Source organism: Oncorhynchus masou, chromosome 2 (assembly GCF_036934945.1).
Source record: "Oncorhynchus masou masou isolate Uvic2021 chromosome 2, UVic_Omas_1.1, whole genome shotgun sequence".
NCBI lineage: Eukaryota > Metazoa > Chordata > Actinopteri > Salmoniformes > Salmonidae > Oncorhynchus > Oncorhynchus masou.
Window position 1 is genome coordinate 28,213,914 of NC_088213.1, and position 121,896 is coordinate 28,335,809.

The 121,896-nt window shown below is 42.8% G+C and overlaps 3 protein-coding genes and 1 non-coding gene across 5 annotated transcripts; 1 reads left to right on the top strand and 3 right to left on the bottom strand.

Moving 5' to 3' along the window:
• The first annotated feature begins 26,414 nt into the window (after window positions 1-26,414).
• Window positions 26,415-56,634, top strand: LOC135558109 (leucine-rich repeat-containing G-protein coupled receptor 4-like). Of its 2 annotated transcripts, XM_064991857.1 has the most exons (19): window positions 26,415-27,198; window positions 30,572-30,598; window positions 36,804-36,875; window positions 40,492-40,563; window positions 43,967-44,038; window positions 46,128-46,343; window positions 47,977-48,048; window positions 49,003-49,071; window positions 50,125-50,196; window positions 51,011-51,082; window positions 51,349-51,417; window positions 51,598-51,669; window positions 51,778-51,843; window positions 51,970-52,041; window positions 52,246-52,317; window positions 52,466-52,591; window positions 52,945-53,042; window positions 53,150-53,203; window positions 53,294-56,634. In XM_064991857.1, exons 1-19 carry the CDS (start codon window positions 27,011-27,013, stop codon window positions 54,640-54,642), a joined length of 2,910 nt encoding a protein of 969 aa, XP_064847929.1. In that variant the 5' UTR covers window positions 26,415-27,010; the 3' UTR covers window positions 54,643-56,634. The 2 variants fall into 2 exon arrangements, with proteins under 2 accessions (XP_064847929.1, XP_064847934.1); XM_064991862.1 differs by lacking the exon at window positions 30,572-30,598.
• Window positions 56,635-59,471: 2,837 nt separating this feature from the next.
• Window positions 59,472-103,578, bottom strand: LOC135558139 (myosin-binding protein C, cardiac-type-like). The gene is given in 29 exon segments (XM_064991877.1): window positions 59,472-59,921; window positions 62,034-62,220; window positions 62,496-62,632; window positions 64,290-64,449; window positions 65,488-65,627; window positions 65,951-66,146; window positions 67,482-67,570; window positions 69,476-69,643; window positions 70,174-70,308; window positions 74,913-75,101; window positions 75,426-75,530; window positions 75,921-76,080; window positions 77,554-77,693; window positions 77,816-77,845; window positions 77,926-78,032; window positions 78,126-78,291; window positions 81,384-81,550; window positions 83,200-83,305; window positions 83,519-83,643; window positions 84,006-84,008; window positions 84,234-84,366; window positions 84,625-84,784; window positions 86,244-86,307; window positions 87,390-87,438; window positions 87,622-87,739; window positions 87,951-88,099; window positions 88,256-88,333; window positions 88,670-88,804; window positions 102,828-103,578. Coding segments are annotated over 29 exon segments (3,471 nt in total). The 5' UTR covers window positions 102,853-103,578; the 3' UTR covers window positions 59,472-59,871.
• LOC135506447 (U7 small nuclear RNA) lies at window positions 66,730-66,785 on the bottom strand. The gene has a single exon (XR_010450502.1). It is a non-coding gene; the product is annotated as a U7 small nuclear RNA (small nuclear RNA).
• A 1,578-nt stretch (window positions 103,579-105,156) lies between the features above and the next one.
• LOC135558127 (transcription factor PU.1-like) lies at window positions 105,157-115,383 on the bottom strand. The gene is made up of 5 exons (XM_064991869.1): window positions 112,835-115,383; window positions 112,138-112,228; window positions 111,092-111,279; window positions 107,033-107,192; window positions 105,157-106,875 (listed from the first exon to the last, which is right to left on the bottom strand). The coding sequence occupies exons 1-5, from the start codon at window positions 112,880-112,882 to the stop codon at window positions 106,553-106,555; spliced, it is 810 nt and encodes a 269-aa protein (XP_064847941.1). The 5' UTR covers window positions 112,883-115,383; the 3' UTR covers window positions 105,157-106,552.
• Window positions 115,384-121,896: the final 6,513 nt, after the last annotated feature.

The following is a 121,896-nucleotide window of genomic DNA, read 5'->3' on the forward strand; positions in this document are numbered from 1 at the left end:
GCAAGATAAATAAATAAAAACAGTATGGGGATGAGGTAGATTGGATGGGATATTTACAGATGAGCTATGTACAGGTGCAGTAATATGTGAGCTGCTCTGACAAATCAAATCAAATCAAATTGTATTTGTCACATACACATGGTTAGCAGATGTTAATGCGAGTGTAGCGAAATGCTTGTGCTTCTAGTTCCAACAATGCAGTAATAACCAACGAGTAATCTAGTTAACAATTCCAAAACTACTACCTTATACACATAAGTGTAAAGGGATAATGAATATGTACATAAAGATATATGAATGAGTGATGGTACAGAGCGGCATAGGCAAGATGCAGTAGATGGTATCGAGTACAGTTTATACATATGAGATGAGTATGTAAACAAAGTGGCATAGTTTAAAGTGGCTAGTGATACATGTATTACATAAAGATGCAGTAGATGATATAGAGTACAGTATATACATATACATATGAGATAAATAATGTAGGGTATGTAAACATTATATTAAGTAGCATTGTTTAAAGTGGCTAGTGATATATTTTACATCAATTCCCATCAATTCCCAATATTAAATTGGCTGGAGTTGAGTCAGTGTGTTGGCAGCAGCCACTCAATGTTAGTGGTGGCTGTTTAACAGTCTGATGGCCTTGAGATAGAAGCTGTTTTTCAGTCTCTCGGTCCCAGCTTTGATGCACCTGTACTGACCCCGCCTTCTGGAAGATAACGGGGTGAACAGGCAGTGGCTCGGGTGGGTGTAGTCCTTGATGATCTTTTTGGCCTTCCTGTGACATCGGGTGGTGTAGGTGTCCTGGAGGGCAGGTAGTTCGCCCCCGGTGATGCGTTGTGCAGACCTCACTACCCTCTGGAGAACCTTACGGTTGTGGGCGGAGCAGTTGCCGTACCAGGCGGTGATACAGCCCGACAGGATGCTCTCGATTGTGCATCTGTAGAAGTTTGTGAGTGCTTTTGGTGACAAGCCGAATTTCTTCAGCCTCCTGAGGTTGAAGAGGCGCTGCTGCGCCTTCTTCACGATGCTGTCTGTGTGGGTGGACCAATTCAGTTTGTCTGTGATGTGTACGCAGAGGAACTTAAAACTTACTACCCTCTCCACTACTGTTCCATCGATTTGGAAAAGGGGGGTGTTCCCTCTGCCTACCACTGTTGTGTCGTCCGCAAACTTGATGATTGAGTTGGAGGCGTGCGTGGCCACGCAGCCGTGGGTGAACAGGGAGTACAGGAGAGGGCTCAGAACGCACCCTTGTGGGGCCCCAGTGTTGAGGATCAGCGGGGTGAAGATGTTGTTACCTACCCTCACCACCTGGGGGCGGCCCGTCAGGAAGACCAGTACCCAGTTGCACAGGGCGGGGTCAAGACCCAGGGTCTCGAGCTTGGTGACGAGTTTGGAGGGTACTATGGTGTTAAATGCTGAGCTGTAGTCGATGAACAACATTCTCACATAGGTATTCCTCTTATCCAGATGGGTTAGGGCAGTGTGCAGTGTGGTTGAGATTGCATTGTCTGTGGACCTATTTGGGCGGTATGCAAATTGGAGTGGGTCTAGGGTGTCAGGTAGGGTGGAGGTGATATGGTCCTTGACTATTCTCTCAAAGCACTTCATGATGACGGAAGTGAGTGCTACGGGGCGGTAGTCATTTAGCTCAGTTACCTTAGCTTTCTTGGGAACAGGAACAATGGTGGCCCTCTTGAAGCATGTGGGAACAGCAGACTGGAATAGGGATTGATTGAATATGTCCGTAAACACACCAGCCAGCTGGTCTGCGCATGCTCTGAGGACACGGCTGGGGATGCCGTCTGGGCCTGAAGCCTTGTGAGGGTCAACACGTTTAAATGTTTTACTCACGTCGGCTGCAGTGAAGGAGAGTCCGCATGTTTTGGTTGCGGGCCGTGTCAGTGGCACTGTATTGTCCTCAAAGCGGGCAAAAAAGTTATTTAGTCTGCCTGGGAACAAGGCATCCTGGTCCGTGACTGGGCTGGTTTTCTTTTTGTAATCCGTGATTGACTGTAGACCCTGCCACATACCTCTTGTGTCTGAGCCGTTGAATTGCGATTCTACTTTGTCTCTATACTGACGATTAGCTTGTTTGATTGCCTTGCGGAGGGAATAGCTAGACTGTTTGCATTCGGTCATGTTTCCCGTCACCTTGGCCTGATTAAAAGCAGTGGTTCGCGCTTTCAGTTTTCACGCGGATGCATCAATCCACGGTTTCTGGTTTGGGAATGTTTTAATCGTTGCTATGGGAACGACATCTTCAACGCATGTTCTAATGAACTCGCTCACCGAATCAGCGTATTCATCAATGTTGTTGTTTGACGCAATACGAAACATATCCCAGTCCACGTGATGGAAGCAGTCTTGGAGCATGGAATCAGATTGGTCGGACCAGCGTTGAACAGACTTCAGCGTGGGAGCTTCTTGTTTTAGCTTTTGTCTGTAGGCAGGGAGCAACAAAATGGAGTCGTGGTCAGCTTTTCCGAAAGGAGGGCGGGGCAGGGCCTTATATGCATCACGGAAGTTAGAATAGCAATGATCCAAGGTTTTACCAGCCCTGGTTGCGCAATCGATATGCTGATACAATTTAGGGAGTCTTGTTTTCAGATTAGCCTTGTTAAAATCCCCAGCTACAATGAATGCCGCCTCAGGATATGTGGATTCCAGTTTGCAAAGAGTCAAATAAAGTTTGTTCAGAGCCATCGATGTGTCTGCTTGGAGGGGAATATATACGGCTGTGATTATAATCGAAGAGAATTCCCTTGGTAGATAATGCGGTCGACATTTGATTGTGAGAAATTCTAAATCAGGTGAACAGAAGGACTTGAGTTCCTGTATGTTGTTGTGACCACACCATGTCTCGTTAACCATAAAGCATACGTGTTTAAAGCTAGTGAGGGAGGTAAGAGTCTCCAGCTTCAGAGATTTTTGCAGTTCGTTCCAGTCATTGGCAGCAGAGAACTGGAAGGAGAGGCGGCCAAACGAAGAATTGGCTTTGGGGGTGACCTGTGAGATACAACTGCTGGAGCACGTGCTACGGGTGGGTGCTGCTAATGGTAACCAGTGAACTGAGATAAGGCGGGGCTTTACCTAGCAGAGACTTGTAGATGACCTGGAGCCAGTGGGTTTGGCGACGAGAATAAAGCGAGGGCCAGTCAACGAGAGCATACAGGTCGCAGTGGTGGGTAGTATATGGGGCTTTGGTGACAAAATGGATGGCACTGTGATAGACTGCATCCAATTTGTTGAGTAGAGTGTTGGAGGCTATTTTGTAAATGACATCGCTGAAGTCGAGGATCGGTAGGTTGGTCAGTTTTACGAGGGTATGTTTGGCAGCATGAGTGAAGGATGCTTTGATATGAAATAGGAAACCAATTCTAGATGTAATTTTGGATTAGAGATGTTTAATGTGAGTCTGGAAGGAGAGTTTACAGTTTAACCAGACACCTAGGTATTTGTAGTTGTCAGAACCTTCCAGAGTAGTGATGCTGGATGGGCGGGTAGGTGCGAGCAGCGATCGGTTGAATAGCATGCATTTAGTTTTACTTGCATTTAAGAGCAGTTAGAGGCCACGGAAGGAGAGTTGTATGGCATTGAAGCTCATCTGGAGGTTATTTAACACAGTGTCCAAAGAAGGGCCAGAGGTATTCAGAATGGTGTCGTCTACATAGAGGTGGATCAAAGAATCACCAGCAGCAAGAGCGACATCATTGATGTATACAGAGAAGAGAGTCGGCCCGAGAATTGAACCCTGTGGCACCCCCATAGAGACTGCCAGAGGTGCGGATAACAGGCCCTCCGATTTGACATATTGAACTCTATCAGAGAAGTAGTTGGTGAACCAAGCAATTTTATTTTATTTTATTTATTTATTTATTTCACCTTTATTTAACCAGGTAGGCAAGTTGAGAAGAAGTTCTCATTTACAATTGCGACCTGGCCAAGATAAAGCAAAGCAGTTCGACACATACAACGACACAGTTACACATGGAGCAAAACAAACATACAGTCAATATTACAGTATAAACAAGTCTATATACGATGTGAGCAAATGAGGTGAGATAAGGGCCATGGTGGCCAAGTAAATACAATATAGCAAGTAAAACACTGGAATGGTAGATTTGCAATGGAAGAATGTGCAAAGTAGAAATAAAAATAATGGGGTGCAAAGGAGCAAAATAAATAAATAAATTAAATACAGTAGGGAAAGAGGTAGTTGTTTGGGCTAAAATATAGGTGGGCTATGTACAGGTGCAGTAATCTGTGAGCTGCTCTGACAGTTGGTGCTTAAAGCTAGTGAGGGAGATAAGTGTTTCCAGTTTCAGTGCTTTTTGTAGTTCGTTCCAGTCATTGGCAGCAGAGAACTGGAAGGAGAGGCGGCCAAAGAAAGAATTGGTTTTTGGGGGCAATCATTTGAGAAACCAAGGCTGTTGAGTCTGCCAATAAGAATGTTGTGATTGACAGAGTCGAAAGCCTTAGCCAGGTCGATGAATACGGCTGCACAGTAATGTCTCTTATCGATGGCGGTTATGATATCATTTAGGACCTTGAGCATGACTGTGGTGCACCCATGACCAGCTCTGAAACCAGATTGCATAGTGGAGAAGGTACGGTGAGATTCGAAATGGTCGGTAATCTGTTTGTTAGAAAGGCAGGGTAGAATAGATATAGGTCTGTAGCAGTTTGGTTCTAGAGTGTCTCCCCCTTTGAAGAGGGGGATGACCGCGGCAGCTTTCCAATCTATGGGAATCTCAGATGATAAGAAAGAGAGGTTGAACCGGCTAGTAATATGGGTTGCAACAATTTCGGCAGATAATTTTAGAAAGAGAGGGTCCAGATTGTCTAGCCACGGCTGTTTTGTAGGGGTACCGGTTTTGCAGCTCATTCAGAACATCAGCTATTTGGATTTGGGTGAAGGAGAAGGGGGAGGGGGAGGTTTGGGCGAGTTGCTGTGGGGAGTGCAGGGCTGTTGACCGGGGTAGGGGTAGCCAGGTGGAAAGCATGGCCAGCCGTAGAAAAATGCTTATTGAAATTCTCAATTATTGTGGATTTATCGGAGGTGACAGTGTTTCCTAGCCTCAGTGCAGTGGGCAGCTGGGAGGAGGTGCTCTTATTTTCCATGGACTTTACAGTGCCCAGAACTTTTTTGAGTTTGTACTTCAGAATGCAAATTTCTGTTTGAAAAAGCTAGCCTTAGCGTTCCTAACTGCCTGTGTATATTGGTTCCTAAAGTCCCTGAAAAGTTGCATATCATGGGGGCTATTCGATGTTAATGCAGAACGCCACAGGATGTTTTTGTGCAGACAGGTCTGGAGTGAACCAAGGGCTATATCTATATATCTTTGAGTGGAGCATAATTATTTAAGATGGTGAGGAAGGCACTTTTAAAGAATAACCAGGCATCCTCTACAGACAGGATGAGGTCAATGTCATTCCAGGACACCCCGGCCAGGTCGATAAGAAATGCCTGTTCACTGAAGTGTTTTAGGGAGTGTTTGACAGTGATGAGAGGTGGTCGTTTGACCGCAGACCCATTACGGATGCAAGCAATGAGGCAGTGATCGCTGAGATCTTGGTTGAAAACAGCAGTGGTGTATTTGGAGGGCAAGCTAGTTAGGATGATATCTATGAGGGTGTCCGTGTTTACGGATTTGGGGTTGTACCTGGTAGGTTCATTGATAATTTGTGTGAGATTGAGGGCATCAAGCTTCGATTGTAAGAATGCTGTGGTGTTATTAAGCATGTCCCAGTTTAGGGGCCTGTTGGGACCCTCAGGCAGATTATGTCGGTATTCCAGTTGTGAAGGATCGGCGGGGTTCCGTGCCCCATACCGGCAGAAGAAGGGGTCCGGATATTGTAGCCGAGGAGTGGGCTCCAGGGGTAGCCAAGAAGCCCTAGCCGGGAGATGGGTCTAGCATCGGCTAGCTCCACGCTAGTTGGTGCTTGCTCCGGGACAGAAACATTAGCCAGGAGTAGTCAATACGGGTTGCGGTTAGCTAGCTGCCATTATCCAGATGAAAAGGTTCCGAGTTTGTGGTAGGAATCCGAGGATATGGAGAGTAAAATAGGTCCGGTATGCTCTGGTTTGAAACACGTTTTACGAACTGGCGAGAGCTTTCCGAGGTAAAGGTTAGCTGATGACCGCTAGCAGTGGTTAGCTCACTGATAGCTGATAGCTGATAGCTGGTAGCTAGTTAGCTAGCTAGCTAGCTTCAGTTGAGGTATTCCAGTTCGGAGGTAAATAGAAATACTTTAGAAAAAAAACAGATCCACGCCACATTGGGTGAGGCGGGTTGCAGGAGAGTATTTTGAAGTTGAGTTTTAGGAAAAATATTACAAAGAATGTGAAGAAAAATATATAAAAATATATATAAATGGGACAAGACAAAGACAAAGACGTCTGACTGCTACGCCATCTTGGAAATCTTATACCTGTGTTCCCTGTTTGTCTGGTGAGAGTTCGTTTGTTCATCAAGCCTGCCATCGTTTTCCCCTTATTCCTGTCTTTTCTAGTTCCTGTTTTCCAGATTTTGACATTTCTGCCTGCCCTGACCATGCCTGCCATTCTGTACCTTGTCACACCATTCTGTACCTTTTGCCTGCTGTTCTGTACCTTATGGGCTCTGATCTGGATTACTGACCTCTGCCTGCCCATGACCTGTTGTTTTGCCTGCCCCCTGTTCTAGTAATAGACTTTTGTTACTTCGACACTGTCTACATCTGGGTCTTCTTCTGAAACGTGATAGCATGTGTGGTTCCTACCTTGAAGCATGGTAGGCCATGCTTTGCTGGTGATTCTGTCAGTGATTTATTTAGAATTCAAGGCACACTTAACCAGCTTGGCTACCACATCATTTTGCAGTGATACGCCATCCCATCTGGTTTGCACTTAGTGGGACTATGATTTGTTTTTCAACCGGACAATGACCCAACACACCTCCAGGCTGTGTAAGGGCTATTTGACCAAGAAGGAGAGTGATGGAGTGCTGCATCAGATGACCTGGTCTCCACAGTCATTCGACCTCAACCCAATTGAAATGGTTTGGGATGAGTTGGACCACAGAGTGAAAGAAAAGCAGCTAACAAGTAATCAGCATGTGGGAACTTCTTCAAAACTGTTGGAAAAGCATTCCTCATGAAGCTGGTTGAGAGAATGCCAAGAGTGTGCAAAGCTGTCATCAAGGCAAAGGGTGGCTTCTTTGAAGAATCTCAAATATAAAATATGTTTTGATTTGTTTAACACTTTTTTGGTTTCTACATAATTCCATTTGTGTTATTTCATAGTCTTGATGTTTTCACTATTATTCTACAATGTAGAAAATAGTAAAACAAATAAAGAAAAATCCTTGAATGAGTAGGTGTTTCCAAATTTTTGACTGGTATTGTATGTTGACAAAACAGTCAATGTCGCCTGCTCACTTAGGCAAAATTAGGCTACAGTAAAAAGTGTTAGGAGGACATCTGTCACAACTTCATAATTACGTCATAACCATGAGAAGTGTCTCTATGACAGTTTTGACAGTAAACACATCACTTGACGGGAGTATAATGCATTCATAACACCTTTATGAAACCAGTCATGATACCTTAATGAATGTTGTAGTATTATACATATCAACCTTCACAAATAAAACGTATCGGTTTCAAATCAAATCAGATTTATTTATATAGCCCTTCTTACATCAGCTGATACCTCAAAGTGCTGTACAGAAACCCAGCCTAAAACCCCAAAGAGCAAGCAATGCAGGTGTAGAAGCACGGTGGCAAGGAAAAACTAGAGAGGAACCAGGCTATGAGGGGTGGCCAGTCCTCTTCTGGCTGTGCCGGGTGGAGATAATAACAGAACATGGTCAAGATGTTCAAATGTTCATAAATGACCAGCATGGTCAAATAATAATAATCACAGTAGCTGTTGAGGGTGCAACAAGTCAGAACCTCAGGAGTAAATGTCAGTTGGATTTTCATAGCCGATCATTAAGAGTATCTCTACCGCTCCTGCTGTCTCTCGAGAGTTGAAAACAGCAGGTCCGGTGAACAGGTCAGGGTTCTATAGCCACAGGCAGAACAGTTGAAACTGGAGCAGCAGCACGGCCAGGTGGACTGGGGACAGCAAGGAGTCATCATGCCAGGTAGTCATGAGGCATGGTCCTAGGGCTCAGATCCTCTGAGAGAGAGAAAGAAAGAGATAATTAGAGAGAGCATACTTAAATTCACACAGAACACCGGATAAGACATGAAAAGTACTCCAGATATAACAGACTGACCCTAGCTCCCCGACACATAAACTACTGCAGCATAGATACTGGAGGCTGAGACAGGAGGGGACAGGAGACACTGTGGCTCCATCCAATGATACCCCCGGGCGGGGCCAAACAGGCAGGATATAACCCCATCCACTTTGCCAAAGCACAGCCCCACACCACTAGAGGGATATCTTCAACCGCCAACTTACCATCCTTAGACAAGGCCGAGTATAGCCCACAAAGATCTCCGCCACGGCACAACCAAGAGGGGGGGGGGGGGGCAACCCAGACAGAAATATCACGTTAGTGACTCATACCACTCAAGTGATGCACCCCTCCTAGGGACGGCATGGAAGAGCACCAGTAAGCCAGTGACTCAGCCCCTGTAATAGTGTTAAAGGCAGAGAATCCCAGTGGAGAGAGGGGAACCGGCCAGGCAGAGAAAGCAAGGGCGGTTCATTGCTCCAGAGCCCTTCCGTTCACCTTCACACTCCTGGGCCAGACTACAATTAATCATATGACCCACTGAAGAGATGAGTCTTCAGTAAAGACTTAAAGGTTGAGACTGAGTCTGCGTCTCTCACATGGGTAGGCAGACCATTCCATAAAAATGGAGCTCTATAGGAGAAAGCCTTGCCTCCAGCTGTTTTCTTAGAAATTCTAGGGACAATTAGGAGGCCTGCGTCTTGTGACCGTAGCGTACGTGTAGGTATGTATGGCAGGACCAAATCGGAAAGATAGGTAGGAGCAAGCCCATGTAATGCTTTGTAGGTTAGCAGTAAAACCTTGAAATCAGCCCCTGCATTAACAGGAAGCCATTGTAATGAGGCTAGCACTGGAGTAATATGATCACATTTTTTGGTTCTAATCAGGATTCTAGCAGCCGTATTTAGCGCTAACTGAAGGTTATTTAGTGATATATCCGGGTAGCCAGAAAGTAGAGCATTGCAGTAGTCTAACCTAGAAGTAACAAAAGTGGATTAATATTTCAGCATCGTTTTTGGACTAAAAGTTTCTGATTTTTGCAATATTACGTAGATGGAAAAAAGCTGTCATTGAAACAGTCTTGATATGTTTGTCAAAAGATAGATCAGGGTCCAGAGTAACGCCGAGGTCCTTCACAGTTTTATTTGAGACGACTGTACAACCATCAAGATTAATTGTCAGATTCAACAGAATATATTTTTGTTTCTTGGGACCGAGATCAAGCATCTCTGCTTTGTCCGAGTTTAAAAGTAGAACGTTTGCAGCCATCCACTTCCTTATGTCTGAAACACAGGCTTCTTGCGAGGGCAATTTTGGGGCTTCACCATGTTTCATTGAAATGTACAGCTGTGTGTCATCCACATAGCAGTGAAAGTTAACATTATGTTTTTGAATGACATCCCCAAGAGGTAAAATATATAGTGAAAACAATAGTGGTCCTAAAACGGAACCTTGAAGAACACCAAAATTTACAGTTGATATGTCAGGGGACAAACCATTCAGAGACAAACTGATGTCTTTCCGACAGATAAGATCTTAACCAGGCCAGAACCTGTCCGTGTAGACCCATTTGGGTTTCCAATCTATCTAAAAGAATGTGGTGATCGATGGTCGGTCTCACGCCATTAAAAGGTAATTTCCACCTTCATAAGTGCAGTATCAAAGTGCAGTATCAAAAATTTGATTTGATTTGATCAGTGCTATGATGGGGTCTAAAACCAGACTGAAGCACTTTGTATACATTGTTTGTCTTCAGGAAGGCAGTGAGTTGCTGCGCAACAACTTTTTCATTTTTTTGTGAGGAATGGAAGATTCGATATAGGCCGATAGTTTTTTATATTTTCTGGGTCAAGGTTTGGCTTTTTCAAGAGATGCTTTATTACTGCCACATTTAGTGAGTTTGGTACACATCCGGTGGATAGAGAGGCATTTATTATGTTCAACATAGGAGGGCCAAGCACAGGAAGCAGCTCTTTCAGTAGTTTAGTTGGAATAGGGTCCAGTATGCAGCTTGAAGGCCATGATTATTTTCATCATTGTGTCATGAGATATAGTACTAAAACACTTGAGTGTATCTCTTGATCCTAGGTCCTGGTAGAGTTGTGCAGACTCAGGACAACTGAGCTTTGGAGGAATACGCAGATTTAAAGAGGAGTCCGTCATTTGCTTTCTAATGATCATGATCTTTTCCTCAAAGTAATTAATGAATTTATTACTGTTGAAGTGAAAGCCATCCTCTCTTGGGGAATGCTGCTTTTTAGTTAGCTTTGCGACAGTATCAAAAATAAATGTCGGATTGTTCTTTTTTTCCTCAATTAAGTTGGAAAAATAGGATGATCGAGTAGCAGTGAGGGCTCTTCGATACTGCACGGTACTGTCTTTCCAAGCTAGTCGGAAGACTTCCAGTTTGGCGTGACACCATTTCCGTTACAATTTTTTGGAAGCTTGCTTCAGAGCTCGGGTATTTTCTGTATACCAGGGAGCTAGTTTCTTATGACAAATGTTTTTAGTTTTTAGGGTTGCAACTGCATCTAGGGTATTGCGTAAGGTTCAATTGAGTTCCTCAGTTAGGTGGTTAACTGATTTTTGTCCTCTGACGTCCTTGGGTAGGCAGTCTGGAAGGGCATCAAGAAATATTTGGGTTGTCTGAGAATTTATAGCACAACTTTTGATGCTTCTTGATTGGGGTCTGAGCAGATTATTTGTTGCGATTGCAAACGTAATAAAATGGTGGTCCGATAGTCCAGGATATGAGGAAAAACATTAAGATCCACAACATTTATTCCATGGGACAAAACAAGGTCCAGAGTATGACTGTGACAGTGAATAGGTCCAGAGACATGTTGGACAAAACCCACTGAGTCGATGATGGATCCGAAAGCCTTTTGGAGTGGGTATGTGGACTCCATGTGAATATTAAAATCACCAGAAATGAGAATATTATCTGCTATGATTTTAAGGTCCGATAGGAATTGAGGGAACTCAGTGAGGAACGCTGTATATGGCCCAGGAGGCCTGTAAACAGTAGCTATAAAATGTGATTGAGTAGGCTGCATAGATTAGAAGCTCAAAAGACAATTATTTATTTTTTTGGTAAATTGAAATTTGTTATCGTAAATGTTAGCAACACCTCCACCTTTCAGTCAGGGCAATCACATCTCGATTATGATCAGTGATTAGTTCATTGACTATAACTGCCTTGGAAGTGAAGGATCTAACATTAAGTAGCCCTATTTTGAGATGGGACCAAGCCTGGCTAACAGCCTGCTGCCTGGCCTGCACCCTATTTCATTGTGGAGCGAGAGGAGTTAGACCCCTGTCTATGTTGGTAGATAAGATGAGAGCACCCCTCCAGCTAGGATGGAGTCCGTCACTCCTCAACAGGCCAGGCTTGGTCCTGTTTGTGGGTGAGTCCCAGAAAGAGGGCCAATTATCTACAAATTCTATCTTTTGGGAGGGGCAGAAAACAGTTTTCAACCAGCGATTGAGTTGTGAGACTCTGCTGTAGAGCTCATTACTCCCCCTAACTGGGAGGGGGACAGAGACAATTACTCGATGCCAACACATCTTTCTAGCTGATTTACACACTGAAGCTATGTTGCGCTTGGTGACCCCTGACTGTTTCATCCTAACATCGTTGGTGCCGACGTGGATAGCAATATCTCTATACTCGCTACACTCGCCAGTTTTAGCTTTAGCCAGCACCATCTTCAGATTAGTCTTAACGTTGGTAGCCCTGCCCCCTGGTAAACAGTGTATGATTGCTGGATGATTCATTTTAAGTCTAATAATTCAATTTGTCAGAGCTAATGGTGGGAAGCTTCGGCGTCTCAGACCCCGTAATGGGAGGAGTAGAGACCAGCGAAGGCTCGGCCTCAGACTCCGACTCGCTGCTTAATGGGGAAAACCGGTTTAAAGTTTCTGTCGGCTGAATGAGCGACACCAGTTCCCTCCAGAAGCCATGAGAAAGTTATCCGGCTGCGGGGACCGTTCGAGGGGATTTATAGTAACGTTACTATCTGTTCTTACTGGTGGCACAGACGCTGTTTCATCCTTTCCTACACTGAAATGACCCTTGCCTAATGATTGCGTCTGAAGCTGGGCTTGCAGCACAGCTAACCTCACCGTAAGGCGATTGTTCTCCTGTATATTATGGATACAGCAACTGCAATTAGAAGGCATCATGTTAATGTTACTACTTAGCTTCGGCTGTTGGAAGTCCTGAGGAACCATGTCCAGATAAAGCGTCCGGAGTGAAAAAGTTAAAAGAAAAAAAGTTGAGTGAGGGAAAAACAAAAAATATAAACGGTAATTAAAAAGTAAAAACCATAAAGTTGTCAGGTAGCAAAGTAAAGTTGGCTACAAAATGCACAGCAACACGTAAACAAGTCTGCAAGTTGTGACCGGAAATGACGGTGTTTAACCTATAGCCTCAACCACTAGCCCAACCCTAGCTTCATGTCCAAATCCTGTTTCAACCCTAACCCTAGCGCCATGTCCACATCCCAGTTCAACCCTCACCCCCAACCACAACCCTATGTGTAAGATGTAACATGTAACATGGTGGTGCTGGGTAGGGTGCGTGTCCTGCTATTTTTTACTATTATTACTTTGTTTGTTCAGAATGTTTGTGCAATAATTTCCTACAACCTTCAAGGTATGAAGGTAAGACCCAGATGCAGACAATGTCTAATTAACAAGGATTTAATAATCCAACACGGGCAGGCAATAGACAGGTCAAGGCAGGCAGGGGTCAGTAAACCAGACATTAGATTGGAAGCTACAAATGTACAGTATCTTTCAGAGGGCAACGTGGTTAACGAAGAGGAAGGAAAGGGAGACTCCAAGCTAGACTGAAAAGACAGGCAACGCAGCCTCCTCTTCCTAGTATTGTGATGGCTAATGTCCAATCACTGGATAATATTGTTTTTAAACAATATTAAAACATTTTTTTATTATTTAAAACATGCAGTGAAGCCGCTCAACATTTACATAAATGGATAATAAACTTTGTGAACTCAGAGCAAGGCTTCAATCGCAGAGGGACATCAGGGAATGCGGTCTTTGTCTTCACAGAAACATGGTTGATGATCAATACACTGAACGAAGTTGAAAACATCTCGAGCTCCTGTTCACCTGAACTGGAGTTGTTTATGCTAAAAAGCCGACCCTACTATCTGCCACAGCTGTTTACGTACTGCCACAAGCCAACATCACGGCACTCAGTGAACTGTACAAGACCATTAGCCAATGAGAATCCTCTAACTTGTAAGCAGTCTTTATCGTTGTAGGAGATTTTAATCAAACAAGTTTAAAACAAATTTTCCCAAAATATCACTAACATGTCTCCTGTCCCCTGAGAGGGAATAACATGCTAGACCACATATGCACAAACATCGGTGACACGTACAAAGCCACCCCGTCCCCACTTCAGCCAATACGATCACGTCTCTCTGTTCCGCCTACAAGCAGTAACTCAAGAGGGAGCGTCCAGGACAGAGAATAGTGAGGCACTGGACAGAGGAGGCGGACTCAATGCTGCATGACTGTTTTGAGAATAATGATTGGAACTTGTTCAAAGACTCATCCACAAAGACATCTGTGCCATGATGAGCTCGTACTGCAGCATTCAATGTCAGCAAAATTAACCCTGATGACTCGGTTGCACACGATGTGTACAAGGCGAGCAGGTACGAGCTCTGTAAATCCATTAGGGGTGCAAAAAGACAATACAGACTCAAGCTTGAATCACTGTTTGACAACTCAGACTTGTGACGCATGTGGCAAGGACTACAGGTTATCACAGACTACAAAGGCAAATCCAGGTGTGTGGTGCCCACTGAATCCTCCCCCCAAGATGAGTTTAATACATTTCTGCTCGCTTCGAGGTAGACAACACCGAGCCATCCAGGAGAGCTGTCACGGCTCTGGGTGAGCAGGTGCTTTTGCTCTCTGAGGCTGACATGAGGAAAACTCTCAAAAGAGTGAATACTCACAAGATTGCAGAGATCACCACATTCTCATAGTGTGCACTGACCAGCTGCTAGGGGTCTTCTCTGAGATCTGATATTCTACCTATCCCTGTCCCAGGCTGTAGTCCCAGGAGAACACCATCGTCCCAGTGCCCAAGAAAACCAAGGTGACATGCCTAAATGACTATGGTCTCGTCAGACTCACCCCCCTGTCAGCATGATCATCACGATGAGAGACTGGTCAAGGCCCACATCAAAACCAGCATGCCAAACACACTGGACCCACTCCAATTTGCCTACTGCTCCAATAGATCTATCGCAATTCACGTGTCCCTAACACACCTTGACAAGAACAACACCTACAGTATGTGTATGCGAGAATGCTGTTCATTGACTACAGTTCAGCATCCAACACTATTGTTCCCTCCAAGCTCAGGGCCCTGGGCCTGGACATCACCCTCTGCAACTGAATCCTGGACTTCCTGATGGGCAGACCACAGGCTGTGAGAATTGGCAACAACACCTCCTCCACACTGACTCTTAACACAATGACCCCCAAGGGATGTGTCCTCAGCCCTCTGCTGCACCCCCTGGCCACCCACGACTGTGGCTAACACCAACTCCGTCATCAAGTTTGCTAATGACACCACAGTTGTAGGCCTGATCACTAACAATGATGAGTCAACCTATAGGGAGGAGATAAGTGAACTGGCATTGTGGTGTCAGGACAACAACCTCTCCCTCAACGTCAGCAAAAGAAAGGAGTTGATTGTCGACTTCAGGAAGCAGAGGAGAGCACATGCTCTGATTCACATCGACGGGACTGCAGTGGAGAAAGTCTCCTGTTTTAAGTTCCTCGGCATCCACATCCCCGATAACTTGACATGGACCAACAGCACCACCACTCTTGTCAAGAGGGCGCAACAGCGCCTCTACTTCCTAAGGCATCTGAAGAAATTTGGCATGCCCCCCTGGGTCCTCTCCAAATAGTACCACTGCACAATTGAGGCATCCTGATCGGTTGCATCATGGCCTGGTAAGGGAAATGCTCCACCCATGAACGCAAGGCCCTCCAACGGGTGATGAACATCTCTGAGGCCGTGCTCCCACCCATTCAGGACATCTACTCAAAACGGCGCCTACACTCTTAGAAAAAAAGGGTTCTTTGGGGTTTTATATAGGACCTTTTGGTTCTTTGGACAAGATTAAAGAACCCTTTACTAAAAAAGGTTCTATATATACTGATTTTATAGAGTTACAGTTCATGTAAGGAAATCAGTCAATTGAAATAAATTCATTAGACCCGAATCTATGGATTTTACATGACTGGGAATATAGATATGCATCTATTGGTCATAGATACCTGTAGGGTATGTAGGGATAAGAAAACTAGTCCGTATCTGCTGTGACCACCATTTGCCACATGCAGCGTGATACATTTCCTTCGCATAGAGTTGATCAAGCTGTTGAGTGTGGCCTGTGGAATGTTGTTCCACTCCTCTTCAATGGCTGTGCGAAGTTGCTGGATATTGTCGGGAACTGGATCACGCTGTCGTACACATTGATCCAGAGCATCCAAAACATGCTCAATGGGTGCCAGGTCTTGTAAGTATGTAGGACATGGAAGAACTGGGACATTTCAACTTCCAAGAATTGTGTACAGATCCTTGCGACATGGGGCTGTGCATTATCATGCTGAAACATGGGATGATGGCAGCCAATTAATGGCATGACAATGGGCCTCAGGATCTCATCACGGTATTGCTGTGCGTTCAAATTGCTATCAATAAAATGTAATTGTGATTGTTGTCCGTAGCTTATGCCTGCCCATCCCAAAATCCCACTGCCACCACTGGGCACTTGTGAGGCTGGTTGGACGTACTGCTAAATACTCTAAAACAACGTTGGAGGTGGCTTATGGTAGAGAAATTAACATTCAATTCTCTGGCAACAGCTTTGTTGGACATTCCTGTGGTCAGCATGTCAATTGCACGCTCCCTCAAAACATGAGACATCTGTGGCATTGTGTTGTGTGACAAAACTTCACATTTTAGAGTGGTCTTTTATTGTCCCCAGCACATTGTGCACCTTCTTTATATGCCACACCTGTCAGGTGGATGAATTATCTTGGAGAAATGCTCACTAACAGGGATGTAAACAAGTTTGTGCACACAATTGGAGAGAAATAAGCTTTTGTGTGTATGGAACATTTCTGGGATCTTTTATTTTAGCTCATGAAACATGGAACCAACTTTGCATATACTCCAGAATGTTATGAAGTGTGATCCCTCTTTGCCATGCAAATGAACTGAATCCCCCAAAAACATTTCCACTGCATTTCAGCCCTGCCACAACAGGACCAGCTGATATCATGTCAGTGATTCTCTCGTTAACACAGGTGTGAGTGTTGACGCGGACAAGGCTGGAGATCACTCTGTCATGCTGATTGAGTTCGAATAGCAGACTGGAAGCTTGAAAAGGAGGGTGGTGCTTGGAACCATTGTTCTTCCTATGTCAGCCATGGTTACCTGCAAGGAAACACGTGCCGTCATCATTGCTTTGCACAAAAAGGGCTTCACAGGCAAGGATATTGCTGCCAGTAAGATTGCACCTAAATCAAAAATGTACCGGATCATCAAGAACTTCAAGGAGAGAGGTTCAATTGTTGTGAAGAAGGCTTCAGGGCACCCAAGAAAGTCCGGCAAGCGCCAGGACCGTCTCCTAAAGTTGATTCAGCTGCGGGATCGGGGCACCACCAGTACACAGCTTGCTCAGGAATTTGCAGCAGGCAGGTGTGAGTGCATCTGCTCGCACAGTGAGGCGAAGACTTTTGGAGCATAGCCTGGTGTCAAGAAGGGCAGCAAAGAAGCCACTTCTCTCCAGGAAAAACATCAGGGACAGACTGATATTCTGCAAAAGGTACAGGGATTGGACTGCTGAGGACTGGGGTAAAGTCATTTTCTCTGACGAATCCCCTTTCCAATTGTTTGGGGCATCTGGAAAAAAGCTTGTCTGGAGAAGACAAGGTGAACGCTACCATCAGTCCTGTGTCATGCCAACAGTAAAGAATCCTGAGACCATTCATGCGTGGGGTTGCTTCTCAGCCAAGGGAGTGGGCTCACTCACAATTTTGCCTAAGAACACAGCCATGAATAAAGAATGGTACCAACACATCCTCCGAGAGCAACTTCTCCCAACCATCCAGGAACAGTTTGGTGACGAACAATGCCTTTTCCAGCATGATGGAGCACCTTGCCATAAGGCAAAAGTGTTAACTAAGTGGCTCGGGTAACAAAACATAGATATTTTGGGTCCATGGCCAGGAAACTCGCCAGACCTTAATACCATTGAGAACTTGTGGTCAATCCTCAAGAGGCGGGTGGACAAACAAAACCCCACAAATTCTGACAAATTCCAAGCATTGATTATACAAGAATGGGCTGCCATCAGTCAAGATGTGGCCCAGAAGTTAATTGACAACATGCCAGGGCGGATTGCAGAGGTCTTGAAAAAGAAGGGTCAACACTGCAAATATTGACTCTTTGCATCAACTTCATGTAATTGTCAATAAAAGTCTATGACATTTATGAAATGCTTGTAATCATACTTCAGTATTCCATAGTAACATCTGACAAAAATATCTAAAGACACTGAAGCAGCAAACTTTGTAAAAATTAATATTTGTGTCATTCTCAAATCTTTTGGCCACGACTGTATATTACCAATGAAGGCAATGAGCCTTGAGGGTTCTATCCCTACCTCAGATGGTAATGGGGATTTTAGAAAAAAAACAGCTAACGAAAGCTAACCCAGTCACATCAAACTCTGAAATGACAGTTATTGTTCCCTTTTAATTTGTTTAGGCTGTTTTGCATTGATATTTATATCCACATTAACAATGCTGCTGCATGATTTCACTTGGTCAGAAAAATGGCTAGCTGATGTTCAACACATTAGCTCTCTATGGCATGAGGAAGATCTAATTCATATTTTGCAACAAACCTCTGTTTTTGCAAACTAAATGCTAGCTAGAAGCAAGAGGAAATGTGTTTAAACAAATAATGCACTCTTAGCAACAGTAACCCAGAACTATCAGAGGCAGAGGATCTCTTTTGGTTGCTGCTGACATCAACTGCATGTAAGTTGTTCTTCTACATCATAAAATTATATGTCTTCATAACATTTTTTCTTCATTTTGGCAGATTAACTCAAGCGTATTTCGGATGATTAACTCGTGTTTTAGCTCCTTTTTCTTTGTCTCTAGAACCAATCAGGAAACAACCCATACTGCACTGGCAGTAGGTACAGTGCCTTCAGAAATAATTAATACCCCTTGACTTATTTCATATATTGTTGTGTTTCAGTCTGATTTCAAAGTGGATGAAATGTATTTATTTCTCACCCATCTACACACAATACACCATAAGACAAAGTGAAAACATATTTTTAGAAATGTTTGCACATTTATTGAAAATGAAATACAAGATCTAATTTACATAAGTATTCACACCCCTGAGTCAATACATGTTAGAAACCATTGGCAGCGATTACAGCTGTGAGTCTTTCTGGGAAAGTCTCGAAGAGCTTTGCACACCTGGATTGTACAATATTTTCCCATTATTCTTTTCAAAATTCTTCAAGCTCTGTCAAATTGGTTGTTGATCATTGCTAGACAACCATTTTCAAGTCTTTCAAGTCTTGCCATAGATTTTCAAAACTGTAACTCGGCCACATTCAATGTTGTCTTGGTAAGCTACCCCAGTGTATATTTGGCCTTGTATTTTAGGTTATTGTCCTGTTGAAAGATGCATTTGTAATTTTTTTATTTATTTAACCTTTATTGTCACGACTTCTACCGAAGTTGTTGCCTCTCCTTGTTCGGGCGGTGCTCGGCAGTCGACGTCACCGGTCTTCTAGCCATCATTGATCCATTTTTCATTTTCCATTGGTTTTGTCTTGTCTTCCCACACACCTGTTTTCAATCCCATTCATTACCTGTTGTGTATTTAACCCTCTGTTTCCCCTCATGTCTTTGTCAGAGATTGTTTATTGTCAGTGTTGTGTTTATTTTGTATAGGTGCGCGATGGGTCCTCGTACCAATGTTTGATTCTATTCTTATTAGTGTTATGGAGCATGTTACGTGGACATTCATTAAAAGACTCCACTTTACACTCCGTTTGACTCTCCTGCACCTGACTTCCCTGCCACCTATACACACGACTCTGATATTTATTTAACTAGGCAAGTCAATTAAGAACACATTCTTATTGACGGCCAAACTCTAACACAGATGACGCTGAGCCAATTGTGTGCCGCCCTATGGGACTCACAATCACGGCCGGTTGTGATACAGCCTGGAATCAAACCAGGGGCTGTAGGGATGCCTCTAGCACTGAGATTCAGTGCCTTAGACTGCTGTGCCACTCGGGAGTGTCTCAGTGTCTGTTGGAAGGCAGACTGAACCAGGATTTCTTCTAGGATTTTGCCTGTGCTTAGCTTCATTTTGTTTATTTTTTATTCTGAAACTCTACAGTCCTTAACGATTACAAGCCATGGCATGATACAGCCACCACTACCTTGAAAATATGGATGGTGGTACTAAGTAATGTGTTGTATTGGATTTACCCCAAACATAACACTTTGTATTTAGGACAAAAAGTTAATTGCCTTTGACAATTTTTTGCAGTATTACTATACTGCTTTGTTGCAAACAGGATGCATGTTTTGGAATATATTTATTCTGCACAGGCCTCTATTTATTCTGCACAGGCCTTTTCACTCTGTCAATTAGGTTAGTATTGTGGAGTAACTAGTGTTGATTCATTCTGTTTTCTCCTATTACAGCCAATAAACTCTGTAAATTGGTTTAAAGTCACCATTGGCCTCATGGTGAAATCCCTGAGGGGTTTCCTTCCTCTCCAGCAACTGAGTTAGGAAGGACACCTGTATCTTTGGGTGTATTGATACACCAAGTTTAATGAATAACTTCACCATGATCAAAGGGATATTCCATTTCTGCTTTTTTTACCCTCTACCAATAAGTACCCTTCTTTGTAAGTCATTGGAAAACCTCCCTGGTCTTTGTGGATGAATCTGTGTTTGAAATGCACTGCTCAACTGAAGAACCTTACAATTGCTCGACTGAAGAACCTTACAACCTTACAATTGTATGTTTGGTTGGGTACAGAGATTAGATAGTTATTTAAATCATGATAAACACTATTGCACACAGTGAGTCAATGCAACTTATTATGTGACTTGTTGTTAAAATGTTTTATTCCTGAACTTATTTAGGCTTACAATAACAAAGGGGTTGAATACTTATTGACTTAAGACATTTCAGATTTTCATAAAAAACAAACATAATTCCACTTTGACATTATGGGGTATTGTTTATAGGCCAGTGACATAAAAACTAAATTGAATCCATTTTAAATGCAGGCTGTAACACAACGAAATGTGGAAAACGTTAAGGGGAATGTGAATTCTTTCTGAAGGCACTGTATCTATATATAAGAGCATAAGTGTGGAGGACTAAATGTTTTGAATATTAAGGCACATACAGAAACTCTAAATCCAAACTGGTTTTCCAGAAGGCTACTAAGAGAGGTACATCATATGTTTAAGATGGGGCTCTTTGCCCTTCTGCAGATTAAAACTGCACATTTCTGGTGGATCGACAGTGTAATCCTATTTAACGTGTCTTCTTTTTTAAATAAAAGGCATACAGAGTAGGCTGCAATTAAAATGTCATCCTCCAGAAAAGGTAGATCAAATATTACAGCAAAACTTCAAGATTGCTTCGATCACGTGGATTGGGATATGTTCCGGATAGCGTCAAACAACATTGACGTATACGCTGAGTCGGTGAGCGAGTTTATTAGCAAGTGTATCGGTGATGTTGTACCCACGGCGACAATTAAAATCTTCCCCTAACCAGAAACTGTGGATTGATGGCAGCATTCACGCAGAACTGTAATCAGGGTAAGGCAACCGGAAACATGACCGAATACAAACAGTGTACCTATTCCCTCCACAAGGCAATCAAACAATCTAAGCATCAGTATAGAGACAAAGTAGAGTCGCAATTCAACAACTCAGACACGACAGATGTGGCAGGGTCTACAGTCAATCACGGACTACAAAAAGAAAACCAGCCCCGTCGCGGACCCGATGTCTTGCTCCCAGACAAACTAAACAACTTCTTTGCTCACTTTGAGGACAATACAGTACCACCGACACGGCCCGCTACCAAAACCTGCGGACTCTCCTTCACCGCAGCCAATGTGAGTAAAATATTTCAACGTGCAAGGCTACTTGCCCAGACAGCACCCCTAGCCGTGTCCTCAGAGCATGCGCAGACCAGCTGGCTGGTGTGTTTGCGGGACATATTCAATCAATCCCTATCCTAGTATGCTGTTCCCACATTCTTCAAGAGGGCCACCATTGTTCCTGTTCCCAAGAAAGCTACGGTAACTGAGCTAAATGACTATCACCCTGTAGCACTCACTTCCGTCATCATGAAGTGCTTTGAGAGACTAGTCAAGGATCATATCACCTCCACCCTACCTGACACACTAGACCCACTCCAATTTGCTTACCACCCCAATACGTCCACAGACGACGCAATCGCAATCCCACTGCACACTGCCCTAACCCATCTGGACAAGAGGAATACCTATGTAAGAATGCTGTTCATTGACTACAGCTCAGCATTTAACACCATAGTACCCTCCAAACTCGTCATTAGACCCCGCTCTGTGCAATTGGGTCCTGGACTTTCTGACGAGCCACCACCAGATGGTGAGGGTAGGAAACAACATCTCCACCCCGCTGATCCTCAACACTGGGGCCCCACAACGGTGCGTTCTCAGCCCTCTCCTGTACTCCCTATTCACCCACTGTGTGGCCATGCACGCCTCCAACTCAATCATCAAGTTTGCAGACAACACTACAGTGGTAGGCTTGATTACCAACAATGACGAGAAGGCCTACAGGGAGGAGGTGAGGGCCCTCGGAGTGTGGTGTCAGGAAAATAACCTCATAATCAATGTCAACAAACAAAGGAGATGATCGTGGACATCAGGAAACAGCAGAGGGAGCACCCCCCTATCAACATTGACGGGACAGTAGTGGCGAAGATGGAAAGTTAAGTTCCTCGGCGTACACATCACGGACAAACTGAAGAAGAAGAAGGCGCAACAGCGCTCTTCATCCTCAGGAGGCAGAAGAAATTTGGCTTGTCACCAAAAACACAAACTTTTAGAGATGCACAATCCAGAGCATCCTGTCGGGCTGTATCACCGCCTAGTACGGCATCTGCTCCACCCGCAACCGCAAGGATCCCAAGTGTAAAGGGTGCGTGTTGGTGGCAGGGAAGTAAGGCGCAGGAGAACAAACTTAGTAAAAACGAAGTTGTTTAATAAATGCTGATAAAACTCCAAAAACCAAAATGTACAAAATAACAAAAGTGGATACAAAACTTGTCGCACACCAACATAATACATGCACATCACATACAATCAAACAATCTCCGACAAGGACATGAGGGGAAACAGAGGGTTAAATACACAACATGTAATTGATGGGATTGGAACTAGGTGTGAAGGAAGACAAGACAAAACCAATGGAAAATGAAAAATGGATCATTGATGGCTAGAAGGCCGGTGACGTCGACTGCCGAACACCGCCCGAACAAGGAGAGGGACCGACTTCGGCTGAAGTCGTGACACCCAGAGGGTAGTGAGGTCTGCACAACGCATCACTGGGTACAAACTACCTGCTCTCCGATGTAACAGCAAGGCCAAAAAGATCATCAAGGACAACACCCACCCGAGCCACTGCCTGTTCACCCCGCTATCATCCAGAAGGCGAGGTCAGTACAGGTGCATCAAAGCTGGGACCGAGAGACTGAAAAACAGCTTCAATCTCAAGACCTTCAGACTGTTAAACAGCCATCAGTAACATTGAGTGGCTGCTACCAACATACTGGCTCAAATCTCTAGCCACTTTAATAATTAAAAATGGGATGTAATAAATGTATCACTAGTCACTTTAAACAATGCCACTTTATATAATGTTTACATAACCTACATTACTCATCTCATATATATATATACTGTACTCTATACCATCTACTGCATCTATGCTGTTCGGCCATCACTCATCCATATATTTATATGTACATATTCTTATTCATTCCTTTACACTTGTGTGTATAAGGTAGTTGTTGTGAAATTGTTAAGATTACTTGTTAGATATTACTGCATGGTCAGAACTAGAAGCACAAGCATTTTGCTACACTCGCATTAACATCTGCTAACCATGTGTATGTGACCAATATAATTTGATTTGATTTGTAATTTTGAAAAAATTGGTAAAATTGTCACACAAGCAACTAACAACAGAGTATGGAGGTGTATGCTCAATACAAAATGATAACCAACTGCGGCTCTGCCACAAAATTGGAAGAGGCAATTACTTAAGGAAGAAATGTAATAATTAGTGTCTGCCACTCATTAAAAACCATAAATGGCTTAAAATGATTAGTATAAATAAAAATTCTGTTTGACTTCAAGTCAAAAGATTTGACAGCTATGCCGCATAGAAATCCAGTCAGTTGGGAACAGGTCTTTGATGTCCTAATACCTTGGCATTGGGTCTATGAACTAACATATAAAACAACAATTAACACATCAATCTGTTCATTTCAATTTAAGTTATTATATAAAACACTTGCTACAAAAAGAATGTTTAATATATAGGGCATTGAACAGTCAGCCCTGTGCAGACTGCCACAAGCAAACAGAATCAATAGAATATATTTTCTGGTACTGTCCATCTGTGGGGAATAAACAAATAAGGGCTATTACAAATGATGCAAACAATTCACTTGATAAGACCCTAAATCTATCTGGAATATTAAAGCTGACCCCCCTTATCTTCAAACTTATGTCAAACTCTATAAAGGTTGTATAAAAGGTGACATAATGTGCATAGCGTGCATTGGTAAATGTGACAATCTAATATTGTATTTCATACTCCGTTTAACATCAAGGGATCCAAAACTTGTCAAATGTGTCACTTAAAACCAATGCTTTGATAAACCTGCTATGTTACATAGATATTTGCTTTGTCAATGTGCTTCTGCTTGGTCAATTTCCTTCTCAAACAATCTATCATAACATGTGCCTTTGCACCTTTCACTTGCAAAATTATGCAAATGTATTTACATGAAAACTGACAACCTTGCAGGGTCTTCCTCTCCATCCGAACAAACTTGGCTGCTGTTGCGTTCACACACAGTGGCGGAATGTATGTTGCATGTTATAAGTATGTCACCATCATGTGCACTACTAACAGTTAGAACTTATTGGATGACATTGTTGTGACTGTCATTTTGGTGCTTGAGAAATGTATGGCTTTTTGAAAACACCACATGAATAACCGACACCACAATACCATGACTCTTTGACGTAAGAGAAACTTCAATTGAAAAGACAGAGTTCTTAATATTTTGTTGAGCAACATATTGATCAAACACGTATTCTAAAAATGTCTCTATTGTATTTAAAAAGCACGGATTATCATATGGGTATGACAGAAACTGTGTTATGAGTAATGTACAAGAAAAGGTGAATACTCTGTTCAAAGTTCTTGACAATGAATGCTCTTAGCTCTGTGATGTTATTCATGCTGATGTCACTGTGGACCCAAACAACAAGCGTCATGAGTGGAATCAGTATTTCTCTCAGGTATGAAACAGAACACTGCCCTGATTCCCATGATGCTCAGAGCATGATGTGTACCCCTGTGTCTCTTTCAAAGCTGGTATTGCCGATTGTCACAGTCGTTTGTAGAATTAACGGACCAAGGCGCAGCGTGCGTAGAGTTCCATGTTTAATTAATGAAACTCACCAAAACAATGCCGAACAAATGAAACGTGAAGTCAAATGCAGTGCTCACAGGCAACTACACACAAACAACAAGATCCCACAAAAACCCTGTGGGAAACAGCTGCCTAAATATGGTCCCCAATCAGAGACAGCGATAGACAGCTACCTCTGATTGGGAACCATACCAGGCCAACATAGAAATACAAAAACTAGAGTACCCACCCTAGTCACACCCCGACCTAACCAAATTAGAGAATAAAAGGCTCTTTAAGGTCAGGGTGTGACACCGATGGTGGCATCCTTAAGAAGTTTCCTTCTTCGCTGGCTGCTTAGTTCGGAGACATGGCTGGTTCTACAACGTTTATCAATGATATCATACACTATCCACATCAATATCATAATCTATCCATATATTTGTATATTGAACAGGCTGAATGGCACTTTGGACAGCACCTTCTGTAGGTCTGCATGCCTTTGGGGAGCTTGCACTGGTCACCTCTGTGGCAGAGGCTCTGCCAGAAGTTACAGAGGATTGCCTGCCCAACCACAAAGAAGAGCAACACTTGGAGGAGGGAGCAGTGGACAAGTAACAAAGTACCTTGCCCGCCACCCTTTTAGCACAGCGACTCTTAAACCATTGAGAGAGAAGTGTCTACTCTACTGGCTGGATTGTTCACACACTTTCACATTCCTCCTTGTTGGAGGCAGGAGTCAAGCAGAAATCCTGAGTGGCACAGCAGTCTAAGGTATGGCATCGCAGTGCTAGAGGCGTCACTACAGACCCGGGTTTGATCCCGGGCAGTATCACAACCAGACGTGATCGGGAGTCCCACAGGGCAGCACACAATTGGCCCAGCGTCGTCCGGGTTAGAGGAGGGTTTGGCCAGGGTAGGCCGTCATTGTAAATAAGAATGTGCTCTTAGAAACTGTTTGTTACACTTTATTTTAGGCCTACAGTATTATTTGTAGAAATCATATGGTAAAATGTAAATAACCTGAAATTATGCCTATCTAATAATAACAACCTCATTTCAGTCAGTTGGAATTCATTAAAATAATAATGGTAAGCCTACCATTATATCAGATATTGACCAATTACTACCAAAGGACTAACCTGAGATGGTACCACACTCAAAGAAATGACCGAGGTGGAAATTAATTGATCATTTAAATTAATTGTTACACAATTACAAACGTATTAATTGCAGTATGTTGCTTACTAAAGCAAAAGTGTGACGTTGTGAAATCATTAATATGTAGGTCAATATTAACATACTGTATTCAGCAGATCGTGTGGCAGGTTGTCCGGCAGGGTGCTTACCGAGTGAGCAAGAAAAAGCGGGCTGCTGGTGGCAGGGAGCAAAGGAAGGAAACGTGAGAAATGGCTGAAAGCTGACTGTGTTTTTCTACAGGAAACAAATCAGGAGGGAAACAATAGCAAAAATAACGCACCAAGTGTTTCCCATTTCGGTTGGAGACTTGTATTGAGGCTTCTTATTTTGTCCACGCACGGATCCGTCTGGTTTGCTGATTTAATGGGACAACGAAAACGGAAAAAAGCAAAAGGTGTCGATTTTGTTGTCTGTGTGGACGGGTGATACTTATTTTTATAGGACCAACACTCCACACGGGATGAATATGAGGACACTTAGTGCAAGGTAAACCGCATTGTTTGAGTAAAGAAAATGCCCCAGACTTGACAGTGGTAGTTAAGGATATATGTTTGGTGGGACTGATGATTTAACATGTTATATCCTTGAAGTGGTCGACTACCTATCAATAATAATACGTATTCAAGCTTCTTGGACAAGCCATCACAACCGAGCAGTCACACGAAAAGTAGCCTACATGTCCTTATAAGAGAAACGTAAAGCCATTTTTGCTTAGTCTGAACAGAAGAAAAACATGCGCGTGTTTGTCATCTGGATATTTTTGCGGTTGTTTTCACTACGGGATGGTGCGGCTGGTCAAGGACAATCCACTCCGGCTATTTGTTCGTCCTCATGCAGCTGCGACGAGGACGGAGGCGCCGATTGTTCTGGGAAAGGACTGACCACTGTCCCAACTGGTCTAAGCGCCTTCACCTATTATCTGTAAGTATCAACACATATTGAAACTGTGTAATAAAACACGATTAAACCTTTAATCAATATATCTCCCTAGTTAGGACGTGTTTGTAACGGTAAGGTCGGCCACTACTTACTCGAGAGGGGCACCTCTCCACGTCAGTACTGGAGCAAACTTTTGCACAATGGCTGTCAATTAAGCAAAATAATCGAGTGCGTTTTTACAACTTTGGGCTGTGGATCAGTTATTCAACTGATAACAAACACATTATTGTGCTTGGTATGAGAGAGCAAACACAAAGAATGATGAACAGCCAGAGGAAAAGTAGGCCTTAAAATTAAAGGTTGGTACAGTATATACAGCATTGGCTAGGCAATGGTTGCCAAATGGTTCATGCTGGTCCAAACTCATTCACTTGCTGACCTTTCCTTGATATGACCCCTCTTATACCCTAGTATTTTACTCTACTGAAAAGCATACAAGCTATAGCATAGTCCTTGGCCTGGGACCTGGACTTTCACTTTCTTAGACTACAGCCATGATCTTTTACACTTATATTCAGTGGAATAGTAGCCCATCATCCATGTAAAGCAAGAAGGTCTTAATTGGCTGATTCTTCGGCCTGTCTTGGCTCTGTAGTCTGGACTGACTCCTTGTTGAGATGTAAAGGAATAGAACTATGAAGACATTTTGTGACTACTGCTGTGAGAAGGCGGAGGTTTGATCCAGCACAGGCATTGACAGAGGGAACCTCATGATGCTTTGATGTAATCCTTTTAATTTGGCCTTTATAAAATTGGAGGTCAGACATTAACAGATCCCAGAAATACCAGCCTGAGACTGTTTATCCTGAATGCGACTCCACTCACCAAGTCACATCATGGCAGAGAAAGTGTATGCCTACCCCTAAAAGACAACACTTTGGACACACTTACCCACGACTCCACTCACCAAGTCACATCATGGCAGAGAAAGTGTATGCCTACCCCTAAAAGACAACACTTTGGACACACTTACCCACGACTCCACTCACCAAGTCACATCATGGCAGAGAAAGTGTATGCCTACCCCTAAAAGACAACACTTTGGACACACTTACCCACGACTCCACTCACCAAGTCACATCATGGCAGAGAAAGTGTATGCCTACCCCTAAAAGACAACACTTTGGACACACTTACCCACGACTCCACTCACCAAGTCACATCATGGCAGAGAAAGTGTATGCCTACCCCTAAAAGACAACACTTTGGACACACTTACCCACGACTCCACTCACCAAGTCACATCATGGCAGAGAAAGTGTATGCCTACCCCTAAAAGACAACACTTTGGACACACTTACCCACGACTCCACTCACCAAGTCACGTCATGGCAGAGAAAGTGTATGCCTACCCCTAAAAGACAACACTTTGGACACACTTACCCACGACTCCACTCACCAAGTCACATCATGGCAGAGAAAGTGTATGCCTACCCCTAAAAGACAACACTTTGGACACACTTACCCACGACTCCACTCACCAAGTCACATCATGGCAGAGAAAGTGTATGCCTACCCCTAAAAGACAACACTTTGGACACACTTACCCACGACTCCACTCACCAAGTCACATCATGGCAGAGAAAGTGTATGCCTACCCCTAAAAGACAACACTTTGGACACACTTACCCACGACTCCACTCACCAAGTCACATCATGGCAGAGAAAGTGTATGCCTACCCCTAAAAGACAACACTTTGGACACACTTACCCACGACTCCACTCACCAAGTCACATCATGGCAGAGAAAGTGTATGCCTACCCCTAAAAGACAACACTTTGGACACACTTACCCACGACTCCACTCACCAAGTCACATCATGGCAGAGAAAGTGTATGCCTACCCCTAAAAGACAACACTTTGGACACACTTACCCACGACTCCACTCACCAAGTCACATCATGGCAGAGAAAGTGTATGCCTACCCCTAAAAGACAACACTTTGGACACACTTACCCACGACTCCACTCACCAAGTCACATCATGGCAGAGAAAGTGTATGCCTACCCCTAAAAGACAACACTTTGGACACACTTACCCACGACTCCACTCACCAAGTCACATCATGGCAGAGAAAGTGTATGCCTACCCCTAAAAGACAACACTTTGGACACACTTACCCACGACTCCACTCACCAAGTCACATCATGGCAGAGAAAGTGTATGCCTACCCCTAAAAGACAACACTTTGGACACACTTACCCACGACTCCACTCACCAAGTCACATCATGGCAGAGAAAGTGTATGCCTACCCCTAAAAGACAACACTTTGGACACACTTACCCACGACTCCACTCACCAAGTCACATCATAGCAGAGAAAGTGTATGCCTACCCCTAAAAGACAACACTTTGGACACACTTACCCATCTCAGAGACAGTTGTTGTGGTTGGTTTTCTGATATTTGCATTGCATATCCTTTACATATGCATTACATGTCATTTACAAAGTGATGCAGGAAAACCTTTCAAATTCATCTTACAGGGAATTCAGAATTACCCAGAATTCACCCCAGAATTTGTCAGTTCAGTAACACTTTACTGTAATAATTAAGTCTTATTTACTTTCCTTCCAAAGTTTCCTAAATTGCGATATTGTAGCTCAATCAATTTATCAACATGGGGAAAATGTGCAATGTTAAATTATTTGTAGACTATATTTTTAACAAAATAAAATGTTCTGAATCTTGGTCGGGAACCGCCGAAAGGTAACAGCTGTTGTGATCAAACACAAAATAACAACTAAACCAAAAGCCCTATGACATGGGTCTTTTACTTAGCCTACAGTTGATTTTAAGGAATGGTCATGGTTTCTTTTCTGTATTCCCTGTGATTCCCGCATCAAATCTGTCTTTGTCTCTACCAAGAAAAGCAAGTTGCTCTGCACTACCTTACTAGAGGGAGAGAGCATTACTAACTGAGGAGAAACTGAGACTGGGACTGCATAGTTAATACATTTCTGGTTAACTAGCCTTAAAGGTTTCACAATGTCTTAGTTAATGATAAACAGAGCAGCCGCCCAAGGGCGTCAAAGGGTCTATGTATTATTTATTGAAGGTGGACCAAGGAAATGTGCATCTTAATGTGGAAAAGAAGGAAGTATCTGACCTTGAGAAGACTACCCTCTGGGCACACACTGGTTGAATCAAAGTGGCTTCCATGTTGTTTCAATGAAATTACGTTGAACCAACTGAAGTAGATGTTGAATTGACGTCTGGGCCCAGTGGGCATTGATACAGAACAGTTTCATATCCAAGACTGAATGAGACATTTAAATATATACAATGTCACCATCACCTTTATTTACATAACATAAAAGCTGAGGGGTTGGTTTTTACCTTTGTTTCCACCTAGGTGCCTGAACATTACACCACATGGACTGTAAGTACATTTTATTGGCTTCCTGAGTTCATTAATATCCAGCAGAATTGTAGAAATACACACGCTCTAGAGTTGACCCAATAAACTGCCAGTGTTGTTTTGTGTCAGGTAAAATGAAGAGAAACAGTGGTATTTACCAATATGTCAACCTAGACACAGTGTAGTGTATGTATGCTGTTATCAAACATCATGATCTTTTCAGACTTACATGTAAGTTACCAACATATCCCCAAATATTGTATTACAATTGTGATGTCTACTTATTACGATTGGAAGTGTGGGCTTGAAGGCTTCTTGTGCACCTACACTGAGCAAGGGTTAACCAAATGCTTTGTGACAGCTTTTTAGCTCATAACTCAGTGATATATTCAGTTCAAGCCCTCAGAGTATTTGACGGGTTGCCTTAAAGCAATTCCACGCTAACAGAGTGATTTTTCACTTTAAAATGCATGTCAAACAAAAACCAATTATTGCAAACAAATGATACAACTCCATGCACAGGGACTACTTAGCAATTTCCTCTGACAATTCAAGTAAATGTGTTTTTGTAAAATGTTCAGTGGAAATTGTTAAAAGTGGTCAATCATTGGTTTTTGTTTGAAATACATTTTAAAGTAAAAATATTTGTCTGTTACTGTGGAATTGACCCTGAGTGCAGCTGTCTCTATTTCTCTCTCTTTGTATTTCTCTTTCTCCCTCTCTCCATTCAATGTCTCTTCTCCGTCTCTTAAACTCCCCTTCTTTCCATTCCTTCTGTGTTTTGGTGAGTGGAGAGGGCAGGGGTCATGATGGATTAGTGCGACACATCACAGCTGTAGAAATACTTTTTTTGTCAGTGTTAATTCACAGGGAGGCTGAGCTGAGCTTGTAATGCTCCTAACCGGAAGTGAGCTAATGTTTGTTTAAAGAACTAAACAAAATATTCACCTCCATAATGTTAATTTAATCCCAGTTCGCGCTCATCAAAGGTGGAATTACATTGCTTGTTTGCTGGCATACTAATATATTAATTGGGGGTACACATTATCTGCTGTGACGTTTAGTGGAAATTATAAGCTTTTTTGCTCAAACAGCAGAAACACAGGGATCAATCAGCAAGACAGGCAAATAGTGAAGCTTGATAAATTGAGTAATGGAAATTACTGAAGGGAGAGATTAATGGACAGAAAGAGACAGTGAAATTGACACACACACACACACACACACACACACACACACACACACACACACACACACACACACACACACAGAGAGAGAGAGATAATGACAGAAGCAGACAGGTCCAGCAGTCTTACAAGAGACACATTGCAGGCCCTGCTGTCCCCAGAGGTGGGAGAATGGTTTCCCAGAAGGTTGGCTTTGTTTGTGATTTTCCTCCTGCTGTGATTCCATCCAGTACAACCTGCCACCCCATGAATGTACTGAAACTGTTGTACATTGAAGCTGGAAAATGGAAGGCGGCAGTTCTGTTATGAAGAGAACTTACAGAAATAGGAGCACAAACATTAACTTCATCTTTTGAAAGTCAGGCCTTGGAATTCTGGAATGTCTTCTTAAATTGGAATAGTTTCAGACAGTTATGACTCGACCTGCTCTTGTCCTGCATTTTTAGTTATTTAAAGCGATACTTCAAGTTTTTATTTAATGTATGGTCATTCTTCAAAATTATTAACCCATATACTTAATCACAAAATAATATACTGTACTGTACATTGCCACTTTCATTGGCAATATCCTACAATACTTTAACATTTATGCATATGTTGATTTACATAATCTTACGGAATTTGACACAGACGGGAATTGGCCTGTGCCCTTTGTTTTATCAGTCCATAAATCAGAGTGTTGGGTTGGCACCAGCCAGCAGCCCAGGGGAAGGTTGGAGAGGTGGCCTGGGGGGTGGAGCTGCCTGCAGCATGTTGGTGTGTACATTACGTTTTTTATTGGCAGCTGAAAATGAGACTCTCCTGCCTGAGGAAAACAGGTGGGGAGAAAGAGAAATACTGTTCTGGAACCCCCCTCACCCTGTACACAAATTTCCCCTCTGACAGATACGAGTGACGAAAGAACATCTTAGTCTCTTGAAGGCTTGGTGACTGTGTGTGCACTCTCGCTCTCATGTGTGCGTGCAGGGGGCATGAGGTTTTGGGATAGGAGGGGGTCACTTCTCACATCTCATCTCAATTGAAGTCCTTTCATAGTGTGAACAAGCACAAGTTTAGGGGAGGGAGGGGATAGGGGGACTAATGCCCTTTCACTCACTGGTCCAGCTAGCTCACTTGCCATTGGTGCCCTCTATCCATCTTAAGCTGAATGATACTTTTGTTCGTGGTCAGCAGAGGTGAAAGGAGCCAGTCACTGGTTCCCGCTCCCAAACAGGATGACTGCAAGATGGTAGAATGTTTACTTCCCCCCCCCCCCTTTTGCTCTGTCTCTTTCTCTCTCTCCTGTATATACAACTCTCACTCCTTTTTTACTTCTAATCACTTACTCATCTTCACAATTTTTATCCTCTTTTTCCATAGTCCTCTCCAACTCTCTCATCATCACATTCTCTGTCAATCTCTCTCTCTTGGTTCAATTAAATGTTGTTAATTGGCATAAAAAGCATACATTTGAATAGCAAAATAACTAAGTTTAATGAAAGCCAATGACAACAACTCCCATACCCATATCAATCACTTCTCTCGCTCTGTCTCTCACCGTTTTAGGACTGACATGTTTGTTTGCAGGCTGGTTGTTGGCACTCTAGCTTCAGCGAATCAGTCTCCCCTTGTACCCATGTGGTAAATGCTTGACCTTCTCTGCACTCCCATGGTGGAACACTCTGCCCGTTTGTGTATACAAAGTGCCCTTGTTCCTTTCCAGCATGGCAGCCAGGGAACCTCAGCCATCTTCCTCAATTCTCACCACCTTCACCTTTTTAATCAATAAGAAACAGCCAGCTGAGAAAATAGTTACCCATTACTTGCATTTTTTCCCCACAACTCTGCTGTCAAGGGACCAGGGGGCTAAAAAGCCAAAGCATTACTGAGTTTGCTTTACTTCTGAGGTAGTCAATGGTAGCAGGTGGTTGGGTTGGTGCCCGGTTTGGCTTCTCTACCTGAACAAATGACGTACCGGCAGGATATCGATTTTCATTCAGATTACATTAGCCGGCTAAATAAACACTGCCAAAAGGTATTGAGGAAGTGAAGTTGTCCTCCTTTTGAAGATCACCTTGGGATTCATGGTACATCTGAACTAAGGCTATGCCTCCTTGAATCATGACCCTTGCTGAGACTACATCAGATACTTTTTACACTTGCTACCTTCAACGCCCTCCAACTCATCACCCAGAGATCTTCAAAGGACAGACATAGTAACCTTTTTCCCCAAATCTCTATCTTAGTTATCTGCCGTTGTCCTGTCTGTCAATCCTTGCTGTTCTTGGCACGGTAGCTTCCCCTCCCTCTCATGGCTCCATGCCAGCCAGTGTCTGATCCGCCCACATACATACCACATATACACGCCTTGGTTTTGGAGTCGCTTTAAGTTGAATCTCTTTTTGGTCTGTCTTTGCCAAGCAGTGCAATCTTTCCATGTATAGTTCTCTGTCTGTAATGTGGAGCTCTGTGGTTGTTGTGTGGCTTTGGTGAAGTCGTTGTCTGGTCTGTGGACAAACCATAGTGGCCTGTGTAATTGTGAGGGGAAAGCTAACTCCGAGCTCAGGTTAAAATCATTCTGACCAAGATTTGTTTCGGATTAAAACGTTGTCAATAAATCAGTGAATTGGGAGCATAAACAGTGTGCAGGCCTTTATTAGCCCTCCACCAAAGTCTTTTAAGGATGTGCTTACAACCACAAGCTTTTCTAAAACCATGCTCCAACCATCAGAGACCGCACAATAAGCAATTAAATAACAAGTATAATTTCTCACTTGCCAGAGACTTGAACAGGGTTGACCTCTTTTTGACCATCTTACCATGGAGAGATTGTGGATGGCTTTGAGATAATGCTGAGATAATATATTTATTCTCATCTTGCATCATAGCAGATTAATTATTGCTTATTTTTTTAATTGTTTCAAAGGTATAGATTTTGTCTTTGACATTGACCCCAAAAGTGAGTTTGGAAAGGTATCATGTCTTTTAGCAGACATTTTTTTCTGAGTAAAGATGATCTGTGTGTCTCTATTTACTTGGATTGGCAGTGAATTCCCAGGGAGTTTTAAAGGTGCTCTGTTGAGACTTGACAACAGCCTCTGCTGCCTGCTCCCCATACTTTCCTCTGTTTGATGTCTTTGTCACTGATCTCCTTTTTTTGTAGGGAAATCTCGCTTGAGAAGTGAAACTTTTGGCAACTCTTGCTAGAAATGTGATTCTTTCCATTTCCCACCAAGGCTGCTATGAGCCCAAAGTGACACCTTTACATTATTTGATGTCATGCTGACATTCATACCCTCAGAACAGTGGGCATGTAACTGTTTTGCTTCAGAACGAGTGCTGTTTTTTCTATATGTATCACAGCTGTATTTCTATGTAGGATAGGCAGGTCCCCTGATGACTAAAGCAGCTGGGAGGGAGGGTGACAGCATTCACAGACCACCCTTTCATCCTGTCCCTGTGGCTGCCTGCACTCTTGACCATGGCAGCCAACAGCCTGTGGAAGATGGTTACAGAGTGCGGGTGTAGGGGTGCTGTCAGCAAGACAGAATGTATCCAAAGGGACCACCGGGAAAGCCTTCCAAATAGTGGCCACACAACGCCCCAAGGAGAGTCCGTAGGGGGGTGGATCAAGGTGGAAACTCCATTGTACAGCGCCTAGAAGGCAATTGGATAAGCTAGGTAACCTGGAGATGGGGAAGATAGATGGCAGGGACGATGAGGGCCTTTGGAGTTAGAAACGTGGGGGGTGGGATTGTGGCGGGCGATATTATCCTTTAAGGATCCAAAGTCCTACATGCACACACATGCAAGACGTTGGGGAGGCCTGGTAGTGAAATTCAAGATTGGCCCTTTTTATTATTATTTTTTTCGCACCATCCAATTGTTTCAACTCCCGTACGGGCTCGGGAGAGATTAAGGTCAAGAGTTATGCGTCCTCCGAAACACAACCCAACCAAGCCGCACTGCATCCAACCCGGAAGCCAGCAGCACCAAACCCTCCCTAACCCGGACGATGCTAGGCCAATTGTGTGTCGCCCCATGGACCTCCCGGTCGCGGCCGGCTGCGACAGAGCCTGGGCTCGAACCCAGAGTCTCTGGTGGCACAGCTAGCACTGCGATGCAGTGCCTTAGACCACTGCGCCACCCGTGAGGCCTAGATTGACCCTTTTTGGGGGGTTCGCTTCATTCATCAAAAGCAGGATGTTTTTTCAGTCCTGTTGTGGTTCAACTCTAACATCTGATGTCTATGGACTCCTCTTTGAAACCAATGAATGGATTCCTAATCAAGATGAGAGTGGCCCGAAGTTAAAAGCTACTCTCTGTTGTGGAACACAAGGGAATTGTTATGGTGTCATACCATTTTTGCTGTCTTTTTATACTATAGCCTATGTCATTTTTATTGGAAGTTGGATGTGCACTAATCTGTAGGCTGCTTTAGGATCATTCTAAAAACAGTTTACAATCTTTACTAAACCTGCCTATATAACAATCTCTCATCAATTCCTAGAACTTTAGTTGGATTCGATGACAATTTTTGCCTACGGTTACTCTCTATGTATTACATATGTAAGTCACATACTGAATTAGTCAGGTGGGGAAGAAACGTGAGTGCTGTCTGCATAGTTGTCGTGCTGCTACATGCCTGTCTTTCTCTGCAGTGAGTTGGAAAAGTGAACGTCCCCTGGGCAATATGAGGAGGGTTTCTTCAAGGGTTTACAGTATTGCTGGGGACCTGTTTTGGCCCAAATGAATCATTATACTGCTGGGGAAAATGACAGTACTTCCCCTCTACCAATCTACAGGAAAACCAATCTAACAGTGTTGAAAGCATGCTTCTGAGCAGTTACTTACTAGTTATGCCTCCAAAAAGATACATTTGTTACACACTACCATGACATCAAACATTATATACTATTTCTGCAATTTTCTGTTGTTGTGTCTTTTGGAGTATAAATCCAGCTTGATTGTTTGAGATTTGAATTGGAATCAGGGCTGTGTTCTGTTTCTAACCTGAGAGTAATGCTGATTCACTCATGTCACTTGTTGTTTGGTTCCAGTGACATCAGCATGAATAACATCACAGAGCTCCCGGCATTTGTCTTCAAGAACTTCCCCTATCTAGAAGAATTGTGAGTATTCATCTTTTCTAGCACATTACCCACTACAGTTTGTCACATGCATATGATAATCAGTGGTTTTCAACCACAACAGACCAGTTGTATTATGTGTTTGATCAACAAGTTGCTCAACGAGATATGAAGAACCTTGTAGTTTCTCTTACACCAAAGAGTCATGCCTTGTGTTTTCAGAAAAGGCAAGTCACACCATGATGACTATCAAAAAGTACCATGACTATAGGCTACGTATGATTCCAGAGAACATATATGTGAGATGCATCACATTCTTTCTTTCATTGTATTTTCTTTGAGAATTTACAGGGTGTCAACCTCATGTCTCAGTTCTGGGACCCATTCAATGAGCATATCTAATCTTAGAGTGTGTTTGTCATTTTTTTTAACTCTTGAAATACCCCTCTGTTTGGTTCAGAGCTGGAAGTAAATGTAAGATCTGTCTACCTGATATCAGGTAACATGTGACCCTGAGAATGCAAAATGACCAGCTAACATTATTCTGCTTCTGTGCCCATGTTATTTTAGCCTGTCTGTGTCTATCATCTCGAACAAGTCTTTGCTCCCTTCTCTTCTGAACACTAGGTCTACTTCATCTGCTTTGTCAAAGGGCAATTTACTTTTCATCTCATTGTAAGTGGAGGAATGCAAGGCAGGAAGGAAGAAGGCAAAACAATGGTTTCCATGACAACACGGCTAAAAAGGCACTCTCGCTGCACTCCACCACTCAACATTACCTTTCAGGCAGGGGCAGGAGTCTCTGCCTAGTGTCATATATACTTAGTGAAACCTGTTCTCTAGGTTCCATCCTGCTCTGGAGCTGAGCAGTAGGCTTGGGAGATACCGTATACCGGGATATTTTTCAAAATACTGTCTATCATTTTCAATACTGTTTTAAAAAAATGGGGTGCGTGCTACGCCACTGCTTTTTATTTATTTATGATTATTTTTTATTTCACCTTTTATTTAACCAGGTAGGCTAGTTGAGAACAAGTTCTCATTTACAACTGCGACCTGGCCAAGATAAAGCATAGCAGTGTGAATAGACAGCATCACAGAGTTACACATGGAGTAAACAATAAACAAGTCAATAACACAGTAGGAAAAAAAAAGAGTGTATATACATTGTGTGCAAAAGGCATGAGGAGGTAGGCGAGTAATTACAATTTAGCAGATTAACACTGCAGTGATAATTGATCAGATGGTCATGCACAGGTAGAGATACTGGTGTGCAAAAGAGCAGAAAAGTAAATAAATAAAAACAGTATGGGGATGAGGTAGGTCAATTGGGTGGGCTATTTACCAATGGACTATTTACCGATGGACTATGTACAGCTGCAGCTTTTAACTATAAGAAATCCTAAGATGTGTCAAAATCAATTATATCCGGCGGAGGGCTCCAGCTACGCTTTTGGTTTGCTAACTTGCAAGCTGAGTGGCTAGATTTCAAGGTCAAGCTTCTTGGTTACAGCAGAGACATTCAATCCCCTCCTGGATCAGGATCCCTGTTGCCTAAATTGTTCAACTCCCCCAAAAAACTAAACAAAAAAACTAGTTTTGTTTTGTTTGAATTAGCTCCCCTTGTGTACACTGCCGATAATACCGTATACCCCGGTATGGTACAGAATCGTTATCTCGGTATGAAAATCAGGATACCGCCCAACCCTACTGAGCAGCGCTGTAGGGCCTAGCAGTTATTTTCGTGCTTCGGAATGCTGTTTTGTTGACAGCTGTCTAGAGTTTTTAATTTGTGTTTGTTTAGCCTTATCCTTGAAACAAATCATAAGGTTTCATTGAGTGAACTGAGAGGATGGCGTGGTGGTGTTGTCACTGAACCACAGCTCCAGCCCTGAGGGCTTACTGAGAAGAGAGGGGGACATGCCCAGAGAGGAATATTCCCTCTCTGATAGTCACGCAACCCTCCTTCATACACACCTCCCATCCTGAACAAAGCACAACACAGCCTAGCTACCATGCTGACCGATAAAGAGATGTAGGGGAGTCGTCCCCCTCAATTTGTGTTTGTATGTGTCTGTCTCTGTACACATTTGTCTCCATGAGCGTGTGTTCCTAGTCTCTTTACCTTCTGATGTTAAAGTGTATGTTGTCTACCAGTGAGTTTCTTAGTGAAATAGAATGGTTGTGGGAGTGGTGCTACAGAAGGGAAGGATTTAGTCTTTCCTCAACAAGGCTTAGCACATTCTTCTGCCTTCATCAAGCCTAGGGGGACGTGTTCTGAATTTGTTGACAGAAAGGGAATGGGTGGGGAGGTTCTTCACCCTGAAACATGAAGGATGTCTTAGCAATTTGTTAGCAGGCCTGCGTGTGGTGGCTGGGCCGTAGACATGTGGGCGTTGACCAGCTCCAAGACTGGACGTAAAGTTTACAGTACCTTATAAATCTGGCAGACACACTAACCACATACAATTTGCACATGAATCCTACACTGCTTTCAAACCTGAAGCTTTGTTACTTGAGTCCTAGATTAATAATTAATAATTGTCAGTAGTTGGGCTTGCAGTTGCAGCAAACTTAGTGCAAGAGAGTCAACAGGTAGGCTTAACATATGTGCATGAAACTGGCCCCTTTGACTACAAGTACTTCAACAGTTCATTTACTGCTGGGAAACAATACAAATGCTGTCAAAAGGAAACAATTCCGTCAATGAATAGTTGATAAAGATGCATGAGAAGCCAAATTGATTTGGGTGTTTGATGGTGAAGCATGTCCTGTGGAATCCTGTGGTTTGAGCCAAAGCCAAGTCAAGTTGTAGGGCATGTACCATTATATAACCTTCCAAATCCAGCCATGTTTGTCAACCACAACAAATATTATTTTAAACATGGTCTGCCATTGGATCACAGTGGAAGTCTGCCACTAGCGTTTGTGTGTTTAGACTAGAGACCCTGTCATATGATGCTGTCTGGTTGTTATATGATGGCCCAACCGTGTTTGACAGCCCTGGAAGTGTGTCCCCGAGTAGGCCCCAGTAAGGGGGTGTGTTGTGGGGTTGTATTAGGGCATGGTGGGAGTTGTTACTCAGATTCCCCAGGCTCTCAGGCTCACACCCAGCAGCTATTGGCTGCAGGGGAATCTAATGCCACCCAGCTCAAGTTGCAGAGGGTGATAAATCTGGTGCTAATCTCCCAGACCAGATTTGGTGGAACTATGAGTCCCTGACATCCCGCCCCCACATGATTATTCACATTGCCAGTTCTTCCTGATATCCTGGCTGGGAGGGAAGGGGAGGTAGACCAGGCCCAGGAGGGGAAACCTAGGCCCAGTCCTAATGTGTCCACTCTCCCCAGAGGGTCTGGTGAAGTGACAAAATGCCGTTGCACTGACACGTCTCTCTGGCACCCCAGGCGTTATGTTATGTTATGCTATGCTATGCCTGGTGACACAAACTGGAGCCTGTGGGGTGTTTTCATTATTTTTTTTTTGGTCAATGATTTTCAATCTTGTATGTATTAACATTTCAAAGTGAAGCTGTTAAATTGAGAGCTTTGAAAGTTGTACCAACAACATATAGATTACTATATGAATCATTGCTTTCGATGCAATCATGAATTGATCACCATCTTTTTCTCTCTCTCTTCCTCTCTCTCTACCTCAGGCGACTGGCAGGAAATGACCTCTCATTCATCCACCCTGACGCTCTGTCTGGACTGCATCAGCTCAAAGTCCTGTTAGTGTGCCGCTCATTGGTCCTCCACACACACTTACAACACGTACACACAGACAAACACTCATATAATACCTGTATGTTCTGTGACTGTACATTGAGCCATGGGTTCAAAGACCAGTACTGGTGAGTGCTTGGGCACAACCCACACAAAATCAAACACACAGACATTCACATGCACACACCTGTAGATAAAACTGGTGAATGAAATACAGGTGAATGAAATAAAACGGAGGTGTTCACTTCCTTCCCAACTAGCGGTTGCCATGTGACGTGTGTGAAGAGGCAGGAAACCAGAGGGCCTGTTCCCCTGGGCCCTAGCCTGCTTTGACGACAGAGACTACTGATAGTAGAGAGGAAGGGAGATAGTCACCATAACCACATCTGTGTCCAGTAGAGACTAGAATCCACAGATGGATACTAACGCTCATCACTACATGGTCAAGTACTTACATGCCACATAAGAATTACTACAGTTTACTGTTTACTGTAGAATACTACAGTACTTACTGTATTCTGTAGTATACTATACTACACACTGTAGTATCTCTTGATCATGTGTAGTACGAGTAGTATATAATTTTGTAGTATACTGTTGAATACTATAGTATATACTACAGAATTATCCACAAAAAACACTAGTAAATATTGCCGAAATGTCAGTCAGCCAAAACCTTTTTTTTTACTATATTAAATATTACAGTATTTAATTTGCATATACCCTGCCCATTCCACTCCCCATATCCCAATTTGTGCCATCTGTAAGTAAGAAAAATACATGCCAAGGATAGACCATATACACTGAGTGGACAAAACATTTCCGTGACATAGACTGACCAGGTAAATCCAGGTAAAAGCTCTGGCCCCTTATAGATGACACTTGTTAAATCCACTTCAATCAGTGTAGATGAAGTAGATTTTTAAGCCTCGAGACATGGATTGTGTATGTGTGCTAATCAGAGGGTGAATGGCCAAGACAAAATATGTAAGTGAATTTTGAACTAGTTATGGTAGTAGGTGCCAGGCGCACCGGCTTGGGTGTGTCAAGAACTGCAATGTTGCTGGGTTTTTCACGGTCAACAGTTTTTCCAATGTATATCAAGAATGGTCCACCACTTGAAGGACATCCAGCCAACTTGACACAACTGTGAGACTCATTGGAGTCTTTTGACACCTTGTAGAGTCCATACCTCGACAAATTGAGTCTGTTCTGAGGACAAAAGGGGGTGCAACTCAATATTAGGAAGGTTTTCGTAATGCTTTGTACTCTAAGTGTATTATGTTCCCTATGCTTATAGAAAAGAGCAGAAGCACTGAACTATTCCGTTCAGACCCCAGTCCTACCTACCTACAGGTTATAGAAAAGAGCAGAGGCTCTGAACATTCCGTTCAGACCCCAGTCCTACCTACCTACAAGTTATAGAAAAGAGCAGAGGCTCTGAACATTCCGTTCAGACCCCAGTCCTACCTACCTACAGGTTATAGAAAAGAGCAGAAGCACTGAACTATTCCGTTCAGACCCCAGTCCTACCTACCTACAGGTTATAGAAAAGAGCAGAGGCTCTGAACTATTCCGTTCAGACCCCAGTCCTACCTACCTACAAGTTATAGAAAAGAGCAGAGGCTCTGAACATTCCGTTCAGACCCCAGTCCTACCTATCTACAAGTTATAGAAAAGAGCAGAGGCTCTGAACATTCCGTTCAGACCCCAGTCCTACCTACCTACAGGTTATAGAAAAGAGCAGAAGCACTGAACTATTCCGTTCAGACCCCAGTCCTACCTACCTACAGGTTATAGAAAAGAGCAGAGGCTCTGAACATTCCGTTCAGACCCCAGTCCTACCTACCTACAGGTTATAGAAAAGAGCAGAAGCACTGAACTATTCCGTTCAGACCCCAGTCCTACCTACCTACAGGTTATAGAAAAGAGCAGAGGCTCTGAACATTCCGTCCTACCTACCTACAAGTTATAGAAAAGAGCAGAGGCTCTGAACATTCCCCCCAGTCCTACCTACCTACAGGTTATAGAAAAGAGCAGAGGCTCTGAACATTCTGACCCCAGTCCTCAGACCCCATTCCGTTCAGTCCTACCTACCTACAAGTTATAGAAAAGAGCAGAGGCTCTGAACATTCCGTTCAGACCCCAGTCCTACCTACCTACAAGTTATAGAAAAGAGCAGAGGCTCTGAACATTCCGTTCAGACCCCAGTCCTACCTACCTACAGGTTATAGAAAAGAGCAGAGGCTCTGAACATTCCGTTCAGACCCCAGTCCTACCTACCTACAGGTTATGGCAAATTTGCTCTTTTAGTATTTGTCCAGTATGTTTTGTCAAAGAGAGAGCCCCCCACTTCTATGTCATAGATGATAAAACAAAAACACTTTAGTAAATACTACAGTAATGACTGCAAAAATACTATAGTATAAACTAGTTTTTACTACAGTATTTATACTACAGTAAACCGTAAATACTACAGTATACTACAGTATTCAATGTAGTGTTTTTGCAGACTTCAGACTGCAAAAAAACAATACAGTGGGTAAGTCTGCAAAAACACTACAGTGAGTGAATACTATACTATTCCTACCATAGTATACACTAGTATTCTTTCATATGGGATATGCATGCAGACACAAACGTGTGTGCTCAGAGACACACCCATCCTCTCCACAGTCAAGTATACTGTAATGCATAGTGTACACTCTACTTTACCCCGAACCCATACACAAGCTTATGAAACAAAGCCTGAGGTGCTAGTTAGTCAATGATTTTGACCCTTTATAGAGATAAGAGGTTGAGAGGCGGTAACACTTTGTGATCCTTTTGTGTTCATTTTACATGACATTTTAGTCATTTAGCAGACACTCTTATCTAGAGCGACTTACAGTAGTGAGTGCATACATTTTCATACTGTGTTCACACTTTAACTCAATACAGAGCTGATCTTCTCATTCTCGTACGCACCACGTGACTGCTGGTTGCATCACTAGCCAGCTACCACCTGGTTACTCAACCCTACACGTTAAAGGTTGCTGCCCTATATACATAGACATTGAATCACTGGTCACTTTAATAATTGAACACTAGTCACTTTAATGATGTTTACATACTGCTTTACTCATTTCATACCGTATGTATTCTACTGTATTTTAGTCAATGCCACTCCGACATTGCTCGTCCTAATATTTAGATATTTCTTAATCGATTCTATTGCTTTGAGATCTGTGTATAGTTGTGAATTGTTAGATATTACTGCACTGTTGCCGCTAGACCCGCAATAACATCTGCTAAATATGTGTATGTGACCAATAAAATGTGATTTGATTTGGTTGTGCAGAAATTGTAATGAGGAGGCATGTTGGTGCGACCACAGTTCAGGTTATAAAACTGTGTTCTCTCCCTCAGGATGTTGCAGAATAATCAGCTGAAGACTGTTCCAAGTACAGCTATAAAGAACCTCTCCTCTCTACAGTCTCTGTGAGTCCCCCTATCTCTTCACCCATCTGGAAAACACACACACACACCTTTTAGAGACTTGAAATGGCAAAACTCATGGACGTCGCAAGCATAATCATGACATTTACAATGGGAAGCATTCACTCTACAATCCAATTGACCTATTAGCTTCCTCTAGACTGGCCTGCATCATTGCACTAACCTTTACACAGCTCACACATAACCATCTGGTTACCATGCTGTCTTTACCCCCCACCACGTTACATTTACCAACAGTGAGACATCATCTATTTATTTATGTGGTTGATTTTTGCCTGTATGGGTTTGAAAGGGATGTGTGTGGGTTGTGTTTCCTAGACACTGCAGGGCTCTCCAGTGCGGCAATTTTAATTATTGCTGTGTGACCTGGAATTTTAATTCAGGCACCAGTATGCCTAGAAAAATTAAGGATTCTAGCTTTAATACCTCAAATATTTTTCATTGTGCTCCTAAATGTCTTTGTGTCCGCCTACATTTTTCAACTTAGGCGCGCACATGTGCTCCTTGTAAAAATAGTCCGCGTAGAACCCTGCACTGGTTACCAAATCCCCAGCTCCTCAGCGTCTCTTTCCTTTGACTTTAACTTAGTGACTCTCTGTGACTACTGCATGTCACTCGACGAGGGACTATGACTGAGCATTACTCCATCTTTGTTTCCCTGTGCCTCTTTTGACTCTGACTGTGAATAGTGTAGGATGAGTTCCAGCTGGAAGCCTGGTCCAGGACATGCTGAAAATCCCTCTTTCTGCCATTTATCACCTCTCCAGATCCTTTCCCTCAGTCCCACGTTTTCCCTCTTTTTTTCCTTCTCTTTTTTTGCAAGTCTTTTCTCTCTTAGGGGCTGAGGTCTGTAGCTGAAGTAATATGTTTTGGCAGAGCCTAGCTGGGTTTGTATAATGCCTTTGAGAGTTAGATGTCAATCATCGTGGCTTTCTGCTTCCAACACAGACTCGTAGGGAATTTAGAGGGAGAGAGAGATATGGAGTCACGGAGGTGGAAAGAGAGCGAGGGAAGAGGAGATTGAAACTTAGAGGGAGTCTGTGAAGGGAAGAGCAGAATTATAAAGGGATAGAGCTTTTGTTGCGAGGGAGAGAGTGAAAGTTGTGATGCTACATTAAGGAGCAGGTTTCATGAATGAGGAACAGAATGTGCAGCACCAGCCAAACACAAAACTAGTAGAAACCTTGAGTGTAGAACAAAGCTATTTCAAACCTTTTGATTGCAGTCCTCACCAGAGCAGTTTAAATAGTTAGAAATAAATGCAGAATATTTACAAGAGTAATGAAATTCCAATTTGTATAGTAATGCCATACTTTCTATACATACGTTATAATGTAGTTGTAACGGTTTTCCTCCACTTCTGAGGAGGAGTAGGAAAGATTGGACCAATGCGCAGCGTGATAAGTGTCCATATTTTAATGAAAGATATCCGAACACTGAATACAAAAGAACAAGAGAAATAAATGAAAACCTAAACGGTTCTGTATAGTATAACACAGACACAGAAAACAACTACCCACAACCCATAGTGGGAAAACAGGCTGCCTTAGTATGGTTCTCAATCAGAGACAACGATCGACAGCTGCATCTGATTGGGAACCATACCAGGCCAAACACAGAAATACAAAACCTAGAATACGAAACATAGAATGCCCACCCCAACTCACGCCCTGACCAAACTAAAACAGAGACATAAAAAAGGAACTAAGGTCAGGACGTGACAGTAGTAGGCTATCCAATGGCTGATTCAAATATTTGCAGTTGATAAGATTAAGGGCAAAGGAAAGCTGTTAAAAATGGAAGACCGTAGTGTTACTGTTTTTCTACTGAGGCCATAGAAATACCTCATAAATACCATTCCTTACATGGCCCTTGATTCTCTCTCTCTGTCTCTCTGTCTCTCTCTCTCTCTCTCTCTCTCTCTCTCTCTGTTTATGTGCTGTATCAATATGAAATGTCCTCAACGTGAGAATGTTAATGGTGGTGAATGTATGACAGGATTCACATATTGGTGTGACATAACTAGTAAGATAAAGGTTTCTAAAATCTCTTTCCCCCCCTCCCTCTGCAGACGTCTGGATGCCAACCACATCACGACGGTGCCTGAGGATAGCTTTGAGGGCCTGCAGCAGCTCCGCCACCTCTGGCTGGATGACAACAGCCTGACTGAGGTCCCAGTGGGCCCCATGAGACACCAGGCTAACCTGCAGGCTCTCACCCTGGCACTCAACCGCATCACCCACATCCCCAACAATGCCTTTGCCAACCTCTCCAGTCTGGTGGTGCTGTGAGTGCTGCAGATTTATCTATTCCAGACCTGGGTTCAAATACTATTTTAAATCTTTCAAATACATTTAGCGTTTGCTCTAGTCTCTCTGGAGTGCAAGAGGGGCAGGGTTTGGACTCCTTGTGATTATCCTATTGGTTCTATTGTGCCAGGCAATATTCAAGTATTTAAACCCATGTCTGAACTATTCAAGTCAAAACAGAGGATCTGTTCTGTGCTCCTTCCCATAGGGGAGAGTTTGGGGGGTTCAACTCATTGGTAGTATACTGTAGATTCAGATGTAGCACAGACATTAGATATTTTTGGTGGAGATTTACATCTGTTGGAAGAAGAAAATGTAGGAATCATGGGTCATAGAATATAACTTTTATTATGAAAGACAGTTACATATAACTATTTTAATATTTTTAAACAAAGTGTCAAAGGAACTAACCCTCAGATTACACTTCTCTACCATTCAAACATTGCAGATGTTTAAATCCATTCCACTCCAAGTCAAATTAAATTCTCAGTTAAATACATCAACATACTGTATGAAGCCATCACTTACTGTGGAATGCCCCTACAAACACAAACGCACACATGCACGCGCACACAAACGCACGCACGCACGCGTGCACACACACATGCACACACGCACAAGAAAAATGGTATTGCTGCAGGGCCCAGTTAGAGGGAAAAAGGACAGAGCTGTGTCCCTAGTGGCTGGCAAGAATAAACAGGAAGAAAATACCTTGAATCCGTCAGGCTTCGACACACCAGCACTCACAATGATACCTGACTTACCAATCACTGTGGTCTCTGGTGATAGCTGCAGAGGACATTTACCTTATGAATAGATTGGGTCTTACTACCAGGCAGGGAGTGTGGGAGATGTGAAAAGGGCTGCGTTGTTCATCCACAAAGGATGAGATGCCATATGTGGCAGATTGAGCATTTTGTTTTTATGTGTGTTGTATGTCAATAAGAATTGCTATATTATATACTGCTTAAAAACCCAGACAGGTGATCTCTCGAGTGGCACAGTGGTCTAAGGTACTACATCGCAGTGCTAGATGTGCCACTAGAGATTCTAGGTTCGAGTCCAGGTTCTGTCGCAGCCGGCCGCAAGACCCATGGACCGGGAGACCCATGGAGTGGTGCACAATTGGTCCAGCGTTGTCGAGGTTAGGGAGGGTTTGGCTGGCACTAGCGACTCCTGTGGTGGGCCGGCTGCAGTGCACGCTGACACGGTCGGCAGGTGTTTCCGGTGTTTCCTCCGACACATTGGTATGGCTGTCTTCCGGGTTAAGTGGGTATTGTGTCAAGAAGTAGTGCGGTTTGGTTGGATCGTGTTTCGGAGGATGCACGGCTCTCGACCTTCGCCTCTCCCGAGTCCATACGGGAGTTGCAGCGATGAGACAAGACTAACTACCAATTGGATACCATGAAATTGGGGAGAAAAAGGGGTAAAATATATATATATATATAATAAAGATGGATCCCTATTAAAACCTCCCTGCATGTTCAATCACACAGACTAGATATCTTATACATGTTCCTTCTGTTGTTCAATGTCCCTTTTGGCTCGTCTGCAACAGTGAAGTCTAATTTGAGCCGGGAATGGAATATAAATATATCCTTTATCTTCCAGGCATCTGCATAATAACAGAATTAAGGAGATTGGGGAGAGCTGCTTCACGGGGCTAGAGAACCTAGAGACGCTGTAAGTGCATTTGAATACAAACTCATTAACAGTGTGTATGAGCCACTCACCCCCCCACACACCCAGAGCAGCCGGGACGTCCGTGTGTATGAGCCAGTCACCCCCCCACACACCCAGAGCAGCCGGGACGTCCGTGTGTATGAGCCAGTCACCCCCCCACACACCCAGAGCAGCCGGGACGTCAGTGTGTATGAGACACTCACCCCCCCACACACACCCAGAGCAGCCGGAACATCATTGTGTATGAGCCACTCACACCCCCACACACACCCACACACCCAGAGCACCTGGGACGTCAGTGTGTATGAGCCCCCTTTCCCCACACACACACCCAGAGCACCCGGGACGTCAGTGTGTATGAGCCCCCCTTCCCCACACACACACCCAGAGCAGCCGGGACGTCAGTGTGTATGAGCCCCCCTTCCCCACACACACACCCAGAGCAGCCGGGACGTCAGTGTGTCCACTTCCTCCTGTAATTGCTCCAGGATAAATGGAGCGGAGTCCGTGATGGCTATCTGCACTACCCTCCCATTGTTCGCTTCCTCCTGCGTCGCCAGCCTGAACAGTGACACAACATCTTTAGTCCGGAGGGGACAGAGACATTCTGACCTATGGTTTAACAGCAGCCATATCAGATATACCATGGCTGTTACAATTATTTTTGCGGTGTCACACTCACTCAACATTGTCACTGATAAAGCATAAAGAGAATTGTCTTACTTGCTATAGGAGCCTACCTTAAATTATGAGCACTCCAGTCTGTGATGGGAACGATAGTACACTTGGCTATTTTATAGTGTTGTGCCTGAAACTGGAAGATCAATATTTTACTATCGTTAAGGTGACCGTATGTTTGCACAGCACTGCTAGTGAATGGTTACAGTATGATTGAGTGTGCTGTGGTGTGTGGTGTAATGATTATGAAACTCCCTACTCCTTTTGGCCCCTCAGGGATCTTAACTTCAACAACCTGATGACCTTCCCAGAAGCAATCCAGGCACTGCCCAAACTGAAGGAGCTGTGAGTACTGTCCCATGACAAACACATGCACACACACACAGTCACAAATGGAAGCACACGCACACGCGCCCGTCACTGACACACAGGGATGCACATGCGTACACAGATTCCCTTTGTGAGATTTTTAAAATCTGAAATGTCAACTTTGAGTGATTAAGTGGTTTAGTCAGTAAGTGACATGTGGCCTAGAGGTGATATCATTTTCTGCAAAAAGAGGAGACCCCTCGTCTTTTCTCCAGTGTAACTGTGTTTGCGTGCAGGCTGCAGTGTTTTTGTAGAAATGTGAGCTGTTGATGTGTCTCGGTGGAGCTGTGAACCTTGGCAGGGGGAGCTGAGAGATTAATGATGGGGTCTGACTAGTGCCCCCAAGAATACACTCCTTTATCTGTTTTCCTTACCTTTGTTGCTCTCCTCTCCTGTCTGTCAGCGCTGTAGTAGAGAGAGAGGCTGTCTTAATGTTCCTGTACAATGGTTTCTTGATCCCTTGAACTTGTGATGGATATAAGGGACACGTCTACTAGATAAAGACGCAGGCACATTAGGTAGATTACCTGGCCTTTGTTTTCACAGTATCACTGGGACATCTTGAACAATAGATCATGACTTCACAACGTTTCATGTGGACAGTAACAACTGTTCTCCAGATGGTGTCCTTTCATATTTCTGATGGAAAAACAATATTGAACAGATATGGAATTTACCATGTTTTATGACAGCAGTATAGATTAATTAGCAATAAAACCTTCAGGCAAATAATTGATATGCACTAGATTGAAAGATGCCATCTAATGGTGAAAACTGGAATTAGCCACATTTAAGTGCAGAAATCAGGAAGCTGTAGCACACATAAGCTGTGCATACAAAATTAGTGGTCATTTACATATTGGCAACTATAACAGTTTACTTAATTTGGACCTCTCGCTTTTCCTAATCACAATTTGTATCTTGTTCAGCTGTTGCAACTGTATCATTGCATATTTAATATTCCACCTTCATCCCAAAGATTGTGGTTAGAATAATTGTTTCACTGTGTATATTTTCATTTTCCTCCAGTGGATTTCACAGCAACGACATAGCAGCCGTACCTGAGAGAGCCTTCCACAAGAACCCTTTGCTCCGCACCATGTAAGACCATACTTCAAAGCCAGTCCTACTTTCAACAAATACTATAGAATAGAACCTTAAGCCTTCACACATTCATGTACTAGCACAGTGTTCCCCAACTCCAGTCCTCCAGTACCTCCAACGGCACACATTTTGGTTGTAGCTCCAGTCAAACTCACCTGATTCAACTCATTGAGTGCATGATGATTAGTTGACCAGTTGAATCAGGACTGCTTGTCCGGGGCTACAAAATATGTGTACTGTTGGGGGTAGTCCAAGACTGGAGTTGGGAAACACTGTACTAGTATATACAGTTTATCATATTTACACACATAACTGTCTCAGTGACTGACTGACTGACTGACTGACTGACTGACTGCACCAAGCTGGTAATATAGTGACTGACTGACAGCACCAAGCTGGTAATATAGTGACTGACTGACTGACTGCACCAAGCTGGTAATATAGTGACTGACTGACTGCACCAAGCTGGTAATATAGTGACTGACTGACAGCACCAATCTGGTAATATAGTGACTGACTGACAGCACCAATCTGGTAATATAGTGACTGACTGACTGCACGAAGCTGGTAAAATAGTGACTGACTGACAGCACCAATCTGGTAATATAGTGACTGACTGACTGACAGCACTGATCTGGTAATATAGTGACTGACTGACAGCACCAATCTGGTAATATAGTGACTGACTGACAGCACCAATCTGGTATAGTGACTGACCATGGGCCCTATAAGATATTTGTCCAGAAGATGGTGCCATTCTCGCATAGTAAATTAGTTTACTGTCAGTGTCCTCTTCTCTTATCCTCGCCAGCCACCTGTATGACAACCCCCTGTCCTTTGTGGGAACTTCAGCCTTCCAGAACCTGTCTGACCTGCACTCCCTGTAAGTCCCTGTCCATATCTGTTGGAAAGCCAAGTCTGGTTTTCTGAGCATTGTATTCATAGTGTTGTAAGGATCTCTGAATTAACTGCTTTACAATAACAGTGTATGAAATCACCATGTGATACAATACACTGGATATCGCTGGTGCTCAGATGCTTTTTTCATGCCATGATCTAATGTTACGAGTGGACAGTTATTCCGACTAAAGTTAGTCTCTGGTCTGTCATACCTGTTTGAGTTCTAACCCTGTGAGGTATGTGTTTCAGGATGCTACGTGGAGCCAGTATGATGCAGGAGTTTCCCTGTCTCACTGGGACTAACAACCTGGAGAGTCTGTGAGTACACAATACAGCAGATGCTTCACATCAACATACACAACTGACACTGACTAACAATGTTAGAATGAATGTGTTTGTGTTAGACAGATTGTTAGTGAATAGATTTTTTTCTGCCTTGTTTGAGGTTAAGTGAGACCGTTTGTCAGTGGTAATTAAATCAGAGTGTTTCTTTCTCAGTACTTTGACAGGCACAAAGATTGCTGCCGTACCGGTTGAGCTCTGTGAGGATCTCAAGGTGCTGCGGACTCTGTAAGTATCCCCAACCTCACCTCTCACCCTTATCCTACCTTATTAATCTGTTTCACATAAATGCTGGTGACATTCCAGATAACATTATTTCATCCTTTTGCCCATCAGAGACCTGTCCTACAATGAGATTGAGGAGCTGCCTTCCTTCCAGGGCTGTCTAAAGCTGCAGGAAATGTGAGTAAGGTATATTGTTGGGAATGTGATCAAGAGCACAAACACATTTTTAAACTTTACACTCAAGATGACCCCCATCTTCTATCTTTTTCTGAGTGTATATTATGTGTTCTGCCCTAATTATAGAAGCCTGCAGCACAACCACATCCAACAAATCGACAGGGACACATTCCAGGGTCTGTCTGCCCTGCGCTTGCTGTGAGTACACACACACACACACTCACACACACACTTGAAGCCTATAGTACCTTGAGGCTGAAAGGTGAAGGGCCTAAGTAGATCTCATTGGAAATTAACTCAGTTCTGCTTTCACAAGCTCATGCCAGAGGCTAATTTTAAAAAGCATGCTTAATTTGCTGCCCTGATTCTGAACACATCATTAAGTAATTTTCTTTACTGCAGGGACCTGAGTAGAAATGAAATGAAAACCATCCACAGAGATGCTTTCCTCTATTTGACGGTGTTAACAAACCTGTGAGTAGGACACTGTAATGTGGTAAAAACTACATCCGTTCTCATACAAGTCATGATAACAAATACATTACTGTTTAAACAAATGTGTACATATGCTAGTAGTGTGTTCCAGGAATGTATGTATGCTAATATGTCCTGTTTGTTTTAGAGACCTGAGCTTAAACTCGCTGACCAGCATTCCAACAACTGGACTGAGTTCCCTGAACCAACTGAAACTCACTGGAAACCTGCAGATGAAAAATGTATTTACTGCAAAGAGCCTCCCCAAACTCAGGTCAGAATCCCAGTAATTCATCCAAATGACCTCACACTGTCCTGAACTAGATGTGAACTCACTGTAGAGGGGTGGCAGGGTAGCCTAGTGGTTAGAGTGTTGGACTAGTAACTGAAAGGTTGCAAGTTCAAATCCCCGAGCTGACAAGGTACAAATCTGTTGTTCCTAGGCCGTCATTGTAAATAAGAATTTGTTCTTAACTGACTTGCCTAGTTAAATAAAGGTAAAATAAAAAAATAAAAAATAAAGAGCCAAACACAATTCACTTACAGTAACTAAACTTAAGTCCAAACTAAACTTAAGTTGGGGTCATGCAACACTTTGAATGATAATGGTCCTATTGTGGTCTACAGGTCAGTATCAGTTCCCTATGCTTACCAGTGCTGTGCATTTGTGGGATGTGATTCTTCAGCAACTTCCACTGATGAGGAGGACATCAAGAAGGTTACAGGTAAAATATGTCATCATGACTGGAATAATAAAAAAAAGTATTATTCAGAGGTAAAATATATTAAAAGTATATTGAAATTGATTAGCGAATTCATCTTTGTGTTCTAGGTGGAGAAGAAGTGGAGAGGATATCGATGGTCATCCACTGCTCTCCCTCTCCAGGTAAACCACGGTCACTTTATTGTCATCTATAGCATTGAATTCGGTACATCATCACATCTCTTACGAGCTGACTCTGTCTCTCTCCTCCAGGAGCCTTCAAGCCCTGTGAGCACCTCCTGGGCAGCTGGATGATCCGTCTGACTGTGTGGTTCATCTGCCTGGTGGCCCTGATCTTCAACACTCTGGTGCTGGCAGCCACCTTCTCCCGCCGGGCCTTGGCCCTCTCCCCTGCCAGGCTGCTGGTTGGCCTCCTGGCCCTCACCAACCTGCTCACTGGGGTCTATGTGGGGGTGCTCACTGTCCTGGATGCTGCCACCTGGGGCTCCTTTGCTGAGTTTGGGGTCTGGTGGGAGACGGGGGTGGGCTGCCGGGCAACAGGGGCCCTGGCGGTGTTGTCCTCAGAGTGGGCTGTGCTGCTGTTGCCCCTGGCGGCTGTGGAGCGCAGCGTGGCGGTGAGGGCGCTCCTGGGGAAGGCCATCTCACCCAGGAGGAGCAGCGAGATGGGGGTCGGGGACCGACGCTTCGTCCTGGCGGCTGCTCTCCTGGGACTCCTGGCGGCTGCAGCAGCCTGCCTACCCCTCTTCAGTTCCAGCGACCCTTCAGCCTCCCCTCTCTGTTTACCCTTCTCTGGCGGTGAGGGCCCTGCGCTGGGTGTCACTGTGGCCCTGGTGCTGCTCAACGCTCTGGCCTACCTGTTCACAGCTGCAGTGTACACCCAGCTGTACTGTGGCTTGGGCAGGGTGGAGCTGGCAGACCAGGAGCAGGCAGGGGCCGTACGCCATGTGGCATGGCTCATATTTACCAACTGCATCTTCTTCTGCCCTGTTGCAGCTTTCTCGTTCGCCCCTCTACTGGCCAGGTCTGGCACCGCAGGGGGCCCTGAGATTGCCAAGTCCATCACGCTCATCTTCTTCCCCCTACCGGCATGCCTTAACCCCGTGCTCTACGTTTTCTTCAGCCCTGCCTTCCGGGAGGACTGGCTGCGGCTGCGGGACCATGGAGCTGTGGCCCGGGGGATGAAGGCTGGGCAGTGTGCAGGGGGCTCTGTGGTCGTCGATGGTGACGGAGACTCCTCCACACGGCTGGGCTATGACTGTGGGGTGTACTCCCAGCTCTGTGGGGAAACAGGCATGTGTGAGCGCTGCCAGGCAGCTCTACACGCCAGGACCTCTTCCTCCTCAACATCAGTCTGCAGACACTTGGTGAAGTCCCACAGCTGCCCTACCCTCTCAGCCGGTGCGGCAGTGGGCCAGCGTACGGAGGGATACTGGGCAGACAGCGGCACCCTCTCTGCCCATTCAGAGTACGCTGACGAGGGGGACTCGTTTGTGTCCGACAGTTCAGACCAGGTGCAGGCCTGTGGACGAGCCTGCTTCTGCCAGAGCCGAGGGCTCCCTTTGGTCCACTACGCATACAACACACCTCGCATCAAAGACTGAGAAACTCTTCAGCTGTGTGTGTGCATCTGTGTTTGTTTGTGTGTGTGTGTGTTGGACACTATAACAAAAAGAAAGGTTTGTGATACACAACAAAACATGTGCAGGGTCGCTGCACACAAATCATTCAGGAAGCACTTCTTTAATCACTGTGTGAACCAGACTTAACCGTCACAAAAAGGGAATCTGGCATTAAATGAGACTTCTCTGAGACCTGAGACTTTTGGTCAACTCTAGTTTTGCCCTTCAGGATTTACAACTGATTCCTGTGTGTGATAACACCAAACTGGCTGTCAAATGTGTAACAAAAGAGGAAACCTTGCCACCAGTGCCTGCTTCTTGTTTTAGAGCAAACTCATTATCAAGGTGTTATAAGCCTGAATTCATCTGTCACGTCTCTTGCTAAGGCAAGGATCTATGTGCCATCCTTTTGTAGTTTGTTTTGTGTTATATGTATATTGTGTTTATATGTTGTCATTCCCTGGTCTGTCGATTTTAAAGCCTTGCCATAATCGCTATTCATTTGTATATGTAGCAAATGTAATCATAATCATCATTCTAGGGTTGTTTTTCATATGAGAATGTAACTGAAAGGAGAATTGTATGGCAGCGACTTTAAATTAAGGGGTACTGACAATGTGTTAAATATAATCTGACAGCTGCATTTTCAGCCCTCCCTTTGTGAGCCAACTGAATCTCCAGTCTGAATCTGTTCATGTATCTTCACATGCCCTGTATTCATTCCTCAAGAGTACAAGTCCAATGACTTAAATGTTTATTATCTATGACAATAAGTTTCAACAATTCTTCCTTGCTATGAGTGATAAAATCTTGGATGTCACGTGGGAATGGAAGAGAGCACTGTTTTATCAACAGTCTTCCCAGGTTGTTGTGGAGACTTTTAGGACTTTGTTTTGTCTCTTGGACTGAAAATCATTTAGTTGAACTGTGCTTTACCCCCAGGGTCGTTCTAATTTATTGCTTAAAGAGGAGCAGAATGTCTGGGCCATGGACAAGGTTATTTCAGGTGCCAGGAAGTTGGCTTTGAAAGGTGAGTGCAGCATGTACCAAGTGCAAGCTAAGCCTCTGGTGCTGAATGTTGATGGCACACAAAGGCCTTCATTTCTGGATTGTTCTCTGAGACAGATCGCATTATAGTAAAATATATATTTTTTTTTTTTCTTCTCTTAAAATGGACATAATTGTTACTCACAACCCATTAATTATGATCAAGATGCACACAATCCCACAGCTCAGCAGTGTTGCCAGTGTAATGGATATCATGGTGTATGTTATGATATAATAACAATATATAATGTTTCACTATGAAACATTTTATTGGATCAGGTTTGACTGTAGGGGAATATCTGTTTGATGTGCACGAGCATGACTTTGCGTATGGGCCCTGCACCATACCACACCCTAGGAGCCTGTATCCACATGTGTAATTCATGTGAGCGCTCAGGAAATTAGGCAATGTAGGGAAGCCTAGACTCCCCTCAACACTTTGTTAATGTGTCCATATTATCAAGCTCATTGGCTTTTGAAATTTAATCACAAATTTTCTTATTTTTGAATGGATTTGTCAATGTTTTGACTGAGTGTAATTTTAACCCCAACCAACTGTCCAGATTGTATTGGAGATGTTTGAAGCCCGTAAATGCAAATTCCAAATCGGTGTGTATTGCTGTCTGTTTATCCATATTTAAATTATTTTTGATAGAAAAACCAATAATCAAGAATGGGATGGATTGACTAACCATGGAAGCTACCTCTTCTACTTTAGTGGCTAACAGCAGTGCTTTGTAAGGTGTGTTCTTATGCTATTGATATTTTGTTATTTTGGTTTGAACTGTAGGCTTTGTTTGTAAATACATCGTTGTACAGCGTCACTGAATTTAAGTCATGCTTTTAGTGGGAGGAATGTACAGTATGTACTGTATACTGTGATTTTTGTAAACCAAACTATATAAAACCATTTGCTTAAAAAAACAATGCTTTATCTACAAGATTTCTGACACACACACTCTCACTCATGCTTATAATTTATTTGCCCCACAGTGACACACAGTTGAGTTGGACTGATTTCGACCTTGTCAGGACGGTCAGTGTTTTTCTTTGCCTACAGTGTTAGGTTCTGTCTGACTGACTGACCATAGTGCCACTCAAGGGTGCTGTTGAAATTGTCATGGCTATAAATGTCCCACAGGACACTGGCACCTCTCCCAATTGGCTCCTCTGGCTGAGTTTCAAATCAAATTGTCACATACACATGGTTAGCAGATGTTAATGCGAGTGTAGCGAAATGCTTGTGCTTCTAGTTCCGACCATGCAGTAATATCTAACAAGTAATCTAACCTAACAATTTCACAACAACTACCTTATACACACAAGTGTAAAGGAATGAATAAGAATATGTACATAAAAATATATGAATGAGTGATGGCCGAATGGCATAGTTTGTTCATAGTATTGTTTAAAGTGGCTAGTGATACATTTATTTGTCCATTATTAAAGTGGCTAGAGTTGAGTCAGTATGTTGGCAGCAGCAACTCAATGTTAGTGATGGCTGTTTTACAGTCTGATGGCCTTGAGATAGAAGCTGTTTTTCAGTCTCTCGGTCCCTGCTTTGATGCACCTGTACTGACCTCGCCTTCTGGATGATAGTGGGGTGAACAGGCATTGGCTCGGGTGGATGTTGTCCTTGATGATCTTTTTGGCCTTCCTGTGACATCGGGTGGTGTAGGTGTCCTGGAGGGCAGGTAGTTTGCCCGCGGTGATGCGGTGTGCAGACCTCACTACCCTCTGGAGAGCCTTACGGTTGTGGGCGGAGCAGTTGCCGTAACGGGCGGTGATACAGCCCGACAGGATGCTCTCGATTGTGCATCTGTAAAAGTTTGTGTGTTTTTGGTGACAAGACAAATTTCTTCAGCCTCCTGAGGTTGAAGAGGCGCTGCTGCGCCTTCTTCACCACGCTGTCTGTGTGGGTGGACCATTTCAGTTTGTCCGTGATGTGTACGCCGAGGAACTTAAAACTTTCCACCCTCTCCACTACTGTCCCATCGATGTGGATAGGGGGCTGCTCCCTCTGCTGTTTCTTGAAGTCCACGATCATCTCCTTTGTTTTGTTGACATTGAGTGTGAGGTTATTTTCCTGACACCACACTCTGAGGGCCCTCACCTCCTCCCTGTAGACCATCTCGTCGTTGTTGGTAATCAAACCTCCCACTGTAGTGTCGTCTGCAAACTTGATGATTTGAGTTGGAGGTGTGCATGGCCACGCAGTCATGGGTGAACAGGGAGTACAGGAGAGGGCTGAGAACGCACCCTTGTGGGGCCCCAGTGTTGAGGATCAGCGGGGTGAAGATGTTAACTACCCTCACCACCTGGGGGCGGCCCGCCAGGAAGTCCAGGACCCAGTTGCACAGGGCGGGGTCGAGTCCCAGGGTCTCAAGCTTAATGACGAGTTTGGAGGGTACTATGGTGTTAAATGCTGAGCTGTAGTTGATGAACAGCATCCTTACATAGGTATACCTCTTGTCTAGATGGGTTAGGTCAGTGTGCAGTGGGATTGCGATTGCGTCGTCTGTGGACGTATTGGGGCTGTGAGCAAATTGGAGTGGGTCTAGGGTGTCAGGTAGGGTGGAGGTGATATGGTCCTTGACAAGTCTCTCAAAGCACTTCATGATGACGGAAGTGAGTGCTACAGGGCAGTAGTCATATAGCTCAGTTACATTAGCTTTCATTGAGAACAGGAACAATGGTGGCCCTCTTGGAGCATGTGGGAACAGCAGACTGGGATAAGGATTGATTGAATATGTCCGTAAACACACCAGCCAGCTGGTCTGCACATGCTCTGAGGACACGGCTGGGGATGCCATCTGGGCCTGCAGCCTTGCAAGGGTTAACACGTTTAAATGTTTTTCTCACGTTGGCTGCAGTGAAGGAGAGCCCGCAGGTTTTGGTAGCGGGCCGTGTCAGTGGCACTGAATTGTCCTCAAAGCGAGCATTATGGTTAAAAAATAACCCTGTTGATGGTGTCCATGCCACCTGATTCACACTGAGTGCCCCTGTTCCTTTAACACAACCAAACCTCACGGGGTGTGTAACAACATCATGATGGGGGCTTACTGGAAGTGTATAAGTGCACATGAACTATGGTCTTGAATGTGACCTGTCAAATCTACACCAAGTTTGACAATAAGAATGTGTTTATGTTTAGAACATGTGTTGTGTGAATGTATGCTAGTGGATGAAGGTAGGTGGTTGGCAGTGGACCTCAGAAACCAACAGGAGCAGCCTTATCTCTCACACCCTGTTTGGAAATGGACTTGGCTTGACCAAACATTTCACCTCCCAGCGATTCACCCACAGGGGGAATGGGACATTCCAGCTGTTCCAACCCTCCCCACACCTCATCGCTGGGCCTAACACATTAAACCTATTGCTATATCCCCTTTTGGGCTTAGTTAGACTTTGTTACGTTAATACCCAGCAGCTTTTGTTCATGCCCACTGGCATTCAAGCGCCAGAGCATCAACTGTTTGTTGACCTCATAGTGATCATGTTCTATGGGTAGGGCAGCATGAGGCACAGGAGTGCTGCTCCACCTGTGTATTCATCTCTGTGTTAACCCCTGTCCACTGTCTTTTTCCCATGTTAAACAATGGTGGGGTTTTATGAGGCCTCACTAGCAAACAGGCCACACCAGAGATAGTGGTTTACTTAAGTTGCATTATAACCAGTTTACAGCTGGGAATATGAGTATGGTTGGGTACCCTACAAACCTGGGATAGACTTGTATTGGAATAAGTGAGAAAAAAAGTGCCCACTGCCCGATGACAAAGCTTTGCATTTATTTTTCAGACATAAAATAAATATTCTATGCCACTGATACTCAATAACCCTTTTCTACAAAGAATGCTAGAGTGAATCAAACAATGCAGTCCTTTGCTACTCCTCAAATTATTCCATTAAATAAATAAAAGGTACAATAACACAATGTGAATGAATGTAGTGCCTTGGATGACCTATGTAAGATGATTTCACAACAGGGAACGGGGATGATTGGCATGTGCACATAACGGGGTGGTAGTGGGACACAGGGAAATGAAAGCTAGTGGATTATCTCTGGTCTCTTCACATTGAGCTGTAGTCTGGCCAGGGTCCCAGTGGAGGTCCGTGTAGGATGAGACAGGACATCCATCGTATCTTCACCCGGCTTCTTTACACCTAATCAGCCTTGTTCATCTGCTTATCCCTCTCCTCTTTGGTGATTTGAGCTGCAAGGCAATTAGTCTAATTCGTGAATCATATTTCCAATTAAAAAATCAAACATACTAGAACGTATTTGTTGGTGATTAATGTAGGACTGATAATACTTCACTATTTTAGACTTTATTCAATCGAATTATTGTCTTTTTACATTTTAATTCTAGACTATATCAATGTATAATATCCATGCCATTTGATAAATAAATACCACTGAGAAAATGACTGTTACTTCAATAACATTGGGATTAGAATAACATCTCCATTTCTAAAAATCTATAGTGTACAGATGAGGTAAAACGTGTCTTATCCTTTCACATTATCCAATATTTTGTCATATATTTCACCTTCTCGTACCCTTAAATTTAGTGAGATGGACCATGCACATTGTTACATACAGTAATATATAGTACATTTACATTTGAGTCATTTAGCAGACGCTCTTATCCAGAGCGATTTACAGAAGCAATTAGGATGAAGTATTTTGGCACACCTTTTATTATTTTCTAATTAATACAAATGAAACAATTGTATAATAATGGGATTGACCTCAGTTATTACTGAGTGTGGGGGCTTACCTTGGGGGAAAGTGCCAGGTGCTGGGAATAAAATGGGTAGAAGCATGACAGGACACAGCATGGTGGGGTTACAGACAGAAGGAGAGACACACGTCAGAGGAGATGGATCATGTCATGGTGGCAGGATCCATTTAGAACCTTTACATGTATTCCAGTGTACATTCCAAAGGTCCGCCAGGGAGTTAATATACCCTTATGAAGACATAACGATATGTCTGTATGTGTTAACATGAAATCTCAAATAGGAAGAATAGATTTACTGTATTTGCCCACTAGAACATACTATGATTACCATGATACATGTTCTAGATTTGAACATGCCATTTAACACGTACAAGTATAATTCTTCCATCTCAGATTTGATGTCCAAATGTAATATTTCATAAGGAAACCCCCAAACATGTTTCAAATATGAGTTGGGGAGCATTCATATATTATGACATTTTCAGGCATTTATATATGACTTCATATTTGATGGACACATATGTACTAAGGTTACCTGTTCCAGACAGGAAGCAAAGTGAAGTACACAGGAAGTTGGAAACCTTGACAATTACATCCCTATTTACGGTGGTCATAACTGTAACAATCACCATGTACACTCAGTGGCCAGATTATTAGGTACACCCATCTAGTACCGGGTCGGACCCCACTTTGCCTGAATTCTTCGGGATATGGAAACATTGCTGAATTGGTTTCAAGGGCCCTAACGTGTGCCAGGAAAACATTCTCCACACCATTACACCACAGCCACTAGCCTGTACTGTTGACACCAGGCAGGATGGGGCCATGGACTCATGCTGCTTACGCCAAATCCTGACTCTACCATCAGCATGACCCAACAGGAGCCGGGATTCTTCGGACCAGGCATTGTTTTTCCAAGCCTCAATTGTCCAGTGTTGGTGATGGTCCACTGGAGCCACTTCTTGTGTTTAGCTAATAGGAGTGGAACCCGGTCATCTGCTGCAATAGCCCATCCATGATAAGGACCAACGAGTTGTTCATTCCGAGATGCTGTTCTGCACACCACTGCGCCATTATTTTCCTGTTTGTGACCAGCCTGTTAGGTTGCACCATTCTTGCCATTCTCCTTTGACCTCTTATTAATGAGCTGTTTTCACCCACAGGACTGCCGCTGACTGGATGTTTTTTGTTTGTTGCACTATTCTTGGTAACCCCGAGACACTGTCATGTGTGAAAAGTCCAGAATGCTGGCCGTTTCTGAGATACTGGAACCGGCGCACCTGTCACCAATGATCATATCAAGCTCAAAGACACTTCGGTCACTTGTTTTACCCATTCTAACATTCAATCAACCAGTAACTGGAAACCTTGATGCCTGTCTGCCTGATTCATATAGCAAGCCATGGCCACATGATTCATTGTCTCTAGGAGCGAACCATTTTCGTGAACAGGGTGGTGTACCTAAAAAAACTGGCCACTGAGCACACAAGAATGACAATGGAGTTGGCAGTTGGTTGGCAGGCCAGGTGTGTTAAGGAGCTCACCAGCAGAGACAAAGTGAGTAGTGTTAGGGATACTTACGGCGAATCTCCAGCTTGCACTCCACTACATCTTCTCCACTGGCGTTGACTGCTTTGCACATGTACACTCCCCCATCAAATGAGCAGGGCTTGCGGATCTCCAGGGTGAGTACACCCTGCCTACTGAACATACGGTACTTGGCCTCGTTGGAGATGTCCATCTTGTTTTTGTACCATGTCAATTTGGGCTGAGAGAGAGAGGTTACAATGTCAACTAGATTTGCTGAGAGTAATGCATATGGTAAAACAATGAAATAATGTCTATTTGCTATAACTAAGGCTCATAGTTTTTACTGGTCAGGACATGCTTGTCATCCCCTACAGTACCAGTAGCAGACATGATGATAATGTAATAGTCATGCTGATTTGATGGTGATTTTGATGGTGATAAATCACTATATCATTCATGGTTAGCAGCATAGCCTTTGTCTCTGTCATTCTCACTTGTATAGGGACACCTCACCTTGGGGATGCCTCTGACAGAGCAGCTGAGGGTGGCGTTGTAGCCTGCTATGACTGAACGGCTCACTAGAGGGTGTGTGAACTTAGGCGCCTCGGAAAAGTCATGCTCCTTGTAAGTTGGAGGCTTGTACTCGAAACCTGATGAACAGATGAACAAGTGCAGTGCTCAACTTATGTTCAGAAAGTTTATGAGTTTTTACACAGGTGGCAGCAGGCAATGTTTTTTAAAATTAATTTCATGTGAATGCTAATCCTACATAAACTCAGCAAAAAAAAGGTCCTCTCACTGTCAAGTGCGTTTATTTTCAGCACACTTATGATCATAACAAGAGACATAAACTGAACAAATTGCACAGACATGTGAGTAGCAGAAATGGAATAATGTGTCCCTGAAGGGGGGGAAGAGTCCAAATCAAAAGTAACAGTCAGTATCTGGTGTGGCCACCAGCTGCATTAAGTACTGCAGTGCATCTCCTCCTCATGGACTGCACCAGATTTGCCAGTTCTTGCTGTGAGATGTTACTTACCCCACTCTTCCACCAAGGCACCTGCAAGTTCCCGGACATTTCTGGGGGGAATGACCCGAGCCCTCACACTCCGATCCAACAGGTCCCAGACGTGCTCAATGGGATTGAGATCTGGGCTCTTTGCTGGCCATGGCAGAACATTGACATTCCTGTCTTGCAGGAAATCACGCACAAAACGAGCAGTATGGCTGATGGCATTGTCATGCTGGAGGGTCATGTCAGGATGAGCCTGCAGGAAGGGTACCACATGAGGGAGGAGGATGTCATTGCCTGCAATGACAACAAGCTCAGTCCAATGATGCTGTGACACACTTCCCCAGAAAATGATGGAGCCTCCACCTCCAAATCAATCCCGCTCCAGAGTACAGGCCTCGGTGTAACGCTCATTCCTTCAAAGATAAATGCGAATTTGACCATTACCCCTGATGAGACAAAACCGAGACTCGTCAGTGAAGAGCACTTTTTGCCAGTCCTGTCTGATCCAAACGGTGGGTTTGTGCCCATAGGCAACATTGTTGCCGGTGATGTCTGGTGAGGACCTGCCTTACAACAGGCCTACAAGCCCTCAGTCCAGCCTCTCTCAGACAATTGTGGACAGTCTGAGCACTGATGGAGGGATTGTGCATTCCTGGTGTAACTCGGGCAGTTGTTGTTGCCATCCTGTACCTGTCCCGCATGTGTGATGTTCGGATGTACCGATCCTGTTGCGGTGTTGTTAGACGTGGTCTGCCACTGCGAGGACGATCAGCTGTACGTCCTGTCTCCCTGTAGCGCTGTCTTAGGCGTCTCACAGTACGGACATTGCAATTTATTGCCCTGACCACATCTGCAGTCCTCATGCCTCCTTGCAGCATGCCTAAGACACATTCACGCAGATGAGCAGGGACCCTGGGCATCTTTCTTTTGGTGTTTTTCAGAGTCAGTAGAATGGCCTCTTTGGTGTCCTAAGTTTTCATAACTGTGACCTTAATTGCCTACCGTCTGTAAGCTGTTAGTGTCTTCCACAGGTCCATGTTCATTAATTCTTTATGATTCATTGAACAAGCATGGGAAACAGTGTTTAAACCCTTTACAACAAAGATCTGTGAAGTTATTTGGATTATTACGAATTATCTTGGAAAGACCTGGTCCTGAAAAAGGGACGTTTCTTGTTTTGCTGAGTTTACATACACAATGACCATGTTAAATTTCTAACTATTGTTTGTTTATAGTTATGATGTCAGGGTGGTATTACTGTCATGAACAGAGTGCCAGGTATGGGAGCCCACCTGTTTTCTGGATGTAGGCACTGTCTGCTGAGAAGCAGGGCTCTAGGCTGAGGCCTACCATGTTCACAGCGTAGATACGGAAGATGTATTCATTCCCCATGATGAGATCAGCCACCACACAGTTAGTTCGCCTATATAGCTCATAGACAGTGTACCATTCCTGAAAACCAACCACATTTGAGTCAAACTCTTCATTTTTAATTGAAACCACATTTTAGGACTACCAAAATACTACAGAACAGCTAAACCACACTGTCAGTGTAACGTGTCTTGAGAGAATGAGAATGCATGCCAACTCCTATGAGTGTTTGCCAAACAAAGGGGCCCAACTGGGTTATATTTAGCAATGGGGCATCTCTGATATCCAATTGAGATATTGTTCTTTGTAACATGATAATCTCATATCTCACAGCCTGCCATTGTGAGATGGAAGAAATTAATTGGGTCTAATAATGACTTGTGTGAAACCTGAACAGGGAGCTTTTTATTTAGCCACTAACCTTGCAGCTCAGAGGTACATTGGGTTTCCATCACTACACAGACAAGCCATGTCCAGTATAAGACCAAAGCTAAGGTCTAAAAACAGGGCGTGCTTGGCTTGCTGTGCTCTGGGTGGCTGCTTGGGGTGGTGGAAGGTGGCAGTTGGAGCTCAAACAAACAGGCCCAGAATGCAGTTCTCCTTGCCCACAAAGACTCTCTGCCTAGCTGTGGCTGACTGTGTGTCACAAGGGAGGGTAAAATCCCCCTCGTGACCATGTAGCATTCTTCCCATCACATAGTGTACATACATTAGTCAATTATGGCCATGTGTCAGAGAGCTTAGCTACCTTGCCTTGGCAATGGCATGGTTATTAAACCCAACGTTCTAACACTCATAGCTTGGCATAGTTCACTCTGAGCCCAGCCAGAGAACTAACAGATAATTATCAGCCAGCTCACCCTCTCGCACACACACACTGGAATGACCTGTGTGTGTCAGTTAGAAAATAAATATTAGCCTAATCATAATTTAGAATATAGATCATGCTTTCCTGAACCTGCCATGGGTGGGGCAGTGTATGATCTTCGTATAACCTTACTCATCTAGTATTGTCTGACCAATATGAATTGCTAGTTTTCTGTCATATATGAACCTCTTGCACAAATGAATGAGGAGAATATTTTCTTGTTAGACACTGCCCAGCAGATTGACTCTCACCATGGTCTTCTTGTCAGCCTTCTGAACCATGTAGCCGGTTATTTCACAATTTCCATTGTCCTTGGGTGGCTTCCACTCCAGAGCCACGTTAAAGCCCCAAACATCCATGATCTTCAGTTTCTCTGGAGACCCAGGCAAATCTAAAGATAAGAAATAATATTTATCGAGTCAACATACTGTACAATAACTTTACCTTCAACTCCAATTCAATCAATCACAGAGAAATGTAAACCACACGGTGGGTACACGTAGCATATTGTTCACGCTGTATTTTAGGAGCAGGTGTGGTTTTGTTTCAATATCCAATGATAATGTCGGCAAAGGGACCAGCTTGCGGGATGTGTCGGTTTCATAGTTAATAACTCAGATACAGCATAAACCCATTATGAATGAACTGATAGTGCCACTGATCAATCATAAAACATTTCTATTCCAAACCATTAGAGTTGTGAGGAGTCCTCACCGACTATCTGAATTGAGATGCTGGCTGTGTCCTCAACATTCTCAATCTGCAGCTTGATTTCATACTTCCCAGAGTCCTTCCTCTCTGACTTGCGGATGAATAGGATTGTGTCGGTGTCGCTGTTCCGGACGCTGACCTGCTTCGGGTTCAGATGCTCCCCATCTTTACTCCAGGTGATCACAGGCCTAGGCTTGCCCTAAAATAAAAAATAATTGAGATTGGAAATTAAACATTCTAATATTTTTAAGAAAGAACGATTCTGGAGGACTGCAGTACAAGTAAGTTAATGTGTGAAATATTGGTTTTCCTCAGTAACCTACGTTTACTAAATTATCATTACAGTTCCAGGGGTGATGATGATTTCAGTACATCTCCAGACCAAGACATTTGAAATATGATATTGTTCAGATATTTTTATGGCAGATTTGAACCTAGATAAGTGTGCCTAATAGATACAGTAGATGGTGGTACATTTGGCGGTGGCCCAGACTCCTTGGCTTGTGGTTTTCAGCAGTTACTCACTATGAGCTGCTTAAGAGAATCATGTCTGTATCAGTTATCAGTCTGTCAATTGCATGTGTTACTAGGATACAGTTTCAAAACTGAAGCTGTATGTATTTATAGTCTTGAGGAAAAGCAGAAACAAATAAAGAGACAGAGTGATTTACTGTAGTATTTTTGCAGACTGTAGTATCCTGTAGTATGTACTGTAGTGTTTTTGCAGTCATTACTGTAGTATTTACTATAGTGTTTTTGTTCAATTATCTTTGACATACAAATGGGGCTTTTCTCGTTGAGGAAACCTACTGGACAAATACTAAAAGAGCAAATTTTCACAAAACATGTAGGTAGGTAGGTAGGACTGGGGTCTGAACAAATAGTTCAGAGCCTCTGCTCTTTTCTATAACCTGTAGTGAACACAGTATGGTCTATATTTGGCACGTAGGTTTCTCACTTATGGATGGCACAAATTGGGTTATGGGGAGGGGAAATTAACATGAAATACTGTAGTATTACTACACATAAAAAACTGTAGTATTTTGCAGACATTACTGCAGTATTTACTACAGTATTTTTGGGTGCGGATAAAACTTGTGTTTACTATAGTATTCTACAGTATACTACAAAATGCTATAGCAAATACAGATGTAGGATCTTATTTGGGCCTGTTTGCTACAGCAGGAAAATAATCCTGCAGTATCAGAACATGTGGATTTAAATTAATGGACATTTCTGTTGAAAAATTAAGCCTTTTTAAACCTCAAATACACTACAAGTGTTCAATATCCTGCATTCTAGAAAAGTTATCCTAAAACAGGGTGGTCAAATTAAGATCTGTACTACACATGACCGAGGGATACTACAGTGTGTTTAATTCTATAATAAGTAGGCCTACTGTAGTATTCTACCGTAAACTGTAGTATTTTTAATGTGGGTAGCACCATTCCATATTTCTCTTATGGGCAAGGGTACCAGCATATATACAGTTCATTCATCCTATAGAGTGTGAAGGGTGTACTCTAGCCCATACCTGGAAAGGGATCACAAGGTTGATTGTCTCCTCCACTTTCTTGATGAGGGTCTGGCGGAGATTTCTAGGAATCCAGATTTTGGGTTTCTCTGTGAACAAAAAAAAATCATAAAATGGCGATGAATAAAGGGGCTGGCTTTAGGACCATGCAGACACCTCGGTGTGGGCGGGAAGACTGTTTGCAGTGAACTGCACGACTATTCTCGCAAAAACAGTGCAGAGGTGGAAGATGGCAGTAATTGACTAGGTAACAGCTTGAAACTAAACTCTAGTTTTGAATTCCGGTGCTGAGCTAGTGCGTAGCAGCTAATTGCTCTGACATGTTGCTGAAGAATGCTATTTATGTCCCTTATCAACTGAGGTGAATGAAGCTACAGCAGCCAAGGTGATAATGGCTGGAGTCAATTGTTGTCAATTGCTTGTTTTTGTTGTTCTCTTAATAGCATTAGGAATGTAGGAATGCAGTAAATAGAATAAATAAAGTTACTTTGTTATAGCCTACCCTCGGTTTACCTGAAATTATGCCAATGCCATCAGTACCCTAAAGCTCGGGGGCCTAGCCGTCTCGGAGGTGTGCTACTCCACTACTTATAACTACTTTTTCAGTATCTAAGATGCGCCAAATAAAATATCTCCAGCTATACATTTGGTTTGCTAACTTGCTAGCTAAGTGTCTAGCTCGCGAAATAAAGCTTATTGGTTACGGCAGAAATAATCAAATTTCTTGGTGTTTGCCAAACATTTCTTTGTGACGCAGCAAACTGATTAGCCTTTTGATATACTGTAGTTATAGTACTTAATGAGCTGGGTTGTCTGTCCTTGCAATTAGTTTATTTTTCCTTTGCGCTTGTTAGCATTTAGCTAGCGTCCGCTATGGGATTTTTTTTTGGGGAAAAATACTGGCCATTGTCTGCACTGCCAGTAATACCGTATACCCCGCTATGGTACAGGAACGGTTTGAAGGTATGAAAATCTGCATACCACCCAACCCTAGGTGGTTCATGGCTCAGACTTTTCCCTGAGACTGGGAGTACCACAATACCTTTCAACTATCACTTTTAGCTTGATGGCAGCCTTACTGGTCTAATGAGTTACTGTTCATGTACATTGACCAACTGCCTGTGAGGTAATAGTAAATGTGAGTTGACAACATCAGGTGCTTGTCAGTGCAATTCCATGGTAACAGTAGCACAGACTTTCACTTTAAAATGTATGTCAAACAAAAAACAATAATTGGACAGTTAAACAAACCATACAGCTCTATGCACAAGGACTACTTTTAACAATTTCCACAGAAAATGTTGCAAAAACACATTTTACTTGTAGAACAGTGCAGATGCAGAGTTTGGTAACAGAATGAGAGTTTGTGCCATCATTCTGTTACCAAACTTGGCATCTGCACTGTTCTACAAGTAAATTAGTTTTTGTTTAACTTTGCAATCATTGGTTTTTGTTTGACATATATTTTAAGGTGAAAAATCTGAGGCTCAGTGTCACTCTGTTACCGTGGAATTGCCTTACTGCCAATCAGCATTTAGTGATAGTATCATCCTGTCAGCAAGCGGAAAGGCCGGGGGCTTCAGTGTGCATCTGAGACCTCAAAATACATCTCACAGCTAATCTGTTAGGTGCTGAGAGCGAAATAGCTGATGACCTTGGCAATGTATGTATGTTCCCAAACATGATCTGTGAGCCCTGAGATCCATGTAGGGTAGTGGAGGCTAACAAGCCTCATCAGCTAAATATCTCAAACTGTAGAGAAATAGGAGAGAGGAGACAACAGCAGGACACCCCACTTTACTTTCCATTTCAACCTTTGGGTTTTGAACAAACTCATGATGTCTCACTCTTACAGTGCAAGTGTTTTAGGAACTTCCCTGGTAAAAAAAATGTATATGTTTTATACATGTTTGGACTTTACTCTCATTGTATGGGAGGGAGGGTAAAATGGAGAAATTGGGATTTGTTTTAGTCAATCATGGGGGAATGCTTACGCATGATCTCGCGGATAGTGATGGCCTGTGCTAGGGAGGTAGGTGCACTGGGCCCTGCCGTGTTGTAGGCTCTGACACGGAACTGCATCTTCTCCCCTGTCGGCAGGTCCCGGATGATTACAGATGTCCTCTCTGTCAGACCCTCGAAAGCTGGCACCCATTCATCAGCTGTGGGCAAGAGATGGCCAGACAGACTTGTCAAAACGCAACATCTGAAGAAATCTCAGTGCCCCATCCCTATATGTCATCACAACTAGGGCTGCCTGCATGGATTGAGTTAGAACATTGACGTGCAGCTGGCCAGCATAGTCAACCCTGAAGGGATTGCTTTAATTACATAAGCATTGTGCTAATGGTCCCTGGCTCAAACCACTCTTGACAATTTAGGTCCTTGGTGTTGTCAGACTTAAACCAAAGCTTTTTACATAATGGCTCATCGTGGAAAGTGTGATACAGCTAGCAAGGTAGAGGATGTCGTTTTATGTAAGAGGTCAAATGTTGGACATTTTGCTGCATTTGTATTTATTTGACAGTTTTTCTATATTGTTTGGTTGGTTTTTAAATAATGTGTTCCTAACTGAAATACTCTCTTCAACAGCTTTCATGCCATCCTCCTCCTTATCTACCCAGATATTGTGTGTGTGTGTGTCAGGGATCAAAATATTGAATGCCAGACCCTCCTGGACCCCAGTACTCACAGCCCTCCTTGCAGTACTCAACCCCATAGCCATCCAGCTCAGACGAGCCCAGATGCTCCGGGGTTCTCCACTTCAGTGAGACGGTAGTGTCACTGATGTCATCCACGCACAGGCCGATGGGCTCACTGGTTGGGGCTTAGAGAGAGAGGGACACAAGAAAGGAAGAGAGAGGGAGATCAGCAACATTATTCTAGTCTAAATAAGAAATAAATGACAACAAAAAAGACATCAATAGCTACATATGTTATGTCACAGTATGTGACTGTAAAGAAGACATTGTTGCAAAACAGAATGAAACATTTCAGTGTCAGCAGGTGTCAAGGCAGGATAATTTTTATTGTGGATTTACTGCTACCTGTCACTGATGCCTCAGCATCAAGATAGCTTAACTTCGCTGCAAATAAAGTGTAGTGTTGCTACAGGTAACAGCCATGTAAACTAGGGTCCTCCAATAAAAGCATGAGTCACTTCCTGAAATACAGTATCTGTAACTGCAACCCATGTGTTAAGCTCCCCTGCAGGCAAGCTGACATGGAGCTAGCACATTGGAGATTTAGTATGGACCTTGCAGGCTCCCGAGTGGCACAGCGGTCTAAGGCACTGCATCTCAGTGCTTGAAGTGTCACTACAGACACCCTGGTTTGAATCCAGGCTGTATCACAACCGGCTGTGATTTGGAGTCCCACAAGGCAGCGCACAGTTGGCACAGCGTCGTCCGGGTTTGGCTGGTCATTGCAAATGAGAATTTGTTCTTAACTGACTTACCTAGTTAAATCAAGGTTAAAAAAATGTAAATGCTGGACAGGGTTTTCAACCTGGTCTTAGAGCATTTTGTATTATTCTGTACGCAAATCCAAGCCACTCCATTTAGGATGGTATGTATTCATTTGTGGATGTCCATTCCCCATTTCATATGACATGTTTACTAATTACAATTCGTATTACATGTTACGAATTTCTAAAAACGAACAATATATTATGAATTTGCAAAACGTATGATATGTTAGAAATTCTAGCTAGGTGGCTGGGGGGTTAACGTTAGCTAGCTGGCTAACTTTAGCTTGGCTAGGGATTATGGTTTGGGGTTAAGTTTATGAGTTAGGTTAAAGGGTTAGCTGAAAGGGTTAAGGTTGTGGTTAGGGTTATCTAACATGCTTAGATGCAAAGTAGCTCAACAATTGTAAGTAGTTGAAAAGATGCTAAAATGCTAAAGTTATCCATGATGAGATTCAAACTCACAACCTTTGGGTTGCTAGACGTTTGTGTTATATGCCTACCCATCTACCCCGACCAACCACCCAACTTTTTTGTTTTTCTTAAGTAACCATCTGTCTTATGTAACCATCAGTGGAGGCTGCTGAGGTGAGGCCGGCTCATAATAATGGCCAGAACAGAGTAAAGGGAATGGCATCAAACACATGGAAACCACGTGTTTGATGTATTTGATACTATTCCAATTATTCTGCTCCAGCCATTACCATGAGCCCGTCCTCCCCAATTAAGGTACCACCAACCTCCTGTGGTCACCATACCAAATGTGACATATCATACTAATATCAGTGTTCTGGATTTACCTTTACTATGTTACGTCTAGTCTATGAGACAAGGCTGCAATACTAGACTAGCTGCATCACTGCTACTATGGAAACCATTCAGTCCCTATAAATCTTAATGTCATGTTCAAGTCACCATTTTTCTTAGAAAATGGGTAAATAACGATGGAGAAACAAATGGAGAGTATCTCACACATTTTCTGTTTACATCCAAGAGTCTAAAGATTTATTTCATGAATAATCCTCCATATATCAAGAGAGAGAACTGAGGTCATTTGTAATTTGTCTTGTCATAGCTGATTTGTACCACAAACAGTTTGTATGTGACAACTCATTAGCACATAGAGACAACCTGCAAAGCAGCCTAAAATAAGCTCAAGCTGACAGCCATCAGAGGTTGAGTTACAGAGTTGCCTTGCCCCCGAGCCCATGTCACAGGTTAACCAGAAAGGGGGCCATGTAGGCAGAGGTCAGTCTGTTTAAAGGGACTGAATGGGAAAGACCAACCGGCGTCTATGGGCAGTACAGGAACACAGCAAACATAATACTTTGATAAACATCCTTTTCATCTTTTTAGCCAATACACAAACAACAACACAGGAAAGTCTGCTAGTAGAAACCTTTTTTTTCTCTATTGCGCCTGTGAGTTTTAATACAGAGAGACAAAATATACATTAAACAAGAAACATCTCTGATTTACCAATGAAGGCGGCACTGTCCGTTCCTACTTGCCCCTTACAATAACAGTTAAAAGGAGAACAGAACCACAGAAACCACAGCCAGGGTTTACCTTCTATCTTATTATCATTAAAGAAAACACAGTATTTATTACAGCACAAACCATGCCCCTAATAGTTGACCCTAGCTTAGAGGAAAATAAATCTGCCTACTCCTTGGAGGTTCCGGCTCTGGTACGGGCTCTGGTGCCGGGGCGGGCTCTGCTGGGGCACCCTCTGCAGGGGGAGCTCCTTCTGCTGAAGAGGCCCCATCCTCAGCTGGGGGTGCCGGAGCTGGGGCTCCTTCTGCTGGGACTGGCTCTGCTGCGGGTGCTGCTGGCTCAACAGGGGTCTCTGGTGCTGGTTCATCTTCTGGCTTGGCCTCCCCCTCTGTCGGTGCCTTTACTGCACCATCCACTGGAACCTCCTCCGTCGCCGGCTTCTTCTCGGCCGTCTTTGGCAGCATTGGCTTGGTCATCCTTGAATAAGGTTAAGATAGTGCTGTTCGAAGTGAGTTTGTCGTACTCCTCCTGTTCCTTGTCTCCGTCACGCCTCAATCTACTCTTCTGCTGCTCCTCTCTGTCTCTCTCTTTCTGTTCTGCCTCAGTAATAGCACTCGACAGCAGCAGTTCAGCTGGGTCAATGTCCTCCCAGAGCAGCCTCAACAGTAGCAGCTAGCCCCTGTGTTCTTAGCAGCTGGTCCCAGCCCCGCCGTGCGCTTACATGCCATTATTTATAGAGGGGGATGCCACGGATAGTTTCCTAATCAGCTGTCTTACGAGAGATGGGTCCGTCCGGATACCTCGATGTTCACACTCACATCCAGGAGAAGGTAGAAGGGGACCCAAGGTAATATAATAAGACACAAAGCAAAAGAGAGCCCCTTAATTCCACCAGACTGATTTCTGTCCTGAAAACACCTCCAGTCTTATTTTAGCCAGCGTCTACCCAAACATGTTTTTCTTACAAGCACAAGTCTGCATGCCATGGGAACCAAATCTCAAGATGACCATGTGTTGTTGTTGAGTAGTTAGAGGTGCCCATTGTGATTGCATAGCAGACCTTACATGGCTTAGGGGATATGTAAACTTAACTCTCAGTAGCCAAACCCCCAAGACAATTCACTTTAGTGATAGACCGCACTGACGTCAATACTTTAAGATGAAAACAGTTTTGCACATTTTCAATTAAAATACTTTTAAAAATACCTACAACTTGATACATCAAATTGGGAATTTTGTAACATTAATGCAACTGTATTATTAAGGAAGTAATATCAACATTATCTTCAGAGAATACAGGTATGTAGCTGCAGTCAGAACAATGGGGTTGTTTCTTCTGTTTTTATGCTCTGTTTATGTTCCTTGGTCAGCTCACAGCAGGTCAGTGTGAGTGTAAATCAGACATCAGTCATCTCTGCCAGGACAAAAGTTGTGTTATGTGACAGTGTGACAATACTTGCACACAATAGTATGATTATTGTGAATAGTCAGATGAATATAATAGTTTGATTAATACGTTTACATGCAATGCAAGAATAACGATTTTCCTAATAATCCTGTTTACATGGACACATCTGAAATCAGGCTACCTGAAGGGACTTTAATAAATGCACAAAATCACCAATCAAAATAAACATTCTGCCACAGTGACCATGTTATTTTTGGGAAGCCTATTTGATTCTGAGTCCGGACATATACAGTTTGTATGTGAAAACTATTTCTAAGATGCTTACTTTCAGTTTGCACACACAGGTCATTACTTCTCTGCATTATTCATCTACATGGGCTAGCTCAGGCTGTGTTAGGTTACAGTATGTGAGGTGAATTGTTTCTCATAAGTAATGGTTTAATTTAATTGATTTGGCATAATACATGATTGCGTTGTAAAGATACATTCTTTCAGACCACTGTGCCCTCTTGTGGTAACTTCCCTCGCTCATAAGAGCGATGATTCCGCTTGTTGGTGCTGGCACTTGTGCAGATCAAATGCACTGCTGGAACTCCGATTAAGCCATTTACACATGTCCTAATAATTCAAAAGATTGCTTAGAAAGCCCGGTGTTTTAATTGGCGTATGTTTACTTCGATTTTGACCTTACGCCGATTAAGAGTAAGGTATTTACCTGACAATTACCATACTGGTCCTACTGCCATAATCAATTTAATATCAAATTATTAGTGTGCATGTAAATGTAATCATATGACTGGCGAGTGACTGATACCTTTTGCTGACCTGGCCCCACCAGAGCATGCACCTGTTTGATGACCATCCAGCCCATGAATCATTCTCCACCGCTCAAAGTTTACACCAACAAGTTTTGAAAGCTGACACCTATCTGTTTGCATTTTTTAATGACCTGATTGTACGAGACGCTACATGGAACAAAATGTATTTCCCCATCCCTCAAACAGGTAAGTTCAATTTCATAGATGTACATAAAAGAAAATCACATAGGAGGGGAACTCACCCACTGGGATGAAGGGTTGTGAGGCAGCGCTGTGACATGACATGCCAATGGCGTTCACTGCATAGACACGCATCTCATATTCCACACCTTCTATCATCCTCTTGGCCTCATAGGTAGTATCCGTGTAGGGGTCAAAGTTCAGCCTCATCCACCTGTAACTCTTCTTCTTCTTCCTTTCCAGCACATAGCCTGGGAAGAAAAAGTCAAACATTGTTACTATAATCATCACAGGAGGTTGGTGGCACCTTAATGGCTGCAGTGGAATGGTGTCAAATACATCAAACACATGGTTTCCATGTGTCTGATGCCATTCCATTTGTTCCGTTCCAGCCATTATTGTGAGCCGTCGTCCCAGCAGCCTCCACCGATAGACATGTGACTGTACCTAGCAATATACTATAATCAAACGACTCATATTTTTCTCTGTACATGTTCGCTGTAAACAAGTGAGCATTGTGTATGCCTGAACATAAGATCTGGTAAGACATTATGCACGCTACTGTATATCCTCACCAATGATCGGGTTGCCACCATCTGACTTAGGGGGGTCCCACTGGACAACGCAGGAGTCCTCTCCAACACTGAGGATCCTTGGGGTCGAGGGAGGGTCTGGCGCATCTGAGGAAAAGAAAAGGCCATTAAAAAAACATGAATAAGATGACTATCTGCAAAAAGATGATTCTGAGATAGTTGGCTTTAAAGTTTCAAACCTTCATTGGTTTGAATGGTGTACGCAATTTTTTATCTAGTATTCTTTTGAACTTAACAAAATGCATTGAGGGTACTTAGAGTACTAAATAGATAGAGAACATTGAACAGTATAAGGCTATGACAATAACTACATTTGGACAAAAATGCAGATAGAACCTTTGTCCCAATCTCTCAAAGTGTACAATAAAGAATAAGCAAGGTACAACCTGATTCAACTAATGTCTCTCATCTCTTTGACTAATGACCGAAAGAAAAATGTATCAACAAAAATCATTGTGGACAGTGGTTGTATCTTACCAACAACTTTGACGTTAATGTCAGCTTTGTCCTCCCCAGCAGGGTTCCGCACAATCACAGAGTAGAGGCCCTCGTCCTGTTTATCCGCTCCCTCAATAGTGAAGATACAGTGTCCCTTGGTGCTCTCCACATGGAGCCTTCCATCTCCCTCTGTCATCACCTGACTCATCAGGACAGCATATCATTAGTGGAGTCATTCTCATTCAACTGAACTAAAGGGATCAATTCCAATTCGTAACGTTTATATCATCTGATCTGGGGTGTATTCATTAGTGCACACCGTTGCAAACAAGAGTTTCTTAAAGGACAAATTCAGGTAGGTCCCTCATTGCTTCAGCTTGCTTGCTTCCAGTCTGTTCTAGTGAACATACCCTTGATGATATTGTTTATTGTCAAAGCCAAAAAAGGATGAAATGCACTTTCCAAGACACATTGGCTGGAAAGGATTTACCTGGTCAAGCTTTTTGGCATGAAAACCAACCACACTGGGAGGTTTACTCATAGACCCTGCTGAAATGTTCATGCAAAAGCAGCTATAATACTTACAGTTCTGCCATGGTGTCACCCCTTCGATGTCTTTCATTTCAGCAAAAGATTTTGAACATGCTCTTACCTGATCGTCATGAAGTATGAAACTGCATGCATTGTTTAATTAGCATTGAATGCTGTGGTAAGTTATCAGGCAACATGTTGCCACCCAGGCCTCTATTGGCACAGACAAAATAAAATCATTGATGTTTTGAAGTGAACAGTGTGTGAGAGCATGAGGAATAAAATGTAACAGGGATGTCAGAAGAGAAAGGACAGCATGAGACTGACAAAAATGCACAAAATGAAATATACATCGGAAAGAGATGCATTTTTTGGAACCCAGGTGTTATGGAGAGAAGTAGTAACACAGAGATTGGAAGGAGACATGCACAGGCCTCAGCGTTGGTGTTTAGGGCCACACTCACATCCCCATCCTTGATGCTCCATGTTTCTGCCGCCACCTCAGAGCCAGCCTACATGAGCAGAGTAAAGCAGTAAGGGTGCTGAAGAGGAGGCCAGAGGGTATTCCCCTCTTGTTCTCCCCAACTAACCTCCCGTTCCCAGCAATCAACCAGTCACCTGAGGGCATTTAGGTCATGTGATCACCTGCAGCCCTCCTACCTGTTGGGATGGGTGAGGAAGGGACACTCTCACCATGAAAGTGAAACAATTAGTCAAGACATAAATTAAAAAGGTTGACAATGGAGAACATGGGAAACCACAGAGTTGAAAGTGGAAAACAAGGTCAATCCCATAGCTGATAGTGAAAAAACATGGAAAGAAGCATTAATAATTAAGCTAGTCAACAGTACGTGGCCACTACGTAGTGGAAGAGTTAATTGTATGAGTAAACATACAAAGTATCAGACAGCTTATGACGTACTAACGGGGCAGACAAAACAACATGGTTCAGTCTTCTCACAGCAAGCCTTACCTAGAAGACCTGATCATCTGTACAGTCGTTGGAACTGAGGTAGTCTCCCCTAAACATCCACTGGCCAGAGGCCAGCGTTCACACAAGATTTTGTTCTGGGCAGCCAAGATTGGAATAGAGGCTATGGGTGAAGCCTGTTTGGCTAATGAGGAAAACCAGCAACTTTACCTTTTCTCCCTTTGTCCAGACCACAGTAGGCGCTGGGTCTCCAGTGATGGGCACGTCCAGTCGCAGCTTGTTCCCAGCCACCACCACTATGGTGGAGTCGGACGTGTGACCCATGCAGTCCAGGTGGATCTTTGGAGGATCTTCAGGAATAAAGAATGATGCACATGCAACATATGTAAATGTCTTAATCCGGCAATCCAAGATATATAATCCTTGCAATTGAGTAAGAGGCTGCGAGGATGAAGAATAAACCATTGCATACCTTGGCGAGGCACATAATCAATCTTGACCTCTGAAAAGTAGAAAACACGCAATTAATTTATTAGATGAAAATGATCATTATGAAATGACATGGTGTAATTGTAAAAGTACCCAGGAAGTTGAGTTTGGCTGAGAGGTTGAATGCGTATCCCTCTGGAACAAAGGTGTAGTCACCCTGGTCCTCGGGTTTGACGTCATCGATAGTGAGTTTGTGGATCCTTCAGTGAGAGAACATTTTCACTAGTATTTGTCCAACTACTCAACAAATCTTCTGATCCTACCCAGTACAACAGTATGGATACCATTCTCACCTGCCAATGTGTGTAATATGGGTCCTGGCATCAGCCTTCACTTCCACTCCGTTCTTGTACCAGATACCCTTCACAGTCTCATCTGAGACCTCACACTTAAACACAGCCTCATCCTTTGCCTTCACCGTTAGGTCAGCAATGTTCTGGTACACCTCCAGTTCCTTCTCTAAAGAGTCAGAGGTCAGAGATGATTCAAAATGTATGTTGTATATGAAGTATCTCAGAGTATGGTGTGTTCATTATGATTCTATGTTTTTCTGGGAGACTTTTACTAGGGAATCCTAGGTGACATGGATATACTATATAACTTATACAGTATATAACAACACCAGATGCATAGAGGATAGGGCATCTGATCCACACAGGAAACAAATACTTTTAGCCATCAATGGAGGCTGCAAGCTCAAAGTCTATCAACATAAGAGAGAGTACGAGACAGTTAAGGGTAGTGGACAGGTAGTGTCCGCAATGATCAATGTAAGCTACTCCACTCCTAGTGAAGGTTACAGCAGAATGAAGTTAGCTGACAGGAGAAATGAGAAGCTGCTACCGAGAGCATAATGGGATTGGCAGCTGGTAATTCTTGGCAATGGCTAAATTTGAATAGAGGCGCAGATAAACTATTGTTGCGAGGCGGGTCAGACACCAGACATCATCTTTAAATTCAACTACATGTAACACCCCCTGAGCGACACACAAGATACTTGTGTATTCAGAGGTTTGTGCTTAGTCCCCTCCTGTACTCCCCGTTCACCTATGACTGCGTGGCCACGCATGACTCCAACACCATCATTAAGTTTGCAGAAGACACAACAGTAGTAGGGCTGTTCACCAACAACGAAACAAACTGCAGAGAGGAGGTCAGAGACCTGGCAACCTCTTCCCCAACGTGAGCAAGACAAAGGAGCTGATCGTGAACTACAGGAAAATAAGGGCCAAGCACTCCCCCATTCACATCGACGGGGCTGTAGTGGAGCGGGTTGAGAGCTTCAAGTTCCCTCGTATCCACATCACTAAGAAACTATCATGGTCCAGACACACCAAGACAGTTGTGAAGAGGGCACAATGACTCATATTTCCCCTCAGGAGACTGAAAAGATTTGCATGGGTCCTCAGACGCTCAAAAATTATACAGGAGCACACTGCAACACACACACACACGGACACACACAGAAAACACACACACACACACATGCATATTGACGCCACACACACACAGACATACATTCACATTCCACCACACTCCACATACGCTGCTACTGCTCTCTGTTTATTACCCCTACCTACATGTACTGTACATATTACCTCAATTCCGCGACTAACCCGTACTCCTGGACATTTACTCAGTACCGGTACCCCTTGTATATAGCCTCATTATAGTTATTTTATTGTGTTATTATTTTTCCTTTTGTCCATGTAGCAGAAAATTCTTACTTCATTTAAAAAAAAACCTGCATTGTTGTTAAAGGGCTCCTAAGTAAGCATTTTATGATAAGGTTGTATTTGTACTTGGCCCATGTGGAAAACAAATGTGATTTGAATTTGTTTTGGTTTAATAAAAGTATATATACAAACATACATGTCTGTTTATATACAGTACTAGTCAAAGGTTTGGACACAACTACACACTCAAGGGTTTTTCTTTATTGTTTACTATTTTCTACATTGTAGAATAATAGTGAAAACATCAAAACTATGAAATAACGCATTTTGGAATTATGTAGTAACCAAAAAAGGCTATTTGACCAAGAAGGAGAGTGATGGAGTGTTGCATCAGATGACCTGGCCTCCACAATCACCTGACATCAACCCAATTGAGATGGTTTGGGATGAGTTGGACCGCAGAGCGAAGGAAAAGCAGCCAACAAGTACTCAGCATATGTGGGAACTCTTCAAGACTGTTGGAAAAGCATTCCAGGTGAAGCTGGTTGAGAGAATGCCAAGAGCGTGTAAAGCTGTCATCAAGGCAAAGGGTGGCTACTTTGAAGAATCTCAAATATAAAATATATTTGGATTTGTTTAACTATTATTATTCTATTATATTATATTATTCTAAAATGGTAAAAATAGAGAAATACCCATGAAGGAGTAGGTGTGTCCAAACGTTTGACTGGTACTGTACATCTACATCCAAAATGTTCCCCCAAAAATTGCAGGTCTAACTTTAGGACAGCAAAACCAATGTCTGCACTCTGCAGCTCTTGACATCAATGACAGAGCATTTATGACCATGTTAGTATTGTAAAACTGAAACTGATGTTTAGTTAATTATTAAAGAGATGGTGGAGAATGGGTGTTTTTAGACGGCATAATGACATGGCTCAGGTTCTGTCACAGTTGAAAATGCTGAAGTGACGTTGTTAATTGATGGTTGTTGTTCAATCACGTAATGGTTTAAATTGATGTTGTTATTTAACTTTTGTCCTACGTTGGTTTTCATTGAATGGTCATCATCCAACGTCTCTACCACGTCTCCTGTGGGTTGATTCTCTATGCTCGCTGGAATAGGACAACATTTTTAGTTTGCTGTATTCCCTATCTTTTTTGAATATCCCTATAAATATACACATATAAATATACACAAATATAGACATATATATATATATATATATATATATATATATATAGAGAGAGAGAGAGAGAGAGAGAGAGAGAGAGAGAGAGCGAGAGAGAGAGATAGAGAGAGAGAGAAAAAAAAACAGAGAGAGAAAACAGAGAGAGAAAACAGAGAGAAAACAGAGAGAGACAGAACCCATACAGAGACAGAGAGAGAGAGAGAAAGACAGAGACAGAGACAGAGACAGAGACAGAGACAGAGACAGACAAAGACACATATAGACAATTAAAGGTCACCTGCGCCAGCCTGTACCCATCAGATAAAATATATGGGCCATGTCTTCTAACTTTAGCTGGTATTTCAACAGACTTGTGTTTGTGCTGTAACCTAGACATAGTGACATGTTTGATGGCATGGGCAGCCATGTTTCAAGGTTAGGCAGAACAGGGGCTTGCTTGGAGTGACAGGAACATAAGAGTAGGCTGGGTCTCGGTGAAGGGTGAGGAAGATGATTCACATTGTTCTGTTTTTTTTAAATCTTCAGCCCAGTACTATAGTTCAAAGATTGCTTTGTCTGTCTTTAAACTAGACATGCTTTCTGGACTGCAGGTGGTTAAACCCCCAGATACTAGCTATCATGTTCAACATTGTTGAGCAGAGATGTATTTCATTCTGTTCTGTTGTCTGACGTAAGCACTTACCCGACACCATGAGTTCAGCCATAGATTCACCACCATTGGTTTTAACTGTGTAGTGGCCACAGTCCTCCTTAGTTGCCTCATTAATGATGAGGACGTGCTTGCGCCCATCTTTCTTGAAGCGGTACTTGAAGGACTCATCCCTTGTCAGCTCCACACCATCTTTCTCCCTGCATAGACGGAGCACCACATGAGCACTAGCAGTCTCAAATTCTCCATTATTGTCTGATTAATTGAATCTACATTTCTACATCAACATTTCTATATATATATATATATATATATATATATATATATTAAGCAACACTATATACAGACGTTATAAACAGTCAGAGGTGTCACTATAACAGCTTTGATTTGAGGTTATGTTAGAATGTGTTACAGAGTTGCCAATGTAACACTGTCAGCCCTTTTGCATTACAAATCGGCACTGACAAATGTTCTCAATATGTCACTTTTCTGAATGGTCATCACTTTACCACAACTATTTCATTTTCACCAATGAAGGCACCGTTGCACAGGTATTAACAGTGGTATCATGGCAATCTGATACTGTATGTTTGCCCAAAGAAACAAATTGGCGGATAGATATTTATTTATGTGCCCATGGTTAGGCCCAATTCCAGGAACAGCACAATGTTGTATTTTGGATGGGTGACCATAGGTTCACGATTGCTTTCCCGCTAAAGGACAGGGGACGTGCTAACAGCCCTGTGTGACCTTTCATGTGGCTGATAATTTACTGCATGTTGTGATATCCAGCCTAGCCCTGTGGCAGATATACTGGGACTGAGAGACTGTGGCAGAGACCCTGTGAAAGAGACCCTGTGAAAGAGACCCTGTGGCAGAGACATTGTGGCAGAGACAATGTGGCAGAGACACTGTAATATATATCCCAGCCCTGTGGCAGAGACACTGTGGCAGAGACCCTGTGAAAGAGACCCTGTGACAGAGACATTGTGGCAGAGACAATGTGGCAGAGACACTGTAATATATATCCCAGCCCTGTGGCAGATATACTGGGACTGAGACACTGTGGCAGAGACCCTGTGAAAGAGACCCTGTGACAGAGACATTGTGGCAGAGACAATGTGGCAGAGACACTGTAATATATATCCCAGCCCTTTGGCAGAGACACTGTGGCAGAGACCCTGCGAAAGAGACCCTGTGACAGAGACATTGTGGCAGAGACAATGTGGCAGAGACACTGTAATATATAGCCCAGCCCTTTGGCAGAGACACTGTAACATATAGCCCAGCCCTTTGGCAGAGACACTGTAATATATAGCCCAGCCCTTTGGCAGAGACACTGTACCTGAGACACTGTGACAGGAAGGTCAGCATCTGTCTGTCAATCAGGGAAGTCACAGCCTGGGGGTGACTAACACGTTAAAGCCATGAGCGACACAAATGCCATCTACCGGACATGTGAGGAATGTGCACCATGCAGCACAGACTCAAAAACTACATCTGTTTCAACCCTTACAACCAGAATAATGTTATCCTCAAACCAATATCTGATGTGTGGATTAATTCTAACAAGGGAAACACAAAATACAGCTATTTCCTATATGAAACCTAATGTACCACAATGTCACCATATTAGTTATTACAGCCATCTGTTGTGTCTGTCTGAGTTGTTGTGAAGTGACGTAATGTGAACAGTATGCCAGACCATGCTTTGATGTCCTCGGTCAGGGACTTGGCACTTTGTAAATCTTCAAATACTGTCTGGTATGGCACCCATTGTTAACCTCCTCACACCTTCTATGGTATGGAAGTGTTTGAGTTTGATTTGTGGGTTGAGAGAACGTCTTACCATTTGACAGTAGCCCCTTCTTCTGACACCTCACACTCCAACTCCACCCGCTCACCCTTCATGACCATCTGGTCCTCCAGATGACTTGTAATAGTGACAGGAGGCTCTGCAGACACACAGAGAAAGAAACAGTAAGAACCACCATTATACCACCAGGCACTTTAGCAAATAATCATATTTCCCTTGTTGTGTTATGATGCTATCTTAATCATCGCGCAGGCACAAATATAATGTCAGTGTGAAATGCATTCAAACTGGTGTACAAACGAAACATTGATGTTGGACCGTTGATTTTCCACTTCAGTTGTCTCAACTGCACCTTTGACAAAGAGCTCTGTGGTGCACTTCTCATCTCCGACCACACAAGTGTATGTGGCATCGTCTGACAGGGAGCAGTGGTTGATGGTGAGGTATCGCTTGTTGCCAACACTCTCAAAGATGTACCTGGTAGATGGACAAGAACCTTCATTATCCACTCAATTATTCACTAGCACATTTCATAATAAAATAAATGTTACTTATTGACAGATATAGACAACATTCAAACTACAATAGCCTTCTGTGTAACACTCTTCCTGTTGATGATACATTGTATGGATAGTTGGTAAATTGGTTGATAGCATAACAGTTTAACATCTGTCATCATCATGTTTTCAGAGTAGGTAGCAGTGTGGAGACCCCAAAATCTTCCATATTTACAATGGTTGACAGTCATATTCCTGTCTAGCTTATTTCAGCCCTTTGCTACTGTCGGTACCTAGCAAAACAATCTCAGATGTGTTGCTTGACAAGATGAAAGTACTTACTTGCTGTTCATGAAAGGTCAGCAAGATCAGCACAGTCCATCCATGTGTTGTGTCGGGGGAGAGAAGAGGAACGTTAGCATGACATAATATAGCAATCTGAGAGATAGCTAATTGTATTGTTGAGTTGCTGAATAAACATGTGTTGTACACAAATTTGTAAGAGATGGTACATCAGTAATTCATTCTAATTGAATGCAAGCTCAGAAAACCCTCTCCGCTGATGGCTACCTTCCAGTTGATTGAATCTCTTGCCCATTCTTCAGCCATTTTACATCTACGTCTTCATTGGCCACCTCAATGCATAGTTTCATTTTATGCCCTTTTTCTACCTGGTAGGCCGGGTCCAGCTTCTTTAGGAAAGCTGGGGTTTGGAGACACAGACACGTGAGCAATTACTTTTCCTATAGTTAACCATACTGATCTGCAGAGGTAACATTTAGCTGTAAATACAGATACAGTAGCTAGTTTCTACAATGGAGGCTTGCATGGAGGGATGACTGAAGGGATGAGTACCTAAATGGGTATTTGCGGTGTCCATTTTAGGGCGGGTTCAATCTCAGGATGCATAATGTATGAGCTGAAGGATAAGTGTTGGTTTCACAAAGATAGAGATACCAACCTTCACTCTTCTTTTCCTCCTTCTTCATCTTCTTCAGCCTCTTCAACATCCCACGCAGGTCTGTTATGCCATACTGGAAGGCGATCTTCTCATACTCACTGGCTGGAGCCTTCTGGAGGATTTCCCATACATCCTCATCAGGCTCACTTTTCACCTGGGACTTAGAGGCACTGGCACAGAAAGAGGGGACAAGGGGACAAGGTAAGCCACTGTCTGAAGCCATCACTTAGGATTATCATTAGGCTACATTACTGACCATGCACAGTAACAGTTAGGTCTATCCATGCTCAATAGGCCTACTTATACATTTTCTTCATTACTTGAAATTTTCCATTACAATTTTCATTTGCATTCAGGTTTCACTCAAAAACTCATTGCAGTCTTCACATAACAGTCAGAAAGCATATTATTACATTGACAATAATTGTTTCTTACCGATGACCTGGTGAACCTTTAAAAAAACTGCTGCACTCATTCCGAAGCAGAACCCAAGCGACAAACCAAGCAGATTAATACACACATCAAATATGCATTGCAGTACCCAAAATCGAATTATAGCACCCTAGAACCCACCCATGAAGACCGCAAACAAGCGCAACAACTACAACAAATATAATTTCTGCTGCAATAGTCTGCAGACATACAGAAAAGTGTCATAGCTATTGTAAAATATTGAAAATGAATTTTCAACAAACAAGAGACCCTAAAACAATGTGCTTGCCAGTATAGGTCAATGCATGACATCAAGGTAAATGCCAGGGCATAAAATCCACTAGACTAGGAGATGGGTTTGACATTAAGGGATTGAGTGAGATGGAACAATGTCTGTGTGTGATGGGGCGGAAATAAACCATTGCTTTGAAAACAGGCGGAGTTGTGACTGGATATCGAAGGAAGGTCTGGAGAGTCAGTAATGACTCATTGTGATGATGCAGTGACACTCATAGGAAGAAAGAGATGCAGACCACAAAGTGTTGTGAAAGCTTCTATTGCATTTAGATGTGTGCTAAATCTCCTGCACTCTTAGAAGAAAATGTGCCATCTACAAACAAAAGGGTCCTTTTGCTGTCCCCGTAAGATAACCCTTTGAAGAACCCTTTTTGTTCCAGAGAGAACCCTTTTGGGTTCCATATATAACACTCTCCACAGAGGGTTCTACATGGAATCCAAAAGGGTTTTACCTGGATCCAAAATGGTTCGCCTATGGGGACAGCCAAAGAACTGTTTTGGAACCTTTTTATCTAATAGTGTAATGTGTTCTAGCTTGTGTGGTAGAAGTGACAGAGTCTTCTACAGGGTATGAGGTAGGTGAGTATTCTAGGCAGAAGTAGTCTGGGACCAGTGTGAGATTAGCAGGAGGACTCAAGATGCATTGTGAGTAGGCAGCAAGACTGACCTGAATTCAGGTTAGTGAAAAAGTAACTGGGAAAACATGTCTATTAATCCAATCTGTTGGGTAAACTAGTAGTAGTCACTTACTCTCTGTATAGGGAGGGGGGGGGGGACAAAGAGAGATGGACACAGTGAGATAACATGCACAAGAGAAACAAGCTTACTGATTTGGAAAATAATGATGTTACTCAACTTTTTGTTCTGAAATAATCAGAGATAATTCACACTCACCTTTTCTTCAACAAGGCACTGAAGTCCAACTCTCCTGCTTCCTCACTTCCATCCACACTGCTGTAGAAATATCAGCGCCAATAACACAATGTCAGTACCCTATCAAAGCAATGTATTCTGACAGTTTGGTTATCATCATCACCATAAGAGATGAGCGACACCCTTGAAAACAACAGCAAACATGTTGTCCCCCACGAATGATGCCAAAATCAAAATCCCCATGAAATCTGTATTCCACACTGATCAATGGGACAAGGGATCTCAGGGAGAGGACAGCCGTTTTAAATGTGGCTGGAAGTGTTCATCTCCTCCCTCTGATCTCTGAAGCGATCAGGATTAAACGAGGGCCTGGTGGTTTATGTGGTAGAATTACAACACACGGCAGTGACTTCCTCCAGTGATATCTCTCATCCGACAGCCCTGGAGAACCAGTGCCACAGAAAAGCCTGTGTGTCTTAACACATCCTGGCACTTTCAATGCCATCAAACCAGAGGCAAGACCAAAACTCACTACGTCGGCTCACTGTTTGTGCAGCTGGCTCCGCTGTTTTGATAAAAGACCCCGTGGTAGATCAGAGAGAGAGTTTGAGTGACATATAAAGTTGGTGTGCTGTTAAGCTGCTTGTTAACCCAGCCTATTGTACTCTCTCACCTCCAGACCAGAAGCTGGTTCTGTCAAAATTGACACAATGACAGTGTTCAAGCTGTCAAGCTAAAGGATGACCCAGTGTATTTACAGTGCCTTGCGAAAGTATTCGGCCCCCTTGAACTTTGCGACCTTTTGCCACATTTCAGGCTTCAAACATAAAGATATAAAACTGTATTTTTTTGTGAAGAATCAACAACAAGTGGGACACAATCATGAAGTGGAACGACATTTATTGGATATTTCTAACTTTTTTAACAAATCAAAAACTGAAAAATTGGGCGTGCAAAATTATTCAGCCCCCTTAAGTTAATACTTTGTAGCGCCACCTTTTGCTGCGATTACAGCTGTAAGTCGCTTGGGGTATGTCTCTATCAGTTTTGCACATCGAGAGACTGACATTTTTTCCCATTCCTCCTTGCAAAACAGCTCGAGCTCAGTGAGGTTGGACACACACACACACACACACACAGAGATACTTTTTTTCTTAGCTTACGTGCGCCTGAAAGCTGCCCTGATGTCAAACCCTTCCACAGCCCGGGCCTCTGAAACATGATAGAATAATCAGTTATCTCTTCTCTATCATTGATTTTTATACCACAGGTACTGTAAAAAAGAACTGATATTTACTGTATGCTTTAGCAAGGAAAGGCACTAAGGAGAAAATAAGAACAATTGTAGTTTCTGTTAAGCTGCCCCTAGTGATTGTATTGTGTGAGGGCACCCACCATGCACAGTTAGGTCAAAGTTACAGCTGTCGAACTTGTCCCGGGATGACACCTCACACCTGTAAGCTCCAGCGAAACTGGGCTTGGCTGCAATGATCTGCATCTCAAAGGTGTAGACCTGAAAAAAAGGTCAAAAATTCCTGGTAATAATAATGTCAACCAAAACCATAAAACCTCTGAAGTCTTTTGCAAGGCGACCTCTAGGACTTTCCTGAACAACTTTTAACAGCTCATTGCCGTGTCCAACCTGTTCTTGTATCATGATGTTCAGAACTGTACATTGGTGTCAACAGTATGTAACATGCTCATGTATGGGACAAAAGTCTAACCTTAGAGTTACGATCATAAAGCTCCTTGAGCTGCAGGTTCTTTCCAGACTTGCTAGCCAGGTCCATCCACTTCCCCTTAAACCACTTGATGGTGGGCTTCTTCAGCAGTGAAGCAGCATTCACTTTAGCCACAAAATTAATGTTCTCACCTGGACAGAACAGTAGGGAAACATGCCTTGACATGCCCATAACATCTTTATGAATGGCTTGCATGAATGGCTATGATCTCTGGGGTGCTGTTCCTCACTAAGTTGCTCTGGAGGAGAGAGTCTGCTAAATGGCTCAAATGTAATGGTGTCACTCACCCACAGCGACCTCCCCACTCTGGGGTTTCTCTGTAAACAGGCCAGTGAGGTCTGTCTTCGTGTCAGGGGCTTGACTTTCTGAGAAGGGAACAGGAAAATGTTAAACAGGACAAAGCAAGGGTGAAGCCGGGAGCAAGTAAACTACCAAGGATAGTTATACCATCTGTTTTTTGTTGGGAGTTTTTCTACACAGAAGCTCTGTGAAGGCTGATACAAAGCTAAATTGTGATACTGGCAAATGCAGTGCACAAGTTTTTCAGTGAAGTATCTTACAATGTCTCCATTGTCATGCATTGTGACCCTACAACATCACCACAAGCGTGTATCCAGTAGCTCAAAGGATCAGTGGAAACAATCTGTAAACATTGGTCTAACCATCAAATCCTGGAGTGTCATGTGGCTGTATATTGGCACCTGGCTGAGGTGCTGCTGGTGTAGTGTCCGCTGCTGCAGGGGTCTCTGCTGGGGCTGGGGCCTCCGCTGGAGCTAAAGTGTCTGTAGCAGCTGGATCTGGAGCTGCTGGGTCCCCTGCTCCACCCTGGGCTTCCTCTGGTAACAAAGAATTTACCATGAGAGACTTATAAAACTGAATGTTTCTCGGACTGTAGGCCACGCACACTGAGTCTACAAAACATTAGGAACACCTTCCGAATACTGAGTTGCATTACACCCCCCCGAAAGACCCCTGAAAAACTCAGATAATACTTTAATTCCACTTGACTCATATTTTAATTGCATAGACAATCCTGTGAAATCCACAATATCAAAAGTGGCACACAAGCAGGAAGATGGCATGCTTGGGAGGAGGCATTCATGCAGGAACCAATGAGATGATCGGGGGGGCATCATGCAGGAACCAATATGATGCTCAAGGGGTTACATTTTGTGGTGAAGCTTAGCCTTTGGACATGTTCTCTTAACTCATAAAATGTCTTAACATTTGAGAGCGCTTTGCTTCCGTAGGCACGTTTGATGTTGTTTTCCCAAATTGATAAACATGTTTGTTAAATCTATGTTACATGTAAACATACAGTAATTGCTAGCATTACAAAATTTCATTCCCTTGCCATTTTTTGCAACATTGCACACATTTTGATTAATGTTTGGTATGCCTACGATATGTTGTTGCATTTCATTGACTATTTCTTCACCTCTGAGTGGGCACAATGTTTATAGAGCATATGGACTTTTTCAAGACTCACAAGGCAAGAGATCATTTTATTTCCATAAAAAGTGTTTGTTAGCTGTTTGTCCATGGGGCTCCCCATCTGTTTCAAATGTGCAGTAGTCAATGAGAGAGTGTTGAATTTGGTTAACAAAAAATGGAATTGCTCATTTGCTACGTGAGGCTTATTTGATTGAATAGAATTTCCGTAATGGTTAGGTTGTTATGAATGCATTACGAATGCACTAATATGAGTGAATGCACGTTGCATTTCGGCAACTTTGAAAAAAACAACTTTATATCAGCTGTGCCTGTTGTCATAGAGATAGATAGATGACTCATCACGCTTGGATTGCGTCCTACCTGACAGGTCGCTCCTACCAGGTGGCGTGGCGAGAATCTGTCTCCTCGCCACGCGCTCTCACCACTGGTGTCCCCCAGGGCTCTGTTCTAGGCCCTCTCCTATTCTCGCTATACACCAAGTCACTTGGCTCTGTCATAACATCACATGGTCTCTCCTATCATTGCTATGCAGACGACACACAATTAATCTTCTCCTTTCCCCCTTCTGATGACCAGGTGGCGACCGCATCTCTGCATGTCTGGCAGACATATCAGTGTGGATGACGGATCACCACCTCAAGCTGAACCTCGGCAAGACGGAGCTGCTCTTCCTCCCGGGGAAGGACTGCCCGTTCCATGATCTCGCCATCACGGTTGACAACTCCATTGTGTCCTCCTCCCAGAGCGCTAAGAACCTTGGCGTGATCCTGGACAACACCCTGTCGTTCTCAACCAACATCATGGCGGTGGCCCGTTCCTGTAGGTTCATGCTCTACAACATCCGCAGAGTACGACCCTGCCTCACCCAGGAAGCGGCGCAGGTCCTAATCCAGGCACTTGTCATCTCCCGTCTGGATTACTGCAACTCGCTGTTGGCTGGGCTCCCTGCCTGTGCCATTAAACCCCTACAACTCATCCAGAACGCCGCAGCCCGTCTGGTGTTCAACCTTCCCAAGTTCTCTCACGTCACCCCGCTCCTCCGCTCTCTCCACTGGCTTCCAGTTGAAGCATCCGCTACAAGACCATGGTGCTTGCCTATAGCTGTGAGGGGAACGGCACCGCAGTACCTCCAGGCTCTGATCAGGCCCTACACCCAAGCAAGGGCACTGCGTTCATCCTCCTCTGGCCTGCTCGCCTCCCTACCATTGAGGAAGTACAGTTCCCGCTCAGCCCAGTCAAAACTGTTCGCTGCTCTGGCCCCCCAATGGTGGAACAAACTCCCTCACGACGCCAGGACAGCGGAGTCAATCACCACCTTCCGGAGACACCTGAAACCCCACCTCTTCAAGGAATACCTAGGATAGGATAAGTAATCCTTCCTTAATGACTTAGATGCACTATTGTAAAGTGGCTGTTCCACTGGATGTCAGAAGGTGAATTCACCAATTTGTAAGTCGCTCTGGATAAGAGCGTCTGCTAAATGACTTAAATGTAAATGTAAATGTAAATGTAAATATAACCCGTTTTAACATGGACATTGCCATTGAGGGTTCCACCATTTTAAATTGGTCAACTAGATGGGGATTCCTAAGAATTGGGAGCAATCAGCCAATAAAGAAGAAGAAAATAGTTTACTTTAAAATGGAGACAGCCTCAATGGCGCTGCCCAGATGGTCACAGACGCTATAATGGCACAGATATACAGTATATCTCTATGGCCTGTTGTTCATACAAGTATCTTCCCTCTCATTGGCTAGAATGGTTCCACCTGATCTCACCTCTTCCTGATGATTATTATGTCTGCTTTAGACTATTATTCCACACTGTAGGCTAATTAATGAATATGCATTTTACATGACCAGTTATGGGTGAACTATCATTTTGACAGAGGTATGTCCCAGGGGGAGCTAAGAGAATATAATCGCCTGTTTGTTTATTCTATTTTTTGGGGGGCAGTTTCAGTAATTGTTAGGAGGCTGATGTGAGTCTATTATACCCTAACCTGAGTCTGGAGTAGACATATTTGCCTGCCTCAAGGCATTTTCTTTTTCATTATAAGTGTTATGAGAAATTTGGAAATATCTATTTTGGATTACTTTGTCAATATTGGCAATTGAATGTCTGGATCACCATTGACATAAATAAAAGCATAACTTCTGCACCTGAACCTGCCTGCCTCTTGCAACATTTCTGCCCTTACCACTGCTACAAGGTCCCTATTTTACACATTTGTCTACGCTTATCTTGCAAATATTTCCATTTATCAACTTTGAACGGATCAAGTTTCCATGAGCACTGTGTTATCTCCTGTCAGATGCCTCTTGTGACTATCTATCCTGAGCACTTGCTGCTGTGGTTACTCATGAGGAAACAATATGTTTGTGCCAGGCCAGGGTGAAGGTCATCAGGGAGGGTTTTATGTGAATCACAGCAGCCCTGGACAGGCTGGAACTGCTCCAAGTCTGAGCTCTCCACAGCCACTCTCTCTCTCTGACCCCATGCATTTTATCAAACCACACACAGCTCCTACTGCCAGGCTGAAAGGGTTGCTGTGTGGTCAACTATGAAGGTAATGTTACAGTACACACTGTGCTCTGTGCTTGATGAAATGAAACATACTGAGTAATTGTCTAAAACAGACTGTGATTGAGGTGATAACAACCAGCAGTGCAACAAACAGTGCTCAGTGTTCAAAACACATGTTTATGGTGTTTGGTGGCCTCTGTGCTCAGTGCTCCTCACACTGTGCTCATAGGTGAGTATGGCTCTGGAAAAAGGTCTACATCCTAACAGACTCCCACCTTCCTTCTCCTTCACTTCCTCCTTTACTTCCAATTTGACTTCCTCCATGACTTCTTTCTCTTTCACCTTAAGGTCAAACTTGACTTTTGACCCTCCGGCAATCACTGCATAGGCAGTGCCGTCCTCCTTGGTGACTGCTTGGATGGTAAGTGCTTGTTTCCATCTGCCTTGATCACATACTTGTCGCCAGAGGCAAGATCCTTTGTGTTGCTCTGCCTTCTCACCTTCGCATCAGGCTTCCCTGTTGCCCCTTCCTCTGCCACCTGAGTCTTTGGTTTCTTGGCAAATGTTGAGACTCGAGAGGGAGGGATCGGTCAGAATGAAAGAATTCAGTTTAAGATGCCCAGTTTGTCATGGATTTTTGCAGTAAATTGTGATGTAAAACCTTTGAAGTGCACTATGATGATACACCATAGCAGTTCCATTATCAAAAGGAAGCTCTTCAGACAAATGACAAATAAGGTTATACAGTGCACTCAGAAAGTATTGTGACCACTTTCCTTTTTCCACATTTTGTTACATTACAGCCTTATTCTAAAATGTATTCAATATTTTTTTCCCTCATCAATCTACACACAATACCCCATAATGACGAAGCGAAAACAGGTTTTTAGAAATGTTTGCAAATGTATAAAACAAATTGTAGGATTCAGACCCTTGGCTATGAGACTCGAAATTGATCATCCTTGAGATGCTTCTAAAACTTGATTGGAGTCCACCTGTGGCAAATTCAATTGATTGGACATGAATTGGAAAGACACACACACCTGTCTATGTAAGGTCCCACAGTTGACCGTGTATGTCATAGCTAAAATCAAGCCATGAGGTCGAAGGAATTGTCCGTAGAGCTCCGAGACAGGATTGTGTCGAGGCACAGATCTGGGGAAGGGAACCAAAACATTTCAGCAGCATTGAAGGTCCCCAAGAACACAGTGGCCTGCATCAATCTTAAATGGAAGAAGTTTGCAACCCCTATCGGGACCATCGGGTGACCAACAACCCGAAGGTCACTGACAGAGCTCCAGAGTTCCTCTGTGGAGATGGGAGAACCTTCCAGAAGGACAACCATCTCTGCAACAATCCACCAATCAGGCCTTCTATGGTAGAGTGGCCAGACGGAAGCCACTCCTCAGTAAAAGACACATGACAGCCTGCTTGGAGTTTTCCAAAAGGCACCTAAATGACTCTAAGACCATGAGAAACAAGATTCTCTAGTCTGATGAAACCAAGATTGAACTCTTTGGCCTGAATTCCAAGCATCACATCTGGCGGAAACCTGGCATTGTCCCTACGGTGAAGCATGGTGGTGGATTCATGCTGTGTGGATGTTTTTCAGTAGCAGGGACTGGGAGACTCATCAGGATTAAGGTAAAGATGAACGGAGTAAAGTACAGAGAGATCCTTGATGAAAACCTGCTCCAGAGTGCTCACGACCTCTGACTGGGGCAAAGGTTAACCTTCGAACAGGAAAACAGCCCTAAGCACACAGCTAAGAAAACGCAGGAGTGGCTTCAGGACAAGTCTCTGAATGTCCTTGAGTGGCCCAGCCAGAGCCCGGATTTGAACCCAATCGAACATCTCTGGAGCGACCTCAAAATAGCTGAGAGGATCTGCAGAGAAGAATGGGAGAAACTCCCCAAATACAGGTCTGCCAAGCTTGTAGTGTCATACCCAAGAAGACTGGAGGCTGTAATCGCTGCCAAAGGTGCTTCAACAAGGTACTGAGTAATGGATCTGAATACTTATGTAAATGTGATATTCCCATTGGTTTTTAAAATACATTTGCCCCCCCCCCCCCCAAAAAACTGTTGCTTTGTCATGATGGGATATTGTGTGTAGATTGATGAGGGGGGGGGGAATGAAATACATTTTGAATAGGCCTGTAAAGTATCAAAATGTGGAAAAAGTCAAGGGGTCTGAATACTTTCCGAATGCAGTGCATAAAGCCTTAATTGTACCACAGTCTTGAATTCAGTTGAATGAATCTATTGAAATTGATAAATGCTGAAAATGCTGATTTTATCATTGCAATCATCTCTGCATTGCAGTGGGTTAATATCAGAGCTATCCAATGTGTTGTCAATGAGAGGTTTTGATTGTCTAATACATTTCTCCTCTCTGTAAGTCGTATCAGGTGTTTTATTACCCTCTAAACAGAGAATGGTTTCCAATCAGCTCATTACATCTCGAATGAAATGACCTTCACATAGAGCAAGATGACCCTATGGGTTTAAATACAGAATTCATATGTCCCCACTAATAAATGCACTCAGCAGGCGACCCCAGTGACATTGACACAGGTAGCACAGTAGAGGGATTAGTGAGACTATTTTAGTTGTGAAGCGAGCATAGAAAGAATGTTACACCTTTGCTGGGCTTCCAAGTGTGCTTCTTTTTTCTGGCTAGTGATGACTGGTATCTCCTCCTTAACCTTAACAGTGTATTTATTGGGCCTATTTATATTACATTTCACTCCAATTCCTCCATATAAAGTAAAGTAAATCAGAAAAAATATAATATGAGGGTTGAAACATAATTTGAACTAACAACAGTTATTGTAAAAAGAAAAGGAAAAATAGCAAGAAAGCAAAGCAGCTAGCTAGCATTAGGACCAGGAAGTGTTTACCCAATGAACTTATATAGTTCACCTGTATCTTCTGGTTCTTGTTTTATTTCAGTCCAAATAGTTCACCACAAATGATTTCTTCATCAGTTGGGGAATTCAAAACCACTTTGCAGTGCAAAGCATCTTTGTATCAGTAGAGAGACTCATTCTTCATTTAAAAGATACTTCAATAAAAATCTGATTTACAGAATAATTATCTGTTGATAGCAGGGTCTTGATGCTAATACTAAATGACTTTGGGAGATCCTGAACACTAGATATCTTTGCGACATACTGTATCTGAGTAACTGATTCTGGGAGGAGACTGCATTGTCATCTGATCTGTTGAGTTGCTCTTTCCACAGTGAATGGCAATGCATTCCATGTGACCCAAAAAAGTGGAAAGTAATTTGTCGGGTTGGTATCCTGTAAGGCATTTCTGGATCATCGGCACATGATGAGTGATGTTTACACATGAACTCAGTGGCGCATGAGATGATGCACTCTGAATGTAGAACTTACGCTTAAATACACTCCCCTATGTATTTATTTGGACAGTGAAGCTAAAACTTTGAGATAAAATGTTTTATATGAGGCGACAGTACAGAATGTCACCTTTTATTTTGGGGTATTTTCATACACACATGTTTTACCGTTTAGAAATCAACTTACTTTATGTACCTAGTCCCCCCATTTGAAGGTGTCATAAGTATTTGTACAAAATCACTTGCAGTGTATAACATTTTGTCAAAAGTTTAGTATTTGCTTCCATATTCGTAGCACGCAATGACTACATCAAGCTTGTGACTGTACAAATTTATTGGATGCATTTGCAGTTTGCTTTCGTTGTGTTTCAGATTATGTTGTGCCCAATAGCAATGTATGGTAAAAAATGAATTGTTACATTTTGGAGTCACTTTTATTGTAAATACGATTCAAATATGTTTCTGACCACTTCTACATTAATGTGGATGCTACAATGATCATGGATAATCATGAATGAATCGTAAATAATGATGAGTGAGAAAGTTACAGATGCACAAAGATCATGCCCCCAAAACATGCTAACCCTTACACATTGTTTGAGGGGGTATGATATTTATGCCTCTGTAACTTTCTCACTCATCACTATTCATAATTCAGCAATTATTATTCGTAATCAAGTGAATTGTTCCAAATATTTATGACACCTTCAAATGGGTGGACTAGATAAAGAGGTTAAATTTCTAAACTGTCACGGTCATCATAACGAGAAGACCAAGGCGCAGCATGGTAAGCTTAAATAACTCTTTAATGAAAGAGAGAACACTGAACAAAACTATTAAAAAAACGTGAAGCTATATGGCTCGTGCAGAACAGGCAACTAAACAGGCAAAAACAACCCAGAAAATACCCAAGGAATATGCCGACTTAAATATGGTCCCCAATCAGAGACAACGATAAACATCCGCTTCTGATTGAGTACCAATCTAGGCAACCAATGACATATAAACACCTAGACTAGGAAAAACCCTAGACATACAAAAACTCCTAGACAATACTACAACTAAACAAACCACCCTTGTCACACCCTGACCTAACCAAAATAATAAAGAAAACAAAGATAACTATGGTCAGGGCGTGACATAAATGGTGAAACAGATCATATCTGTATACTGTATATATATATAATACAGTATAAAACTACAAATCAAATCAAATGTTAGTCACATGCACGAATACAATATGTCGAACATCTCTGGAGCGACCTCAAAATAGCTGTGAAGTGACACTCCCCATCTAACCTGACAGAGTTTGAGAGGATCTGCAGAGAAGAATGGGAGAAACCCCCCAAATACAGGTGTGCCAAGCTTGTAGCGTCATACCTAATCTTACAGTGAAATGCTTATTTACGAGCCCCTAACCAACAATGCAGTTAACAAAAAAAATACGGATAAGAATAAGAAATAAAAGTAACAAAGAGCAGTAGTAAAATAACAATAGTGAGACTATATGCAGGGGGGTACCAGCACAGAGTCAATGTGCTGGGGCACAGGTTAGTTGAATATGTACATATGGGTAGAGTTATTAAAGTGATTATTCATAGATGATAACAACAGAGAGTAGCAGCGGTGTAAAAGAGTTGGGGGGCAATGCAAATAGTCCAGGTAGCCATTTGATTAGCTGTTCAGGAGTTTTATGGCTTAGGGGTAGAAGCTGTTTAGAAGCCTCTTGGACCTAGACTTTGAGCTCTGGTACCACTTGCCGTGCGGTAGCAGAGAGAACAGTCTTTGACTAGGGTGGCTGGAGTCTATGACAATTTTTAGGGCCTTCCTCTGACACCGCCTGGTATAGAGGTCCTGGATGGCAGGAAGCTTGGCCCCAGTGATGTACTGGGCCGTTCTCACTACCCTCTCTTTTGCCTTGCGGTCTGAGGCCGAGCAGTTGCCATACCAGGCAGTGATGCAACTGGTCAGGATGCTCTCGATGGTGCAGCTGTAGAACTTTTGAGGACCCATGCCAAATCTTTTCAGTCTCCTGAGGGGGAATAGGTTATGTCGTGCCCTCTTCACGACTGTCTTGGTGTGCTTGGACCATGTTAGTTTGTTGGTGATGTGGACACCAAGGAACTTGAAGCTCTCAACCTGCTTCACTGCAACCCCGTCGATGAGAATGGGCATTACGGGATTTCTTATAAGCTTCCGGGTTAGAGTCCCGCTCCTTGAAAGCAGCAGCTCTAGCCTTTAGCTCAGGGCGGATGTTGGCTATAATCCATGGCTTCTGTTTGGGGTATGTACGTACGGTCACTGTGGGGACGACGTCATTGATGCTCTTATTGATGGAGCCAATGACTGATTTGGTGTACTCCACAATGCCATCGGAGGAATCCCGGAACATATTCCAGTCTGTACTAGAAAAACAGTCCTGTAGTTTAGCATCTGCTTCATCTGAAAACTTTCTTATTGATCTAGTCACTGTTGCGTCCTGCTTAAATGTTTTGCTTGTAAGCAGGAATTAGGAGGATAGAATTATGGTCAGATTTGCCAAATGGAGGGTGAGGGAGAGCTTTGTATGCGTCTCTGTGTGTGGAGTAAAGGTGGGGTTTTTTTCCCTCTGGTTGCACATTTAACATGCTGATAGAAATTTGGTAAAACAGATTTAAGTTTCCCTGCATTAAAGTCCCCGGCTACTAGGAGCACCGCCTCTGGGTGAGAGTTTTCTTGTTTGCTTATGGCAGAATACAGCTCATTCAATTTTGGTCTTAGTGCCAGCCTCTGACTGTGGTGGTATGTAAACAGCTACGAAAAATACAGATGAACTCTCTTGGTAGATAATGTGGTCTACAGCTTATCATGAGATACTCTACCACAGGCGAGCAATAGCTCAAGACTTCCTTAGATATCGTGCACCAGCTGTTATTTACAAAAATAAACTCAGCAAAAAACTCAGGACCCTGTCTTTCAAAGATAACTCGTTAAAATCCAAATAACTTCACAGATCTTCGTTGTAAAGGGTTTAAACACTGTTTCCCATGCTTGTTTAATGAACCATAAACAATTAACGAACATGCACATGTTGAATGGTTGTTAAGACACCAGCTTATAGACGGTAGGCAATTAAGGTCATAATTATGAAAACTAAAGAGGCCTTTCTACTGACTCAGAAAAACACCAAAAGAAAGATGCTCAGGGTCCCTGCTCATCTGCGTGAACGTGCCTTAGGTATGCTGCAAGAAGGCATGAGTACTGCAGATGTGGTCAGGGCAATAAATTGCAATGTCCGTATTGTGACATGCCTAAGACAGTGCTACAGGGAGACAGGACAGACAGCTGATCGTCCTCGCAATGGCAGACCACGTGTAACAACACCTGCACAGGATCGGTACATCTGAACATCACACCTGCGGGACAGGTACAGGATGGCAACAACAACTGCCCGAGTTTACACCAGGAATGCACAATCCCTCCATCACTGCTCAGACTGTCTGCAACAGGCTGAGAGAGGCTGGACTGAGGGCTTGTATGCCTGTTGTAAAGGCAGGTCCTCACCAAACATCACCGGCAACAGTGTCGCCTATATCTGCACAAACCCACAGACGCTGGACCAGACAGGACTGGCAAAAGGTGATCTTCACTGATGAGTAGGGGTTCTCTCTCACCAGGAGTGATGGTCGGATTCACGTTTATCGTCGAAGGAATGAGCTTTACACCGAGGCCTGTACTCTGGAGCGGGATCGATTTGGAGGTGGAGGGTTCGTCATGGTCTGGGGCGGTGTGTCACAGCATCATCGGCCTGAGCTTGTTGTCATTACAGGCAATCTCAACGCTGTGCATTACAGGGAAGACATCCTCCTCCCTCATGTGGTACCCTTCCTGCAGGCTCATCCTGACATGACCCTCCAGCTTGTCAATGCCACCAGCCATACTACTCGTTCTGTGCTTGATTTCTTGCAAGACAGGAATGTCAGTGTTCTGCCATGGCCAGCGAAGAGCCCTGATCTCAATCCCATTGAGCATGCCTGGGACCTGTTAGATCGGAGGGTGAGGGTTAGGGCCATTCCCCCCAGGAATGTCCGGGAACTTGCAGGTCCTTGGTGGAAGAGTGGGGTAACATCTCACAGCAAGAACTGGCAAATCTGGTGCAGTCCATGAGGAGGAGATGCACGGCAGTACTTAATGCAGCTGGTGGCCACACCAGATACTGACTGTTACTTTTGATTTTGACCCCCCCTCCCCTTTGTTCAGGGACATATTATTACATTTCTGCTAGTCACATGTCTGTGGAACTTGTTCAGTTTATGTCTCAGTTGTTGAATCTTGTTATGTTCATACAAATACTTACACATGTTAAGTTTTCTGAAAATAAACGCAGTTGACAGTGAGAGGATGTTTCTTTTTTTGCTGAGTTTACATAGCCTGCCGCCCCTTGTCTTACCAGACGCCACTGTTCTATCCAGCTGGTATAGCGTATAACCAGCCAGCTTTATGTTGATAGTGTCATCGTTCAGCCATGACTCCATGAAGGATATTACAGTTCTGAATGTCCCGTTGGTAGTGTAATCTTGAGTGTAGGTCATCTATTTTATTCTCCAAAGATTGCACGTTTGCTAGCAGAATGGAAGGAAGTGGGGGTTTATTCAATTGCCTACCAATTATCAGAAGGCAGCCCGCCCTTTGTCCCCTTTTTCTCTGCCTCCTCTTCATGCAAATCACAGGCATCTGGGCCTGTTCCCGAGAAACAGTATATCGTTCGCGTCGGGTTCGTCAGACTCGTTAAAGGAAAAAAAGTATTCTGCCTGTCCGTGGTGAGTAATCACAGTCCTGATGTCCAGAAGTTATTTTTGGTCATAAGAGACAGTAGTGCCAACATTATGTACAAAATAAGTAAGGAAATACGTTACAAAAAACCGCAAATAAATGAACAAAAACCCACAATCGATTGGGGACATGTAAAACATCTGTGTCGTGGCAGATTTCCTCCTCTTCCTCTGAAGAGGTGAAACAAGGATCGGACCAATATGCAGCGTGGTAGTTGTCCACGGTTTTTAATAAGAAAAACTGAACATGAACACATATACAAAATAATAAAGTGAACTAACCAAGTGGCACAAACACTGACACAGGAAACAATCACCCACAAAATACCCAAAGAATATGGCTGCCTAAATATGGATCCCAATCAGAGACAACGATAGATAGCCTCTAATTGAGAACCAATCTAGGCAACCATAGACATGCAATTTACAGAGACAGGAAACAGCCCCATAAACATACAAAACGTCTTAGAAAGGAAACAGCCCCATAAACATACAAAACCCCCTGACAAGGCAAAACACATAAATCCCCCATGTCACACCCTGACCTAACCAAAATAATAAAGAAAACAAAGATAACTAAGGCCAGGGCGTGACAATCTGCCTTCTTCTCCGGCTTTATTATAAATACCCTAAAATAACTGTCGCTTCGTGTACTGTCGCTTCGTATAAAACACTTGATCTCAAATCCAAAATGCTGGAGTATAGAGCCAATTTAAGTTTTAGCTTCACTGTCCCATATGTAGGGGATTGTAAATATGCAAAGCCCATGCAGACTAATTTGGTAACAATAGGCTCCATAATGATCCAGAATAAAATGACAGTGGGCTGGATTCAATATAATCTAGCCATGTTTATGTAGTAGCTCTGTTTACACAACTCCTGCCACAGCACATATGTGCATTATTCCGAAAATTAGAATTCTGTGAGAACATTTTACAGGGGAAAAAGGCTTGTTTATAAGGTGATGCATAAACACTGCAATGTGAGATGATGGTTGGACAACTGTCTTCATGAGTTCATGGGGGTGAGTATATAACTGGTCTGTACTTTTATGTTAATCCTACTGTTGCTCTGCTTTGTAACCAAAACTGGGTTGGCCTCTACTGTATGTGTTTTAAAACATTGAAAGACATGCATTGCTTAGCACATGGACCCTTTTCCGAAGGGCTGGAGGATGGAGGAGGGTGTGGTCAAAGAAACACAGTATGGAGACAGCGTTACTTTTCTCACACAGGAAGAGGGGGTGTTACTTCTCTATTTCTAAAAAGGCTTGGAAGTAACCACCAGTACATTGCATTCGGAAAGTATACAGACCCCTTCCATTTTTCCACATTGTTTTACATAACAGCCCTATTCTAAAATGGATTCAATTAATTAAAAACAGAAATGCCTTATTTACATAAGTATTAATACCCTTTGCCATGAGACTCGAAATTGGGCTCAGGTGTATCCTGTTTCCATTGATCATCCTTGAGATGTTTCTAAAAACTTGATTAGAGTCCACCTGTGGTAAATTAAATTGATTGGACATGATTTGGAAAGGCACATACCTTGTCCGTAGAGCTCCAAGGCAGGAATGTGTCGAGGCACAGATCTAGGGACGGGTACCAAACCATTTCTGCAATATTTAAGGTCCCCAAGAAAACAGTAGCCTCCATAATTTTTAAATGGAAGAAGTTTGGAACCACCAAGATTCTTCCTAGAGCTGAGCAATCAGAGGAGAAGGGCCTTGGTCAGGGAGGTGTTCCTCTGCGGAGCTGGGAGAACCTTCCAGAAGGACAACCATCTCTGTAGCACTCCACCAATCAGGCCTTTATGGCAGAGTAGCCAGACAGAAGCCATTCCTCAGTAAAAGGCATATGACAGCCCGCTTGAAGTTTGCCAAACGGCACCTAAGGACTCTAAGACCAAGAGATGGAACCTGTTCTGATGGAACCAAGATTGAACTCTTTGGCCTGAATGCCAAGCATCACGTCTGCTGGAAACCTGTCACTACCCCTACGGTGAAGCATGGTGGTGGCAGCATCATACTGTGGGGATGTTTTTCAGTGGCAGGGACTGGGAGACTAGTCAGGATCGAGGGAAAGATGAACGGAGCAAAGCACAGAGAGATGCTTCAAAGGTGCTTCAAGAAAGTACTGAGTGAAAGATCTGAATACTTGTGTAACTGTAATATTGAAGTTTTGTATTTTTTATACATTTGAAAATACTTCTAAAAATCTGTTTTTGCTTTGTAATTATGTGGTATTGTGTGAAGATTGATGAGGGGGAAAAAACTATTTAATCAATTTTAGAATAAGTCTGTAACATAACAAAATGTGGAAATAGTCAAGGGGACGGAATACTTTTTGAATGCACTGTACACTCCCTTTACAGTTTCAATGGATCAAATAGAGAGGAAAACTGCACAGAAGACATGCATAGCTAATATGAAGCTGAAGAGGCAGGCATTGGTAAAGTTCACCCTTGTAACAGCAACAACATTCAAATGTCACCTCTCTGAAATGAAACTGTGAAGACAAGAATCTATGACATGAGATGTTCAGTGATCAAAAGTCCCACCAGTCCCACAGGTTGGAGCGGATTTGTTATTATAGAGGGAAAAGGGAGAGGAGGTTAAAAAAAAAATCCAGTGACGTCTTTAGATAGCAGCTGGAGATGCTGCAGTTAAACAAGATGGAATCTGATCAAGCACACTTACCTGTTTTTTTGACCGGCTCTGGCATCCTGATTGAACGTTTCTTCCAGAAAGTAACCAACAATAACTTACACACTCCTTCCTAGCTCACCCCTTGCGTTTAATAGTGGGGTTCCTGAGCAACCCCTCTTCACAACAGTACCAACCCACCCTCTTTTGTCATGATGTCTAGACCCAATCCCCTTTCTGTCCGGCAATGAGATAATAGACGTGCATCCCCTCATCCCTCCCTATCCTTCCACCCCACACTCACACAACCCCAGACCTCTCTGACCTCCTGCAGACCATATTTCAACCATCCCTTCTCCCGACACCGCAGCTGCATGACAGGCGAGGCGAGGGAGGGAGGGAGTGGGAGGTTAAATTTAGAACCTGAGTCCAGCAACGTCTCCTGCTCTTTCTAGATTTGTGCCGCAGCCTGGCCTTGAAAAAAGTAGTAGCTGCTTCAGAAAACAGCAGACAGGAGGCTAGAGTAATCCTTTTATCTGTTGGCAGGAATGTGACTGCTTCCCCTGGTGAACCAGGACTTCCAGGAATCCTTCCATGGCTGTCCGAAGCCTCGGCTTGGTGGCATAGCGAGGACATGACAGACTAACAGACTGACTGGAGTAAAGTATTATGGAGTGTTAACTGTGGAGGCGGTTGAGCAACCACACCTTAGTGGAGTATTTTGGGATAATAAAGCATGTCTGACCCTGATCCTTAACATTGCATCCTGATCATTTTAGGACTTTTCTTTTTGTGTTTTACCTTGGCCTTGTCTGCCCAGTTTTCTGAATTGTCCCAGCTATTATTGCAAACTACCTAATACTTCCTAAAAACAATACAGTAAAAGTCAAATGTTTGGACACACCTAATCATTCCAGGATTTTTCTTTATTTGTACTATCTATTTTCAACATTGTAGAATAATAGTGAAGACATCAAAACTATTAAATAACACATATGGAATCATGTAGTAACCAAAAAAGTACAAATATATTTGAGATTTTTCAAAGTAGCCAACATTTGCCTTGATGACAGCTTTGCACACTCTTGGCATTCTCTCAACCAGCTTCATGAGGTAGTCACCTGGAATGTACTTAAATGAACAGGTGTGCCTTTTTAAAAGTTAAATAGTGGAATTTCTTTCCTTCTTAATTGAGAATCAGTTGTGTTGTGACAAGGTAGGGGTGGTATACGGAAGATAGCCCTATTTGGTAAGAGACCAAGTCCATATTACAGCAAGAACAGCTCAAATATGTAAAGAGAAACAACTGTCCATCATTACTTTAAGACATGAAGGTCAGTCAATTCGGAAAATTTCAAGAACTTTGAAAGTTTATTCAAGTGCAGTCGTAAAAACAATTAAGCGCTATGATGAAACTGGCTCTCATGAGGACCGCCACAGGTAAGGAAGACCCAGAGTTACCTCTGCTGCAGAGGATAAGTTCATTAGAGTTAACCGCACCTCAGATTGTGAAGCATTCATTTGGGCTGCAGAGTTCAAGTAACAGACACATCTAAACATCAACTGTTCAGCAAAGACTGCGTGAATCAGGCCTTCATGGTCGAATTGCTGCAAAGAAACAACTACTTAAGGACACCAATAAGAAGATACTTGCTTGGGCCAAGAAACACGAGCAATAAACATTAGACTGGTGGAAATGTGTCCTTTGAAAAAAAAATATTTATAAGACACAGGGTTTTCTTTATAAGACACAGAGTAGGTGAACGGTTGATCTCTGCATGTGTGGTTCCCACAGTGAAGCATGGAGGAGGAGGTGTGATGGTGTGGGAGAGCTTTGCTGGTGCCACTGTCAGTGATTTATTTAGAATTCAAGGCACACTTAACCAGCATGGCTACCACAGTATTCTGCAGCGATACGCCATCCCATCTTGTTTATGCTTCGTGGGACTATCATTTATTTTTAACAGGACAATGACCCACACACACCAGGCTGTGTAAGGGCTATTTGATCAAGAAGGAGAGTGATGGAGTGCTGCATCAGATGACCTGGCCTCCACAATCACCCGACCTCAACCCAATTGAGATGGTTTGGGATGAGTTAGACCGCAGAGTGAAGAAAAAGCAGCCAACAAGTGCTCAGCATATGTGGGAACTCCTTCAAGACTATTGGAAAAGCGTTCCAGGTTAAGCTGGCTGAGAGAATGCCAAGAGTGTTGAAAGCTGTCATTTAGGAAAAGGGTGGCTACTTTGAAGAATCTTAAAATCTAAAATCTATTTTGATATACAATATAACTTTTCATAGTTTCTATAATGTAGAAAGTAGCAGAAATAAAGAAAAACCCTTGAATGAGTATGTGTATCCAAACTTATGACTGGTACTGTATATGCTTTCATTTTCAACCTTGTTTTATTGCTCAGTCAGTAATAAATGGCGGAGGGTTCATTGAAATCAATCCTCACTGTTTCTATGATTTTGCATTATTCAATTGAATTATTCTAACTATATCCCTGTCGTTTATGTCTCCTTTTCAGTTGTATTTATTAATTGATTTATCCCAGAGGAACTGTAGGGAAAATACACTTAAAACTATTATCCGTCTCTTGATGGTGTCCTCCCTGGATACCTCACTTTGTGTCACTTTTCACTGCAGACTGTGCCCTGTGCTCCCATCATAGAGCTGTGTCAGCACCCAGAATTATTTACACCTACAGGCTTCAGCTGCCACATAACTGGGCTGGGGGTGGGTGGATGGTGGGGGACGGGGTGTCCTTGTCTGCTGCCAGCGGGCCCAGTAGTCTCCATGGCTGCCCACATGTCTATATATTATCTGGCTCGGCCACTGGGGTTCTGCGTAGATGGCTGTGATTCCCAGAGGATTTGCTAAAGCCAGTCTGTGATGTGCTGGAACAATGCGAGGATGAGTCGACTAACACCACATGACATGTGAGAAATAGAAATGCTTTCGAGTTCGTCACATGCAGATATGTAACTGAGTCATGCCAACATCCAAACATGCCAGCATGCGTTATACAGAGAGCACACAGAGTACGGAAAAACAACTGGTCATAGACACTTTCATACAGTTCAAACAGGGGTCTATGATTGAGAGCATGGGAGAAATATCCCTGTGTTGGTATTCTTAGGCTAGGAATAGATTGCACCTTCGCTCAGAGGAGGCAAGGGTCTGTGCTTCATCTTTGAATTGACCTCTCGAGCGGCGCCCCGGCACAATTGCTTATCCAAAGTCAGTGCATTTCCGAGTATCAAATCAATGTCATTAATGCTAAAGAGTTCTTTATCAGTCTTTTTGTTTGTTAACGTTGCATCCAAGTCTAATTGATGTCAAATGTGCACAATGGTCAGTGAGTCCAACAGTGCGTAGAAGAAAGGAGATCTCTGAGGACTTCTAGTGGTCATCTGTATTACCACTCCTGTAAGCATTCTGGTGATAATGATTGACAGTATCATTTAAAACAGCCCTATTTCTAAGTGCTAATGGAATGTAAAAGGTCCAGATGTGTGTGTGCAATCATTGAGTCAAAATGTGCTAATTGTCAGATTCCATTAAGTCACTGGCTTTGACGTTCACATAAATGCTTTTTACAAGAGCAGCAAAAACAGTTATTGTTGATTTGAACACAAACAATAATTATTACATTGATAACCATCTTGCATACTATATACAGTTAACTATCTCTCTCTCTCTCTCTCTCTCTCTCTCTCTCTCTCTCTCACTCTCACTCTACCCTTCTTCAGGACTTCCACTATGTTTCTCCCTCTACAAATGGGAATATGGCCTCCTCTCCAAGTGAGACCTCCCCCCTAGCACTTCACCACTGAACTGATAAGTCAGCTTCTTCTTGACCTTTTTGACCTCGCCTGTCTTGCCGTAGTTGCGAAGAGCCCGTGCCATCTTCTGGTAGGTCATTTTCTTGCGGTTGCCCTTCTGTACGCCCCACCGATGTGCCAGTGCCTCCTTGTGTTTCGAGGAGAACTGGAAGGTGCCCTTGTCCCTGTCCACCCACCAGATACTGTCCTTCATTTCCCCATTCCTCAGCAGATCCAGCAGGAACTGGTACAGACGGATCTTCTTCTTGTTGCCTATATTAATGTTGATAAAAGTACAAAATGGTTAAACATGCAATGAATCAGTTGAGGATGTTCCCTAACTATGACCTACATGGAGTAGGATTATTGTGACCTCACAAATAAAAAATATGTGAGATATTAGGTATGCATTCATGAATTAATTCCTGACCCAATTCTCCCCTTGTTACGTGGGCGATGTGGTCCCTCAGACACTCCTCATCAGACACTTCTAGTGGAGGGCTGCGGCCTCCTGGCTCCTCGTCGTCTGAGCTCCTCATCGTCTGAGGAGAGGTGTGCAAGTAGCCCATGGCACGAGGGTAATATGGCACCTTGGACACCACAAACAACAATAACCATGTAGTCATTACAATACAAAACCATCATTACAATTACAATACATTATTTTTGGAGCAGTATTCACTGAGAAATTACAACTAAACAAATTAGATACCATGCTGATCATGTTATATACACAGTGAGGCGCAAGTGTTATTAATGACGGCAACCGTTTTTACTCCCCCAATCAACTTTCCCCACCACAGGTGGCTGGTAGCACCTTAAATAGGGAGGACTGGCACATAGTAATGGCAGAATAAATGGAATGGTATCAAACACTCCATTCCAGCCACCTGTGTTGCAGAACAAATCCGATTGGTTTCGAACTCTGAATCTTGTAAATAACTTTGAGTTACAAGTTGTAATGTTTTAAAATCATGTTTGTGTTACAGTAGTCAAACAAATGTGACAGTATCTCTAAGATACAACTGGTCTCCTGACTTGAAGCAAAGAGTAAAATGTTGAAAACTAGCAACCTTATGCTAAGCTAATTAGAGCAATAAAGCTAGCTAAGCATTTAGCAACCTCTTAGCTACTCATGTTGAATTTATAAATAGAATGTTGAGTCATAGAATACAGCTAGCTAGATCTTGAATATACATGTAAATCCCATTTACTTTATCAAAGTATTTAGTTGAATAAGCTATATAAACTTCTGGGGGGAAAAAAGTAAAATGCTAAGCTAAATGTAGCTTAGCTGAGCAGAGACCTACTGCCTTCTAATGTTGAATTATAAAATAAAAATAGCTTGCAAGTTAGGTCTCAAATATGCTAGTAGGTCAGTTAATATCTGTTTTATTAAAAGTGTAGTTAAACAAAAAATGGAACAGACTGTTTATGCTACCCTGGGGGCAGAAATGGTAGTTTGGGTCAAGATCACTTGGTGCCCTAAGGGTAGACTTTAAGCAGACTGGAATAAACTGTTTAAATTCTTCCCCGGGGGCAGTAATGTTAATTTGGGTTAAGATCACTTTGGTGCCCTAAAGGCAACCATGGACATATGGTCATTTCCATGTAAAAGGACCCATGAACAACAACATGTGAAGTTCATAGGAGAAATTAAGACAGATATACATTTTTCAACCATTTTCCATTTTCCAATTAAAAAATAATTTTGAAGTAAAGACCCCTGCCAACTAATATCAACACTTTCATATTTATATGTTTCTGCCTTCTATAAGTTTAAGAACATTGCCTTGTGCTTTGAAATTCTGTTACCAAAACCCCACATATCTTGAAGATATTTTCTCATTTCTCTCCTTCATGAGGAGGGAGGATAATGAAAGTTCACAGAAATAACATGTACACCTATCAATTATTATAGTGCTTTTACTGATATCAATTTTGTTCATAAATTATTATGTGATAAAAACTCTAAATTCTGTTACCAAATTAGTAATAGAACTTCCCAAATATCGGTAATGGGATTTCTGCAATTTAATTGGCTACAATGGGAAATCACAGTATTTACAAACCACAGTTGGGTTCACAAGTTTGGAGATCACAGTACTATACAGTACTATCCCCAAATAAAAGTAGAGTAGAGTTCAGTACAGTAAAGAAAAGTATAGTATAGTACAGTACCTTACTGTACTGTACTGTACAGTACAGTACACTATACTGTACTGTATTGTACTATACTGAACTATGCTCTACTTTACTTTACTCGATTGTACTCTACTGTACTATACTAAACTCTACTCTATTGTACTCTACGGTACTGAACTGTATTGTACTGTACTGAACTCTACTCTACTGTTCTGTTCTGTGCTCTGCTGTATTGTACTCTACTGAGCTCTTTGGTGGTGTACTTTGATGTCCAAAATTATGAAACATAGACATCTATGACAGGTTCAGATTTGGTCCAGTTCGGACCAAGCAAATTTGGTCTCGTTTGGGGGCAGAGCTCATTAAAATAATAGCTGTTGTGTAGAATAATCCCCAAATATGGATATTTGGATATTGCATATGTATACCTTTCTGTACCTATTTAGAACAGATCCCCATGAAGAGAATGACATTCATATCCATAATTAAGCATTTCTATGTAGTACAGATCAGGTACCCATGATGAAACTTTGTTACCGCAATTCAATTACCCGGTGTAAATCCACTTCACTTGTAGTTCCATAACCAAAATAGATTTTTTCAAAGTCAAGGTGTCGTGCCATAGCTGACACCCCATTCTTTCCGCAGACATTGTTGAATCCTAATTCTGAATTCTTAATTCTGAGTTTTTGGAAAACGTGGACACAAAAAACTGAGGGAGATTTTACAGAAATTCTGTTACCAAACTTTGAATCTGTACAGGTCTTCCAGTAAATGTGTTTTTGTTAAATGTAGCCCTTGTGCATAGAGTCCTTGTGCACTGTATGGTTTGTTAAACTTTAAAATAAATCAGTTTTGTTTGGCATACATTTTAAGTGAAAAATCATGAGTCGTGGAATTGCCCTTTTCTAAATCCTATGGTTATCTTCACCCAAACTAACATTTACTGGCATATTTGAGACCTAGCTAGCTAGCACTATTCTTTGACTCAACATTAGTAAAATATAGCTATCTGCTAGCCAACTCGTTCTGTTTAGCTTAGCATTTTATATTGATGCCCCTGGAGTAGCATAACTATCCATCCCTGTTGTTTTTTGTCATATAGCTTATTCAACTTAATATTTCAATAAAGCAAATGTTACCTGACTTACTTGTATATTTGACACCTAATTAGCTATAGTAGTTATATTTTTTCCTTCAACATGAGTAGCCAAGGTTGATAAATGCTTAGCTAACTAGCTTGCTCTGATTATCTTAGCATGTCGCTGCTAGCTTGCTGCATTTGACTGTTTCAAGTCAGGAGACCAGTTGTATCTTAGAGGTATTGTCACATTTGTCTGACTACCCATAATTACAACTTGTAACTCAAAGTTTTATTTACATGATTCTCAGTTTAAACCTTCGCCATGTTTTTAAGAGCAACCTTGACCTGTTTCTTGACGATATAATCACCTCAAGTTAGCCCAGCGGTGGCAAAGATTATAGGGCACCTCCCCGCTGCATGAGGTGTGATGTGTGGTTGCTGTTACAGCAGTTTGAATGTTTGGCCGTGCAAAATCCTGTCCAAGCATTCAGCACACAGTTCTAAAAAACGACTGTTTCTACTCTGAGGCAGTATGTCAGTTCCATTCACAAATAGAAAAGGCATCTTTAAGGATATTCTCATCCACACTCATTAATTAATGCTCTCTGTTTAAAGTGTAATATTTACAATGTTACAATTTAAGATTTTACACTAAGAAGACTGACAATGATTTGTGTGTGTGTGTGTGTGTGTGTGTGTGTGTGTGTGTGTGTGTGTGTGTGTGTGTGTGTGTGTGTGTGTGTGTGTGTGTGTGTGTGTGTGTGTGTGTGTGTGTGTGTGTGTGTGTGTGTGTGTGTGTGTGTGTGTGTGACATAATGTTGGGGAGGCCACTTCTGTTTAAAAATATATATTATTTGTTCATCGGCCGTTAGTGAGTTGGCAGATTATAGTTCTGTAGCAACACCAGCAGGCCCCAGTTAGGAAAAGGCCACAGTGTCAAACCATCTGTGTGTAGGCGCACCCTACATCCTCCACGCAACACAGCTCACCAGTAACAAACAGTAGCCCAGATGCACTTTTCATAGTCATATCTTTATCTGAAGCCAGATGGTTGATTTTATGTATACCTGTTATTAAACCTTTCTGAAGCATTGCTATTGCACTAGAGGGGACATGTAAATAAATGATGCTACTTGCTTTAGTCCTGAACATTCAGAACATTCTCTATTAGTCATGTACACTACATCTGCTTTAAAAGAATGACCAACTCCAACGCTCTGTCTGTTTTAGAGGAAAAGAGGGTCAGGGGGGTGAGCTCACCGGTGGGGGTAGGGCATGGTTGTGTCCCCCAAGGCCAGGGTCCAGAGAGAGAGTGTCAACATCGCTGTAACGAGCCATACTGGGTAGATGTAGTTGCTGGACACTCTGGAGCTCAGTGAAGTGGCCCCCTGGGAGGTTGTCAAAGTCCAGAGGATGGGCATGATGAGTGGTGTGATAGTCCCAGTGATCTGAGCAGAGAGAAACATTTTAATTGTTCATAGAGTAAGAGGTAGGTCTGAAGGAAGTGTACACTATATGGCAATGTTCAGATGGCATAGAATAGAGAAAACCTATTTGAATGCAGATTCCAAATACACAATGTATGCTATTTGTTTAAAAAGTGTTCAGCAAAATATTTTAGGCAGTTTCCTGTTCACACATCTTTGCTTTGGCAGTTGTCTTTTTCTTTCTTTTTAGCCCGAATGTCACAAATGTGTTAAAACGTTCCGCATGTACACATGTTTTAGTGATCTGTTGTGTTCGGTCCTGACACTGCACCAGAGACTTGCCATTATTATTTTGTAATAATTTAGTTCGTTAACTGGAGCAAAGCCTATATAATTCTACAGCTCGTACTAGTAAATACCAGTTTATTCTTGGCAGTAGGATCAGTTGATTACAGGAGAAAATACAACTGAACCTCTCCATTTCAATAAACCCCAGGGGGGGAAAGTTGTTCTACGACTGTAGGTTGAGTGCCTGACAGAAATGGCATCTGTTTCCTGTACTCCATGGGGGCAACATGCTTGGCTCCAGCTGCAGTGTCTTGATACCTTTTATGTAGAGTATTGTCTTTAATATAGCTACTGTGTGTGATTTCCTCAGGCCTGGTCAAACACATATCTAGTTGGGCCGGCACTTTTCACTTCCGTATAAGTGATATTCAGATTGTTTATTTAATCTACAATTATGTGATGGTAAGTTCATCAGAGAAAGGGAAATGAATTTAAAAAAGTATATCATTGTATCATAGTTATGAAGATTATCAATAGATAATACAAGAGGTATTAATACTAGGAAAAATGTTGTAGTGTTTTAAAGCTCACCTCCTTGACTCTCTGCATCAATGACATAGGGATATGAATATTCTGACATCTGTTGTCTATAGATGTCGGGTTCGTACATGTCTTCTGATGGCTGTTAAAACAAAAATAATATCCTCAACTGAAATCATAACAAAACTTCACATAATGTTTTACTATTGTTTCCAAGGAACTGACACTCAACACCTATATACAAATTTTCTTTCTTCCCTTGATAATGTTTGTTGATAATGACATTGTTGAACAACATTTTGAGCTTTTTAAACTTCATTGACATTTACTACAATACTTTTGCTGTTTTTTTTTTCTTGGTCGGTCATAACCTTACAAAATGGATTTTTGTGAAACAAAACATATTGTTATATGTATAAACTATTATGTTAGAAATATTGTTCTTTTGACAGTATGTAGACCACAAAAGTACCAACATTGTGTACCAGTTTAAGAGTTTGAAAATTAATGACGTTACAGTAATCTATTAACATATTTTAATTCATTATCATAACTTTAAAAAATGTAACGTTAATGTGAAATTCAAACTTGATTTCAGTGAGCTTACAATGCTTGAGATGCATTTTCTGTATAAGTATATCCTGTGGTATATAAACAAGTACATAAACTCAACAAATAACCACATACCTGTATATACTTGGGCCTATAACTGAATTAACACAAATTGTTTGACACATTGTGTACTTACAGGACCAGGCGAGATGAGGTACCCCTCCATTCTGTACGGATGCAACATGAAGGCTTCTTCTTGAACCGACCTACTTCAGGCACTTAGCTTCAATTGTTTCTCACACTCTTTCAAATCTTTTCCCGCACCATTGCACAACGTTTACCAAATTTCCTCTCACCAAACGAAACCCAAAATGTCTCCCTCTGCCTACACAACTTTATCCACTTGTAAGTCAAGCTACTCTCTGGGACTCAAATTTTGTCTAATAAAATCAAATAAATTAGCCCTACTCAATGACTGAAAATGAAAAGGGAACCTGATATTTTGACTTCTGTATATCTTTGTGGGTGTATCTCAGTGTGTCTGGTGGAGGTTCCTGGTCATTGGTGATTTGTCAGGGGGAAATTCTAACATCTCACATTTATTAAGGCTCAATTGCGTCGCCTCCCAAACCAGCCAATCATTTCAAGGCCTGTCTCAACCGTCAAGTCTTTTAGCATAGCATCATCTGTCAGTGGGTAGCATCTTTGTATCTCATTGTGACCAAATTTCGCCAACCAAATTTAAAAAAAATGTTGTTTCTTTTGTGGCTAAAGTGCAGGTATTCATATTCATATACCTTGCATACACTATGGAAATCTAGATGAATATTACAAATCTAATATTAAACCTGTTTACCATGTTTCAATGCCAGATAACTAAACATTGTCATTTCACATTTTAAACTGGTTTAATTCCTACTTCTCAGACCAGTATCAGTGTGTACATTGGATTTGGTGTTCAGCAAGGTTCGGCACTTGTACCCCTGTTATTCCCTATACTATGCTATCCCTTCAAATAAACGTAGTGGTGTACATATGTCAATTAAAAAACAAACCAGTAGCTTGAGTTGTAGCCATATCAATGAAATAATGACTCACATACATCAATGAATTCTGCTGCATTTCTATCCAAACAACTGTTTTATCTGTGTGTAGATTAGCTGGACAGATAAAATCATGCCACTTCCTTTTTGCAATCCTGCAACAGCTGTGGAGATTAAGGGAGAGGAGATAAAACACCTCCTGTGACAATAGTAGTGTTGGTGGGGGGATTCTTGAGAAATCGTAAATATAATATTTTCTGACCAAATGTGTTTTTCTCACCAAAATATTCTTCCTCACAATGGGTACAGTGTACAGTAGCTCTGCTACTAGACTCAGATTACCCTCTTACCCTGACTACCCTGACCCTATGGTCTGGCTTACAGGACACAGTATGAGAATGCTTTTTTATCCAAGACTAGGCAGTGTCTGGGAAACCAGCCCTATCTGTCTCAGGTATCTCTCCCTGACACAACATCTCTGTTTTAACTTGAAGAGAAGTGAGGACACAAGCCAAGCCTCCACTGACAGGCTTTTGTAGATTTTGGACAGCGGAAGAGTGCATCAGTCTGATAATGACCAGGTACTTGAAATACTGTAGATAGTAAGATTCAAATCACACTGAAAATAATTTCGGGAAGGATTATTATATTCCCTTGGTTGTTCAAAGCTTAATATAACATACAACCAAAAACCCTGTAGTCAAATTTGTTTTTATTATAGATGTCCATGTATTCTATTGTTTTTCCTCTCCTTTATCTCTATCAAAGACTATGTTGGATTTTCTGTGAATTGTTATAACCTTATCTGATAATGTTTTGATGTGCTACGTAGCACCAAATACAATGCGTTCTTTGTTTAATAATCAACATTAACAAAGGCAAACAATCAGTTTGACTTACTGGTTGCAGTATAACAATCTTAATTTGGTAGACCTCTGCATTTGATGTTGGTGTACTTTGTTGGATTTTGGTTTACGTGGCTTTTCAGTTTGCCTTGCTTGCATGGGGTTATAATTTGAGTCCCCTGCATCCTTCTCTACCACTTGTGTGGCTGCTGAAACCACACAGCCTGTCCATGGGCCCATGTTAATCACAGCTGTCTGAGCAAAACTGATGACATTTCGTATTAATACACTATGTGCGTTACAGCAGGCACAGCACGCTATTTTCACCACAGCTATTTTCAGAGCACACAACGACTCTCTTTTTTAATATATTTTTTTGAATATATATATTTTTCTCTAACACAAAAATATGCTGCTTTGTCAGAAATCATTCAGGTTTCCCAGATCTGTTTAAAACTATTAGGTGGAGATCGGTGGACATCTCAGTAAGAGGTCGGTCCTTCAGCCTCATGGACAGCACTATAGTTAGTTTGACGAGTATGATATAGTGTAATTTATGTTCCCCTGTACCTTGCTTTACAGAGTACATCCACATACAGGTCTACTACATACTACATAAGGCGTCAGATTACTAGGCCTTCGAACAGCTAAGATGAAACCTAAACAGGCTTCATTGTGCTCATCCCATTTTGTGAAAGACAAGAACACACTTTCAATTCTGTGTTTGAATGAATGGCTCAATACATAAAATGTGTGTTTCTCACAATGCAAAAACCTTACAGGAAATAGGCAGATAACATTCAAACACAACAATCAGGCCTATAATTTGGTTTAACATTTCTACTGTTAGTCAGCTTCAGTCTTGACCATCATCATCACACACACACACACACACACACACACACACACACACACACACACACACACACACACACACACACACACACACACACACACTATGTAAAAGAGGAACTGGGAAATTCTCTTTTAGATTCAGTTCCTTATGGGAGGGGGGTTGCTGTGAATGACTCCATTTGTGTGTCTAAACTTCAGTATGATCTAGGCCACAAAACTTAAAATATAAATCTACAGGGGTATTTCAGTGATTGTCTTGTCTGATCACATTGGGCCTTTTCATACAGTAAGGAAACATAATACGTATCGTATCTTATCAGTCCCTGACAGATCAGACCAGCTTCTTTCTTTGGTAAAACACAGTAAATAAAATGTCTACTGTGTTTGGTTTCCACCAGCGACTTGTGGACAATGAGCCTGGACCCAGATAAAGTCTTTTACTGGAATATAAATACTTAATTAATGGCAATACTTCATAAAACATGCTTTTTAATACAAAACTAGGTCTGGGAAACCAGCCCAGAAGTTCAGAGTACAACTTCGCTACAGGCACGCGGATGCTGTTGTGTTTACTGTATCACTTGCACCCATGGACGCTTTGGTTTTAGGCTACGAAAGCGAACGACTGAGTACTCGACAACTTGAGATGTCTGAATGCAGTTATGTTCACAAGATGCATATCTCTGATGGCTAAAGCATCCTTATAAGCAAGCAGTAATATTGACACCTCTTACTTCACACCCCCCTAAGTTCTCAGGGCCGCAGTGAGACATAAGTACTAATTTAGCAATACAGAAAATACACTCAGTCAGGGTCTCAACTTACTGTTTTGAGTTAGAATAGTAGAATACACAAGGTGCAATTTTGACATGTGGTTTTTACATCAGCAGTATTTCTATTGTTATGTCAGTCACTGACAATCAGTCAATTAGCCCCTGTCAGCTAAATATTTTTTGATTGTTATGAGTCTAGCGGCCAGCTACTATATCTAAATTTCTAGTAATCATGGTCCAATTACTAACTGTGGAGCCCCCATTGATTTTGTTTGTCACTCTTACTCAAATATCATGTTAAAAAACTGCAACCATTTATCTCCACCCAATGGCAAAATTAGTAGAATTGCATGAAAAGTTAGATATTGCAGCTTACATTTTTTTTCTCTCTGCTGCAAAATGTTTTGCATGCAGAGGTGGCACCCCCCCAAACCAAAATGTTTTTGCTTAGGGCCCCCAAAAGCCTAGAGTCTTTTGCAACTGACTGCATGTGTGGGTATGGATGTGGGTACGCAGACCGAGTTCAGATTTTTTGCGGACCCATCCCCATCAAAGTTGCCCATCCCTGGTCTAAACTAATTTGAGTGTATTTTTAATTTTTTACAGGCTACAGTTGAAGTCGGAAGTTTACATACACTTAGGTTGGAGTCATTAAAAGTCGTTTTTCAACCACTCCACATATTTCTTGTTAACAAACTATAGTTTGGGCAAGTTGGTTAGGACATCTACTTTGTGCATGACACAAGTCATTTTTCCAATAATTGTTTACAGACAGATTATTTCACGTATAATTCACTGTATCACAATTCCAGTGGCTCAGACGTTTACACATACTAAGTTGACTGTGCCTTTAAACAGCTTGGAAAATTCCAGACAATTGTGTCATGGCTTTAGAAGCTTCTGATAGGCTAATTTACATAATTTTAGTCAATTGTAGGTGTACCTGTGGATGTATTTCAAGGCCTACCTTCAAACTCATTGCCTCTTTTCTTGACATCATGGGAAAATCAAAAGAAATCAGCCAAGACCTCAGAAAAGAAATTGTAGACCTCTGCAAGTCTGGTTCATCCTTGGGAGCAATTTCCAAACACCTGAAGGTACCACGTTCATCTGTACAAACAATAGTACGCAAGTATAAACACCATGGGACCATGCAGCTGTCATACCGTTCAGGAAGAAGATGCGTTCTGTCTCCTAGAGATGAACGTACTTTGGTGTGAAAAGTGCAAATCAATCCCAGAACAACAGCAAAGGACCTTGTGAAGATGCTGGAGGAAACGGGTACAAAAGTATCTCCATCCACAGTAAAACAAGTCCTATATCGACATATCCTGAAAGGCCATTCAGCAAGGAAGAAGCCACTGCTCCAAAACCGCCATACTACGGTTTGCAACTGCACATTGGGGACAAAGATCGTACTTTTTGGAGAAATGTCCTCTGGTCTGATGAAACAAAAATAGAACTGTTTGGCCATAATAACCATTGTTATGTTTGGAGGAAAAAGGGGGAGACTTGCAAGCTGAAGAACACCATCGCAACCGTGAAGCACGGGGGTGGCAGCATCATGTTGTGGGGGTGCTTTGCTGCAGGAGGCACTGGTGCACTTCACAAAATCGATGGAATCATGAGGCAGGAAGATTATGTGGATATATTGAAGCAACATCTTAAGCCATCAGTTAAAGCTTGGTCGCAAATGGGTCTTCCAAATGGACAATGACCCCAATCATACTTCCAAAGTTGTGGCAAAATGGCTTAAGGACAACACAGTCAAGGTATTGGAGTGGGCATCACAAAGCCCTGACCTCAATCCTATAGAACATTTGTGGGCAGAACTAAAAAAGCATGGAAGCCTACAAACCTGACTCAGTTACATCAGCTCTGTCAGGAGGAATGGGCCAAAATTCACCCAACTTATTGTGGGAAGCTTATGAAGGGCTACCCAAAACGTTTGACCCAAGTTAAACTATTTAAAGTCAGTGCTACAAAATACTAATTGAGTGTATGTAAACTTCCGACCCGCTGGGAATGTGATACAAGAAATGAAGGCTGAAATAAATCATTCTCTCTACTATTATTTTGACATTTCACATTCTTAAAATAAAGTAGTGATTCACTGACATTTTCAACATGTCCCTGATTGAGTCTATAATACCAACATGTTTCAAGCAGACCACCATAGTCCCTGTGCCCAAGAACAAAGGCAACCTGCCTAAATGACTACAGACCCGTAGCACTCACGTCCGTAGCCATGAAATGCTTTGAAAGGTTGGTAATGGCCTACATCAACACCATTATCCCAGAGACCCTAGACCCACTCCCATTTGCATACCGTCAAAACAGATCCACAGACGATGCAATCGCTATTGCACTCCACTCTGCCCTTTCCCCCCTGGACAAAAGGAACACTTAAGTGAGAATGCTATTCATTGACTACAGCTCAGCGTTCAAAACCATAGTACCCTCAAAGCTCATCACTAAGCTAAGGATCCTGGGACTAAAAACCCCCCTCTGCAATTGGATCCTGGACTTCCTGACTGGCCGCCCCCAGGTGGTGAGGGTAAGTAGCAACATATCTGCCACGCTGATCCTCAACACTGGAGCTCCCCAGGGGTGCGTGCTCAGTCGCCTCCTGTACCCCCTGTTCACCCATGACTGCATGGCCAGGCACGACTCCAACACCATCATTAAGTTTTCAGACGACACAACAGTGGTAGGCCTGATCACCGACAATGACGAGACAGCCTATAGGGTCGAGGTCAGAGACCTGGCTGAGTTGTGCCAGAATGAATATCCCTCAACGTAACCAAAACTAAGGAGATGATTGTGGACTACAGGAAAATGAGGACCGAGCACGCCCCCATTCTCATCGATGGGGCTGTAGTGGAGCAGGTTGAGAGCTTCAAGTTCCTTGGTGTCCACATCAACAACAAACTAGAATGGTCCAAACACACCAAGACAGTTGTGAAGAGGGCACGGCAAAGCCTATTCCCCATCAGGAAACTAAAAAGTTCTACAAAAGGTTCTACAGCTGTAACATCGAGAGCATCCTGACTGGTTTAATCACTGCCTGGTATGGCAATTGCCCGGCCTCTGACCACAAGGCACTACAGAGGGTAGTGCGTACGGCCCAGTACATCACTGGGGCTAAGCTGCTTGCCATCCAGGATCTCTACACCAGGCGGTGTCAGAGGAAGGCCCTAAAAATTGTAATAGACCCAAGCCATAGACTGTTCTCTTTACTACTGCCAAGTCTAGGACAAAAAGGCTTATCAACAGTTTTTTACCCCCAAGCCATAAGACTCCTGAACAGGTAATCAAATGGCTACCCAGACTATTTGCATTGTGTGCCACCCCCCAACCCCTCTTTTTACGCTGCTGCTACTCTCTGTTTATCATATATGCATAGTCACTTTAACTATACATTCATGTACATACTACCTCAATTGGGCCGACAAACCAGTGCTCCCGCACATTGGCTAACCGGGCTATTTGCATTGTGTCACACCCACCACCCGCCAACCCCTCTTTTACGCTACTGCTACTCTCTGTTCATCATATATGCATATTCACTTTAATCATATCTACATGTACATACTACCTCAATCAGCCTGACTAACCGGTGTCTGTATGTAGCCTCGCTACTCTTATATCCTCGCTACTGTATGTAGCCTGTCTTTTTACTGTTGTTTTATTTCTTTATCTACCTATTGTTCACCTAAAACCTTTTTTGCAGTTTGGTTAGAGCCTGTAAGTAAGAATTTCACCTGTTGTATTCGGCGCGCGTGACAAATAAACTTTGATTTGATCCTAAAACAGGGAATTTTTACTAGGATTAAAAATCAGGAATTATGAAAAACTGAGTTTAAATGTATTTGGCTAAGGTGTATGTAATCTTCCGACTTCAACTGTATAATAGTGGCAAAAGTATTCTTAAGGATTGCAAAATAGTCACAATGTAGGCCTACATATCTAGTCAGGACTATATCTGGCTTTAACTGATACCTTTGATTACTTATATGTCATAATCTGTCAGTTTAATTCGGACAGACAAAGAGCCTCTACCAGACCTCTGTGGCCTCACACTTTCGGGTCACGAGAACTACCCACAGACCCTCTCACAAGGGGATGACATGCAAGACCACTGACTGTGGAAAACAGGATACATAGACCGTCGCAACAGGAAATGTTGCACTCCGTCTATCTATTCCGTTTGACCAAAATTTCTCCAGATCAATGTCCACACTGTGCTGGTTTTGACATAAATTACGTAATCATCCTCTGACAAACTCTCTTGAACAACTAGAGTAATTTAGCTTGAATAGTTGGAAACATGTTATAGCCCAGTAAAACTTTCGCTCACACTTTATTTGGATAGTCTGGATTTTCCAACTCACTATGTTGATAAGCAACTTCTTGCTAAGGTCATGGTTAGGGTTAGGTTCAGAATAAGGCTTAGGATAATGGTTAGGTTTAGAGCTAAGGTTAGTAGATAGTTAGTTGAAATGTAACTGATAGTGTCTGTAGAGCATCTACAGATGGACTATCCAAATAGTGTTACCAAACATTCTTCATTCTAGTTATTATTTAAAGAGTACTGTTATTAGTTTTGATGTGATAACAACATATTCTAAACCAAGTGACAAATGAAGACAAATGTGGACACAAAGTATTAGCTGCCAGTGATGACCATAGGTCTACTGCCTAGATGTTAGCTAAAGATAACTTTTAAAGGTACATTTTTACTCTTGATGTAACCCATTGACTCTCAGTCAAAGATAAAATATACTATTAACGATCAACAAGGGTAAATTAGCATTTATTATTCAACAACTTATTATGCAAGACTATCAAATCAAATAATGGATAAGGATAAAATGCAAACAACTGTAATCCAGTGATCTACAAAGGCCAAATTGCCTCTGTCATTACATCAACTTTTTCCTTCATTCAATAAAAAGTAGCAAGAATACCAACACTAGTTATACAGATATATCTCTGAGCTGAAACCAGCAGAAAAACATATTTCATAACATTACAATCTGTATCAAAGGATGCTCATGGGAAGAAACGCCTCCTGTCTCTCTCAGTCAAGCCAGCCTCACTCTTACCGTCACTAAGTCTTCCAGGAGCAGCATGGATAGTAGTACTCTCTGTGTGAATGCAGGAGAATCTCATTCAGTTGGTTAAAGCAAATTGCCACAGAGGGCAAGAAATCTAAGATTTCTATAACTCACTGAATTAACTAGGGAACTAAAAACTTCCTTAATTTTACCAATTTAAGCTGGAACTCAAAAGATTTTCTTCTTCTTCTCCTTCTCCTTCTTCCTTAAACCAGATGGTAACTAAACAGCTTGCCACAAAGCAAAGCTTGATTAGAGGTAGTGGTCGATGTAGTTGTCTGTGATCTGATTTCTGCTCACTCTGTGGAGAAACTTGCTCCTTCCAGGCCTTATACTGCAGGTGAAATCCAGTAGTATGCCATAGACTCCATTAGATTACCATATGATGAACTGAACACCAAGGGCCCTTATTGATTTGGATGTATATCAGAGAGTTGTTTATAATAGAACGGAGTGGACACACTGCTACGGGAGTGGGTTATCCAAATGTAAGTCATAGTTATTTGTTTTATCTACTGTCTACCAAGAAAATAAATAACTGGTTGTATGCATATGTCGGAGGATAATCAGAATATCAGATCCCAAAAAAACATTCTCAAGAAAGAGAGCAACTGTCAAGAAA

What these genes read in the sequence shown, in the direction of transcription:
- LOC135558109 (XM_064991857.1), top strand. Translation starts at nt 27,011, where the DNA reads ATGCGCGTGTTTGTCATCTGGATATTTTTGCGGTTGTTTTCACTACGG. An exon ending in TTCCCCTATCTAGAAGAATT is followed by an intron (nt 36,876 to 40,491) that starts GTGAGTATTCAT and finishes TCTCTACCTCAG; the next exon opens with GCGACTGGCAGGAAATGACC. An exon ending in TGTCTAAAGCTGCAGGAAAT is followed by an intron (nt 51,844 to 51,969) that starts GTGAGTAAGGTA and finishes CCCTAATTATAG; the next exon opens with AAGCCTGCAGCACAACCACA.
- LOC135558127 (XM_064991869.1), bottom strand. Translation starts at nt 112,882, where the DNA reads ATGTTGCATCCGTACAGAATGGAGGGGTACCTCATCTCGCCTGGTCCT. An exon ending in TGATGCAGAGAGTCAAGGAG is followed by an intron (nt 111,280 to 112,137) that starts GTGAGCTTTAAA and finishes CTCTCTGCTCAG; the next exon opens with ATCACTGGGACTATCACACC. An exon ending in ACCATGCCCTACCCCCACCG is followed by an intron (nt 107,193 to 111,091) that starts GTGAGCTCACCC and finishes GTGGTGTCCAAG; the next exon opens with GTGCCATATTACCCTCGTGC.